General features: G+C 36.2%; 3 protein-coding genes and 1 pseudogene across 5 annotated transcripts; 3 read left to right on the top strand and 1 right to left on the bottom strand.

The window, feature by feature from the left end:
- The first annotated feature begins 21,024 nt into the window (after positions 1 to 21,024).
- Positions 21,025 to 22,929, top strand: LOC111908531 (very-long-chain (3R)-3-hydroxyacyl-CoA dehydratase PASTICCINO 2A-like; annotated as a pseudogene).
- A 1,036-nt stretch (positions 22,930 to 23,965) lies between these two features.
- On the bottom strand, positions 23,966 to 26,976 carry LOC111908542 (probable serine/threonine-protein kinase PBL25). The gene is made up of 4 exons (XM_023904358.3): positions 25,827 to 26,976; positions 25,599 to 25,745; positions 25,355 to 25,455; positions 23,966 to 24,433 (listed from the first exon to the last, which is right to left on the bottom strand). The coding sequence occupies exons 1-4, from the start codon at positions 26,724 to 26,726 to the stop codon at positions 24,076 to 24,078; spliced, it is 1,506 nt and encodes a 501-aa protein (XP_023760126.1). The 5' UTR covers positions 26,727 to 26,976; the 3' UTR covers positions 23,966 to 24,075.
- A 43,978-nt stretch (positions 26,977 to 70,954) lies between these two features.
- Positions 70,955 to 91,411, top strand: LOC111908530 (alpha,alpha-trehalose-phosphate synthase [UDP-forming] 1). The gene is made up of 17 exons (XM_023904348.3): positions 70,955 to 71,282; positions 71,371 to 71,468; positions 71,554 to 71,942; positions 72,054 to 72,168; positions 72,376 to 72,477; positions 79,176 to 79,326; positions 80,396 to 80,484; positions 82,859 to 82,907; positions 83,397 to 83,497; positions 83,596 to 83,783; positions 83,925 to 84,042; positions 84,165 to 84,344; positions 89,073 to 89,195; positions 89,284 to 89,371; positions 90,302 to 90,432; positions 90,553 to 90,651; positions 90,828 to 91,411. The coding sequence occupies exons 1-17, from the start codon at positions 70,988 to 70,990 to the stop codon at positions 91,206 to 91,208; spliced, it is 2,697 nt and encodes an 898-aa protein (XP_023760116.2). The 5' UTR covers positions 70,955 to 70,987; the 3' UTR covers positions 91,209 to 91,411.
- Positions 91,412 to 94,562: 3,151 nt separating this feature from the next.
- LOC111909133 (uncharacterized) lies at positions 94,563 to 98,113 on the top strand. 3 transcript variants are annotated; one of them, XR_008224827.1, is made up of 6 exons: positions 94,563 to 95,118; positions 95,617 to 96,724; positions 96,880 to 97,011; positions 97,094 to 97,231; positions 97,309 to 97,524; positions 97,830 to 98,113. XR_008224827.1 is itself a non-coding variant. In XM_052764718.1 (6 exons), the coding sequence occupies exons 4-6, from the start codon at positions 97,103 to 97,105 to the stop codon at positions 97,971 to 97,973; spliced, it is 489 nt and encodes a 162-aa protein (XP_052620678.1). In that variant the 5' UTR covers positions 94,634 to 95,118; positions 95,617 to 96,724; positions 96,880 to 97,011; positions 97,094 to 97,102; the 3' UTR covers positions 97,974 to 98,113. The 3 variants fall into 3 exon arrangements, 2 of the variants coding, with proteins under 2 accessions (XP_052620678.1, XP_052620680.1); XM_052764718.1 differs by having other exon boundaries at positions 94,634 to 95,118; XM_052764720.1 differs by lacking the exon at positions 95,617 to 96,724 and having other exon boundaries at positions 94,634 to 95,118.
- The last annotated feature ends 46,066 nt before the right edge of the window (positions 98,114 to 144,179 follow it).

Below are 144,179 nucleotides of genomic sequence, written 5' to 3'. Positions count from 1 at the left end.
TTTTCTGGGAACAAATTCCGCAACATTTTTTTTAAAATAAGTACTCTGATTTTTATAAAGCATAAACAAAATCGGTCTTTTCTGGCCGTGAAAATGGGGATGTCATAGTTGGTATCAGAGCATTAGTTTAAGCGAACTAGGAATATGGATTTATTTCTAGAATTAAACTTATAATGCTAAGCAATGATTGTGAGGAGTGTGTCTTAGGTAATACACCTGGATTAGACACAAACACTAGCTTATTTAGGGAAAATGTCTAACATGCTTTTATGTGCTAAAGGATTTATGATGCTTTAGGATGCTAAATGTATAATCGGATCTATGGTCTGTTGCCGACTGGATCTGGAAGTTTTATGTGCTCAAGTTTGTAAGCGTTTAATTATGATATTAGAACTGACATGTAACTTTTTGGAGTAATACGGAGGAATACACGTCTAAATCTTCCTCTATCTATATTCTCGTCTCGATACACCGAACGCCTGCTTTGGTGTATAGAGTGTCATGATAAGGACTCATAGCAGACTAAGCAAATGGAGGAAACGAGAAGGCTTACGATAGTGAATGATACCTATCGGAAGATATTTTAAGAGTGATACCTTGCATTTAGAATGCGTCTAATAAATAATATGTCTAGTACGGAAGAAGTTCACTTTTGATTAGAAGAAAGGAAGATTTTTGGTAGAATCCATGAAGTTATCCGATCGTCTGACATTTCCACCATAAACCGAGTTGAAGCAGAATTGATGATTGAAGATACGTGAGGAAGAAGTCCTAGTAGAGTCTAGAGAAAATTATATGATTGTTTGGACACATTTGTATGTGTTAAAATTGTTTTTGTGATAATAACTTGGAGAACTGCGAGACAATACTTGAGACGAGTATGAGTAGGTGTGAATGGTAGTAGAGGCCTATACTACCGGAAGCGTAGGACTCACGCTTGGATTAGGGAATGTCACAAGGTTACCAAGAAGCTAGTAATTGATACCGTTTAATTCAAATATTTCATTACCATCATTTCGGTAATAACTAAGAGGATGATTGTTATTCCGACCCTAGTGGTCATATCGAATTGAGTCTGACTACGATAAGTATGTTACGTGGTTCAGAGAACCAAGTTTGATGTAGCATCTGACTTAAGTCGGAAGATTGAAATAAAATATAATCAAAGCGATCGGTAGAGGTATTGCGATAGTTGCTTGTAGCTAGAAATGCTACCTTTTAAGATGTGATTAGTGTTGGGTTATGAGCAAAACATCATTCCTATGGTGTACATGCAAACCCTAATAGCTTTTGGATCTAGTTTGTCTAATGAATATGCAATTGAATATCCAAAGCTATAAACCCTAGATCTAGCATAAAATTAATCATATTAACATAAGAATAGGGTTTAGATCTTACCTTGATTGTTATGTAGCAATAAAAATCTCAAATCCTCCTTGTAAAGGATTTAGAAAGCCTAGAGTCACAAGTGTCACTCCTCTAATGGCTCACAAACACCAAGAGCAAGAGGATGAAGAATGATAAGAGAGGAGGCACCCAAAAACATGTAGAAACCCTTAGGAAACTCTTAGCCACGTTTTTGGTGCTCTAGGGATCCTTAAACAGTGAGGCTATTAGGGTTATCTAACAAGGAAACCGTAATTTGACTGCTTAGGCCCTAAGCAACCCATGGACTCCCTCCTTAGAGGCCTTGGACGATTTCTAATGGGTTTCCCCATAGAATTTGTCCACTCCATCCTCTATGGAGTCCATTAGCTCAATATTCAACTATCACACAACTGACAGTTCTAGTCCCCTTTATTTAATTAATCTCTTTTAGCCACAAAATTAATTCTTATTAATTATCGACTAATATTAATTACACAATATGATTTCTCCTTTAATATATTATTCTCATAATATATTAATAAATCATAATTACTCCTCTCTCTCCATAATTCATCCTATCAATTTGCTTTGGTGAAGGCAACCCAAAAGGACCATGCACCATCGGGTCAAGTACATACCAAAATAGTTATGGACTTAGACACTAATCCAACAGCCTCCCACTTGGATAAGTCTAATAACTATTATGCGTATGACTTCAGATCTTGATCTGCAATCGTAGCTTTCAAAAGCCACTGTCAACTTTGATCTTATCAGATACGCGTCCTTTAGATAAGAGATCATATATTCCTCCATTCTAGATATCGTATAAACTGAGACATGGATTTAAATCATTCTCTCTGTCTATGTGTTGTTTCCCGATTTCCGATTTATGATGACTGACAATAGACTACAATTGAACACATCAAATTAGTCCCGGCTTGGCCAAACACTTATGTGTCATCACTAAATCATCGAGGGGCCCATAGATATCGCTTTTATCCCACTTTAGGTAAAAGGAACGGATAAATTTCGACTCAAAGCTTGCTTGCACTCACTCACCAAATCACACACAACAATATGTTTTATAACACCAAGTTACTAGTGTGTTTACATATTATCAATGTGCAATCGACTCGCAAGATACAACTCACACATCTCGGTTTCAAAAATATAAGATATTATCGTCTCACCAATCACTCGTGATAAAATCCATGAAGTGATCCAAGTGAGCGTGGGTTTAATCCAATGCTCAAATCATATTCATAAGCACTCATGAACGTTGCAGAAAACATTTTCTTATGTCTAATACACTTTAGACAATCCACACACCAATTCACGACAGTCTTCATTCATACCTACTTCCAACATATGAACGACTGTGGTCCGTTCGAATAATTTGATTGTTCGAACCAATTTAATTATTCAGGAAGTCAAGACATGCAAAGTGAAACACAAGAATAATACTAATCCTATATGGCCCCAAACTCTGGGTATAAATAAAACATTTTATTTAATCACCATATTGATTACTCATTATTTGTTGTTTCGGGTAATCAACTTCTTACTTGAATTATTACTACACTTGTCCCATGCTCTCAGCATGCACACAATGTTACCTACGGTCCTTAATTTGTGAAATAGATCAAATGAACACATTTCCAATCATACTCATTTCACAACTCCCAATCCTTATCATAAGTATAAGAATATAAAATTCTTGTTACTTATGCTAGATTCTAACATTTTATGCAATGATTCATTCGTAAAGTCATAGCTCAAAATTATCAAGACTTGGCCAATCTCTATCAGAAACAATTCTATAGATATGATGTCTCTCACTTAAAGTACATTCCTTTGAACATCCTTCTTGCATAAAAGTTTATAATTTAGATATAGACTCTCAATATCCAAATCCCAATATGGAAACATTTCCATATTTGCCATATGACAATTCATTCTTAATAGAATCTTATCTAGTCATAATAATGTCATCCAATACCATACTTCCAACTACTCACAAGCGACGAATCCTCAACGAGCTTTGGATCGTCCTTTAATAGTTGTTTAATTATTTTAGTCAAAACCGATTCTAGTCCTTTTTCCCTCTAAATGCGCTAGACATTTGGAAAATTTTAGAATGGTCAAATATAATAGCACTGGCAATCAATCCTATACCCGAAGCGTATGGGACACGATGCATAATGTCATACATAAAGATATGATACTTTATCAATCTTCTGCCATAATATTTTATGTGTCTCGTTCTTACAATTCGAACTATGAAGATGGATACCGTAATCATAATCGAAATTTAAGAACACACTATGTATCCTTTGACTAATATTATTAAAATTTCTCAATCTAAGCTTTAGATTTTGGAACGAAGTACAATATTCTCTCCTTTAATTATAGCAAAACAACTTTTCAACCCTTACGACTTTGCAAAGTATAACTCTTGTTTTCAATAATTAATATTGCTAACTTGCAATACTTGCCTTAATAATCATACAAGCACAACATTTATGCTCCCACTATCATGATGATTATTATCATATAAGCATAACACTTATGCTCCCACTAGCTTTGACATGTTTTAGAAAACAACTGAACTTCCAGAAAACAATACTTATTGAATTTCTGAAGTTCATATTTCTAATACGTAATGCTTTGATAATCCTTTATCTAAGTGTTACACCCTAAAACCAAGAACGGCGGAAACGTTCCGGGGTGGAGGACGTCATGTGAAGTATCATAACAATGTAAAGTAGTAAACAAGAAACAACATCATCTATTGCATTAAAAGTAAAGTTTTAATACATGTGTGTTCTTTCATAATGTACAACAATAAAATGAATAATCAAAATAAGACTAGTCTTGTCTGTGCTCCGTCTTCTCAATACCTTGCCATCGTACCTGTCTAACTGATGACCTGAGAATACAAGTTATTTTGAAAGAGAGTATCAGCCTAAAGCTGGTGAATTCATAAGTATTTAAGTGTCATTGTCTTGTTTTGGAAAGCGATTATGAATGCCATGTAAATGTTTAAATGAAACAGTTGATATAAGTATGAAAAACCCTAGAAAATCCCATGTTTCCTACTAGTATGAAATGTAGTCTTCTACCAAGACCCGAATGTTTTGTTATGACAATGTAGTCTTCTACCAAGACCCGAATGTTTTGCTATGATAATGATAATTTTTCCTTCTTTTTGACTATTACAAACAGTACTTAGTCTAACTCATCGTTTATGTGAAAGTATCACAAAATAAAGTAAATAGGAAAAGAATATAATAGTCTTCTACCAAGACCCGAATGTTTTGCTATGATAATGACAGTTTTTCCTTCTTTTTTTTTACTATTACAAACAGTACTTAGTCTAACTCATCGTTTATGTGAATGTGTCACAAAATAAAGTAATAGGAAAATATAATCATGTAAGTGTTATCCTTTTGTATTAGGATTAACACGACATCGCGGTTTGCGAAATGTATAACCTTTGAACATCCGTAGATTGTTCAATTGTCCTCTATAGCTACAACAAGGGGAGGAAGGGTTAGTCCCGTAATCGATATCCCAATATAAGTATTAACCGTAGACATCCGTAGATGTTCATCAACCTCTGTAGCAAACAGTAGGCTCGAGGAATGGTTAGTCCCGTAAACGTATGCTAATATAAGAATCAACCGTAGGCATCCGTAGATGTTCATCAACCACTGGTGCTAACAGCTGGGCTTCAGAATGGTTAGTCCCGTCTAGATATCCTGTTGAACCGGGATAGGTAGGAAAATTTACACAGAAGGTACTAATAAATCATCCTAATGAATCGAGGTACAAGTATCCATGTAAATGTATACAGGAAAATGTATCTACGTAAAGGTACTCAGGTAATGTATTAATGTAAGGTACTCATGTAATGTATTCATGTAAGGTACTCAGGTAATGTATTCATGTAAGGTACTCAGGTAGTGTATTCATGTAAGGTACTCAGGTAAGGTATTCATGTAAGGTACTCATGTAATGTATTCATGTAAGGTACTCAGGTAATGTATTCATGTAAGGTATTCATGTAATGTATAGTGTAGACTCATGAATGAACTGACTCTGATGTAATTCCTTGTAATAGGAATAATGTTGTGTATCTCCTAACTATCCCTATAATAGTTAACTGGAAGGTAATTGATTGTCCAAACAGGTTTACACACCCTTGCTACACAAGAGTGTGGGAAACTGAATGAAGGATGAAAACTATAACATCAATACATATAAAAGAACATAAGTGTAAAGATATAGTTTTATTCAAGAAGGTAAGAATGGTTTTGTAAGACATCTAAGAGTTTTGAACAATAATTAACAATGACTTGATGTCATTTTAATAAACATTTCAAACGTAATACTTTTGCAATCAAGGTATTTTTAAGATATAAAACCATTTCATGCATCACATTTTGTAGTATGTGAAATATGCTGAATGAAAACACAGTTATAAATACATATGATTGATTTAATAACATGTTGTTTTCTACCTGTATTCCCCCCATTAAATCATTTAAAATCATTTAAAACATTGATTAAGGGGTATGAACTCACCTGTAGATGGTGGTTTGGATGTACTGAACGATGTCGGATTGTTAGGTGTCAAGTGAGGACTTGTACACACACTATGACCCTAATGAACATATAATCACACATATATGCACTCAGTTAGTCTTAAACTACTAATTGTAAATGTTAAGACATCCTAGAATATGATAAACACTTTATATAAGTGTTATAAGCCCTTAGGATTGCATCTAAGTTGTTGTGGGACAAGGCTAATGGGTTTAGGGTTCCAAAGGACCCTATACATGATTTTACTCTCCAATAAACCTCACACAAGGAGTTTACGGTTGTAAACCCTTGATTTTACGGTCGTGAACTCCTAGGCTTAATGTCTTTTGGTGTTTTGAGGTTCTAAATGATCCCTAGAAGCATTCCTACTTGGTGGATTAATTCTTGGAAGGGTTTAGGGCACCAATACACTCCTTTGAGGAGTTTACGGCCCCAAGGCCATTTCCTTTTGATTTTACTGCCATAAAGTCATATGGAAAGGGGTGTTTTTATGCTTTCAAGTCCCTTGCTCATCTAGGATAGGTTCTAGGCATTTATCTAAGGCTAATTAAGGCCTTAGGCACACTTTGGTACCCCCTTTTGATGTTCACGGCCCAAGAACCATAACCATTTGAGATTAGGGCCGTAATCTCTCTTTGGGAGGGGTTTTTGATGTTTTAAAGTGCTTAAATTAACTAGGAGTAAATCTAGGTAATTGTCCAAGGCTTTAGGAGTGATTAAGGCACTATTTGGCCTTTGAGTTTGGAGTTCACGGTCCAAGAACTTCTTGGGCCATGAACACCTAAATCTTGGTGTTCTTGGGTGATTTCTAGTCATATACACACTAGCATACAAGCCTAAGGTAGTTACATATCACGGGGAAAGGGCTAGGCATCATTTTAAGAGTTTACTCCCCAATGTGTTCTTGGGCGGTAAACTCTCAAATCTAGTTGTTTTGCTATGCAATCGATGTTATTAAGCACATTACTAGCTATATAATACAACTAGAGAGAGGTACTCACGATTTGGGATGAAAACCCGAAGATCCGTGAGAGAGAAAATGGCTTTTCTCTAGTTGGAAATGTAAATAATGAATGAATATGGTTCAAATTTCTATATATAGTCCTGGGATTTTTGGCAGAAAATATTTTATTCCCGGAATGAACTCCAATATCATAGAGTTTTGGAATAACAGTGTTGCACAAAACTCTAGTGCATCCACTCTCCTGATATGTGTAAATCCTGAAATACTCAAACTTATACCCAAAAGTCTGGAATTTCACTGTAACTGTTCTAACTTCTATTGACTTGATATGGTTTGTTCAGAATGGAAATTTCGGGTTGTCACACTAAGTTTCTTAAACTTATACACCTTTGCCTTAGATAGCTCATATGTGTATCTAAACAGTTCAGACTAATCGCCAAATCTCACAATTCGAATTATGGAAAGGGATACCGTAACCATAATCGAATTCGAGAATACAATTTCACAATCGCTATCTTCTTAAAATCTCTCTTAGTGAAAGAATTTCTTCACAGTTATTTTCATGAAGGAGGTAATCTTATGACACTTAGATTTTATGGTGTATGAGTTCCTGTCCATGCGAATTTGCCAAAACCAAAGTTTGCCACAAATCCAAACTCATATGGACCGAACTTTCTCAATCTTGATTTCTTGCCTTATGGTAACACGAGTGCCCACCATGTCTTCCAAGTAGTTAAGAAGCTCACCCTTTCCTATCAATGTACTTTTCATTGATCAAGGTGCTTGCCTTTTATGCGTTCAAATGAGAACTCATAGAACTCACATGCATAATTAACTCCATTGGAATGGCATAGAAACAAAATAATGTCAACACGATAGGTCATAAACCTCAAGTCGTGTGCTAGTGATGATTGATAAGGTTTATTCTTGATTAGTTCTTGAAACCTTTCAAGACCGTTAAGACTCCTGCTAACTCCTTAACATATAAGATTCTTTTTTTAATAAACATTTCTCGACAAACAAATATTCAAGAGTAGCTTTTATCAAAACAAAACACTTCACAAAATTGGTCCTAGTTGGTCTTTGTCTTATCCAAGACATCACAACTTTCCAATTTCAAATGTGCAAGAATAAGAAAATCTTTTCCAAATTCCACATTTGATGAGTGTTATAACTTGAGACTTGTCACTCAATTCACAATCTTAACTCTAAGACTTGTTTTTGGAACGAAGTATGATTGACTTCTTGATTTAACCATTTCTTCAATTCTCAATTCCTCTTCTCAGACATACAATTGCACTAAGACTCACTTAGAGGATCAATTGAGATATGGTTATTAATCATTAAGACCTATCATAAAACATAATAAAAGTACTCTCCCTTCTTTTTAGAATTGAGAAACTTTTATCTTTCTGCCTATTTGATTCTTCTTTATTCGTTCTGCTATTGATTTAAACTCTTTCAATCAACTTGGAATTACACTTAATCTTATAAGTATAATCATATTTACTAAACCTTTAGTAAATCATGATGAATATCTTTGTCACTCTTGTGGTGGACTTGATCAACACACAATGTTGTGTAGTTGATCTCCTAGTCCTTCACTTGACACTTTGTCAACGAATTAGTCTAATTTCCAAATATGAAATTTCTCATTCATCATGCAACCAAGTTGTATGATTCCAAGTTTCTGTCCAATTGAAACTTGGGGGATGAGAAACTTTCCCTATTTGGTAAATTCTTGACCTTTCCACAAAGAACATAATTAAGAATCAAATCCATTATTGCTAATAATAGAAACTTACAAACGTCATTGCAAGGATAAATAAATAATATAAAATCAAAATTTATTTTATTGCAGAAAAATTTGTCCTTACAATGCAATTCAACTGAAAAAACTATGTTGTTACATATTCTTAAGCAATCTATTCTAACTCCAAGTAGTAGCTCAAGAATCTAATCTTTAAGTAATGCGATCGAAATCCATTTCGCCATGATTAGATTCCGCTCACTTCTTCCCTTAAGCTTCCTTTCTTTTCTTCGATCTTTCAAAAACATCAAAATGCAATCTTATCACATCATGTATTAAGAATCTAGAATAGGAACTTAAAAGAGATAGTTAATGGATTTTACCTAAAGTAGAGCCATATGTTGACTCTCCCATTTCTTAGATCTCTTAGGTAAATAGGGCAGCTTCGTCTCCAATGCCCTTTCTCTTGGCAATAGAAGCAAATGGACTCTTTTGGAATGGCACAAGGAACTATCTCAGAATCTACCTTTTCTGGATCTCCAATGTCACCATTTCAATATCCATTGAAGTTTGGGAGTTTGATTTACCAGACAAATTTGCTTAACTAGCTCGCCAAATCATTTCGGATTCAACAGCTATAAGCAAATAGGTCAAATCAAATAGGGTCACGTCATGATCTATCATATAGTACTCTCTAACGAACTCACTATATGATTCAGGAAGCGACTGAAGAACCCGGTCAATAGCCAACTTACCTGAAATCTCGACACCCAACATCCTTAACCTATCAATGTGTGACTTCATCTCTAAGACGTGTACACACACAGGTTTTCCATGTTTACTTGCCAAAAGGGCTTGAGTGAGCTTGAACTTTTCAAGCCTTCGAACTTGTGGGTTAGGGAGAATAATTGGAGGAGGTGGAGGAAGTGAAGCATGATCTCTTGTTCCCCGATCGAATCGTGGAATATCATCTTCATGTGGAAAGCTTGTTCCACGGGATTTGGGAAGACCATAGTTGTAGATCTTATTTTTACCTACGCGTGGATATAAATAACGTCAAAAACGGAGTTCGTTTGTGAAAGTTACGAATTTTAGAAGTCGAAAGTGTGTTGTGCGAAAATGGGTGATGTGGCACAATCTTGGCCATTGCTTTCTCCCCAAGTCTTGCCACTAGATGGTGACATGTGGCACAAAGTTCAGTCATTTTCACCCTATAAATAGAACCTCTCCCACCCTCATTTTCTTCACACCTTTCCCATTCTCCTTCTCTTTACTCTTTCTCTAGAATCTCTCTTTAGCCCCAAAACCCCTCGAAAAGCCGAGGGAACCTCCCTAGCATGAGGTGAAAGCCCAGGAGTGCTCGAAGGCTCCGAGAAGAAGAGCTTTTCGGCTCGGGAACGCTGCTCCAAGCAAAGCCCAGTTTTCTATAAAATTCGCTGTAAGTGAGCTACGCCTACGCTATTTTTAATATATCATTTATTTAATTATAGTAACGTTATTAGGAGCTTATAATAAGTACTTGGACTATTATTATGGGTTATATAAGTATTGTTTAACGCTTATATAAAGTAATAATAATTAGACTATTAATTAGTCTCGACGAATAATAGACTAAACCCTAGTGGTAATAATACTAGGTTTCGTTGAAGGAAATTATTTTTACGAAGCGAAGTGTTGTCTGAGTTTGGATTCACCACCTTTTCAAGTGAGTGAATGGTCACTTTCATCTTACACATAGATATGAAGTATTTTATATAAATTACGTGTTATGTGTGCATATTATGTGAATACTTGTTGTCTATGATGGATGAATGATTTTATACATGTTTTAAATGATTTACATATATATATATATATATATATATATATATATATATATATATATATATATATATTATCTACAAATATGTTGGGATAAAACATGGGTAGATGAAATAGTTGGTGTGTGATGAAATAAAATGATGAGAGATAGGTGATAATAGGAAGGTGATGATAATTAGGTGATGGATAGGTGATGATGAATCGATGATGTAGGATGAAAGATACTATAACCTCGTCCGACAATTTGGAGATGTAGTCATCTACTAGAGTATAGATGGTGACCACTTACTATTCTGGACAACCTGTGGAAACACCAGCAAACTTATAACCTGTAGGTGATGAATTACGAGTCCAGGTGATGTTGTGACTGTATATTTATGTGATGATACTCTAACCCTTACTATGAATTATGAGTTCAGGCGACGTTGTAACTACATATTCATGCCTTAGGAACGAGCATATAAGGAAATGTGAGGTAAAAAGATAAGAGATAAATATGATATAGGAGATGACCCTTAAGATAATTCTTTAAGGAATATCAAAGAAGATAACGGGTATGGGTAATCGGGTTGATTGTTTGATGTTTAAATATAATAATTATATTATTGTGGGTTGAAAACCCTATGTACTCACCAGGTTTCCCAACCTGACCCACTCCAGCTTATTTGTATCACATGTGTCGATACGAAGCTATTTTGCACTGAGAGATTTAAAAGTGATGTAGATCACTAGTATAAATGAATGTAAGTTATGTTTATGTTTATGTTTCTGTATTGACAATGACATCCCAAATGTTTTAAATGAATAAAAATACATTTCTTTGAAAATGCTTTGATAACGTATTTATCATGTTTTTCTAGGAACAAATTCCATAACATTTTTATTAAAATAAGTACTCTGATTTTTATAAAGCATAAACAAATCGGTTTTTTCTGGCTGTGAAAATGGGGATATCATACCAAACCCTAAAATGGCTTCTTAACCCTTGCCTTATTGGGCCTAACCCACTAAGGCCCGAATCTAAACTAGCTGAAAAGGAATTCTAAGTGCAACTAAAAGGGACCCTAAGGCCCAACCTTGGACCAATAGCCCCCTGATGGTCTTAAGTCCACTAATGATTTGATTCCACAATTAAACCTAAGGCCCAAAATCAAACAAGGCTAAAAGCCCATCTAATCCCGTGCCCAAAAATCATAAGGCTCACAAACGGACATATGTGCAACGTACCTAACTCGTCCACCCGATATACATCACTATCACCGAACCAGAATCGGGGCGCTGGCCCAGTATGCATAGCGTACTCATGAGTAAGCCCGACGTATTGGTCGAAAAACCAACCTTCTCGAATTGTCTTAACCCATTAAGCATTTGCTGTCCAAATTCATATCCATGGTCATTAAAGTGTATTAACCCATCAAGTTGCAAACTTTATGCTTTTGATTGACTTAATTAGACTTAAACCATGAATTAAACTTTCTATCTCCCTTAAGAGGTCACCAACTCATGAATGGTTGAGTTCTAACCTCAATGATTCGATTTTTATGACTTCATGCACCCTTAAGATCCCAAAGGAAAACTCAAATGGTCTGGAGTAGTCCATACTCCATGAGATCAAGTTATAGGACCAAAAGCCGCTAAGTTCTTCCCCAAACCTAGATCAAGACTTAGAATGAACAATTTAAAGACTTTATACCTCCAATGAGCTAGAAATGATGAACAACCTCTGGATCTACAAGCTCCTTCTTGTCTAATGGATCTCCTCAAGCCTCCTTCTTCAAGATCACAAAAGAACACCAAAAAACTCTTTGTAAGCTCAAGAATGCTCTTAAGATGGCTAGGGTTTCGAGATTATCTCAAAAGTCAATGGAAGCTGATAAGGTGAAGGGTTTGAGGGACTTAATGAGCTTAAATAGGGTGGAAACCCTAAAAATTAGGGTTTGCCCCTGGCTTGCATACGCCCCGTGTACGCATGGGTACGCCCAGAGTATGCAGGGGACATCCTCGCTTCATGCATGAATGGGTGTATGCGGTGAATACCTTGTGTACGCCCAATGTACTCCGGTCTAGTCCTTGCATAATAAAAATAACTGCAAAAGTTTTTACCTGCCGATTAGGGCTTCACAATTCTCCCCCACTTGAATCAGACTTTGTACTCGAAGTCTGCTGTTACAAATAACTCTGGGTAATGTTCCCTCATATCTTCTTCAGGCTCCCATGTTCACTCGGAACCCTTCCGGTTCTACCACTGCGCATTTACCAACCCCACAACCTTGTTCCTCAAGGTATTCATCTTCCGGTCAAGGATCGCCACCGGTCTCTCATTGTAGTTCAGGCAGTCGTCCACTTGAATATCCTCCAATGGAACTACTAGGGAATCATCAACCAAACACTTCCACATCTAAGAGACGTGAAAAGAACTGTGAATCTAAATGAGCTCCTTTGGAAGATCTAATCGATACGCTACTTTACCCACCCGAGTTACAACCCGGAAATGACCGATATACTTGGGGACCCAACTTACCCCACTTTTTAAACCGGATGATGCCTTTCCAAGGTGACACCTTTAGGAGTATCGTATCCCCGACTTGGAACTCCAAGTCTGACTAGAGTCTGCCTGCGTATCTCTTCTTCCGACTCTGCGCTATCTTAAGTCTACCACAAACCTGTTGAATCATCTCGGTAGTCTTGATTACCACATCGGTACTCCCCATAACTCATTGAACGACCTCATCCCAACATATCGAGGTCCTACACTTCTTCCTGTAGAGCATCTCAAAAGGAGATCGAGCAATGCTGACATGGTAACTGTTGTTATACGAAAACTTCTCCAAAGGGAGTTACGTATCGCAACTCCCACTTAAATCTAATACACAAGCCTGGAGCATATCCTCCAAGGTCTGGGGAGTCTTCTCACTTTGGCCATCAGTTTGAGTGTGGAAAGTCGTATTGAAGTGCAGACGAGTACCCAACTCCTCATGAAATCTCTTCCAGAACCTAGAAGTGAGCCGAACATCCCTATCAGAGATCACAGAAACCGACACCCTATGACGTTCCATAACCTCTCGAGTGTAGATGTCTAACAACTTCTCTGTAGGGATACTCTCCTGGATTGAGATAAAATGCACGCTCTTGTTTAATCGGTCCACGATAATCCATATCGAATCCATTCTGTGCGCCGTCCGAGGCAATTTAGTTATAAAATCCATTGTAGTCTCTTCCCATTTCCAAATGGAAGTATCCAATGGCTCCATTTTGCTGTGGGGTCGCTGATGCTCGGCCTTGACTTTCCTGCAAGTCAAGAACATCTCCACATAGCGTGCCACATCCCGCTTTATACACGACCACTAATAATCAGGTCGGAGATCTCTATACATCTTTGTCACTCCGGGATGAATATAGAATATCGACTTGTGCGCCTCTTCCATCAACATCTACCGCGCAACACCCCAGTATGGAACCCACACCCTACGATGAAGGGTCAATAACCCCTGACTATCATATTCGAAAAAAGCCGCTTGTCCCACAATGCACTTACTCTTCTGGTACTCTTCCTTCATAGCCTCAATTTGAGCCTCTAGAATCTTCTCTAATAATAGGGTAATCACTGTCATCTTGAAACATAAATCCCTGATCAGAGCCACGACTACCTTGCGGATGAGAGCACCGGCCACCATGTTGGCCTTCCCTGGGTGATAAAGGATCTCACAATCATAATCCTTCACCACATCCGACCATCTGTGCTACCTCATGTTCTAATTTGGTCGATCCATCAAATACCTCAGGCTCTTGTGATCCATGTAGATGTTACAACATATCCCATAGAATCAATGTTGCCAAATCTTGAGGGAAAACACCACTGCCCCCAACTCCAAATCGTGTGTAGGGTAACTCGCCTCATGAGGCTTTAGCTGCGTCGACGCGTACGGAATCACATGACCCCACTACATCAACATTACACCTAAAACCGTGATCGAAACATCACAATATACCATAAAGTCCTCAACACCCTCTGGCAGGGTCAGAATCGGTGCCTCAAACAATTTTTGTCTCAAGGTCTCAAAAGTTGCCTGCTGCTCAGCCCTCAACGAAACGTGACAGTCTTCTTTGTCAGTCAGGTCAAGCAAACCACTATCTTGGAGAAATCCTGAATGAATCTCCGATAGTAACCCGCCAATCCAAGGATACTCTAAATTTCATATGGAGACCTTAGAACCTCCCACCTCATCACCGCCTCAATCTTGGCCGGATCTACCAGAATACCGTTCTGGTTGACAAGGTGCCCCAGAAACTGCACCTCGTGCAACTAAAACTCACACTTGGAGAATTTCACACTTAATCTCTCCCTCCTCAAAGTCTCCAATACCTCCCTCAGGTGCAACTCATGCTACTCCTGGGTCTTGGAATAGACCAGGATTTCATCAATAAACACAATCACAAACCGATCCAACATGGGTCTGCATACGCGATTCATGAGATCCATTAATGCGTTTGGAGCATGAAAGATCTAGTATGCCTAACAGTCATTATAGAATGACATTGCTAATAATATATAATCCTATAGGGTCACACCATATAACAAGTTACCGTGAATTGATTATTTATTAGTATAATTTGATTATTAATAAATATATCAACACTTGTATTTAATTGGAAAATTCTTATTTCATGGAAATAATATTTTACTAATTTGGAATTTATTATTTGTGGAAATAATATTTATTGGAGAAATAACAACTTATGAAATATATCATAAAGTATGATTATTTATAAGTTATATTTATATCTTAATAAACTAGTTTAATTTATACGAAAGATAGTTTTATATAAATTAAGCTAGTTACAATTTATATAACAGATAATTTTATGTAAAATAAGACATTTATATATGACTAGTTATATAAATGTTGGGAATTCTTTGTAAAAATGATTGATTTTTATAAAGATAACATATATATATATATATATATATATATATATATATATATATATATATATATATATATATATATATATATATATATATAAACTAGCCATAAGGCAACTTTTGTCTTCATTATGGCTAGCTTTTTCGAAAATTGTAAGGAGACCAAGCATGGTCTTCTTTTGCCATGATAAGGACAAAGTTGTCTCTCCTTTTAATTTATGGTCTCCTTTCATTTTTTGGCCATTATATAAGAGAGAGCATGGAAGGGTTTTGAAACACTTCTTGCAAGCCTCATTCTCCTTCTTCTTCGGAGTCAAAACCATGAGCATGAGAGGCTCTAAAGGGCTACCAAATTTCGATCTTTGCAAGCTCTTCTTCTCCTGTATTCTCTTGCATTTCGAATGCAAAGAATGTCCGTTTGTTGCTTTACCTTTGAACATATATTTGGTATATATTTCAAAGACGTATGAACAACAAATTGTGAATACTAGCATGTTTTGATGGTTCTACTCTTGGTTGGTGGATACTTGTAGAGAACTCTTGTTTTAGAGTTTCATGCCACACTTCATCAACTTCCAAGCTACCGTGAGGATCAAAGTCTTCAAAGGTTGTTATGCTTTCCCTTTTATGATTTTTTTAATCTTTCTAACTCTTGCAAAATGATCCTTGGTGGGTAAAATAGTTTTAGTTTTATTCAACTATTTTAAAGATTCCGTTGTCAATATTACCGGTTGTGAAACCAGATTTTTGAATAAAAACCCAACAATTGGTATTAGAGCCATTTTTGCAAGATTAGTTAGATTATTTGTTTAGTTGATGAAATCTTTGTTTTTGGAAAACATGGATGGTTTTATCATTGCAAGAAAAATCCATACATATTTTCTATGACAACTTTAAAATGTTTATAATTGTTATTTTTTTGACCAAAAGTTTACATGCATCTTTTTGGTTATAAAAGTTGTCTTAGAAAAACAAAGAGTTGTTTTATATATTTTTTAGTGTATAAATATATATATGATGTGCATAAACTAGTCATGGACCTTTGTGTTGTTGCATGTGTTGATTTATTTAAAATTATTGTAATTATTTATTTATTCATATGGTATGTAATAATTAAATAGATAGTTTTATTTTGTTAATTTTTGTAAGTAATAGAGTAGTTTTAGAAATAGTTTATTTTTATAAAAATGTAAAAAGAATGAAGATGGTAGCCATTTTAAAGATCAAAAGTTTATTAAGTTCATTTTATTAAAGTTTCTCAAACTTTATAAAATTATTTTTATAAACATGTTTTAAATCAAGCTTATCCATGACATTGTTATCTTTATTGTATATATGAAATCCACATATTCCAACTTCAAGAAAGGGATCTTTGAAGGCAAATAATGTAGTTTATTTAACATATGCGAATCTTATTTATATATAAATGATTCCTAATAATACCTTCTAAAGCCTTCGTGATGATAAATGGTGAATTAAACTTTACTTGATATAGTTTACTTTCTAATCAGTAGAAATGTACTCCTTTTAACCTTTTTGAGATTATACTTCAATCACTATTAATTGTATCTAGAATACAAACACCAACAAATTACATAATTCTAGAATATTCTAAAAGGGCATTTAGATTATTCTATACAAACCTACAAAGAATAAGTTCATTTATTCCTCTGAAAGCTGAGTTAGCAAAAAACAATCTTCTAATGACAAAGCAAGTGGGAGGCACGTGGAACTTGAAGTAGTTCAAGAACCATTGCCTGATGTAACAATTGTTGGCACTAGTTTCAACAAGGAATTGTTGAACATGAATAATAGCTATTCATAAACACAAATTGTTCACAGTAATGGTATAAATCATCTATGAATTGAGAAATGTGGAATTTCTCATCACTACAAGAAAAGTCCTTATTAGTGACTAATTTTTAGTGACAACCTAAAATTGGGTCACTGAAAGCATCTTTTAGTCACTAGAAATTAAGTGGTCACTGGATTTTGGTAATCCTACAAATTTAATGACGAATTACATGTGGTGGTCACTAACACAGTCACTAAACGCGAGAAAATTAAACTACTTTTGTTTCATATCATAACAACTATTTAGTGACTAAAAATAATTGTCACTATGTTAACTATATAGTGACTAAGAATAATGGTCAATATGTTAGAAGCTTAGTGACAAAAAAAATGGTTAGTGACCAAAAATAGTGGTCACTGACCACTCTTATTTAAAACTACACACTCTTATTACGTCTACACTTTAAATGGGAAAAAACAATAGTGACCACCCAATAGTGGTCACTGATGAATTATAAGAAAAAACAATTAGTGACTATAAAGCAGTGGTCACTGACTATATATATATATATATATATATATATATATATATATATATATATATATATATATATATATATATATATTTCAATTAATAAAAACTAAAATATTTTTAATAATTTTTTTTATTTTTGAAAATAACTACAATTTTATTTTCTTTTTATATATAATTTCGCAAAGACTGGTTACATTATTGACTGGTCTTTATCAAAAATATTACTATAATAATATTTGGAAAAAGTTGAAAAAATAAAAAGAAAAACACATTTGAGAAAGTGTGTTGTATTTATATTTTGACTAAATAAGGAGCCTGACTAATTTTGACCAAATTAATTATATAGATAATTTTTGTAAACATGATTAATTGGTTTAACAAGAGGATAAACAAGGTTGACTAATTTTGACTACCAATAAAGAGTACTATCCCTAAACCGACTCAACATCTCTTTTGCCCTAAATTGATACACAACAATCTCCGGTACAACATCGAACTCAAGGGCAACTCCGTACTTTTACACAAGATATCGTACCATCAAGCTTTCTCCGTCAGATCTCCTTCCAAGCATTCAGATACTCCGAGATAACCGCCCTCCATCGCTATAATGGCGTTACAAATTCATCATGTTTGCCGGACGATTCCGCCACCGCTGTCAACTGATCACTGTCATCATGGCCGACTAAACAGTTTACCATCGACAGAGACGTTCACCGATCCGTTACTTCAACCAAGTCGATCGATAGTAAAACCAGAAAAAACTTGAGGTCTTCGGTGAAGGTGAGATCGAGCTTGGAGATGTCTGGTCCAACGGTCGTTGTAGGTCAAGTTACCGAGGTTGATAAGGATACATTTTGGCCAATCGTTAATGCCGCCGGTGATAAGACCGTTTTTCTGGATATGTACACTCAATGGTAATGAATTAGCTCAATTATATTCTCTTGCATTTGCTATTATTTAATTCCGTGATTGCTTTTTTGAGGAGGTCAAATAGGGTATACTTCTCTTTTGTGATATCGAAACCCTAGACTTGGCTCTGTAGAGTGTTTGTTTATGGAATAAAGCATCAGAATCAACAATTTACAAGTATCATCACTAAAACACAAAACTCAAAGCTTACAGAAAAGCTTCACAACTCTGAATCAAGAATCCATGAATTGCAGTTACAAGTGGATGACATGGCTTCTTTCAGTAACCAGATGGAGCTGCTTCACAGAAAGCTTGATGCATCAATTGGGGGCATTTCCATCATTCATTCAAGTGAAGCAATTGTTGGTGACAATATCTTTGCTCGTGTGGCTACTTCTGTTGATGCAGCCATTGAAGTAATCAAAGATTTGCAAGAAAAGCTTGAAGATTCTCTCAAAACCCGTAACTCACTTTCAGATTCTTTTAAGGAAATAAGTGAAAAAATCAAGGATTTAGAACAAACGAATGAGCTTGCTGCCTATGTAATACATGAAGTCTTTGATAACCTTCAGAAAATTGTGAATGGTTCTACAGAAGAAAGTGAAGATGATACAAGAAATGAACAACTGGATCATCTAGAAATAAACAACTATGATGTGTTCATCGAACGATTAATAATGATTCTTCGTGAGCGTGCACAACTCGAAACAAAAAACAGAGAATACAATTTGGATTTGTTGAGAAGAATAAAAGATTTGGAAGAATCAAATAGAAAGCTTAATAATCCAGCCAAGGATTTGAAATTGATGGAGTTACAGACCAAAGTAAACCAGTTAACCTCTTCAATCATCCCATACGAAATAGAAAGCTCCATTTATATATAAATATATATATATATATATATATATATATATATATATATATATATATATATATATATAAAGTTAATGTCTTAATGAAGTTTTCATGTATGGAGGGCAGGGATTAAGGGATAAATGTGTTAAAAATATTCTTGTTTCCTAATGATTATGAATATGGAAGTAGGAAACAAATGTAAGCTTTCTTGAATCTTGACATTATTATTAGTCATTCATACAATATATAGACATAGTTTCTACTAAATTTTACAATCTTGCCTTTAGATTGAGGAAGATGGAAGGGTCTTCCCTGTGAGTGACAATTCATCTACAATAGTTGATTGCCTTTTAAATGAAGCAAGACAAAGAGGAGGTATAACTTTTTTGTTCTTATAACTATAATATGTCTATACTTTATGTTTATTTGTTGGTATTCATATGTTCACATTTTTAAATTTTGTTTGTTAAATTAGTTACACTGCAGACAGGAAAATATGTCACATCAGCTTCTATTTCTCAAAGTGGAAAATTCATACTCAAAATTGAGAAACGAACGATTGATTATGTGGATTTTTTTGAAGCTGATTACTGATTAATTGCTAGTGGCAGCAGTCAACAGGTTTTTTGTTACACTTTTTGAAATATTTATTATATCAAAATATGATGATTAAATTTTTCTAAGACATGATTGTTTTGTTACAGGGTTATAATCTTGCTAATAAACTTGGACATTCTATAATTAAACCGATTCCAAGTATATTTACATTCAAGATTGATGATATCCAGTTGACAGAGTTATCTGGGGTATTGATTATAGTTTATTATGATTATATAAAAAGTAATATCGTTGTTTTTTTCTTTAAAGATGATGAGCATTTGAAACATTTTTTTTCTGATTACATTCCTGAAAGTGAAGGCAAGTTTAAAGCTTGAATCTTTGAAGAAGAATATTCCACAGCTTACCCAAGTAAGTTTTGCTCATGGATTTTATAAAAAACTTATAAATTTATAAATACACAAATAAATAAAAGTACATTGCTATTTCTTGAATTTAGGTTGGGCCAATGTTAGTTACACATTGGGGACTTAGTGGGCCCGTAATTCTTTGCTTATCTGCTTGGGGACCCGTGATCTTTTTGATTCTATTTATAAAGGCAAGAAACCAATTTCTTTATTATTTATTTATTTTAATTGTATAACTTTACTTACATATCAATTCGGGAACACTTATTGTTGACTTTTCTCCCGATCTTTCTTTCAAACGACGATATAAAGGCATTGCTATCTCAACACAAAAAACAAAATCCGGTATTTTTTTTCGTAAATCTTTAAAGTAAATTCAACAAATATATATATATATATATATATATATATATATATATATATATATATATATATATATATATATTTTAAAATTTGGTTTCATATTTTATGTTGGTATACATTTTGCAGAAACAAAAAGTAGGTCGTTCATATCCTCATGAATATGGGACCATGAAACGATTTTGGAAATACTTGTTGAATCGTGAGGTTTGTAACTTTGTATGATTATTTTAATTCGAAAAATGCGAATTATATTACGAGAAATTCTTATAAATTTTGTGTGTAGGGTATTGATGAAGATATATTATGGGCTTCCATTTCAAATAACTCATTAATGTCAATTGCTACTCTATTAAAACAATGCTCTTTTTTAGTGAAAAGGAAAGGTACCATAAAAGTCAAAATTGGTCAATTTTTGTTTTTATTTTTTTCAATTCAACAAGTTAATATTTTTGTCATAGTATTTGTTTTTGTAATCCTATTAAGTATTTGAATTAATTTACGGCCAATTCAAGGATGAATTTGTTACAGCTAGAGGTGTTCCATTATCTGAGGTGCCTCTCTTTCTTTTCTTGTTAAAAATATTCCCTTTTGCTTTCATCTTTTTGATATATTTTAACTTGTCTTTCTTTCTTTTCTTGTTTGCTTACTTTTTGAAACAGATACTACATGGTTTCATAGGTAAGTTCTACACTTCTATCTCATTGATAAGCTATGACTTCATATTTCATTTCCATAATTTAAATTTCAGGAAAGTATAAATTTCTTATTTTTATGTTGTTTTTTGGCATGAAAAAGGCTTGGTAAGATCCCCAATTTCAGCAACATTGCCTCAAATAAGTTCAAGATTGTATGTAGTGTGGGGAATCCTTTATAGTTTTCCTGAGGTTAGAGTTTTCTTCCTTTTAGTTAATAATTATCAGTTTTATTACAGTTTTACTGAGATAAAAAAAAACTTGATTGTGACAGGTTCAAACACATCCTATTGTTAGCTATTTGGTCATTAGTTGGAGTATCACTGAGGTAAAAAAATATTTGAACTTGAAGAAATGGAAGAAAAAAATAAATGATTTCATTATTTTGTAACCATATATTATTTATGGTGTTGATAATTAGATTATTAGATACTCTTTCTTTGGGACAAAAGAGGCATTTGGTTCTACTCCATACTGGCTTTTATGGCTCAGGTTTGACCTTCATTCTTTGGTCAACTAGGTTCAATAATTTATTTCTCATTATTTTTCTACTCTCTTTTATAAAAATCTTAATTTTTGGTTGTGTGAGTGTAGGTATAGCACCTTTCTTGTGTTATATCTGTCTGGCATCTAAAGTGAAATTGCTATGATCTATAATGCATTGCCTTATATGAAGGTAACAACCCTCCATTCCTACTACCATATAATATGACCATTTTACCCTTTTATTTTCCTTGACTTTTTTTATTAAGTAAAATAGAGACACCTATATAGATAGCTTACCATATAATATGACCATTTTACCCATCTATTTAGAAATGATGCTTGTTAACAAAGAAGTAGTATCTAACTCTTGCTTGAGTAAATGGTCATTTTACCCTTCTCTTTGGTTAATGATCATTTTACCCTTCTATCTAAAAACAATGCTTGCTAACAAGGAAACAATATCTTACTTTTGTTAGATTAAATGACCGTTTAACCCTTCTATTTAGAAAAATGCTTACTCACAAAAGAAATAATATCTTACTCTTGTTTGAGCAAATGATCATTTTACCCTTCTATTTAGAAACAATGCTTACCAACAAAAGAAACAATATCCTACTCTCCTTTGAGTACATGACCATTTTACCCTTCTATTTAATGAATGGCCATTTTGACCATTCTATTTGGTAAATGACCATTTTATCATTGTATTTTGTAGGAGTCTGAAAAGTATTCCATAAGGATGCCCAACAAATGGAACTTTTCATTTGATTACTTCTATTTTGCTTTTGTGGTGTTAGCAACTCTATAATTCCATGTATAATTTAGGTGGGAAATCATCCGTTCTTATATGAAGATTTATCTGGTTATTGTTGTCGTATTATAAACATTTATAACATTTTCCTTGTCTTTGGTCTAATTGGATATTATTTATTTCATTTTAAAAATGATATTTAATATTTCAATAATTTATTAATTATTGACCCCCCCTTTTTTTTTTTGTCTAAAAGGCTAAATCAGTGACGACCTGTTATAGTCACTAATTAGATAAACCAGTGACCACTTTCTATGGTCATTAATCGGATAAAACAATGACGACTTTTATTGGTCACTAAGTAGATAAAATAGTGACGACTTTCATTGATTAGTGACAACATTTAGTGACGAAGCGGGTTGTCACAGATTTAGTGACGACTATATTTTAGTCACTAGTTAGTGACCATATTTATATTTGGTCACTAAATCGGTTTAGTGACGGACCTATAGTGACGAAAAGTGACGACCAAAATTTTGGTCCCTAAATCATTTAGTGACGACTCATTCTATTGTTAGTGACCATTTCGTTTTGGTCACTAATTGGCATATTTTTTGTAGTGCATTGATGGTTCTTGATGGTTTCTAGTTAAACCATCAACTACCAAAATGTTATATCAGATCTTGAATCTGAAAAATGATTTAGAGTCATGAACATTAAGATGTAATCCATGTTTAATAATAAAATATAGGCTTGATTAATCTTTCTCTCTATAACACAGCTAGAAGGAGTAAGAGATTCTTCTAGAAATAATATATACATGTTTAATTTGTTTTTACATAATGATCTCATTGTTTTTATTCGGTTGAGCTGGTAAACCAAATCGAAAAAATTAAAACCGAATAATAAAAAACTGATTAAACCGAACCTTATTTGGTTTGCATATAGTAATTTAGAGATTTTAGAAAACCGAATAAACTGAAAACCAATAAACTAAACTGAATAACACCTCTCAAGAAAAAGAGAAAAAATTTCGGACGAGAATGCAAGGTAATAAAAACCCTAAAAGGTTATTTTTAGCATCACCCTTAAATTAAAATTAAAATTGGTTGAGAGTAATAATGTTGTATTAAAAAAAATCCTTGAAAAGAATAAGCTCCCAAAGTAAATGGATGACATTTATGCTCCAAAAAGATTTATGTCGTAAGCTGTTACAACTATATTTTTGAAAAATATGAAATTTAAAGCTCAAAATAATACCTAAAAATCTATTCACAATAAATTTATTGGTTAAGTTGCATGTTTTACAGGATGAAATTCAATGCCTTCAAGTATGTACATAAAGAATGAGGAAGCAATACGAAACGGACGCACAAATTCGATCCTAACATTATGTTCCTTACAGTTGCTTCTAAATTGATATAATTCCATCATTAGCCATCCATCATCTCTTACATGCGCAAGACATGAATTTCGATAGTCTCTCTCCTCATGTAATTTGTATTTGAAGGGTACATATGTCCCATTATCTATACCAAAATGTTTGAAGACAAGGTTCACGCTGTATGTAATATCGGGTAACAAAAATTGGGTGCTCACATTCACTTTGAAATTATTGTTTATTGTGCACAATAAGACATTCAAAAACCTGCAAACATTACAATCACATGTATTAAATTATAACATTTCATTCATTCATGCATTTCATTATTGAGAATAATGGAGGCTTTTGTCTTTGGTTAATTTAAATGTTAACACTTGTATAAAAATAACTTAAATTGTCGGATTAATTTCATAGAAACAATGTAAAATATATAATTCTGTTAATGGGTGGAGAGTAAATATATGCCTATATATGGATATGATAACAACTACTGTATATTACAAACAAGAATTACATTCTAAAATAGGTTACGAACACCAAGCTAATCAGTAGCTTAATAAAGACCCAATGAAAACTATATAGTAGAAACTAAATTAAATTATAGTAGCTTAATAAAGACCCAATGAAAACTATATAGTAGAAATTAAATTAAATCAATAATTTAATTATAATTAATATGATTTAATATTATTTATGAAGATTGCACTTTTTAAAAAATAAACCATTTTTTTACATAAATCTTTTGGTTCACATCTTATTTTAAAGATATAGAAAAGACTGTAAGGATTTTTAAATTTAAAAAAACAAAAGCACCTATATATTAAGTATTGAGAAATATCTTAAAGTAAAGGGTGAGCACCCCATTAACTAGTCAACGTTGAAGAGATAAATCTATATGTATTCAGAATAAGAAATAGGAAAGGTGTGTGGCTTAGAAAACTCCGTCTTCCATAAAAGTTGAAGAGGACTAATATAAATTTATTTTAATAATTGATCAACTAAAAGAAAAAAAAAGCAGAAAAATAAAATGATGTTTTTATATATAATTACCGACAAAAAACTTAAATGTGAGAACATATATAGGAGATGAGAAAAAAAAACGTACTTTTCTTAAATATTTTCTTTATATAATTTATTAAAACAAAAGAGAAAGGAAACCAGTAGATAATAAGCATATTCACTAACCTCGAATCTTTTGTGGAATAAGGTTGAAGTTGGTGTTCCGAGATACACGTTTTTGAACATATCATTTCGATAACTTCTCCACTGTTATTTATTGATATCCACTGCCCAACAAAACAATTCAATTTTAAAAAACTGTTGTGAATAAATAAAAAAGTAAATTCAACCTCCACTGTATTGGATTTTAATCGGTTGTTAATATTGTCGTTATTCAAAGTGGAATCATATGATAAAAGAAACGGATTACTGTTTTGCCATCGCCAACGAGGAATCCTTTCAAGAAAAGCGTGTACAGTTGACTTTGAGATTTGTAAGATAGAGGAGCTACTGCAAGATGAGCAATCCTGATCATTTCTTCAAAGTCCAATTTCTTTCCGAGATCTTCAAAAACCTCCTGTATAAATATTATATTTCAAGAACAATCTTGAACAATAAATCTAAACATGGAAGAAATCGAACTAGATAGAACACTTACTTGTTGTTTAAGTGCAAACTCAAGTTCTTTCACTATTTCAGCCATCATTGGTCGTTTCTCAGAAGCCTTCTCAAGACATTTATATGCGACCGAAGAAAAGGACTCCAAAGAACTCGATCCCATTTCTTCTTTTAGACCATGAAAGATAATCTCATCTAATCTCTTCTCTTCATAACATTTTTTCCACTTAGGCACTAAAATTGTTATCTTATCATTAGAGTACTCGTAGCATAACTTCCCACACATTACTTCAAACAACACCACTCCAAAAGAATAGACGTCAGATTCTTTTGATAAAAATCCCGTTTCCAAATACAACGGATCACAATACCCAGGCGTACCAACAGCATTGGAGAAAAGATATGTTTGTGGTTGGTTAGCAGGGCCAAGTTTTGACAAGCCAAAATCAGAAACTTTAGCTGTCCATTTTTCATCCAAAAGTATGTTTGAACTTTTGATGTCTCGATGAAGAACTCTTTGTTGTGTCTCCATGGGATCATGAAGAAAGTTTAGTGCACGTGCAGCGCCAATACATATCTTCAAACGTTGGCTCCATGTCACACTAATTTGGTTTAGATAGCGATCGAGGCTACCACGAGATGCATATTCGTATACAAGGATCCTCTCATCACCCTCAATGCAAAAATGCATAAGAGGGACAAGATTTTCATGTCTGTATTTGGAAAGGGTAATGATCTCCTTCCAAAACTCTATATTCCCTTGACCTAGTCTACGGTCTAATCGCTTAAAAGCAACCGTAGTTCGTCCCTTCGGGAGAGATAGTTCTCCATTGTACACGACTCCAAACCCACCCTTTCCAATTCGCTTGCTTTCACTGAAGTTGTCGGTGGCTTCTGTTATGTCCTTCAGCTGAATTTTGAGGTGATCAAACTCTTCCATGTAGGAGATTATAGGGCGATCAAAGGAATATTACAGAAGAAGAAAATAAGACAGGTTGAAACAATTATAAGTGAAAAGGTAGAATGATGTATTAAAGAACAATCCTTATCTCTTTCACTCTATGTCGGCTATACATTTGAGATTGTTAAAGTTTTCTGGGTCGATTTTTTTTTCTAGGGTAAATTACACGTATCATCTTGTGTTTTGGTGTAATTTTCATGTTTGGTCCTTAACAATTTTTTTAATTCGGACGATCCTTATATTTAGATTTTGTCGCGGTGCTTACCATATTACCCTTATTAGTTTTCCTTTTAAATTATTTATCATTAATTTTTTTATTTTATCATTAAAAAGAAAATTAAAAAAAAACGGCTAAACAACCCCATATCCCATCTGATCGATCCCATTCTAACCCTCATCCACACATTCTATACTCCCTCTCTCTTTCTCAAGAAACAATGAAGAACCCTAATTTGCACAACCTTCCACCGTCGCTGCATGACCGACGACCGGAAATAACCATCGCTTGCAACCTCTCGGATGTCGCCGTCGTCGTCGGTAATCAGTATGCCGCCTCCACCGTAACCATCTTCGTTGATGCCAAGTTTTTCCGATGAATAGGAACAAAAATGGAAGGTGTAAAAACCCTACCGCCTCTATCTCTTTGTTGCCGGTAACCCTCATGTACTTGAAGAACAAAAATCCATCATTCTCTCCTTTGTCAAGTTGGATATGTTGACGATGGAACAAGAAATCTGATGGATTTGTTTTATTCATCTGATGGATTCGTCGATGAAGTGATTCCTTCCCTGATTTGGATTTTAAGAGGTCTTAAGACAAAATTTGTTACAGGTTTGTTATGGCTTGCTTAGATTTAGAAATCGATGTTATCTGAGTTTTTTGTATCAGTTCTCAAACAACCTCAACCCCAGTTTCAATTCTGGTAGTGAGGTGTTGTGGGCGATGTTGAATGTTCTTTTGTTCCATCTGGAACAAAGAAAACACATCCAAATCTGGAACAAGAACAAATCAAACACATCCAGAAAAGGTTTCTATATACATTTCTGAATCTGAAACACAGAATCAAGAAGGTCGTGGTTGTCGGACGTTGTTTTTCGATGACTGAAATAAGGAAGGGAGGGGATTTGATTCGCTCATAGACATGTGAATCTGTGTTTTTAACTTCAAACAGAGAAGAGGGAAGAGAGTGTGGTGTCTCGCCGGAAAATTGGCATTGGTGTAACGCCCCGATTCTGGTATGTTATTTAATATTATTATTTAATCAAGTTTCAAGAGGAACTCGACGAGTCAGTAGCCTGACTCGTCGAGTAAAGATGGGATTTCGAGCATGTTTAAGTTGGCGACTCGGGGAGTCCATATCCTGGACTCGGCGAGTCCATCAGTCTGAATGAAACCCTAAATCCCCGGGTATGTATCCTATTTAAACGACCCTTTGGGGCATTCAGTAGCCCCCATCACCCACAGAAGAGCCTCATACGAAAACCCTAGCCACCCTTATCATTTTGGTGTGTTTTTCTCACTTTGTGAAGTTGTGGTTCATTTGTGGAATAGAAGAAGAGAAGAGAAGAGAAGAGGAGGAATCAAGGGAGAAGCAGTTAGATCTGAGTTTGTGGTGGTATCAGAATCTTCTTTGAGGTATCAAGCTCAAACCTTTGTCATTCCTCAATTAGATCTCTTGTTTGGCTTGTTTTTATCATTTTTGGCTTAGTAAGTAATATTGAAAGCATGTGTTGTCGAGTAGCCTTCAGATCTATCTATGTTTGAGCTCCAGAAGCTCAAATCTTCTGCCTTTATGGAACCCTTTTCGCATGAACACCCTAGATCTATCCTTCTAGTACATTTTGAGCCTTTAAACCCGTATTGATGCATATTTACACGTAAAGTTGGAAACTTTACAGGCTAATCAAGCTTTAGGAACCTAGATCTGTAAGTTGCATGCATCAGTTTTGAGCAGAATCATCGGAGTAGTGTTGCATGAAACCGACTCGGCGAGTTGTTCTTCAGACTCGGCGAGTCGGGTCGCGAGTCCTCGATTTCTTCCGCTTCATGTGTCATGCCGAGTGGAATCAGTGAGTGATAGGTGGACTCAGTGAGTCGGAGATCGGACTCATTCATGTAGGGACTCGGCGAGTCAATGCCCTGACTCGGCGAGTCGAAGGTAATCTTCATACCTCAAGAACAGACTCGACGAGTTGTTCATACAACTCGGTGAGTCAGAGCTAGAGTATTCATGTGTTGAAGGAGGACTCAACGAGTTGTTCATACAACTCGGCGAGTCGGATGCAGATTGACTGAGTGATAGAAGCGAAGAGGAACTCGTCGAGTCTATGCCAAACTCGGCGAGTAGTAGCGATCAGAAGCAAGAAAGTGGGAGTAAGGACTCGACGAGTTAGTGACCCAACTCGACGAGTCAGGTCAACTGTATATTGACTTTGTCCAATAGGTTGACTTTGACCAGGGGTAAAATAGTCATTTTACCCACAATATAGTTATGAGTAATTGATTGGGTGTACTTATGGAAATTGTAGTCGGGGAGATACCGAAGTAGCAGCAGACAGTTTCCCGAGCAGTTCATTCAGTAGCCAGATTACGAGGTGAGTTTCCGTCTAGTAGGAACGGGTCTACGGCCACAATGCCGACCCGTTAAGTTGGCAGCAGTTCCGGACTTCGGTTCGGTGCAGTAGTGAGTATATCTGATGCCTTCGTGGCTCAGATAGGATTTATGTGTTAAGTGTTCTAGGTTACGGCCCGATGCAGTATGCAGTATATATGGTTATGCTAGTTGATATGTTTACGCTATGCTATGTTCAGTCAGTTCTGGATTGCGGTCCGATGTAGGGGGCAAGGCCTCAGACAGTTCCGGACTCCGGTCCGATGCAGTTTCTAGACTTCGGTCCGATGCAGGGGGCAAGGCCCCAGACAATTCCGGACTCCGGTCCGATGCTGTTAGTTCCGGACTTCGGTCCGATGCAGTTTTCGGACTTCGGTCCGATGCAGTCAGTTCCGGACTTCAGTCCGATGCAGTTTCCGGACTTCGGTCCGATGCAGTGGGCAAGGCCCAGTATGTGATTTATATGTATTGTATGGTATGTGGTAGTTTGGGGGAGCTCACTAAGCTTCGTGCTTACGGTTTCAGTTTTGGTTTCAGGTACTTCCGCAAGTAAAGGGAAGAGCTCGGGATGATGGCATCGCACACACCACAACTTCAGTTTTTGTCATGGGAGTTTGTTTTGATTCTTAGTCTGATTTGATACAGTTGTTTCACGATATTTTATTATGATTTGAGATATTTGACGTATGGTTTTATGATATGATGTTCAGTATATGATTTTATTATTATTAAAACAAAAATTTTTTCGTCGTATTTTTGGATGTTACAAGTTGGTATCAGAGCCTTTGTTTGAGGGATTCGGATACACTCCGGTTGTGTCTGAACTCAAACTAAGGAAACGGTAAAAAGGTTTTCAAAAGAAGAACAATTTCGAAAAGAACTTTGAGAAAAGAAAAGAGTTTTAGGAAAAGCGAAAAGAATTGTTAGAAAGAAAAGAACTTTGAAAAGAAAAAAAGGGTGTGGTGCATGCAATCAGCCGAGCTCAAGTAAGTACTCCCAAATTACCCGTACAAGTTATGTTATCAGTTTCAGTTTCAGTTTCAGATGAGTTCAGTTTCAGTTTCAGTAGAACAGCATGCTAGTATAGGACTAAGGATCTAGGAGGATGCCTTATGTGTCTGCTTTATGTGTTTCAGAAGAATTGCATCCTAGAATTGAGTAGACAGTAGTAGGATAGTCTGTGTAGGTTATGCCTGATAGTATGACCTTAGCATTGTATGCTAGTATAGTTTCTTGTTATGAGAATAGTTTTGCATGAGTATGTTTCCTTTATCCGAATGCTTCTTGCTTTGTGCTTTGTGGGACTCTGAGTGATAGGAGTTAGCCATTAGGTGAATACGTCACGTCACATGTGGTCAGGGTTGAATAATCTCAGAGTGCCGGATTTGACCCTATTGCCCAGCTCTCGTATGAGTCTAACCAATGTAGGGACGAGTCTTTTACTCGAAGGATTATTCGAGCCTCATTGCATTTGATGGTATTCAGGTGGTGGATAATTGGCATTACAAGGAGGCCTTCAGCAGCTGAGGACTGGTTTGGGTGGAGTCTGAGGTTCCCTAGGGCAAGCCTAGGAAGGTAGTAGCAGAGATCAGTAGCAGGAGAGTGACTTGGTGGAGTTGAGGTAATTCTTGAGGAAAGTACGGATAGATGTGGAAGGTAGTATGGGCCCGTACTACTAAAAGCAGAGGATCCGTACTTGATTCAAGAGGGGCCAAGATGAAACCAGGGAATGGTGGAGTATGTGTGAGATCCCTCAGTAGCAGTGAGTATTCTGACAATTATTGTGTTATGTTTTCAGCATGGTGACGTTGCGCGAGATACCAGTTAGCAGTTCAGGTGCCATGGAGGGATCTGGCTCAGGTTCTAGAGCCGGGCAGCTTGATGTTCAGATGAGGGATTTCATTTCCGCAGAGATTATGCGCAACATCATCGATCAGACTCCAGTGATTTTTGTGACAACCCGAAATTTATTCTGTCATTTTTAACCTCCTTCTGTTAATAAGCCTCACTTTATTTATTTGCCCGTTAACCTTTTGGAAGAGGTTAATTAATTTGGAACTTTTATAATGACTTGGTAAGGGTTGAAACAAATTAGAAACACCCACAAAATGCCCTTAAAAATGTTTAGTTTCAACCAAGGCAAAATACGACCACTAAATCGGGTGCGACCAAAAGCCCCGTTTAACGGCAGTATCGGGTAGATTTCCACTGAGCCCCAACTCAAACCCCTATATAAGGGGGAGTGGACTTCATTTCCACCCTTTTCACCCTCTCTCTATACTCTCTCTCTACAACTTAGTTTTCAAGCCAAAATCGTCCGTTTCGAGCCCCAAACAAGTGAGTAATCTATTCTAACTTGTTGCGTAGCTTAGTTAACATACAAATTCATGTTTAAGACATCAAATACGGGCCAAGTAATGTTTTTACGGCCCAAGAACACTCTTGTATCGTGAACACCATTTAATGGGGTTTTTAAGCCCCAAAACCCCTCTAAACTACCCCTAAGGCTTAGATATGGCTAAATGGCTTATGGAATCGGACTTAGAACACCTCGAACTAACATTTTGGGGAGTAAACTTGAGTTTACTGCCCAAGATCATGCTTGGGCCCTAAAATCCTCTTCATGGGGAGTAAACTCAAGTTTATGTGTTAGAAATTCCCCAAACACCTCCTATGGCCTTGGAAAAATGTCTAGAAGCAAATGCCATAGATGTAAATGCTTTAAACATTAAAGAAACCAAGGAATGGGAGTTTACGGCCGTAAACCCCCCTAGGAAAGATCCATGGGCCGTAAACTCCTAAAAGGCACCCAAATGACACCCTAAACTCCCCATTTGACTTGGAAAAAAGCAGAGGACTTTATCCTCTACCATTTAAGACCCTAAAACACAAAAAGAATATACACATAGGAGCTTACATCCGTAAACTCCTTGTTTAGGGCCATAAACTCCTCAAAAGGTCCATTTAAAGCGTTAAACCCCTTTGTATGCATTATATTTGGACCTAGCTTAATTCCTTGAGTGATATAAGACCTTTTGGCATCCTAGAACACCCCCACCATGAGTTTACGACCGTAAACTCATGGGGACATGGTCTTATGGCCATGAACTCTATGAGCACATAGGATGTCTTATGACCAAAACCCATCAAAGCTGTACTCATATCCAGCTTAGTTCCAAGAGCTTTCTGAAGGGACTGCCAAAACCTTGAGGTAAACCTGCTATCTCGGTAAGAGATAATGGAGGCAGGTACATCGTGCAATCGGACTATCTCTTGGATATAGATTCGCGTGAGTCTTTCCATCTTGAATGATTCTTTGATCGGAATGAAGTGAGCGGATTTTGTCAAACGATTGACAATTACCCAAATGATGTCGTACCCACTTGGACATTTAGGTAACTTAGTGATGAAGTCCATGGTAATCATCTCCCATTTCCACTCGGGTATTTCGGGTTGATGGAGCAAACCCGAGGGTTTCTTGTACTCGACTTTCACTTTCGCGCAAGTCAGGCACTTGCCCACGAATGTAGCGATCTCAGCTTTCATGTTAGGCCACCAGTATTGTTTCTTGAGATCCAAGTACATCTTGTCCGAACCTGGGTGAATAGAGTATCTGGTCTTGTGCGCTTCCTCCATGAAAACTTCCCTGAATCCTCCAAACTTTGGAGTCCAAATTTGATCCATGAAACAATAGACTCCATCACCTCTGATCTCAAGTTTCTTATCCATTCCCCTCAAGGCTTCGCTTGATACATTCTCTGGTTTGAGGGCTTCTAACTGGGCGTCTCGGATTTGCATAGATAAATGGGAATGGATAGTCATCGTTAGTGTCCTTACTTTACGACTCGAACTTTCCTTTCGGCTAAGGGCATCTGCTACCACATTGGCCTTGCCGAGATGGTAACAGATTTCACACTCATAGTCGCTGAGTAGCTCTACCCATCGCCGTTGCCTCATGTTTAAGTCCTTCTGATTGAAGATGTGTTGCAGGCTCTTATGGTCAGTGAAAATCATACACTTGGTTTCGTAGAGATAATGTCTCAAAATCTTCAGTGCAAAGACTACGGCTCCTAGTTCCAAGTCATGAGTGGTATATTTGACCTCATGTCCCTTCAGCTGTCTCGAGGCATATGCAATCAGTTTTCCCCATTGCATAAGCACACAGCCTAAGCCCTGGTTAGACACATCATAATAAACAACGAAGTCCTATGTTCCTTCATGCAGGGATACGACCGGTACGCTACACAAGGCTTTCTTTAATGTTTGGAATGCGTTTTCTTGCTTTTCACTCCAACAAAAGGGTACACCTTTCTGTGTTAGAGTGGTTAAGGGTTTGGCGATCCTGGAAAAACTCTGGATAAATCTTCGATAATAGCCGGCGAGACCCAAGAATTGACGGATTTCTGTGGGTGTCTTCGGTGCCGACCAATTCTCTATCGCTTTTATCTTGGATGGATCCACGTGAATACCCTCTTCGCTTACCACGTGACCGAGGAAAGTTACCTTCCGAATCCAAAACTCACACTTGGAAAATTTTGCGTACAACTTCTCGGATCTAAGGGTTTCCAACACTGACCTCAAGTGTTGTTTGTGGTCTTCTTTGCTTCTGGAGTAGACAAGTATGTCATCAATGAGCACAATGACGAACTTGTCCAGAAAAGGGCGACACACCCGGTTCATCGGGTCCATGAACACTGGCGGTGCGTTGGTTAGACCGAAGGGCATCACTACGAACTCGTAGTGTCCATACCGAGTCCTGAAAGCTGTTTTGGAAACATCACTATCATGAACTTGTAGCTGATGGTACCCTGACCTAAGGTCTATCTTTGAGAAGTAGCTGGCCCCCTGGAGTTGATCGAAGAGGTCATCTATTCGCGGAAGAGGATATCGGTTTTTGACGGTCAACTTGTTCAGCTCACGGTTGTCGATACACATCCAGAAGGATCCATCTTTCTGCTTTACAAACAATACCGTAGCTCCCCAGTGCGAGGAACTGGGTCTGATGAACCCTTTGCTGAGCAACTCATTGAGTTGACTGGATAACTCCTGCATTTCTGTTGGAGCTAAGCGATACGGGGATTTGGCTACGGGGGTAGCTCCAGGAATTAGGTCAATGCGAAATTCGACCTGACGTTCGGGAGGAATTCCTGGAAGCTCTTTAGGAAATACATCAGGAAATTTACATACTTCGGGGATGCTCGCGATGTCTTTAACTTCCTGTTTCTCATTGATTACATGGGCTAGGAATGCTTGGCATTCCTTTCGCATGAGTTTCTGAGCTTTGATGCAGGAAATGACGCGAAGATTGGAGCTGAGTTTATCGCCATAAATTATGAGAGTCTGACCATAGGGGAGGTTGAGACGGATGGCTTTTTCGTAACAAAGGATATTAGATTGATTGGGACTCAGCCAATCCATGCCAATGATAACATCAAAGCTCTTTATAGAAATTGGCATAAGATCAATGGTAAAAGAATGGTCGTTCAAGGTAAGAGTACAACCTACGAACACCTCACTAGCGCTTTCTTTCTCACCGTTAGCCATCTTGACGGTAAACGTTTCGGTTAAAGGTTGGGGTTTATGTTTAAGAAGGCGTTTGAATGAATGGCTAACAAAACTACGTTCAACACCAGAATTGAAATGGATACTAGCATAAGAGTTGTTGAGAAGGAACGTACCCGAAACAACAGTTGGGTCGGCGACTGCCTCCTCCCATGCCATGGCGAGGACTCTCCCGGTACTATCAGCTATCGCCTTGTTGGGGCAGTTTCTCTTGACATGCCCTACTTCTCCACAATTGTAGCAGGCTTGACCAACACTTGCTCCGGAAGATTGATTGGCTGATTGGGTTGGTGCTTTGCAGAATCGGATCGTATGTCCCTTTCTACCACAGTTGGTGCATGACAGCTCACGGCAGGGGCCGGGTTATGGTGGTATTTACAATTTTCACACTGAGGAAGGTTACCAGCATACCTGCTAGTAGGTGTTTGAGCTATAGATCCCACAACAGAAGCAATAGCAACGGGGGTAGTAGCAGCATGGACTGCTACAGTCTGTTGTTTCTTTGAGGATCCTTGAGAAGATTGGCCCTTCTTCTTCTTCCAAAAATTCCTTTTCTCACCAATCCTCTTGGTCGGTTCGGGAGTGGTGGTTGCTTCCTCCACATCATCACTGTGGTCAATCAGGGTTTGGGCTATGCTTTTGGCACTATCATATGTATCCGGCCTCGCAGATAAACCATTTCCTTTGGTCGGTTAGGTTAGCCTCCAAATAAATCTCTCTATCTTCTTACTCTCCAGGGTAACCAATCCCGGACAGAGTAGTGCTAGGTCATCAAATCTCGAAGTGTATGTGGGAATATCGGAATCCTTCATCTTCAGGTTCTAGAGCTCGTGCTGCAACTTCCCAGCCCATGGCATTGGCTACAGGTAGGGTTAGGGATTTGACTCGGCCGTTCCACCAAGTCAGAGCTTTATCAATAAAGGTACAAACTGCGAATTTCACTTTATTGGATTCCGAACAGACACAGATTTCAAAGATAGACTCGATTTTCTCGAACCATCGGGAAAGGGAAATGACACTTCCAGTGCCATCAAAAGACGTGGGTTTCGCGTTCATGAAATCTTTATAGGAACCCTCCTTTCGGTGTTCCTGGCTACCTTCTTGGTTTTGAGGCTGGGGACCACCTCCTGAACCACCGGGACCACCGATGTTCATTTGAGACATAGCAGCTGCTACCGCAGCAGTAACAGCTGCCTGGAAAACCACAGGGTCAAATTCAGGAGGAAGTGGTGGTGGAGGGTTGTTGGTCTTTGATCTGGGTCTTTTTCTTTGAGGCATCTTGATCTAATAAGATCAGGAAAGAGAGGATGGTAAGTCCTCTGAATTGAATCAAAAGATATCACAGATATATTCCGAATAAGCGATAAAGCAGGAAAGAGTTATCAAAGTAGATATATTATCGTTAAAGGAATGATCAAGAAACAACGCTTGAATGAGGATTTCTACAAAGAATTGACTTGAGAAATACTCCCATAGTATTTCATGATTCGCTACGACACTGTCTCGATGTTTGTGGTATTTGGGTAAGTTTTAGGCATGCCGCACACAACAGTCACTCCCAAGCACATGTTGGCCGTGTCTCGAATGAATATAGTTGGCCAGGCTATATTGATCCTAGACATGACTACATAACTGCCCAAGTTTAACCGCAACGTACAACACCCATTTACTTATGTTTTGTTCTACTTGTAGTTACGGATATCGACGGTTAGGTATACTTGTATACTTTTGAAAATACTTATACTTTGAAGTATACTTCTAGTTCAGAGCACTTAGGCCCCTTAATGTTTATAGTCTTATACCATGTAAGGTTTGGTATACTTGGTTCACTATAAACATGGGCTTTGATACCAATCTGTCACACCCCGAAACCCATGGCGGAAACGTTCCGGGGTGGAGGTGACTTCATGTATGTATCATAACCAATGTACATAGTAAGCGGAGTAAACAAACATTACATTACATATTAGAAATTACATTTGTTTGAAAACCAAGTTATACAAGTGTTATACATAGTATATATGAACAAAAGTAAGACGTGTCTTCTACGCACTCCGTCTTCGCCAAAAGGAATCATCGGATACCTGTCTAAAATGGACCTAAGAAAACAAGCAGTTTGAAAATCAGCATAAAGCTGGTGAGTTCATAAGTGGTTTTGTTTTCTGAAAATGTACAAGTTTCCTTTCTGTTTTCTGAACTAGTTACGCACCAAGAAAATCCCATATTTTCTTATAAGTTGGTTACCCGTTCAAAATGTAATGTAAAAGATGTATACTGGTTACCAAACCGAAAGGTAATGTATAAGATGTATACTGAGAATCTGGTTACCCTTGTGAATTGTAAAGTTTAGTTATCTGGTTTGTTACACGAATCTGGTTATGTACAAATGTTATCCCAGGAAAATCCCATATTTTCCTGAAAGTTGGTTGCCAATCTGTAATGTGAAAGATGTATACTGAAAACCTGGTTGTCCTTGTGAAATGTATTAGTTTTAACACGTATATAAAACTAATATGTACAAAGTAAACTAGTTACTAAATCTATTATTACTAACAAGTAAATCTCTGTTATCCAAATTGCGAGTTCCATAACCATACGATAGACTAGATATGGAAATAAGTAGTCCACATCACATTATGACTTTCGTCACTCTTGAACCTTTAGGTTCGGCTGTAACTAGCAGCCAGGTGTGGGTTAGTCAGCCCCGTATAGATCTATACACTCAAGTCATGCTCCCTATCTAAGAGATTCTGGTTACGGGTGCGGTCCTCCACTCGCGTATCTCTGTGGAGTGTTCACTGAGGACATGTCTCCAATTTATAGGAATAACAAATTTACTGGTAATAATACAATAATCCTCCACTCGCGTATCTCTGTGGAGTGTTACCAAGGACAAAACTGTGTACTAAGTTTCATGTTCAAAGTTCAAATGTTATGCTTTTAACTCATATAATGTGGAAAACCATTTGTGAAAATATAAAATACAACATTTTATAACGTTTTTCACAAATAATACGGTAATGTGTTCTGCAAGTTCAAACGGTTATCTGATACGATTGTCAACGTTAAAAGCATTTGAAATATTAAACACAACACATGTAAAACAAGTTTTTGAGTACAAGTATTCCTTGTACTTTGCTTGTATTCTCCCCCTTGAAAACAGTGAAAAACATTGAAAAAGGGTAGGGGTATGAACTCACCAGTCTAGAAAACGTGACAATTTGAATGCTAAGCGTCAGTTCGGGGCTTGATAACGCGCGAGGTTCCTATGTAATACGGAATGATACACAAATGTATCTAATTAGACTTCAAACCCCTAATTAGATAAGGGTAAACACTTCTAGACGTGAAAACACTTCAATCCAAGGGTTTGGAGTGACCCGGGTAGCATCTATGGACGAGTATGGTTTGGATATGGATTTTACTCCCCAAGAGTAAACTCCTTTGAGAGTTTACGGTCCAAAATACCCATTCTCCATGAGTTTACGGCCGTAAACTCATGGTGGGGTGTTCTTGGTTGCTAAATGGCCTTATATCACTTGTGGGTTGCTACTAGACTTGGTTTCAAGGCTTTTGAATGAGATTTGGACACCCTAAGGACCATTTGAGGAGTTTATGGCAGTAAACTATGATTTTACGGCTGTAAACTCTTGTGTGACATGATTCAATGTGCTTTGGTGGTCTTAGGTCAATTACAATGCACCAAGGAAGGTTCTAGTGTTGATTTTATGGCTTAGGAAGTGTTTGGGACTTGAATTGACCTTGGAAAAGTAGTTTGCGGTCTATGAAGATCTCTTGGGAGTTTACTACCTTAAACACATGAGTTTACAACCGTAAACTCATGTTTTTCCATGATTCATGGGTTTTAGTGGTTGAAGGTTAAGCATACAAGGTTCTAGGTTCAATTCCAAGCCATACAGGGTGTTAAAGGCACTTTAACACCCAATTGAAGAGTTTATGGTCTAAGGAGATGAGTTTACGGTCTAATAATGTTATTGGACTGTAAAATCTAGTTTTCTCCATTTGTGCATGTTTTGGTGCATTTCTTGAAGGGTTACAAGGTTCTATGCACTCATGGAAGTTCATTGGAGGTGTTTAAGGGCATTTTGACACTTTAACATGAGTTTATGGTCCATTAATGAGGATTTATGGTCCAAGAACATGCTTGGACCCTAAACTCATGTCCATACATCAAATGATACGATTTTGGGGTCCTAAGCTCATGCATGTAAGTTTCTAAGTGAAATCTAACCCCTAGAAATGTTTTGAGGCTTCAAAACCCTCACAAGAGGTGTTCACGGTTTTGGGAGGGTCCCCAAACCGTAAACACATGCTCATGGGTGTTTTGGGTGATTCCAACATGAATTTGCATACTATTCAAGTTAAACAACAAGCTTAGGGTGGATTGCTTACCAAATAATGCTTGAAATGGGGATTTTTGGACCAATTTCGATTTCTAGAGAGAGAGAGAGTGTAGTGAGAGAAAGTTTTTAGAGAGAGAGAAAAAGCCTCAAAATGATGTCACTCAATCCCTTATATAGGGGTTGAGTTTGTGGCCCGGAGGAATTCTACCTGATACTGACGTTGACGCGGCTTTTGGTCATACCCGATAAATTTTGCCGTAACTCAACTTGGATGAAACTAATAATTTTCCAAATAAATACGGAAAATATTTTAATGTTTATAACACATCCCGACACTTACGAAAACGAATTAAAAGTCGTGATTAAATTAATTAACGCAAAGGTTAATGGAACAAATTGAATACAACGGTTTTATTTAACGGGAACGGTTTTAGTGACAGAATAAATTACAGGTTGTCACATTATTACTTGTAAATTTGTTATTCTTAAAAATTGGAGACACGTCCTCTAAAACACTCCACAGAGATACGCGAGTGGAGGACCGCCCCTGTAACCAGAATCTCCTGGAGGGAGAACGTGACTTGAGTGTATAGATCTATACGTGGCTGACTACCCCGCACCTAGCTGCTAGCTACAGACGGACCGAAAGGTCCAAGGGTGACAAAAGTCATAAAATGATATTGGACTTCTTATTGCCATATCTAGTATATCGTATGGTTATGGAACTCGCAATTTAGATAACAGAGCTTTACTTGTTAGTAATAATGAACCTAGTAACTAGTTTTCTTCCTACTTATTAGTTTTATATACGTGTTAAAACTAATGCACTTTACAAGGATAACCAGGTTTTCAGAATACTTCTCTTAACACTGCAAGTATAGTAGATACTTGTACATTTCATTCCGGATTGGTAACCAACTTTTAGGAAAATAAGGGTTTTTCCTGAGATAACTTAACTATTCTTAACCAAACTGTGTAACATTGCATAACTAGACTTTTCTTATAAGAAAATATGGGATTTTCTTGGATAACAACTATTTCAGAAAACTAAAGGAAACTTGTTCATTTTCAGAAAACAAACCGCTTATGAACTCACCAGCTTTATGCTGATTTTCAAACTGCTTGTATTCTCAGGTCCGTATTAGACAGGTACCCCACGATCTTTTGGAGAAGACGGAGCATTATGGCAGTCTCGCCTTCACTTTTGTTCATTTTGGATGTATATATCTATAATCATGTATAACTTTACTTTCAAACAAATGTAAATACTTCTATGTAATGTAATGGTTGTGTTTACTTCGCTTACTATGTACATTGGTTGTGATACTTAACATGACGTCACCTCCACCCCGGAACGTTTCCGCCTTCGGTTCCGGGGTGTGACAGAATAGAACCTGAGAGATCTAGGCTTCAAAGTGCTAACACCTTAACCACCAAACCAAGTTATAATATTGAATATATATGGAAAAATACATCAAGAAGAGAATATATGTTGTGTTCCAAACCTGAGACCTTGAATTCAAGGTGCAAACGCGCCAACCACATGTACCAATTGTTGCTTTTGTTATTAATTTGTAAAACACACACACACATACACACACAAACATATATATATATATATATATATATATATATATATATATATATATATATAAACATTATTTATAAATGGTTTGATTTCATTTGGTTTTTCCAAATCCAAAAATTGAACCCAAACCGAAATTTTCGGTTTTTGAAAAATTTAAACTTTCATTTTTAATTTTTCCATTTTGGTTTTGTTAATTTTTATCAGTTTACGGGTTTGGTGTAACATCCCGACTTCTAGGTATGATATGTATCCCTTTTAGCATGTTTTTCCATTGGAACACGGTGTGGTGGAAGCCTCACTACAGTGTGTGGAAGGAAATTTGGCCATGTATTTTTATTAACCAAAACTATGTGTTGTTGAGGGGAAACTCGGCGTGTGGGCGGGTGGATGAGAAACCGTAAATTTTAGGGTTTTGCACCCTATATAATCCCCTTAAGTCCCTAGGGCTGATCTTTTATCAACCTCTAAACCCCCTTATCGACCCTTGTGAACCGTAATCATCCTTGCCTCTCATTTGTGAACTAGTGTGGTATTTTGGAGGAAAAGAAGAAGAAAGTTGGAAGAAGGAAGCAAGGATCTCGAAAACAAAGCTCTCATCTTCAGTTTACCACTATTATGGACCTTTATAAGTGTCCAAGATCCAATTTTTATTCCTTTATGTAGCTAGATCTTGAGTTGTTTCGCTTTTTCTCGTTATTAATGGGTGTTGCATTGGATAGATCTCTTAAAGTTTGCAACTTTATGATTCTCCAGGTCAATGTGACCTTGTAGTGGTTTGGATCTAGTCTTTAGCCAATTTTTGATGCCATACATGGAGTTTAGGTCATATTTCCCCTTTTGTTGACCTATTTTGGGTTCAAGACATGCAATGGACATGCATGTCTATAAAGCACCAACCTTTGGGTTGATTGTGATGCTAGAATCTCTTCTGGAAAGGTTGGGTTCTAGATCTCAAGGATTTTGTGCTTATTTGTTAAGCCCTTGAATCTACAAGCTTTTTGGATGGGTTTTTGAACACTTGGCGTAGCTCCAAAGGATAAAGTTGGAAACTTTATCCTTTTTTTATAGCATTTGAGTTTAGATCTGAGTCCTGGAGTCCCTGATATCGTAGGAACAACTGAATGTATTAAGCGTAGGAAAACACAACATGTTTGCAAGCCAACTCGGCGTGTCGGATAGGATTTTCTCGACCATCTGATTTCTATAGAAACTCAACTGGTTTATCGGTACACCCGATGAGTTGGTTCAAAATGGACTGTTGATCTTGATCATTGACTTTGACTTTGACCATGGTTTACCAAGTTTGACTTTTGAGGGCATTTTAGGTATTTCAGGATTTTGATGGAAGTTGTCACATGGTGGTTGTAGGCATTTGAGTTGGGAGCTATGATTCGGAGTTAGACCTTATTAGTTTTAAACTATTTGAGAGGTGAGTATTCCTCACTGTACTTGTTGGTTCGAAGGCACCAAGGTCGACCCTTTTGGATTGTTATCCTAATTATTGCATGATTGACTATTATTGTGATCTATTACATTGGTATCCTGGTATTTAGTATGATTCTATGCTTAGTGATCTGAAAGATCTGTTTGCCTGTTTGATGACTAGTTCATAGTATGTGTGTGTGTGTGTGTGTATATATATATATATATATATATATATATATTATGTGCACATGATTGGTTGGTGGTTGAGGCTTCACTGCTTTGTGTGTAAGCCAACAGGCACGGGCATTCCAACCTGATGGTTGAGGGCCTGGGGTATTCCAACCCCATTGTTGATTGGACTCATAGTATGTTAGCATTGTAACCCAATAGTTGAGGGCATGTAGTATTCCAAACCGATGGTTGATTGGACTCATAGTATGTTGGCATTCAAACCCGATGGTTGACGGGCCTGGGTTATTCCAACCTAATGGTTGATTGGGTCTATAATATGCTGTTATTATATTTGTGTTGTTTGCTATGTATTGGTATTTTGGGGGAACTATCTAAGCTTTGGGCTTACAGTTTTAGATTATGTTTCATGTACTTCAGAGGATCGCGGAAAGGCGAAGGCTTGATCATGCACCTCCTCATGTTTTATTTCATGACTTTGGGATTTCTATGATGTTGAACTTATTTTGAAAACAATTTGTAAACAATGATGGTTTCTAAGTAAATTTTAAAGGTTTAAATTTTTTAGAATTTTGAGTATGTTACAAGTTAGTATCAAAGCCTTGGTTTGAGTGAATTGGAGGAACACTTGTGCGAATCTAGTCTCAAACTAAGGAAAAATATTTTTAAAATGATTTTCAAATGGTTTTCAAAATAATCAAGAAGGGTGCGTTGTGTACGATCAACTGGAACCAGTAAGTAGACCCTAAAACACCTTACTGTTATTTGATATTATGATGTGTTAGAAAAACATGCTAGCAATAGGCTAGGGATCTTCAGTAGATTTGCATGATAAGATTTTCGGATTATATGATTCCTGATAACCTAGGGTTCTTCTCTAATGGAATTGACATCATTACTATAGTTGCTTAATGTATGCATCATGGTCATACATAACTAAGATCTTATAACCTGAGAATTTTTAGTTTGGCCCTATTTCTTGTTCTTATTTGATGAAGGGATTAGGGTAGGATCAGATATTCAAATGTATATAGGGTCTAGCATTATGTATAGCTATCATACACGAGTGCTACAGGGTTGGAGGAAGTTTCATGGATGAGTGGTGTGGGGTCAGCCGACCAGTTTTGATATATATATATATATATATATATATATATAGTTATCCTTTATGGTGTGAGGATTGAGAGTTTAGGCATGCTAAATGTATTGTTAGGGTTGTGGTGATGATCCTTTGGGCAACTATGGGTAGGTGTGGAAGGTAGTACAGACCCGTACTACTGAAAGCACATGACCCGTACATGTAACAGAGAAGTCACAACCCCTAAGACTTGTTGGGAGTTGGTTCCCCGTTATGTTATGTGTATTATCTGATATCTCCCTGGTGTATTTTTAGTATGGTGACTATGAGGCGAGTTTAGATCGGATCCAAAACGGGATCAGGATCTGGCCGACGGATTGGGGTAGATAAGTTGGATGCCAAATTAGAGAGATTCTTCATGACGAGGTCGTAGCCAATGTACGGGGTCAGATACCAGAGTTGTTTAGGTCTATTAATACCGCGATGATGGAGTTCTTTGATGACAGATACGCAACTATTGCCGAGACTGCTGTTGTAGCCTCCACAACCGTGGCAGCTGCAAGTGTTGGACTAGGTTGGGATTTTCAGTATCGGGACTTTAGCAATACGAATACCCCGGATTTCGATAATTTCCATGAGGTGGAAATTTGATGTGGAGGGATGTTTCTTCACTTGTTTATGTACTTCTGACCAAAAGGCCAGGTACGCTCTGAACCTTATGAGGTTTGGATCAAAGGACTGTTGGAGGCTTGCTACCAGTTCCTATTCTGATAAGCAAAGTGCTGCTGTGACTTGGGAGCAGTTTTCTTAGATGTTCCACTCCCGATATGTTCTGCTGGTGGCGCGAAAGAGGTTGGCCCAGGAGTATCTTGAGGCAGGGTACTGAGACAGTGACAAAGATCACCAAGATGTTCACAGATAGAGCTATGTTCTGTCTTGATTTTGCTGCATCTGAGCAGGCTCGTATGACTTGTTACTTGAGCATGCTCAAGACGGAGATCAGGTAATGTGTTTCTACTCAGCGGTATGGTTCATTGTTGCAGATGCAGGAGGCCATCAGGCAGCGTGAGATTGAGCTGGATTTGTAGACGAGGGAGTCGAGATCGGCCTCGACGCAGTTGCAACCTGCGTCAAAGTGGTTTAGGGCCACTGAGTCCAAGTCAGGGAATTAGAGGGGTCACACTTATGGGAAGTGAGGCAAGGTGCATAATGGAGCTTGTCGATCTTCTTCGGGTTGTTACAAATGTGGCAAGCAGGGCCACATTGCAAGGTGTCACACCCCAAAACCGAGAACGGCGGAAACGTTATGGGGCGGAGGACGTCATGTAAAGTATCACAACACAGTATAACAGTAAATAAGCAAACAACATCATCCATTGCATTAAATATAAAATTTTAATACAAGCGTGTTCTGAACAGTTATAGACACCAAAAATGTAAATCAAAATAATAAGATGAGTCTTGAATGCGCTCCATCTTCTCAAAAGCTGGCCTCGGTACCTATCTATTGATGACCTGAGAATACAAGTTATTTTGAAAGAGTTTATCAGCATTAAGCTGGTGAGTTGATAAGTATTTTAGTGTCGGTGTTTGTATCAAAACGTTTGAACGTGGTTTAAAGTATGAGTTTGTAAACATTGGTGATAAAAGTATGTGAATGTTTGTAAGTGTTTGTAAAAGTTTGAATCTCTTAGAAAAACCTATATTTCCTATTTATAGCAGCCTTCTACCAAGGCGTAACTATTTTGTATGTTCGTTTATTGTAAAAGTGTGTAATTTTCCCAAGTGTAACTATCATCGTCAAAATATAGTTTGTACATTAGTGTTTAAGTGAAATGATCACTAAATATATTCAAAGGGTAAATTAATGTAGTACTGTAGTGTTGTATTATCGGAACTACTTCTGTACTAACTACCTTAAACCGGATTTATATTAAGGTATTATGTGATTAATTGTACCATACTATCGACTAGGTAACACGACATTGTAGGTCGTAAAAAGGTATAACGTTTGGCACCCGCAGACCTGCAGGTCCGGCTGTAGCTAGCAGCAAGGTGTAGGATAGTCAATCCAGTATAGATCTATACGCAAACTCACACACTCCCTCCAAGAGACTCTGGCTACAACTCGGGCCATGACATTGAACGCATGCTCCGATACAGTGGATCACAATTATGTTAACGTATTCATGTATATGTAATGTATTGTTACTCGTTCTAGTATCATTGTATATGTTCTCTTTCTAGTATAGTTGTATATGTTCACTTTCTAGTATAGTTGTATATGTTCTTCTTCTAGTATAGTTGTATATGTTCTCATAGTAATAAGTACTGACTCATGAATGAACTGACTCATTGAACATCTCATTGTTCTAGTAATAGTATAAGTATTATCCTGTGCTACCTATATGGTAAGTTACTAATGATGTAACTGGTACGTAAGAATATGGAAGAACTTTTATGACCATATATATACACATGATATATAACTAATATTTAAAAAACCTTCGGACGGATACCCGATATCCCACCAGACCACATCTCAAGCGCGAAAAGGAAATAAGGCGGGCGGCCTTCCTAAGCCTTTTAAACATTGCTTATATAACTATACATATATGGGCATGCAATTTATAATAAGTTTAAAAGAGTTTAAGTAAAAGTATTTGATAAGTAAAAGAAATTCGTAAAAACAGTTTGAAGTGAAACAGTTTGATAAACAGTTTGAACAGTAATAAAATCATTGGTTTTGTAGTTATTAATTACATGTGATTGATGTAATAACTATAAGTATTTGACTTGTATTCCACACCCCCCCATAAAAGCATTTGGAACATTTAAAAGTATTTCAAAGGTTAGTTAAAGGGGTATGAACTCACTTGCAGTGAGTGGATTGGATTGAAGTGTCGGATACGGTGCTAGGTGACAAACGGAGACTTGTACACACGCACGAGCCTAGTTATCATATAATGAACATATATATAACTAATTAGCCAATTTATAACTAATAAATTAATTTGGGACCGTCTAGAACATGAAAAAACTTTGTTTCAAGTCTTAAAGATCACAAGGGTTGCATCCAAGTGTTTGTAGGGCAAAGCTAGGGTGTTTGGAGTTCAAGGGTAAACTCCTTTGGAGTTTACGGTTTTAGTGACCATTACCCAAGGATTTTATGACAGTAAACACAAGGGTTTACGTTCGTAAACTCTACTCCATATGACCCTATGTTTTTTTTTGTGGTTTTACAAGTCTTTTGAAACATTTCTACTTGGTGGTTTGGCCTTTGGAAGGGACTAGGGCAACAAAAACACTCCTTGGAGGAGTTTACGGCCTCATGGGCATTTCCCTTTCGGTTTACTACCGTAAACCCTTATGGAAAAGGGTATTTCCATGTTTTCAAGTCCTTAACACAACAAGGTAATTGTCTAGGTTAGTTTTTAGGCCTAAGGAAGGAATAAGGCCCATAAAAACACACTTTAGGGTGTTTACGGTTTTGGGAGATCCCCAAACCGTAAACACCTAATAATGTTGGATTTTGGTGTTTTTCATGGCTTAAACACATCAAGGGAAGGTTTAAACATATCAAGGAAGGCTTAAACATCAAACTAGGGCTTAGATAAGGACTTAGGCACACTTTGGTGCCTTTCTTGGTGTTTACGGCCCAAGAACATTCTTGGACCGTGAACACCATATTCCTTGTGTTCTTGACATATTTCTTGATGCTAACATGTAATACTAGCCTAAGAAGTCTCAAAGATGGAAGTACTTACTATAAGGAAGCTTGATTTGAGCTAAAAGTCCAAGAACACTTAATGTGTGTTCTTGGTGTTCTTGGTGTTTTTGGAAATCTAGACAAAATACATAAATGAATGGAGGAATAGATGCACAAACACTAGATTAAGTGTTATACCAACTTGAAATGGTTAGAACACTTACAAGTTTGAAGATTTTGAATAAGTTTTAGGATGATACTTGAGAGGATATTTTGGAGTTTACTCTTTTGGTATTTGGGGAGTAAACACAAGAATGACTAGTCTTGGGGAGTAAACTCATACATATGCATGAGTTCACGGTTTTTGTGTGAGTTTTCAACCCAAACATAAAAGTTTGGTCGGGAATTTCTAAGACACGAGGTGTTTGCGGTTTTTAAAATTCAAAACCCGAGACGGCACTTTCTTTCACCCGTTGGTTTAAAAATAATATTAAAATATTCAAACGAACTTCAAATTTGTTAAAAATAAGAAATAATGACATTAACTTATAATAAGAAGTGGTTGACTTTTAGGGTTTGACCGAATGAAAATTCCGGGTTGTCACATCATCCCCCTGTTAAAGGGAATTTCGTCCCGAAATTAAAGTCTTAAACAAAATAAAGTAGTTACAAATAACTAAACAAAAAGATGAGGATATTTCAGATTCATCTGGTCCTCACGCTCCCAAGTGAATTTCGATCCTCGCTTGGCGTTCCAGCGAACCTTCACAATCGGGATACGGATTTGCTTCGTCTGCTTGACCTCACGGTCCATGATCTCTATTGGTTCTTCCACAAAGTTGAGGCTCTTGTTGATCTCGATCTTGTCGAGTGGGATTACAAGAGTCTCGTCGGACAGACACTTTTTCAAGTTAGAGACGTGGAATGTAGAATGTACGTTACGAAGTTCGTCGGGTAGACTGAATTTGTAAGCTACATGGCCGATTCTTGCGAGAATCTCGAAAGGCCCTATATATCTCGGATTGAGCTTCCCACGCTTACCGAAGCGTATTAAGCCATTCCAGGGTGAGACTTTAAGAAGGACTCGATCTCCCACCTGGAATTCCAAAGGTTTCCTTCGTTTGTCAGCGTAGCTTTTCTGTCGGTCTCTAGAGGCTTTCAATCGTTCACGGATCTGAACGATCTTCTCTGTTGTTTCCCGAATGATTTCCAGGCCTGTGAGAGTACTGTCAGAAACTTGCCCCCTAGCTAATTGGGTATCACCCACTTCAGCCCAGCACAGAGGGGATCTGCACTTTCGGCCATAGAGGGCTTCAAATGGAGCAGCCTTGATGCTCGTGTGATAACTTTTATTGTAGGAAAATTCGACAAGGGGTAAATGAGTATCCCATGCCTTTCCAAAGTCAATCACACAGGCTCTCCAGATATCTTCCAGTGTTTGGATGGTCCTCTCACTTTGTCCGTCGGTTTGTGGATGGTAGGCCATGATCATGTCCAGCCTTGTTACCAGGGAATGTTGTAGCGATTGCCAGAATCTTTAGGTGAACCTACTATCTCTATCGGAGATAATGGATATAGGAAAAACATGCAGTTGTACGATTTCCCTAATGTATGTTCTCGTAAGCTTCTCCATCTTGTCAGTTTCTTTGATAGGCAGGAAGTGTGCAGACTTGGTCAATCTATCGACGATGACCCATATGGTATCAAGTCCACCCGTTTTCTTGGGCAACTTGGTTATGTATCTGGGAGGAACTTAAAAAAAGGGATTTCGGTTTTTTTCACCCCGTTTTGTGGTCCATAGTGATCCGCTCCCACTTCCATTCTGGAATCTCTGGTTGTTGTAGTAAACCAGAGGGCTTCTGGTACTCGACCTTAACCTTTGTGCAAGTAAGGCATTTACTTACAAAGGTAGAGATCTCTGCTTTCATATTAGGCCACCAGTATAACTTTTTAAGATCCAGATACATCTTATCTGAACGTGGGTGAACGGAATACCGAGTGTTGTGTGCCTCGGTCATGACCAAGTCTTGGAAACCACCGTGCTTCGGTGTCCAGATCCGGTTCATTAAATATAAGGCTCTGCCACCCTTGGCTTCTATATTTTTATCCATTCCTCTAAGGGATTCACTCGTCATGTTTTCAGGTTTCATGGCTTCGAGCTGGGCCGCCTGAATTTGCTTAGACAAGTGTGAATTGATAGTCATCGTCAATGACTTGACTCTTCGACCAGAATATTCCTTCCGACTTAGGGCGTCTACTACTACGTTGGCTTTACCCGGATGATAATGAATATCACATTCGTAGTCATTGAGTAGCTCGACCCACCGTCGTTGGCGCATATTGAGCTCCTTCTGATCGAATATGTGTTGTAAACTCTTGTGGTTGGTAAAGATAGTGCTTCTCGTTCCGTACAAGTAATGTCTCCAGATCTTCAGGGCAAACACAACTTCCCCCAGCTCAAGATCGTGTGTGGTGTATTTAACTTCGTGTGTCTTTAGCTGTCTCGAGGCGTAGGCGATGACCTTACCCTGTTGCATTAGAACACAACCGAGCCCTTGATTTGACACGTCACAATAGACAACGAAGTCTTCTATCCCTTCGGGGAGGGATATTATTGGTGTGGTGCACAAGGCTCGCTTGAGCGTTTGGAACGCTCTCTCCTGTTTCTCTTCCCAGTCAAAGGCCACGCCTTTCTGGGTCAGTGTTGTAAGAGGTTTCGCAATTCAGGAGAAGTTCTGTATGAACCTGCGGTAGTAGCCAGCGAGACCTAGAAATTGACAAATTTTGGTAGGCGTCTTTGGTGCTGACCAGTTATCAATGGCCTTAATTTTGGATGGGTCCACGTGGATTCCTTCTTCGCTTATCACGTGTCCTAAGAATTCGACTCTTCGGATCCAAAATTCACATTTAGAGAACTTCGCATAGAGCTTCTCTATTCGTAAAGTTCCTAGAACTTGTCGCAGGTGATCGCCATGCTCTTTTTTACTTCGGGAGTAGATCAGGATGTCATCAATGAAGACAATGATGAACTGATCAAAGTAAGGTCGGCATACTCTATTCATCAGATCCATGAAAACTGCGGGCGCATTGGTCAATCCGAATGGCATCACCACGAACTTGTAGTGTCCGTAACGAGTTCGGAAGGATGTCTTTGGAACATCTCCTCTAGCACTCATAACTGGTGATTTTCGGATCTTAGATCAATTTTGGAAAAGTAGTTCGCCCCTTGCAGTTGGTCAAATAGATCGTCTATGCGAGGCAGAGGGTAACGATTCTTGACCGTCAGTTTGTTGAGTTCTATGTAGTCGATGCACATACGGAATGATCCGTCTTTCTTCTTAACGAACAAGACCGGTGCTCCCCAAGGCGAGAAACTTGGTCTTATAAAGCCCTTGCTGAGCAGTTCGTTAAGTTGACCAGATAGTTCCTGCATCTCTGCTGGTGCTAATCGGTAGGACGACTTGGCTACGGAGGTAGCTCCTGGGACTAAGTCGATTCTGAACTCGACCTGTCGTTGCGGAGGTAATCCTAGTAGCTCTTCTGGGAAGATGTCGGGAAAGTCGCTCACTACGGGAATGTTCTTTAATTCTTTCGTTTCGAGGCTCGTATCGACAACGTGAGCAAGGAATGCATGGTATTGTTTACGTAGATACTTCTGTGCTTGAATACTTGATATAATACGAAGACTCGCACCGGGTTTGTATCCGTAGATGACAAGGGTTTCGTTAGACGGGAGGTTTAGACGGACTGCTTTCTCGTAGCAGATGATGTCGGCTCGATGAAGACTCAACCAATCCATGTCGATGATAACGTCGATGCTTTTAATCGAGACCGGCATAAGGTCGATTGGGAATGAATGGTTATCTAGAGTTAGGGTACATCCTAAGTATATGCTATTCGTGCTTTCAGTTTTTCCATTAGCCATTTCTACTGTGAATTGTTCATTAAGTGTGTGTCGTTGCTGTTTAAGCATGCGAGCAAATTTATACCTCACAAAGCTTCGCTCCGCTCCACTATCGAACATAATGCATGCATAGGAGTTATTGAGGAGGAACGTACCAGTCACCACCGTCGGGTCAGCAACTGCTTCCCCATGGCCTATTGCTAGTACCCTCCCTGCTTCGCCAGCATTCTTTTCTTTGGGGAAGTCCCTCTTATAGTGGCCCGCTTCGCCACATCCATAGCAGGCCTGGCTCATGCCAATGCCGGGGACTTGGGTGATCGGCCTTGCTGGAGATTTACAGAAACGGACTGTGTGTCCTTTCCTGTTGCAGTTAGAGCACTGCATTTCACGGCAGGGGCCGTTGTGGTGGAAGTTGCATTTGTTGCACTTAGGCAAACATCCAACATACTGCCTCACCGGAGCAGTAGCAGCAGCAAGGGTTATTGCGGCATGCACAGCCACAATTTGCTGCTTTTTGGCAGTTCGCTGTTTCTTCTTCGCATCCCAGAACTTCCGCTTAGTGTCAGCGGGTTTGGAGGGTTCTGAGATGGATAGGGTTGTTGTCGCTGCTGGGGCTTTGACTCCATGGTCAATGAGTCGCTGTGCCAGTCGCTTGGCACTGTCAAAGGTAGCAGGGTTTGATGATAGGACATTTCCCTGATACAGAGGCACTAGCCCCCATATGTACCTCTCGATCTTTTTCCCTTCAGTGGGAACCATATTGGGGCAGAGGGCCACCAGTTCGCTGAATCTGGCGGTATATGCGACTATGTTGGAGCCCTTCATGGTTAGGCTCCACAGCTCCTGCTCCAATTTTTGGATCTCGCCCCTCGGGCAGTATTCCTCAATCATGAGGTCCTTCATGGGTTCCCAACTCATGTCATTTGCCACTACGGGAGTTAGTGATTTAACATGGTCGTTCCACCATGTTAGGGCTTTTTCTTCAAAGGTGCACGCGACATATTTGACTTTGATCGCAGCAGGGCACGAACAAATTTCGAAGACTGATTCAGTCTTCTCGAACCATTGCGAGAGGGCAATGACTCCGCCGGTTCCCTTGAAGGACTTCGGCTTGCAGTTGGTGAAATCCTTGTAGGAGCACTCTCTCGAGCGCACAGGGATTTCAGCAGGAATTGAGTCAACAGGGGTTCCACCTCTGCTGGCATCAGTAGAGTGATACTGAGCCATGGCAGTTGCCACTGCTGCAGCATTCAGGGCTGCAATATCGATGACTGGAGGAGGAGGAGGAGGTGAAGGTGGTGCAGGGTTATGCCTGGGAGATTTGCGAGGAGGCATCTTTCTGCTGAATGTTTATAAAGGTAAACACAATGGTAAGAATCAATTATAAATGGGGTGAGAGTGACACATGGACTAACTAACCATAGCCCAACAGTTGAACAAGTGTTTTGAGATCACAACATAGAAGAATAGTAGGAAAACACAAGTGTACAAATTTTTCCATAGATTAGGTAGTTGTCAATAATACTGGTATTACTGATGTAATAAGTTCAGGGAAAATCGACCTAACAGTAGGTCTTATATCATACCATACGGAAAAGTTTGACAATTCTTAGATTCCTAGTTAGAGTACTGAAAGTTAGGAATATTTTACAGAAAAGTGCTACTTAGAGCATAGATACTAAAGGCTATTCCTTAACCAAAAGACAAAGATGTACTAGACATCTTCCAACGGCAATGGGAATTCCTCGGGCGAACCCTGAAGTCTGCCACTTGACGAACCACCTCTTGAAGGTGCCGCTCATGAGACCTCTGACGGGCTCAAAGTTCCATGACTTCGGCTCAGGAGGCAGCCAGCTGTTGCTGCAGGGTCTCATTGGTTCTCCTGGTCCTTTCCATTTCTTCTTCAAGACGGCAGATGCGGACTCTGTTGACACCAGAGTTGGCATCAATCTTCATGACCCGGTCGATGGCTGCTCGACCTTGTTCAACATTACGAGCTATTCTACGGACAATGACGGGCAGAGCTCGATCTGCAAAGCCACCTTCGCTGAGATTGTAAAAGCTTCGGTCCCCAAAGTAAGGTAATGGTTGACCCTGTTCGTCACTCCAGCGATTCAAGTTGGTTGCCCACAAGGGTGTGGGACCTAGGAAAGCTGGTCGGGGATTGTTGTTTGGGGCTTGACCTACTGGCGGTAGGTTGTTGACTTCAGGCTCAGAGTCAGATCCATCAGAAAAGCCTCCAGCGAGGTGATCATCCAAAGGGATTGGATGCTCATCTTCGGGCTCTTCTTCGATCCACCCAGCATTTCCTTCATTTGGGAAGTACGGGTCGCCATGATGGAATCTAGCCATTTAAATCTACGAGAGAAGAGAGGTATAAGAATCTAGTGTATAAATAGCTTGTAGTAGCACAAAATACCCCTATAGTATTTTAAGTTTAGGTTCTACTGATCTCCTTGTGGTATTGTTGGTAAGTTTTTAGACTTCTTAACATATCACAACCATTCTAGGGCATATGCTAATCACTCCTTGGACCAGCATAGTTGATCAGACTATGCCATTCCCAGGACTGACCATACATCCCCGAGCTCACTTGTGATATTTAACAATCGTAATACTTTTGTTCTTGTCATTGTGACACTGATTTTAGTATGAATGCTGACTTGTATACTTAATTAAATATTTTAGTATTTAAAGTATAGACTCTTGGTCAGAGTGTGTTAATCCCAAATGGGTTTATAGTTAGTATATCTTTTATGGGTTGATATACTCAATTCACTATAAACAATGCTCTGATACCAATCTGTCACACCCCAAAACCGAGAACGGCGGAAACGTTCTGGGGCGGAGGACGTCATGTAAAGTATCACAACACACTATAACAGTAAATAAGCAAACAACATCATCCATTGCATTAAATATAAAATTTTAATACAAGCGTGTTCTGAACAGTTATAGACACCAAAAATGTAAATCAAAATAATAAGATGAGTCTTGAATGCGCTCCATCTTCTCAAAAGCTGGCCTCGGTACCTGTCTATTGATGACCTGAGAATACAAGTTATTTTGAAAGAGTTTATCAACATTAAGCTGGTGAGTTGATAAGTATTTTAGTGTCGGTGTTTGTATCAAAACGTTTGAACGTGGTTTAAAGTATGAGTTTGTAAACATTGGTGATAAAAGTATGTGAATGTTTGTAAGTGTTTGTAAAAGTTTGAATCTCTTAGAAAAACCTATATTTCCTATTTATAGCAGCCTTCTACCAAGGCGTAACTATTTTGTATGTTCGTTTATTGTAAAAGTGTGTAATTTTCCCAAGTGTAACTATCATCGTCAAAATATAGTTTGTACATTAGTGTTTAAGTGAAATGATCACTAAATATATTCAAAGGGTAAATTAATGTAGTACTGTAGTGTTGTATTATCGGAACTACTTCTGTACTAACTACCTTAAACCGGATTTATATTAAGGTATTATGTGATTAATTGTACCATACTATCGACTAGGTAACACGACATTGTAGGTCGTAAAAAGGTATAACGTTTGGCACCCGCAGACCTGCAGGTCCGGCTGTAGCTAGCAGCAAGGTGTAGGATAGTCAATCCAGTATAGATCTATACGCAAACTCACGGTCTCCCTCCAAGAGACTCTGGCTACAACTCGGTCCATGACATTGAAGGCATGCTCCGATACAGTGGATCACAATTATGTTAACGTATTCATGTATATGTAATGTATTGTTACAAGTTCTAGTATCATTGTATATGTTCTCTTTCTAGTTTAGTTGTATATGTTCACTTTCTAGTATAGTTGTATATGTTCTTCTTCTAGTATAGTTGTATATGTTCTCATAGTAATAAGTACTGACTCATGAATGAACTGACTCATTGAACATCTAATTGTTCTAGTAATAGTATAAGTATTATCCTGTGCTACCTATATGGTAAGTTACTAATGATGTAACTGGTACGTAAGAATATGGAAGAACTTTTATGACCATATATATACACATGATATATAACTAATATTTAAACAACCTTCCGACGGATACCCGATATCCCACCAGACCACATCTCAAGCGCGAAAAGGAAATAGGGCGGGCGGCCTTCCTAAGCCTTTTAAACATTGCTTATATAACTATACATATATGGGCATGCAATTTATAATAAGTTTAAAAGAGTTTAAGTAAAAGTATTTGATAAGTAAAAGAAATTCGTAAAAACAGTTTGAAGTGAAACAGTTTGATAAACAGTTTGAACAGTAATAAAATCATTGGTTTTGTAGTTATTAATTACATGTGATTGATGTAATAACTATAAGTATTTGACTTGTATTCCCCCCCCCCCATAAAAGCATTTAGAACATTTAAAAGTATTTCAAAGGTTAGTTAAATGGGTATGAACTCACTTGCAGTGAGTGGATTGGATTGAAGTGTCGGATACGGTGCTAGGTGACAAACGGAGACTTGTACACACGCACGAGCCTAGTTATCATATAATGAACATATATATAACTAATTAGCCAATTTATAACTAATAAATTAATTTGGGATCGTCTAGAACATGAAAAAACTTTGTTTCAAGTCTTAAAGATCACAAGGGTTGCATCCAAGTGTTTGTAGGGCAAAGCTAGGGTGTTTGGAGTTCAAGGGTAAACTCCTTTGGAGTTTACGGTTTTAGTGACCATTACCCAAGGAGTTTACGACATTAAACTCAAGGGTTTACGGTCGTAAACTCTACTCCATATGACCCTATGTTTTTTTGTGGTTTTACAAGTCTTTTGAAACATTTCTACTTGGTGGTTTGGCCTTTGGAAGGGACTAGGGCAACAAAAACACTCCTTGGAGGAGTTTACGGCCTCATGGGCATTTCCCTTTCGGTTTACTACCGTAAACCCTTATGGAAAAGGGTATTTCCATGTTTTCAAGTCCATAACACAACAAGGTAATTGTCTAGGTTAGTTTTTAGGCCTAAGGAAGGAATAAGGCCCATAAAAACACACTTTAGGGTGTTTACGGTTTTGGGAGATCCCCAAACCGTAAACACCTAATAATGTTGGATTTTGGTGTTTTTCAAGGCTTAAACACATCAAGGGAAGGTTTAAACATATCAAGGAAGGCTTAAACATCAAACTAGGGCTTAGATAAGGACTTAGGCACACTTTGGTGCCTTTCTTGGTGTTTACGGCCCAAGAACATTCTTGGACCATGAACACCATATTCCTTGTGTTCTTGACATATTTCTTGATGCTAACATGTAATACTAGCCTAAGAAGTCTCAAAGATGGAAGTACTTACTATAAGGAAGCTTGATTTGAGCTAAAAGTCCAAGAACACTTAGTGTGTGTTCTTGGTGTTCTTGGTGTTTTTGGAAATCTAGACAAAATACATAAATGAATGGATGAATAGATGCACAAACACTAGATTAAGTTTTATACCAACTTGAAATGGTTAGAACACTTACAAGTTTGAAGATTTTGAATGAGTTTTAGGATGATACTTGAGAGGATATTTTGGAGTTTACTCTTTTGGTATTTGGGGAGTAAACACAAGAATGACTAGTCTTGGGGAGTAAACTCATACATATGCATGAGTTCACAGTTTTTGTGTGAGTTTTCAACCCAAACATAAAAGTTTGGTCGGGAATTTCTAAGACACGAGGTGGTTGCGGTTTTTAAAATTCAAAACTCAAGACGACACTTTCTTTCACCCGTTCGTTTAAAAATAATATTAAAATATTCAAACGAACTTCAAATTTGTTAAAAATAAGAAATAATGACATTAACTTATAATAAGAAGCGGTTGGCTTTTAGGGTTTGACCGAATGAAAATTACGGGTTGTCACACGAGGGATTGTCGGCAGTAGACTCCAGCTCATGGCATCATACTTTGTTACCATTATGATCAGGTGGTCCATATGAAGGCCCATTGTCCTTTTCTTGCTGCCAGGCCGACGCAGACTCTAGCGCCGACTACTTTGTGGATCACTGACAAAAGTCAGAGCAGGGTGGAGCCCCCGAGGGCTCGAGGTCGTGCTTTCCAGCTTACCGCCGCGGAGGCCTGAGCAAGACCATATGTTGTGACTGGTAGGTTTCTATCCCCTGTCTTATTGATTATGCTTACATTATGCTTATATTTGTACCTTTGGTAGGTACATCTCTGGTGAACTCCTTGACTGCTTTAGTGTTGTTTGACTCGAGTGCGAGTCAGTCCTTTGTTTCTTGGTCATTTAGTAGGGAGTTTGACATACCCTTAGGGGAGTTGGAGTGTCCGTTGCAAGTTTCTATCGCCAACAAACATGGGGCTTATGCTTCTTCGGTTTATCAGGGTTGTATTTTGGAGATCTTTGGCGTATCCTTTTCGATCGATTTGATCCCTATCCCCATGGGGTATGTCTGCGTGATTGTAGGTATGGATTGGCTGAGTCGTTTTGGTGCTTTGATTGATTATGAGGGCCAGCGCGTGGTAGTTCGAACCCCAAGTGGGGGGAGAACTTGTTATTTATGGAGATGACACTAGGATGGGTTTAGAGTTTTGTTTTGCAGCCAGGGCTCGAGTGTATATTTAGCACGGGTGTGCAGGTTATATGTCTTATGCGGTGGATACGTGTGTTGGGGATCAACTTTTAGTCTCATAGGTCCCGGTGGTTAGGGAGTTCGCCGATATATTTTCGGAGTAGTTACCCAGTGTGCCTCCTGAGAGGCAGGTCGAGTTCAGGATCGACCTCGTTCCGGGTGCAGCCCCGATTGCCAAGGCGCCGTACCATTTGGCACCACCCGAGATGCAGGAGTTGTCATCTCAGTTGCAGGAACTACTAGGCAAGCAGTTCATCTGGCCGACTAGTTCTTCATGCGGAGTGCTGATTTTATTCGTCAAGAAGAATGATGGTTCACACCGGATGTGTATTGATTACCGGAAGTTGAACAAGCTAATGGTGAAGAACCGTTATCCCCTTCCGCAGATTAATGATCTCTTTGATCGGTTACAGGGTGCATCTTGGTTCTCCAAGATAGATATGAGGTCCGGGTACCATCAACTCAGGGTGATGGAGGAGGACGTGGAGAAGACTGCATTTCGGACTCGTTATGGGCATTAAAAGTTTGTGGTGATGCCATTTAGGCTCAACAATGCACTTGCAATATTTATGGATTTGATGAATCGGGTATGCAGGCCGATGCTCGATCGTTCGGTGATCGTGTTTATTGATGATATCCTTGTATATTCCAAGACTAGAGAGCAACATGAGGAGCATCTTCGCGAGCTCCTGGGGTTTTAAGGCGAGAATGACTTTATGCTAAGTTCTCAAAGTACGAGTTTTGGTCAAGAGAGGTTTAGTTCCTTGGACACTTTGTTCACCAGGAGGGGATTTTGGTCGATCCGGCCAAGATCGAGGCATTGATGCAGTGGGAGGTTCCGAAATCTCCCTCGAATATCAGGAGTTTGTTAGGATTGGCATCATACTACTGGAGATTCTTTCAGGATTTCTCCAAGATTTTAGTACCCCTTACTCGTCTGACGAGGTAGGGAGTGGATTTCCTGTGGGGCCCTGAGCAGCAAACGGCATTTGAAACCCTTCGACAGAGGCTATGTGAGTCCCCAGTTTTAACCCTCCTAGAGGAACTGAGGATTTTGTGGTTTTCTGTGATGCGTCCATCACTTGTTTGGGAGAAGTCCTCATGCAGAGAGGATGGGTAATAGCTTATGCTTCGCGGCTGTTGAAGCCACATGATTTGAGATATCCTACGCATGATATTGAGTTGGTGGCTGTGGTTTTTTCCTTCAATATTTGGGGACATTATCTATATAGGGTTGGTTGTACCATCTACACGGATCACAAGAGTTTAAGACACATTATGGATCAATCAAACCTGAACATGAGGTAGCATAGGTGGCTAGACGTAGTCAAGGATTATGACTGTGAGATCCTTTACCATCCGGGTAAAGCGAATATGGTGGCGGATGCCTTAAGCCGTAATTCAGTTGGACCTTATAATGAGGTGTCATGTATGAGGATATCAGTGGATTCTCCGCTTTTGGGATTTATTAGGGAGGCTTAGGCCCAGGGTGTCCGAGAAGAGATTCGGAAGATTGAGAGGATCAAGGGTGAAATCACCAGATTTGTTCCGGGCAGTCGTGGTTTGTTGCCCCGTTGTGGTCGGGTTTGGGTTCCTATGTCTGGTGGGGTCAGACTGATTTTCCTAGAGGAAGCTCATAAGTCTCGTTTTCTATTCATCTGGGGGCCACCAAGATGTATCGGGATCCGAGATTGAGCTACTGGTGGTCGTGTATGAAGAGAGAGATCATCTGGTACGTGGAGAGGTGCTTGACCTGCAGGATGGTCAATACCGAGCATCAGAGGCCGCATGGCAAGATGTATCCTCTGGAGGTTCCCATATGGAAATGGGAGTAGATTTCGATGGACATCATCACCAAAATGCCACAGACGGCAAGGGGATTTGATGCTATTTGGGTCATCGTGGATCGGTTGACCAAGAGAGCCCATTTCCTGGCGATTTGGGAGAGTTCTTCGGCCGATAAGTTAGCCGACGTGTATATTCGCGAGATCGTTGCTCGCCATGGGGTTAAGGTCTCCATTTTTTCTGACCATAATTTTCGGTTCACCTCTCGATTTTGGCAGAAGTTCCATGAGGAATTGGGTACGAGGTTGCACTTCGGCACATCCTATCATCCTCTGAACGATGGCCAGAGTGAGCGGACGATACAAACTCTTGAGGATATGTTGCGAGCTTATGTCATTGATTTTGTGGAGATCCGGAACTCCTACCTGCCTCTTGCAGAGTTCTCCTACAACAACATCTTCCACTCCAGCATTGGTGCTCCGCCTTTTGAGCTATTGGATGGGCGGAGATCTCGTACCCCAGTTTTTCGGGGCAAGGTTGGTCATAGGGTTATGGGGCGGATCGAGGTGTTCCTTCAGACTACAGAGATGATCTAGCAAATCTGGCAGAGATTGTAGACTGCTCAGATTCGACAGAAGAGCTATGCTGACCGACCTCGATTTGTGTTGGAGTTTCAGGTCGGCGACATGGTGTTGCTGAAGGTATCACCTTGGAAAGGTGTGATTCGCTTTAGGGAGAGGGGGAAGTTAGGTCCCCGATATATTGGGTCATTCCAGGTTATTGTCAGGGTTGGCAATGTTACATATATATTGGATCTTCCGGAGAAGCTTAGTCAGATTCATAGCACTTTCCACGTTTCGCACCTGCGAAAGTGCATATTGCACGAGGATGCAGTGGTATCATTGGATGATATTCGGGTTGATGAGCGCCTTAACTATGTCAAGAGGCTGGTTGCTATCCTGGAAAGGAATGTAAAGGTCTTGCATAGCAAGGAAGTACGTTTGGTAAAGGTACGGTGGTAGCACCGAAGGGGCTCTGAGTGGACCTGGGAGTCGGAGGCTGAGATTCGGTTTTTCACCGCAACAAGCTTCGAGGACGAAGCCTAGTCCAAGTGGGGGAGAGTTGTAACATCACAACTTCCAGTTATGAGATGTATCCCTTTTAGCATGTTTTTCCATTGGAACACGATGTGGTGGAAACCTCACTATGTCGCGTTGAAGGACTTTTGGCTGCGTATTTTTATGGACCAACACGACATGTTGGTGAGGAGAAACTCGACGTGTTAGCGGCTGGATGAGAAACCCTAAATTTTAGGGTTTTGCACTCTATATAATCCCCTTAAGTCCCTAGGGTTGATCTTTTATCAGCCTCCAAACCCCCTTATCAGCCCTTGTGAAACCTAATCATCCTTCCCTCTCATTTGTGAACTAGTATGGTATTTTGGAGCAAAAGAAGAAGAAAGTTGGAAGAAGGAAGCAATGATCTAGCAAGAAAAGCTCCCATCTTCAGTTTGACACTCTTCTGGACCTTTGTAAGCGTCCAAGATTCGATTTTTATTCCTCTATGTAGCTAGATCTTGAGTTTTGTCACTTTTTCTCCTTATTCTTGGATGTCGCACTGAATAGATCTCATAAAGTTTGCAACTTTATGAATCTCCAGGTAAAGGTGACCTTGTAGTGCTTTGCATCTGGTCTTTAGCCAAGTTTTGATGCCATGTGTGGAGTTTAGGTCATATTTCCCCTTTTTTGATCCATTTTGGGTTAAAGACATGCATTGGATATGCATGTCTATAAAGCACCAACCTTTGGTTAATTATGATGCTAGAATATCTTCTAGAAAGGTTGCGTTCCAGATCTCAAGGATTTTGTGCTTATTGGTTAAGCCCTTGAATCTTCAAGCTTTATGGATGGGTTTTTGAACACTTGGAGTAGCCGCAAAGGATAAATTTGGAAACTTTATCCTTTTTTATAGCATTTGAGTTAAGATCTGAGTCTTGGAGTCCCTTAAATCGTAGGAACAACTGTATGCGTTAAGCTGGGGCAAACACAACATGTTTGCAAGCCAACTCGACGTGTTGGCTGGGATTTTCCGGACCATCTGATTTCTATAGAAACTCGACAAGTTTATTGGTGCACTCGACGAGTTGGGTCAACATGGACTGTTGACCTTGACCGTTGACTTTGGCTTTAACCATGGTTGACCAAGTTTGACTTTTGAGGGCATTTTGGGTATTTCGGGAATTTGATAGAATTGGTCACATGGTGGTTGTAGACATTTGAGTCAGGAACTGAGATTCGGAATGAGACCTTATCAGTTCTACACTACTTGAGAGGTTAGTATTCCTCACTGGACTTGTTATCTGTTCGATCAGTATCCTGGTATTTAGGATGTTGCTATGCTTAGTGATCTGTAAGGTCTGTCTGTTTGTTTGTTGACTGGTTCATAGTATGTTTATCTGTATTATGTGCGCATGATTGGTTGGTGGCTAAGGCTTCACTGCTTTTTGCATAAGCCAACAGGCCGGGGCATTCCAGCCCGCTGGTTGATTGGACCCATAGTATATTGGCATTCCAACCCGGTGGTTGAGGCACCTGAGTTATTCTTGATGGGTTTTGGTCATAAGACATCCTATGTGCTCATACAAACCCTAATGCTTGGATCTAGGTTTCTCTATTGTACATACTTTGAATCCAAGAATATAAACCCTAATTCTAGCATATGGAAATCAGAATTCACATGTAAATAGGTTTAAGAACATACCTTGATTGTTATATAGCAATAACAATCCAATTCCTCCTTGTATTGACCTTGGAAGGCAGAGAGTCAATATTAATTCTTAATTAATTACACTTGATCACAAAATTAATTCTTAATTAATTATTGACCAATATTAATTAAACAAATATGATTTCTCCTTTAATATATTATTCTTATAACATATTAATAAATCATAATAACCTCTCTCTCTATTTATTTCTCCAATCAAGTTGCTTTGGTGAAGGCAACCCAAAAGGACCATGCACCATCGGGTCAAGTACATACCAAAATAGTTATGGACTTAGACACTAATCCAACAGTCTCCCACTTGGATAAGTCTAACAACTATTCTGCGTATGACTTCGGATCCCGATCTGCAATCGTAGCTTTCCAAAGCCGCTGTCAATTCTGATCATATCAAATACGCGTGTCCTTAAATAAGGGATCATAAATTCCTCCATTCTAGATATCATATGAGATATGATTTCAAATCATTCTCTTTGTACTATTTCTCGATTTCCGATTTATGACGACTGACTAATTGAACAAATCAAATTAGCCCTAGCCCGGCCGAGCATTTACGTTCGTCATCACAAAATCATCGAGGGGCCCAAAGATATCGCCTTTATCCTACTTTGAATAAAAGGAATGGATAAACTTTGAGACAATGCTCGCTTGCACTCACGCACCGAATCACACACAACAATATGTTTTATAACACCAAGTTACTAGTGCGTTTACATATTATCAATGTGCAACCGATTCGCAAGATACAACTCACACATCTCGGTTTCAAGAATATAAGATGTTATCGTCTCACCAATCACTCGTGATACAATCCATGGAGTGATCCAAGTGAGCGTGGGTCTAATCCAATGCTCAAATCACATTCATAAGCACTCATGAACGTTGCAGCAAACATTTGCTTATGTCTAATACTCTTTTAGACAATCTACACACCAATTCACGACAGTCTTCATTCATATCTACTTCCAACATATGAACGACTGTGGCCCGTTTGAATAATTCGATTATTCTTAATAAACTCAATTATTCTGGAAGTCAAAACATGCAAATGTGAAACACAAGAATAATACTAATCCCGTATGGCCTCAACCCTTTGAGCATAAATAAAACACCTTTTATTTATCACCATATTGATTACTCATTATTTGTAGTTTCGGGTAATCGACTTCTTACTTGAATTACAACACTTGTCCCATGCTCCTAGCATGCACACAATGTTTACCTATGGTTCTTACTTTGTGAATTAGATCACATTGAACACATTTCCAATCATTCTCATTTCACAACTCCAAATCCTTTTCATAAGTGAAAGAATATCAAATTCTTGCTACTTATAGAATATGCTAGATTCTAACATTCTATGCAACTTATCCTTTCGTAATGTCATTGCACCAAAGTCATAAAGACTATTGCCAATGATATTACAAAGTCTTCTATCGGAGATTGTTACAAGACAATTCCATAGATGTGATGTCTCTCACTCAAAGTACTTTCTTTGAACATCCTTTTGCATAGAAGTTTCTAATCTAGTCATAGATTTCTCAATATTCAATTCCCAATATGGACACACTTCCATATGTTCCATATGACAACTCATTCTTAATAGAATCTTATCTATTCATAATGATGTCGATATGGTCCATCCAATATGGAAACATTTCCATATTTTCCAATACTATACTTCCAACTACTCACAAGCGACCAATCCTCGTCGAACTTTGGATTGTCCTTTGATAGTTGTTTAATTGTTTTAGTCTAAACCGATTCTAGTCCTTTTTCCCTCTAAATGTGCTCGACATTTGGAAAATTTTAGAATGGTCAAACATTAAAGCATTGCAATCAATCCTATATCCCGAAGCGTATGGGACACGACGCATGATGTTTTATTTGCTATGTTCTCAAAATTCGAATTGTGAAGAAGGATGCCGTAATCATAATCGAAATTTTAAGAACACACTTTGTACCTTTGACTAAATTTTATTAACATTTCTCAACCTAAACCATTAGATTTGAAATGAAGCATAATATTCTCTCCCTTAATTATAGCAAAACAACTCTTCAACTATTGCTACTTTGCAAAGTATGACTCTTGTTTTCTATAACTAATATTGCTAGCCTTGCAGTACTTTCCTTAATAATCATACAATCATAACTTTTATGCTCCCACTATCTTGATGATTATTATAAAACATAACACTTATGCTCCCACTAGCTTCGACATGTATTCATAAACATCTTAACTTTCAGAAAAACAATGCTTATTGAATTTCTTAAGTTCATGTTTCTAATACTTAGTGCTTTGATAATCTTTTATCAGGGTTTCTTGAACTTATACACATTTGCCTTCAATAGTTCATATGTGTGTCTAAACAATTAAGACTAATTGCCAAGCCTCACAATTCAAATTATAGAAAGGGATGCCGTAACCATAATTGAATTCGAGAATGCAATTTTACAATCACTATCTTCTTAAAATCTTTCTTAGTGAAAGCATTTCCTCACAATCATTTTCATGAAGGAAGAAATCTTATGACACTTAGATTTGAGCGGTGTATGTGTTCCTATCCATGTGAATTTGTTAAAACCAAAGTTTATGACAAATTCAAACTCATATGGACTGAACCTTTCTTAATCTTGATTTCTTGCCTTATGGTAGCACAGCTGCCCACCATGTCTTACAAGTAGTTAAGCAGCTCACCCTTTCCTATCAATGTACCTTTCATTGATTAAGGTGCATTGCCTTTTATGCGTTCAAAATGAGAACTCATAGAACTCACATGCATAATTAACTCGATTGGATTGGCACAGAAACAAAATAATGTCAACACGATAGGTTGTAAACCTCAACTCGTGGCTAGTGATGATCGATAAGGTTTATTTGATTTGTTCTTGAAACCTTTCAAGACCATTAAGACTCCCACTGACTCCTTGACATATAAGTTTCTCTTGTCAAAAACCATTTCTTGACAAACAAATATTCAAGAGTTAGTGTAGCTTTTATCAAAACACTTCATAAATTGGTCCTAGTTGGTCTTTGTCTTATCCAAGACATCACAACTTTCCACATTTGATGAATGTTACAAACCTTCTTAATACCTTTCACTCAATGTCACAATCTTAACTTTAAGACTTGTTATTGGAACGAAGTATGATTGACTTATTGATTTAACCATTTCTTCAATTCTTGATTCCTCTTCTTAGACATACAATTGTACTAAGACTCACTTAGAGGATCAATTGAGATATGGTTCTCAATCATTAAGACCTATCATAAAGCATAAAAGGTAGTCTCCCATCTTCTTAGAATGGAGAAACTTTTATCTTTCTGCCTACTTGATTCTTCTTATTCGTTCTGCTATTGATCTAAACCCTTTAATCAATTCAGAATTACACATAATCTTGTAAGTATAATCATATTTACTAAACCTTTAGTAAATCATGACGAATATCATTGTTACTCTTATGGTGGACTCGATCAACATGCAACATTGTGTGCTTGATCTCTTAGTCCTTCACTTGACACTTTGTCAATGAATTAGTCTAATTTCCAAATATGAGATTTCTCATTCATCGTGCAACCAAGTTGCATGATTCCAAATTTATGTCCAATTGAAACTTGGGCGATGAGAAACTCTCCCTATTTGGTAAATTCTCGACTTTTTCACCATAAATAAGAATCATATCCATTTGTTGTAGAAATATGCAAACACCAATTTTCATAACGATTTTATTGCAAGGAGATAAACAAATAAATAAATAAGTCAAACGAAAATTTATTTTTATTTATAAAAGCAGCGGAAAACATTTGTCCTTACAATGCAAAATCCATTGAAAAACTATGTATTTCAAAAGAAAATTTTCTAACAACTCTATCATAACTATCTAAGCTCAAAGTCTAATCTTCAAGTCCATGCGATCAAGATCCATTCCTTGTGATTAGATTCATCTTGCTCTTTCACCAAGCTTCCTTTCTTTTCACTGATCCTGTAAAACATGCAAATGCAATCTTATTACATTATGTATTAAGAATTAATGAATAGGAACTTAATGGAGTTAGTGGATTTTACCTGAAGCGCAGCCATACTCTTTGACTCTCCCATCTTCTGGACTCTTCAGGCTCATTGGGCAGACTTGTATCCAACGCCCTTTCTTTTGGCAGCAAACGCAGGTCGGTTCTCCTAGAACGTCCTCGGAAGCATGGTCGGTTGAATTTCCCAACAAATACGCTCCATTGCTTCGCCAAATCATTTCTGATTCAGCAGCAATGAGCATGTAAGTTAGGTCAATGAGGTTGTCGTCATGATTCATCATATAATACTTTCTTTTGAACTCATTATATGATTCAGGAAGTGACTGCAAAACCCAATTCACAGCCAACTCATCTGGGAATGACACACCCAACATTATCAACCTATCAATGTGTGATTTCATTCCTAGAACGTGGGCACACACGGGTTTACCATCTTCATGTTTCATTTCCAATAGGGCTTTAGTGATATTGAACCTTTCAATTCTTCGATCTTGTGGGTTGGGGAGAACAATAGGAGGAGGAGGAGGAAGTGAAGCATGATTTCTCGTTCCTCGATTAAATCGTGGAATACCATCTTCATGTGGAATGCTTGTTCCACGGGATTTGGGAAGACCATAGTTGTCGAACTTTGACATCTACAAAACGGGAGAAAACAAATTCAAGTTAGTTGATTGATTGAGTCCTTAGTAAATCACCCAAATGAGATACTAAGGCTAGGACCCAACACAATATTCTACAACTCGGGAGAGGGATGCCGTAACCCTAATTGCAAAATATTTGAAGGTAAGTGAATGACGATTCACTAATTTCCACCACGAAAAAACGAAAAAGAATTTAAGTTTTAAATCTATGAAAACTCCTAGATCCTTTGAGATTCATTGAACTTTCAATGGCATGTTTAAATCTCGATATGCCCCTCTTGTTTGTGACTGGGATGCCGAGGATCACAAAGCGGGTGTGAATAACCATGCAAACTTACATGGTGCCATCACATGTTACAGTCACCTATTCGATGTGCCGGTAAACCACACACGCTCCACCGAACTATGACAAACATTGAGTCACCCTTTGCTACCTTTGCTTAGACCCATTTAGTGTGTCGGTAAACCACACACGCTCCACTAACGTCTTCGCAAGGGCACAAAGTGTAATTTCATGGAATTGCATCAATTCACTTTTGCCTAAGTAACTAAGATTGGGAATTTTGAAAAACATTTAGTTACTTTTATAATTCATTATACTTATAATGGAAGGTTTCGTCCTATCCTACCCGTTCGGCTAACGACCCTCCACTAGTCAAGAGTGCGGTGGGTAAGAGTGGATACCTATTCAATCGCCATTTTATAGGCAATTTCCTTAAACACCCCTTATAGACCAGCTTCGTGAATGAGGCCTACTAACGGTAAGACTGACTTTTACTCATACATATATATATATAATGTTAGACTTTTAATGTTATATATAGTATAGGGTGTATTTTATACTTTCAAAATACTAGGTGGTCTAATTTAATAATTATACTTTTAATTCAATTAAATTGTAAACCTAAACTTTTATGGATTTATTAAATCTCTGTTAATTATACACCTTAATTAATTAATAAACCATAAGGGTGTGATTTGAACTTTTTCAAAACTATACTAGAGTTTTAGAATTTAACATTCCTAATTAAACTTTTAATTAACTTTTAAATTCCAAAACTTGAGGGCAAGTTTTGAAACATTTCAACACATTAGGGTTTAGAATTTAAATATTCATCAAAATTAAACAATTAATCAAAATTTAAATTCCAAAACTTGAGGGCAAGTTATTGAAACCTTTTTCAAAACATTAGGGTTTTAACTATTTAACTTTCAAAACAACAAAACTTTTGGGGTTCAAATTTAAACTATAAAAACTAAAGGGCAAAATATGAAACTTTTCATAACAACAAGGATCAAATAACAAATAATCTAAACTAACATTTAATTACATAATTATCCATATTTGATTTGTTTAATGATTTCTTGCAAAACAATTTATCAATTTACTCAAAATAATTAATCAATTATCTTATAAGGAAACCATTATCTTATTAATTGATAAATATCTTCAATTAGATCAAAATATAGTCAAATATATCATATAATCGGATTAATATTGATCTAACATGATAAGGTAACTATCCATAAGCAAAAACAGCAAGCAATCCCGAAGTACCCTCCATCTGACGAGCTGACTCGTCGAGTCAGGCTTGGACTCGTCGAGTCACCTTGGACTCGGCGAGTTCAGCTATGGACTCGGCGAGTCCAGCCTCCAGAATGTAAAAAATCGAATTTTTCAGTTACAACAAGCATCAATACAATAGAAACCAATCATGGCTCTGATACCACAGATGGGTTTTGGTCATAAGACATCCTATGTGCTCATACAAACCCTAATGCTTGGATCTAGGTTTCTCTATTGTACATACTTTGAATCCAAGAATATAAACCCTAATTCTAGCATATGGAAATCAGAATTCACATGTAAATAGGTTTAAGAACATACCTTGATTGTTATATAGCAATAACAATCCAATTCCTCCTTGTATTGACCTTGGAAGGCAGAGAGTCACAAGTGTCACTCCTCTAATGGCTTGCAAACACCATAAACAAGTGGAGAAGGTATAAAGAGAGAGGAGGGAGGTTTAGAATTCGTCCTTAGGACTTCTTGGGAAGGGTTAGACGAATTCCTATGCCTTAGGGGGTTTATATAGGTGTAAAGATTAGGGTTTTAGTCATTATCCTTATCTAGTTGCTTGTCCACCAAGCAACCATAAGATAAGTCCTAGAAATCCTTATCCTAGTCAAATTCTAAGGGATTTACACCTCAAATTCGTTCACCATATATATAAGATAATCCTTACCTTATTTTGTAACTATCACATAATTACAATTTAGCCCCTCTAGTTTAATTAATTACACTTGATCACAAAATTAATTCTTAATTAATTATTGATCAATATTAATTAAACAAATATGATTTCTCCTTTAATATATTATTCTTATAACATATTAATAAATCATAATAACCTCTCTCTCTATTTATTTCTCCAATCAAGTTGCTTTGGTGAAGGCAACCCAAAAGGACCATGCACCATCGGGTCAAGTACATACCAAAATAGTTATGGACTTAGACACTAATCCAACAATTCTAACCTGATGGTTGATTGGGTATGCTGTTATTATATTTGTGTTGTTTGCTATGTATTTGGTATTTTGGGAACTCAGTAAGTTTTGGGCGTACATTTTTGAATTATGTTTCAGGTACTTCAGAGGATCGCGGGAAGGCACAAGCATGATCGTACACATCCTTATGTTTTATTTCACGACTTTAGGATTTCTCTGATGTTGAATTTATTCTGAAAACAATTTGTAAACAATGATAGTTTTTGAGTAAATTTTAAAAATTTAAATTTTTGAGAATTTTGAAAATGTTACGTCGGCTTCGTGCACCCCTACATTTCAGACTTATATGTAATTTAAAAAATACAAAATGAAGTTATTTTGTTTAATATTAAGTTAATTGGACTCCATTTTCAAAATATTCCATATGTTAATGTGTAACAACATTTAAAATTAAACAATTACAAAGTACTTAACAGTCAGCACATTCCGAGAAGTTAAGATTCGTTTTAAGATATTATTTTCAATAGATGCATTGAACCTACAAACAAATAGTTGTAAATACCCATTAATACCCATTAATGTTTTCTTTTCTAACCGGCAAAACTTTTGTCCAATGGTGATAAAATTTATATTGTAACTTTCTGATTTATCAAATTTTATTACACCTACGCATCCAATCCATTTCACAACAACATCCTTCACACCTTCAATAAAAAATCAAGCTATATTTTAATGTTTTCTGAATTGTCTTTCTTCATTTCCTGAAAGTATGCTCGTCGTGTTCCGGCAATGTCTTTTCTTGTAAAAGTTCTATACATTTCTCACTTTTTGTTTTAGTATACATGTTTTCTTTTGATTTGTTGTCTTTTGTAACGTTTGTAGGTATGAAAGTTATGTTTTGCTCAACCAGAAACGCGTTTTGGAATCTTGAGTGAAAACAGTATGGCAAAGTGGGAGGACCCCATTTCTACACTGACATATCTTTGTGTGGGAATACCCCATTTCTACAATAACATTTCTATGTGGGTTTCATTATTCTATATGTCTGTTTGTGCCTTTGGTTTTATACATTTACTAAGGGATGGGAAGAATTTGTGTTAACTCTATGACTATGTTCAAATGATATTATGATTTCCATTTATTGTTACAGAAAGAAAAATTATGGATTATCAAATCAAAAAGGAATGAAAAACATATCAAGATCTTCAAATGAAAAATTTCTCTGCTACCATGTTGTAATAGAAAGAAAAGATTTAGGAAAGATTTTGTCATGTTGTATTGAATATTGAAAAGAATATATACAAGAGGTAAGAATACGCTGTCTACACTATCATACTCCTAAGTCCTAACAACTTGAGTTAACTAACTAAAAGGGCTATCTCATGCACTAACTATGATTAACAATATAGTTGACCATATAAATAAGATACTAATATATACCACTTACAAATTTTGGGGGATAATTACAATGACAATTCATCAGCACCAATGAGTAGAATAGAGAGGCTCATGAGGGAAAGAGAGTTAAGAAAGAAGAACAAAGCTTCCTATTCTAATGAAGCTATTGATCTTGAACCACGCTTAAGGGAAGGTGATGACTATATGGAACAATATCTCAAAGGAGGCTCTTCTGCACGTGATGAATGGGAAAAGCCAGATGAAGGACTGTTTAAAGAACGGCTATTAGTCGTTGCTAATAGACTTCCAGTGTCTGCTGTTAGGACAGGAGAAGAGAGTTGGTCACTGGAGGTTAGTCATGACGAATATGTTAGTGCTCTTTTGGGTAAGTAATTAAAATTTGCTTCTTCAATTCTTTTTCTCTCCATAAACACATTTTTTATTATTGAAACGTAAAATTTCTATTATTGAAGGTGTGAAGGATGTTGTTGTGAAATGGATTGGATGGGTAGGTGTAAATGTGCCAGATGAACTTGGGCAGAGGTCACTAACGAAAGCACTGGCTCAGAAGGTACTGAGTTCCGAAGTTCTGACGTTATTGAACTTTACATAACAAAATGATTGGTTAAAATGATTAGTTGTGTATATTGATGTAGAGGTGCATACCAGTCTTTCTCGATGAGGAAACTGTTCATCAATATTATAATGGTTATTGCAAGAACATATTATGGCCTCTTTTTCATTATCTTGGTCTTCCCCAAGAAGATCGTCTGGCTACATCCGGAACTTTCCAGTCCCAGTTTGACGGATACAAGAGAGCAAATCAAATGTTTGCTGATGTGGTGACTTTTCATTATGAAGAAGGTGATGCTGTTTGGTGCCATAATTACCATCTTATGTTCCTTCCCAAGTACCTGAAAGAGTATAACAACAACATGAAAGTTGTATGGTTCCTTCATACACCATTCCCATCTTCTGAAATTCACAGAACATTGCCTTCTCGCTCTGAGCTTCTGCGTGCAGTTCTTGCTGCTGATTTGGTCGGGTGTGTTTGTAATTTGCTTAGTACTTTAATTATTCGATAATGCCAATACCATTGTGCTTTTAGTAGAAGCTTTAATCAAGGTGATCATATCACGTGTCATTTGTTGTCCAGTTTCCAAACTTATGATTATGCAAGACACTTCGTGAGTGCTTGTACTCATATCCTAGGAGTGGAGGGTACACTTGATGGGATAGAGGATGAAGGGAGGCTTACACGTGTTGCTGCGGTGAGTTTAAGTTGAGTTTTGTTATGTAAACAGTTGCCTTACAATTGTACTCATAAATTGATCTTATTTGACTCATACTTGTGTTGTTTTATATATTTTTTTTGAACGCTAAAGAAAAAGTAGATTAAAAAAATCATATATGTAACATTCTAGTTTAAGTCATAGTCATTTTCTCTAATGTGGGTTCTTTATTTGGTGGAATAACAGTTTCCTATCGGGCAAGATTCCAATCGGTTTATCAGTGCTCTTGAAGCCCCTCAAGTCAAAGACCACATAAAAGAATTGAAGGAGAGGTTTTTTGGAAGAAAGGTAATTCTTACTTTTCTTTCTTTGTTACTTTCTCTTGGTAGTTGTGACCGCATTATTTTGATAGTTGTGACCATACTCTCTTGATAGTTGTTAAAATTATTATAGCTATAATTTTTGTATAGTAATCTTGGATCATTACTCATTATGAAGCAAAACTATTGCTAGGGTATGCCCTAAGAGCACAGCCTTAACAAAAATCATAATACACTAACAAAACTAATGATATTTAAACATGATAAAGTTAACTTAACATCTATAAGTACAAACATCTTACCTTTCTAGTCTCGATCTTCAGTATATTCTCATTAGTAGGCATGAAGGCGTTAAGAGGGGACAAAGTAAGCAGCTGCACAAGATCCAATTTTTTTATTATATATTCTATATATTTTTATTTAAAAATAAAAATTTATAATAACAATAAGAGTCATTTTATTCTAGCTTGTCCTGGGCCTTTGAGGATTTTTAATTCCTTAAGACCGGTCTTGTTAGTGGGTGATCCTCATGGTGATAGGTAGCTTTCGTATATACTTCTCCACCTTGAAAATATTTTTTGGCATCTTTAATTTTGGTCTCATGAATCTGGGCCTTATTCATAATGTTAGATTAGATTTCTTGCCTTATTTTAAAACCCATTATTTATCTTCTCAATCGAAGTAGATAGCTTCTACATGCACAAGCCTAGAAGTAGTAGACTAAATGAATTTTCGCGTGTTCTTGCTTGATGGGTATAAGGTCCCGATATTTGGATTATGCAACGATTTGAAACTTGATTTTTAATGTAGTGCGGAATTGTCTAGGATAACAATCAAAGAATGTAAGTATTGGAGCCAATATGAGGGGAACAAAAGGCACATGAAGGGTGGACGATATTTGGGTTAAACCAAACAAGACGGAACCATGATATAATAGAATCACCCATTATAATATAACACCATATATAGTAGTAACAATAAATGGAACAACGCTATTGTGGATTCGTGATGGATCCAAACGTTAACCCACGACTAGCAAAATATATTCTAACAATACAAAGTGCATCAAAAAATGTCAAACACTTCTTCCTTTAAACAATTGAAAAACCCAAAAAAACTAAATATAAATAACCTAGGATGTTGAATGAATATAATAACACAAAAGACACGAGTTTACATAGTTTTGCAATCGGTGAGATTGTGTATATCTGCAAGGAGAGATGGATATTTGTATATTAATAATCGGATGGTGGTTACAAAAATCCTTAATAGAATATAAAATGGATATACAAAATATTGTAATCTTCTACAAATCTTCAGTTGGAAACTAGGTGAAGAAGTATGGCTGAAAAATTATAATCTTCTATAAATCTTGGGTTAGAAATTGGTTCTACACCCTCATCAAAAGATAGGACATGGTCGCGACATATACATGGTATGCCAATATCACCCCAAAGACCATAAATGTGACAGTATCCAAGAATTCATTATTTACAATACTACGACATCATTGTGATGAAAAGTCTCGTCTCCAAGTCATTGATACATTGAAGACACAAGCCACACAACATGTTATGATGGTCGAAATGGGACGATCAATATTGAGCCTTGCACATTATTCTTCACACAACTTTTATAATTTTTCTTCATTGAATTTGCATTATAAATGTTTATTCGTAAAATACTTTCCATATTATGTTTAATTTAGTTTTCTATGGAACATAAAATACAATTGAAAAAAATAATATATTAATATACAAAATTTACAATATAATGGATTGAAAATTAAAATCCATTATCAATTTAAGTAAAATGCAATCAAATTTTTTTATACATAAAACCTTCATTTTTACTCCAAAGTGCATTTTTTTATAATACCAAAAGATCACACACACACGCACACATACACACACACACACACATATATATATATATATATATATATATATATATATATATATATATATATATATATATATATATATATATATATATAATATCATAAATATCTATTAATAACCGTAAGTTAAAACAAATAACTTTGAGTTGTAGTATTTAATTAGTTTAAATTTGAAACCATAGACACACATAAATTAGAAAACTCTTGAAATATTGTAAGTAATTAGGTTTTAGTAGAAAGATTATTGAGTTTTTGTAGAAGTTTCAAATAAATATGACATAAGAAAAATTGATTCTATTATAGTATAGTATATATATATATATATATATATATATATATATATATATATATATATATATATATATATATATATATATATATATATATATATATATATATATATATATATATAGGACTAAAAGTCGAGCTCATAACAGCCATATCTTTACAAGATTGATTTACATGTACACATTTTTAAATCATAACACATGTAGGGAAATGTTTACTTTTATTGGTACCTTTTACTGACATGTACTTTTATGGGTAATCAACAATTTTAATAGCTATTTACCAAAAATAAAGATCCTATTTCCTTCCAATTCAATAGATGGAGAGAATTAAGTAACTCCAAAAGTTTTACGTACACCATTTGTTCTCTACATGTGGTTCCCTATGCCAATTTTCACTCATTTTATATGCCTCTTAAATTGATATATCATCCATACTTGTATCTACTCATCATTTACCTTGATATTACATTTCTACTCTACCAACTAAATCATTGACACCCTTATACGTTCCTGACTCCACATTTAACACTTTTTAGATGCTTCCCTACCATATCTAAAACTATACATATTTAGGCACTAATATTCTCCTTTAGGTATGGTGATCTTATTGTATACATAAAAAGCATTGTCATTTTCTAAAGACTTTAATCAAGATTATTATATTGACTGTCAAATTTCTTTTACTAGTATTTCTTCAATCACTTATATGTGTAGGCTACTTGCCATTACATATACAAAGAATTGAAAATCAAATTCGATGGTGTGAAAAACATAGTTATCAAGAGCAATATTTCTAAAGAAGAATATTTGAGAACTCCTTATAGTGCATGTAACATGGTGATCTTTCACCCAAGTTTTTTTTAAAGTTCAAACACTTTCTAACGTGATTCGTTAGCGGAAGACTTATTATAATTATTTCAAAAACATCACCAATGTTACTTTTATTTCAAAACAAATCCATCAAAATTTAAAGTTCACAAAAACATAATGATGAAAACCCAACATGTCCAAATACTATCATATCTAAAGATACTAAGACTACCTAAAAAATCTCCCATCCTCACCAATGCATTATGTCAAGCTACATGTTCCAATACATAAAGAAAACCAATAAGTAAAGATCAAGTGTTAGCATAAGCTTAGTGAGTCAATTACAGTACAATATTAGAAGAACACATGTATCATAAATGGATTCACACAAATCATCCACACACAGTTAAAGACTCACAAGCAAGACATGATAACACACACCACATATGAACACAGGTGTAGCTCAATTTATTTTAGTTCTTCTTTTAGAGCTACTTTTATTACTTACTCTCTTCAACACCGCTGTAACTAAATTTATTTTAACTATTCGATGCTTTAATATTATTATATAATATTTTATTTCTCCATTATATTTTAAGAATTACTCACCGCTCACCACCGATGCAACTATTAAAATAATACTTCCAATTTTGGGTCTATTTATCCATCGCAAACCCCCAAGGAAAGAACCCCGTTTGCTACTAACGTGACCGACACAACCCAATGCACTAGGTGAGACGCGACTCTCACCTGTAATCATTGCCCCCGGTGCGATGCGCGCGCTACTCCGACAATGCACATTTAAAAACATGTGTTGTCGTTAAGGATTGGTAATAACAATGCCAATCCCACAACGTTGCACCTCCTAATCCCATGTGATGTTTGTGCTGGCCCCACCATTTGACCAACATCACTCTAGTCCATCAACCGTTTAGATCATGTCTCGAATGATCTCCTAAAGAATCATTCGACACCGCTTTGGCTTAATCTCTTTTTTCGTACGTATCATACAATCCACCGAGTCCCTACAAAAATCTGGATAGGGTATATACCTATTTCTAGGTTACTACCCTTAACCCCTGTTAGTGTAGTCCCCTTTTTAATTTAATATTAATTAATTAGTTAAGGAGTTACACTCTCACCCTTTTCAAGTAATCATGTAAATATTATGAATTTTCTTTATTTTAAATATTACCTCTTTAAGGGTTCATTTCATGCCAACATGTAATTTTATGTAGTTATTACATTTTACATCACACACCACTTTCATTCACAACACCTTTTAATGGTTTACAACACTAGCATGCTTGTCCTAAAACATTTTAAGGAAATATTTTCAAACAAGTGGAAACATATTTACAACACACAATATTCATGCACAACTCTCAAACTAGCATGACTTTAGCTCACATCTCACACCAAACAAAGAGGAATATTGTAAGCAACATCCTAGATACTATTACACACAAAGCATTTCAACAAAAATAGCACAATACTTAATCTTAAAAAGAGCACATGTATACTAGATGATTAGATTCATCCCATTCCATCTAAGATATAAGATACTCCTAACAATCTACTTTTAAAAACCACAAAGTTTACTCACCGGTGCAAAGATGTAACCAACCCACACTCCAAGTCTTCTAAAAAGTTAAAGTATCATCCTTGCCCCTGTTACATTACAAACAAAAGGTTATTGGAGTTCTATAATGTCAAAGTTGAAATATCCATAACCTAAACAAATAAATCAACCATCAAACAAAATTCCCTGATTTGGACCTAGAAAAAGCAAACTATTTAGAGCTATTTTAGCACCATTGGGACCTGTAAAAATGTTATTTTTATTTCATATTATAGAAGTTCAGAATTGTAGCTTTTCAGAAAGTAATTCTAAAGGTCCAAACGGTTTTTCTACAATTTGATATGATCTTTACAAAACTGCCTATCAATGCTGCTATATTCTGACTAGATGATGAAAAAGACAATTTTCACCACCACACCCCTCCATCTCCACGACCATCATCTTCATCTTTTCCTGTGGCCTACCCCCACTGTCGGCATTGCTGCCTATATTGTCCTTCCTATCAACCCATCGTCGACCATAGCTTTAGATTAATGAGCGTGAACTTTATCTGGGTTCTCTAAGTTCATCTTCTTTCTCTACCTGCATCTTCTTCCTCTACACGCTTCTTCTTCTTCTTCCTCTAGCTATAAATCCGACGACCTCCTTATCAAAGATGTATCTCTAGGTAGAATAGGTCCGATGACCTTCTTATCACCATCGACCCTAGCAATTCTGACATCAGTTTGGGGATTTTATGCACAATCAAGAACAAACATGGATGCTAGAAGGTGGGTTTGACAAAGATGTCATGTCTATTAAAGAATACAAGATTTTATAGAATTTATATCGATTGAATGGAGAAAGAAGAAGCAGTGATGCTATTGGTTCTGATTTGGGGTATCGAAAACGGCGTTGGTTGATTACTTGCTAACCTCCATTCATCCACACTGATGTTCAGACCTAAATTCCCACCTGATGAGTTTATTTGATGCTAGTGTCAGTGAAGATGGGTGAGTCTTGATTTTAGCCCTATTGCAAAACAATATGATACCCTTTGTAAGGAATCACCAAGAAGGTTATCGGAGTACTAATTCTAGAATAGAATTGAGTCAACGAGGTAGTATTTTCACATGAAATGCTCATACTCATATAGGTCATCATCAGAATATCTCCATTGTGATGACGCGTCTTCATTGTAGATCGAAGTTGAAGAAGATGTCGATAATAAAACTGCAACTCTTCCATGGAATCCTGCAGAAGCAGGCGGTATTTGTGTGTGTGTGTGTGAAAGAGAGAAAGAGAGAGAATGGATTAATATAAATATACAAAAAGGAAAAGAAAAAGAAATTAAAAAAGAATCATTGAAATTGCATATCAGTCATTTTAGGTTGTACGTGGACCAAATCCACAGATAATAGAGTTTAAGAGGACCAAATCCTTGGAAAGTTTCTGATTTTTTAACATCGATGCAACTCGAAAAGATTTTGGATACCATCCAAAGTTTTTTGCAAACCATAAGGACCAAATTTACAGTTTTTTCAGTTTCCTATTGTGACTTGCCTTTGTAGTGGTTGGAGAGGTTATGATCGTATTGTAAAAGTATATGTGGGATGTCCACCGGAAAGGAAAGTGGTGGACTTGAGATGAAGAAAGATAACCGGGTCCTAATAAAAATAAATAAACAAATAAATGAGTAAACAAATTATAGAAGTATAAAAAATATACTATATGTTTATTTGTAATATAGTCATTTTAAGTTTGCCAATTACAATGATCAAAACAAAAACCATTAAAAAAAATACGGTTAGTGAGATTTAAAAATAATTGGATCCAAATGCATAAATTACTTTAACCCATAAGGACCATCATCGTTTTTTATCTAAAGGTAATATCACTACAAAATTTCCTATGATATTTAAAATTAGCTCCTAAGTAAATGTTCATCATCAAATGCCAATCAAGTAATCAATTCTAACCAAATGGCTTCTACATAGCAGCGATAGCTATGTATTCTCCACTCCTTGAGGTTAAGAGTTCAAGTCCCATCTGGGACATAAATGGAATTAGGAGTAATATAGGAGTAGGTTTGATTTGTTGTTCAAAAAAGTAATCAATTCTAACAAATACATATTTTTTGAATTATGTTGTCATTGTTCTCACAGGTGTTGTTAGGTCTTGATGATTTAGATATGATTAAAGGTATTCCCCAAAAAATACTGGCATTTGAGAAATTCCTTGAAGAAAATCCAGTTTGGCGTGATAAAGTTGTTTTGCTGCAGATTGCAATACCACCAAGGACTGATATTTCTGAATGTATGTTTCCATGATATCGTCGTCTACACATGCACACGCGTACTCAAACACACATACACACATACACACACACACACACACACACATATATATATATATATATATATATATATATATATATATATAATAATAATAAAGATCATCCAAATTAATATGATTCAAGATAAGTCATTTATCTTGAATCATATTCATTTAAAACTCTCAACACTTCAACGACCTACTAATTAACCGTAACATTAATCTATTTTAATACTAAAACTCTTTAACTTTCTACCAATTAACCATTTTAACTGATTTTCTTGATAACAAATTTTATATTTTATCAAACTTAATTATGGTATTTAATTGGTACATAGTTCTACCTAATTTTCTTAATAACATATTTATATTTTAACAATTTGTATAGTCTCTAAATATACATTAGCTTTATTTTTATTGTTTTACAAAAAAATCAATTTACGTAATATATATATATATATATATATATATATATATATATATATATATATATATAGATTTAATGTAGTAAAACAATATATAATACATTTGGTTTCATTAATTATTTATTGATTTTATTTTTGTGTTGTAGAATTACAATCATTGAAATTATTGATTGTTAATAAGTCGAGAGTTTATAGTTGATATGTAACTATACACATCATATGTAATGTTTATATATTTATATATATATATATATATATATATATATATATATATATATATATATATATATATATATATTATCAATTTTGTATAGAAATAATAAATATATTATATTAATTTAGTATACAAATTTAACAACAAAGTTATTGTTATATTAAAAAAAACATATATTTATAAATAATTCAATTATATAGGTGTTTCTGCACGATGCGTGGGCATTCGCCTAGTTAGACTATAAAAATGTCATTTTCTTTGGTAAATAAATACAATCAATATATTTAGCAGTTCTATTTTGTTCCTGATTATAAAGACTTTCTGTATGTCATTCACTACATTTACTTCTCATTATCGTCATGATATTTGTTTCATGCTAATGCATCATTCATTCCTATATGTTCATTTGCAGACCAAAAACTCACAAGTCAGGTTCATGAAATTGTGGGAAGGATAAATGGTAGGTTTGGGACATTAACAACCGTTCCTATTCATTATCTGGTTAGCCTTCTACTTTATTAATTAATAATGAGGTTATATGGTAATTAAACACACACACACACACACCCATATATATATATAGTTGGGTTCAAATGTTTTCGCTGTCTATTGTGTGCATGTATGATTAATTCTAGACCAATCATTTTAGTTATTTTAAGAAAGTAATTAATTCATATAAAATGCTGAAGATGTAATTAATATCTATTATATCTTCAACATGTAATATGCATTAATTACTTTCTTAAAATAACTAAAATGATTGGTCCAGAATCAATCATACATGCATACAATAGATAGTGAAAACAAAATAACCTAACCATATATATATATATATATATATATATATATATATATATATATATATATATATATATATATATATATATATATTAGGAATAATTTCAATAAAGACACTAACAGATTGAGAACGTGATAAAACTATTTTTATGTTATTATTCTATTATGAATTTTCTAGGTGTAATATTATATTAAATTCTCATGTGAATCTGATTATTCATATATTCATTTTTATGTTATTATTATGCTATAAATTTGCATATTTATATTGTTCTTGTAATATCTCGGGTAAATTACACCAATTAACTTGGACCGTCCCTCGTTTGGTTTAAATTTGCACGATTGATCCCTCGTTAATTTAAATCTGCACAATTCATCCTTACCCTCACATAAAATGACTATATTGCCCTTGTTGTTTTATTTTGTTTTAATAAGAAAAACAAAAACTAAATTTCAATCCTGTATTTTTCCATTTATTAATTATTTCTAAACACTTAAACCTATCACTCCCACCCCATTTACCAACAAATACCCTAACTCTTCAATCCCTCTCTTCATCGTCCCTCACCTCCCTTTGAAATTAGAATCCGGCCACCGGAGATACAAGGACCATCGGAAACCCGTTTGATCGCCGCCACGGACCACCACCTCACTTTCCTTGCTATATTCATGTCGGAAATAGCATCACCACTTGCGATTGTTGATTTAACACATCCACCATCGACCTTCTTCCCCCTCCCTCTCTTGATTTTTCTTGTACCAAAATCTCTGGAACATTCCGCCAATCTTCTCCTCTCCAGATACTCAGATTTCTGTTGTTCCGTATACCCAATTCCACTGCTAACAATCACCCCTTTCTCCACCATCTTCTCCTCCATATCCACCATCCAGTACACCACAAACCTCTGTAACTAATTATATACACCAAAAATCTATTAACCCCTAATTTCTTCATTCCATCACACACACACACACTTCACCTGAAACACCTCACCTCTGTAAGCTCCATCCTTATCGAGTAAGATTTGGTGAAAAACACCAGATCTGGTATGGTGAAATTGTATGTCAGTAGATACCTACAATATGAATTGCCAATTGAGTTACCTCCGTAGCCATGGATGAGAACAAGGTTTGGTTTGTTCCAGTGGAGGTGGTTTTCCACTCATAGATGGTTGCCCTCCCCTTTTTCTTCTTCTCCGATAAGCTTTCTATTTCCCCACTTTAGATCATCTCGCCTTTCTTCTCCGGTGATATGGGTCCCTCTCTGACCCTTGTGACCTAAACAGGTAAAACCTAGTAGCAAGTTGCAGATTTGTTAAGTTGCAGGGTTTTAGGTTTCAAACAATTGAATTTCTATTTTTTTAAGGTTTATTCTTCTTCAAGGGATGACGATCGGTGTTGACGGTGATGTCGGGGATTGGTGTTGGTGGTGATGGTGGAGATGAGACGGAATGAAGAAGAATAAGGGAATAGACGAGTTATGAAGGTGCTTAGGTTTAGGGTCCATTTCTTTTTTTAAAGGAAATAAATAATTATTTTTTATAATAAAAAATCAAAAAATAAATAATAAATATAAAATAAATCAAAAAATAAATAAATAAATAAGGGTAAAATGGTTTTTTTATATGAGGAGGGACTAAGCGTGCAAGAAAAAACACACCGAGGGACGATCCGAGTTAATTTTTGAAAATAGGGACTAAACGTGCTTTTTGGCATATACACGAGGGACGATTGGTGTAATTTACCCTAATATCTCATATGAATATTAATATATGATTATTTATATATTTATTGCTAAATAACAACATAAAGTTTTATATAAAAAATTCATTGAAATATAATAATAATATAAAAATTGTGTTTTCACGGTCTCAATGTATTTAGAGTTTTTATTATTATATATATATATATATATATATATATATATATATATATATATATATATATATATATATATATCGAAATAATCAATGAATCAGATATGTGTACATTCCATACAAGAGTTGATGGAAAGTTTATGACTATAATATGATAAAATAAGAGACATTAGTCTCAGACCATCACATGATATTTGCAGGATCGCTCTATTGATTTTCATGCTTTATGTGCACTCTATGCCGTCACTGGTACTTATTTCCTCTCTGACTTCTCGCAGTTTATATGATCTTTGTGTTCTGTTATGTGTCGGCCGACCATAAATGTTTACCAGACTTCTTTCGGGGTTCTAGTAAATGGTTCCCCTGTTACATTTAGATTTGAATATATATCAACTACCGGAAATATGCTTAGTAAGAACATAAAATAAATAATAAAACGTGCACACAAATTTTCATATGTAAATGGTTCACCAGTTACATAGGTGCTTCTAACTTTCCAGCTTTCCAAACATGAAGATTGCTGAAATTTTAATGGCAAGGGGGACGTATGAGGTATATGTGTGTCTTAAAACACGCTAAGCTTTTGCCATACTGAATCTATGATGCTATTTTGGTTTGAGAAAGAACTATTGTGTCCTTATTTGTATGCAGTTCATTCTTAATTAAATGGAAAATCATAAAACATTCAAATGAATACATCAAAGCAACCATCACTGATAATATGTTTCACTCTGCCAGATATTGCACTTATCACACCTCTACGGGAAGGCATGAACCTTATAAGTTACGAGTTTCTTGCATGCCAAGATGCTAAAAGAGGAGTACTCATTTTAAGTGAAGTAATTATTACTAATCTTTTTATAAAAATAAAATTCAAGATTTATCATCATAAGCTTCTGTTTATATCTAAATCTCCATTCTTCTGGTACACCTGTAGTTTGCTGGTGCTGCACAGTCGCTCGGTGCAGGAGCCATACTTGTTAATCCTTGGAATATACCCGAAGTTGCAGCTTCCATATACCATGCTTTGAATATGTCAACTGAAGAAAGAGAGAAACGTTATCTACATAACTTCTTACATGTCACAAACTACACTGCTCAAGTATGGGCCGAAACGTTATTAAGGTAAGTTTGGGCTTATAACAATAATTAGGTGAAGAAATGAAAAACGCTCATATAAAATCGTCATTTGAATTAGATTGTGAATAACCTGCTTTTGATTGGATTTGAGATTTAAAGGTTAAAAATTCTTTTAATGTTATTTAGTGCACTGAACGATACTGTGGTTGAAGCACAGTTGAAAATTAGACAACTTCCACCACTGCTCCCAGTTGATGAGGCTATTGAGCGATATGTCAAGTCAAGTAACCGACTACTAATATTGGCAAGTCTAAACAATCTTCTAATAGTTTGATTGTGGCATTTTCATTTAGAATGTATAGGAGTAAAATTTTCATCAATTTCTAGTTTGATATATTGACATTTCGACACCAAAAAAAACTACAGGGATTCAATGCTACTTTAACCGATCGAGTTGATACACCTAATGGATGTCAAGGCAATCAGATAAGAGAAATGGATCTTAAATTACACCTAGATTTGAAAGAAACTCTTACAAGGCTTTGTGGTGATCCAAAAACAACTATCATTATTCTTAGTGGAAGTGGCAGGGCTATATTGGACGAGGTACGACATTTTTTGTATATCTATTTGGGATCGAATACCTTACTAAGAATCTAAGAAAACAATATACAATGATGATAGTTTCAAATATATAATAAAACAACACATCAATATTCGAGTGCATCGGTCTTTCAAATCTACCTCATGAAAGTTTACATCATTAATATTAACGATAGGTCTAACATATCTACAACCAAGTCATATACCTATAGTTGATAAGATCATATTGTTGTATTTAAATTTTGTTATCATTTACTTTGTAAACAATATATATAATGCAATATACAACACTCCAAACCATTGGGGATTCACAAATCATATCTTTATATGGTATCAACCTAATTTCCTATCCTTCTTTTTCTTTTATCAGCCGGCCCTATATCTTCTTCCTCTCAATCATGGTGATCGGATCTTCTTCTTCATCTGATGCCTCCCTCACTCTCAACACCATTCTTCACATGCTAACAATCAAATTGTCTTCCACCAATTATCTATTGTGGAAAAAACCAGATCACCCCTCCTATGAGATCAAATCCATATCAGTCATATAGATGGGACATCCATGGCTCCTGCTGCATCACTTGTTGTTGAAGACAAGTCTTCACCAAATCCTCTCTACATTGTTTGGGTTGAAGTTGATCAACATTCCATGCTTATCATTCAAGACTCACTCTCTGAGGAAGCCATGGCAAAAAATTTGGGTCTCCTCACTGCACGAGAAGTCTGGACAACTCTATAGTCATCATATAGCCATGATTCAGTTGAAAGAATGCAAAATCTTCGTGATTCCTTATGTCAGATTCAAAAAGGTCGTTATCTGTCTCTAAATTTGGAAGAATATATAAGTCCATTTGTGATCAACTTGCAGCCATTGGGCAACCAATAGATGAAACAGATAAAGTTCATTGGTTTCTATGTGGCCTAGGGCCTTCTTTTGAAACTTTCTCAGCCGCTCATCGTTCTTTCAATCCATGCCCACTTTTTCGTGATCTTCTTGCAGTTGCTGAAGGACATGAAATCTTCCTAAAATCTATACACGGTTCTTCTAGAACTCCTCCTATGTCATTCAACGCCAATACTACTTGTATCATCGCTTCCTTCAGTGATAGTTCCTCTGCTCATAGTTCTCGTGGGGGTCGATCTGGTGGCAGGGGATGTGGTCGGAGACCACCTGATTGCTGACTTTGTAACAAAGATGGTCATTGCGCCTCTCAATGCCCAAATCTCTCTTATTTTGCATCCCGGAGACCATATATTGATGCACAATTAGCACATGCCTTTTCTGCCAAGTGTAATACCCAAGATGTTCCTGCATCAGACTGGTATGTAGACTCTGGGGCGTCTGCCCATATGACACCTTCAGCCTCATAATTAACCACATCATCTCCTTATACAGGAAATGATCATGTCGCATTTGGAAACGGTAACATTCGAAACATCTCATGAATTTGCAATGCTTCTACTACTAAAGATACCAATCTAGCAAATGTCCTTGTGGTCCCAAATTTGACTAAAAGTTGACTTTCTATAAGCAAGTTAACATCTGATTTTCCTATTGATGTTTTATTCTCTAATCACAAATTTGCAATTCAAAAGCGTCGAACAAAGGAAGTGCTAGCAACAGGCAGGGCTGAACATGGTCTATATGTGCTCGAGCATGGTCATAAAGCTTTGGTTTCTCAACTTACTTCGAATAGGCTGCGAGCATCATACGAGCTTTGGCACAGTAGACTAGGACATGTTTATTTTTTAGTTATTTCTTTATTACACAAACATGGTCATTTATATGTTACTTCTCTTTTACCCAAACCTGGTATTTGCTCCTCATGTCAGCTTTCCAAAAGTCATAAGCTTCCATTTGCTATAAATGAAAAACGCTCTTTACATCTTTTGGATACGATACACTGTGACTTATGGGGCCCTGCACCTATTGCTTTTACTGACGATTATATGTACTATGCCATTTTTGTTGACTATTTCTCGAGGTTTACTTGGTTTTATCCCATGAAGCTCAAATTTGAATTTCCTTCCATTCTTAAAAACTTTATGTTATTAGTTCAAACACAATTCTCATGCAAGCCCAAGGTTTTTCAAAGTGATGGTGGGAAAGAGTTTCTCAATAATCAAGTTCAAGCTATATTTTCTGACAATGACACTCATTATCGATTTTCCTATCCCTACACCCCGTAACAAAATGGTAGGGCTGAACGAAAGCACCGTCACCTCACTGAAACAGGGCTTGTAATGCTTTTAATTGCAGGTGCTCCAGCTTCCTTGTGGGTTGATATATTTAGCCCCGTTGTCTACATGATCAATTGACTACCGTCTCCAGTCTTAGAAAACAAATCACCGTTTGAGCTTCTCTTCCACACTCAACAAACCTTTCAAGTCTTCCATACCTTTGGTTGTCATGTGTTTCCTTATTTACAAAGCTACTCGGATCACAAGCTCTCTCCACAAAGTATCCCGTGTGTTTTTATTGGTTACAGTACACAATATAAAGGCTATCGCTGTCTTGACATGACCACCTCCAAAATTTTTACTACTCGTCATGAAAAATTAGATGAGACCTTATTTCCATTTACCAGAAGCACTTTACTGATTGCTAATGCTACCTTGTTACTCTCTACCTTTGAAGAAGTTGTTTCCGTGTCTCTGCCAACCGCACAACTCGATCCAACTGATATTCTATCCACTTCTGTTTCGCTGGGTCCACATTCTAACCCATGTCATCTATGTCCGAATCTAATACAGTCCATTCAACAGCCACCAGTCCATGTCTTAGTACCTGACTCGGATCCAGCTTCACCGGTTCATGCCGCTCCAGGTACTCCTCCAGTTACAACAACATCAGCTCATCCCATGCTTACTTGTGGATAGTTTGGTATCACCAAGCCTCGTCTTTTTCCAGGTTTCACATCTCTAAAATTGAGTGCTTTACATGCTGCCCTCCTTACTCATAAAGATCCTAAAGGATTAGGTTAGCTGCTAATGCACGATGAACTTCAGGCACTCAAAAATAACGACACGTGGGATCTTGTACCTCGAACTACTGCCTCCAAATTTTTTTGTTGTAAATGGGTCTTTCGCACAAAGTATCGCTCTGATGGTTTTATTTATTGATATAAAGCTCGCTTAATGGCTCAAGGCTTTAATCAAATTTCGAGTATCGATTTTTCACACACCTTCAGTCCTGTTGTTAAAGCTTCCACCATTGGCATTATCTTATCTATTGATGTACATCAAAACTGGCCTCTTCACCAACTTGACGTCAACAATGCCTTTCTCAATGGCCATCTAAGTGAAACCGTTTTCATGGAGCAGCCTCCCAGGTTCGTTGATTCCACATGCCCAACTCATGTATGTCGTCTCAAAAAGGCTTTGTATGACTTGAAGCAAACCCCAAGAGCTTGGTTTCAACGTCTTAGCTCCTTTCTTCTTAAACTTGGGTTCACATGTAATCGTATTGACCTGTCCTTGTTCATGTTTAAGCAAGGTTCTCATCTTCTTTTTCTTATGGTTTATGTCGACGACATCATTCTCACAGGTAATAGCAGTGAGTCTATCACCACATTTAGCAATCGTCTTCATAAAGAATTTTCTATCAAAGATTTGTGTCAGTTAAGCTACTTCTTGGGTACTAAAATGCTTTATACTTCAGAAGGATTATTCCTTACTCAAACAAAGTATTCACCGAATATACTAGCTCGTGCCGGTTTATTGGATGGGAAACCAGTTTACACTCCTCTTGCCACATTTGAACCACTTATTGCTTCTGGAGAACCGTTTCATGATCAAACTCTCTATTACTCTTTAGTTGGTGCCTTGCAGTATTTAACGATTACTCGTCCTGATCTTTCTTATGCTGTAAACCAGGTTAGTCAATTCCTGAACGCACCAACCATGGCTCATTTCCAAGCTGTAAAACAAATTATACAGTATGTGAAGGGCACTGTGACATATGGTCTTACTTACAAGCGGTCACCTACTATTCCTCTTGTTGCTTACTCTGATGCAGACTGGACTCGCTGCACAGACACTTGATGCTCCACGTATAGCTATTCGATCTTTCTTGGTGGTAACATTGTTTCTTGGAATGCTAAAAAGCAACATACCATGTCACGTTTGAGTCGTGAATCATAATATAGAGCTATGGCAAACACGACATCTGAACTTATTTGGATTACTCATCTCTTGCGTGAGCTTCATATCCCTATTTTTTCACTGCCTTAATTATATTCGGACAACAAGAGTGCTATTTTTCTGAGCCAAAACCCAGTTCCTCATAAGCGTTCCAAACACATTGATCTTGACTATCATTTCGTAAGAGAGTTGGTTACTTCTAGCAAATTGCACACTCAGTTTATTCCTACTACACAGATAGTGGCAGATCTTTTTACCAAAAGTCTTCCTCGTCCTCTATTTGAACATTTTCAATCCAAGTTGTGTTGAACTACCACCTTCCATCTTGAGAGGGGGTATTAACGATAAGTCTAACTACCTACCTATATTTAATAAGATCATATTGTTGTATTTAAATTTTGTTATTTTGTACTTTGTAAACAATATATATAGTGCAAAATACAACACTCCAAATCATTGGAGATTCACAAATCATATCTTTATAATTAATAATATTTCAAATTACAATAATCAGAACCCACCAAATTATAACACTACGGATTTGATTTTATGATTATTAATTTAACAATCTTGTACTGATATTCTCAGAATTTTGGTGAGTACAACATGTGGTTGGCAGCTGAGAACGGAATGTTTTTGCGATCCACTAAAGGTAACTGGATGATGACGATGCCTGAACATTTAAACATGGACTGGGTTGATAGTATAAAGGTACGTAGCATATTTAATTCTAGGTTTACGTTGTCCATATGGTGTCATAATTGTATTTTCATCTTTGAACTCCATAATCTTTTCACAGCATGTTTTCGCGTATTTCACGGAAAGAACTCCACAATCCTATATTGAGATTCGTGAGACATCACTAATTTGGAACTACAAGTATGCAGGTATGCATCCAATGTACATAATGTTGACTATATTGTCTCATTACCACTCAGCTATATTTGTTAACGTAAAATATCTTGAAGAAAAAACAAACCTTTCATGAAACCGAAATGAGAGTACAACAAACATATATAGACAAAAAGTAGACACGACACAAATACTATTGATCATCAAAAGCATATAATAAGTAACAACTTTCTGTGAAGCTAGATGAGCATAAATTCAAGAAGAATAGGGAAATTACACGTAGACAATTGGTGGCAAGTGCCATTTCTAATATCCAAAAGGAAAAATATAGGGTATTTACCACCACCAATCCATGCATGTTCCCAGGGGTTAATTGAGTACATAAATATAGGTATAAGTCATTTTTAGTCACTTAAACTTTTGAGTTTGTGCTCGTTTAGTCACTTAGTTCATTTTAAGTTTTAAAAGTTCACCGAACTTTTGGTTTTGTGTTCATTTAGTCACCTAACTTTGGGTTTGGCACTTAATTTTAGACTTTGTGCTCATTTAGTCACCTAACTTATAAAATTATGTTTATTTAGTCATCTAACTTTTAAAGTTGTGCTCATTATTATAACTTTATTTTAAAAGTTTAGTGACTAAATAAGCACAATTTAAAAAATTCGGTGACTAAATTAACACAGAGTTAAAAGTTAATTAAGTGACCAAATCAAAAGTTAGGTGACTAATAAGCACAAAACCAAAAGTTTTGTGACTTTTTAAAACTTAAAATGAGTTCAACCATCAAATGAACATAAAACCATAAGCATAAAACAAAAAGTTAATTGGCCAAAAATTACATAAACCCATAAATATATTGTTAATGTTTTTTTTTCCTATTTTTGTAATTATTGCGCGTGAGATTAATGATCCTGACCAATGATCATTGCAATAAGTATCATGCAGTTAATGGTTTGTGAATGCAGATGTGCAATTTGGGAGGCTTCAAGCCCGAGACATGCTGCAATATCTCTGGACAGGTTCGATATCTAATGCCTCAGTCGATGTTGTGCATGGTGACTGTACTGTCGAGGTCCGACCCTTCGGTGTTACAAAGGTGTTTCTTTCTCTCCTTTTCAGCAACAATGTGATGTAAATATGCTGGTTCTCATGGTTGCTATCATAAACATATATTTTAATCCATGTTTCTTAAATGGATCTTTCTTCATACAAACAGGGTCTTACCATTGGTCGCATTTTAGGAGAGATTAATTATTGCAAATCTATTTCCGCGCCAATAAATTATGTCTTATGCATTGGCCATTCTCTAGGGAAGGTATATGCTCCAACATCGATCTTAACTAGTTTCTACTTTGTATGATATTGTGTTTGGAGACGTGTATTATATAGTTTTAATCTTTTAAAGGTATATATTACACAAAAAAAACCCTGTATATATAGAGTTTCTCACACCGGAAAAAAAAAGTGTTTTAAACTTGATCACGTTTACAGGACGAAGATATTTACACAATCTTTGAGCCCGAGTTTCCCTCAAGAGACATTAGCATTCCAAGACTGATTCTAAGTGATACAACAAATCCTTTTGGTTCCAGGAAGTTTGGGAGAAATGGGTCTCAAAAGCTTACTCATGAACCAGATTTGGAAAATAAGCAAAACAATAATAATGACAGTGACATTAACAATGTTGTTGAGAATGGTAACAACAGACAATCATCACCATTCCTTAATAAGTTAACATGGAATTTACTTGATCTAGAAAGGGACAACTATTTCTCATGTGCGGTTGGAAAAACACGTACGAAGGCCCGCTACCTACTCCCAACATCGGATGATGTGGTCTCCCTTCTAAAAGGCCTTGCTCAGGCATCATGAACATTTATGAGTTTATGTAATAAGAAGAGCTTCGTATATAGTTCCATAATCAGGGAAATATTGCGTCAACGAATGGGTTTGTGTAATAATCTGGATTTCGCTTCGGGATAACTCATAGATACTAATTTCAAATAATACACTCATCTCAAGGGAACGTTATATTATTATTATTATTATTATTATTATTATTATTATTATTATTATTGACTTGTTCACTTGTTACGTGTGCTTTTTTTTTTTTGGAATTGTGGAATTTTTCACATTCCAATTAGTTTTCTGGATGAGATCTCTTGTTAGGTTATCGTCTTAATTGCTGGTCATCGCAGCAGATGGTTCAACATCACTCACCTGCAGGCTTTGTTTCTTGGTGGTGATCCTTAGACACCGGCCCCTTCACCATCCAACCCTAGCTGCAGTGGTTCTGTGATTAGCTGGTTCAACAATTTCAAGTTCGAAGGTTTATCATTCTGTTTCAACAGTTAGGTTTATGTTTGTCGACTATATTCCATAGCTATCAGCATTCAACTTCTAATTTATTATTTTATGGTATCAATTATTAAGTTTCTAGTGTGCTTTTTTATCGTTCTTTACTTTGTTGAATCTAGGGGGGTTCATAGTCTGATTTTTTCGGTTTTTAGGTTAAATCGAAGCCAAACCGTTACTAACGGTTTTTGTCAAGCAAAAACCGAAGCCGAACCGTCGAAAATTTAAAACCGAACCAAACCAAACCGTTACTAACGGTTTGGCTCCGGTTTGGTTTCACGGCTTTTTAAGCACATTTTAATCGAGTCTATTAAACTAATTTAATAAAAAAACTGCACTATTAAAAGTATTACAATAGTTTAAATTCTACCAAATATTGTTAAATTTACTGCAATTTTAAAGTTGCCAAAACATCAAAAATTTTGCCTAATATTGTTAAAAAATTGCAATATTAAAGTTGTCACGACAAAAAAAAACTGCCTAACATTTTTAAAAAAACTATAATAATTATATATTATGGGTTTTAAAGTTTATTATTTGTATATAAAAATTAATATATAATACAACAAAATACAATTACAGATAAAAAAAAATTAATTAATATATATACAAATCCTACGGTTCGGTCCGGTTTTTATACGGTTTGAAATCTTAAACACCGTAAGCCAAACCGTTCAATACGGTTTGAAAAGTTTGAAACCACAAGCCAAACCATAAAGAACAATACAAACCATAATACCAAACCCACTACTAGAAAACATGGTGTTTTCCTACGGAAAATAGCTACGGAAAATTTCCGTAGCTAATTAGCTACAGAATTGCTACGGATCAGCTACATAATGGGATGCCCTAGTTTGGTAACGGAATAGCTTCGGAATAGCTACGGAAGCGGGTCCGTAGCTATTCCGTAGCTAATTAGCTACGTAATAGCTACGGAATACCTACAGATGCGAATCCGTAGGTATTCCGTAGCTAATTAGCTACGGAATAGCTACGGAATAGCTACATATGCAAATTCGTAGCTATTCCGTAGCTAATTAGCTACGAAATGGCTACGGAATACCTACGGATACTAATTACCTACAGATTAGCTAAGTAGCTACGGATTAGCTACGAATTTTTCTTATTTTCATTTTTTCGGGCACTAAACGTCGTTTTTTTCGCTTCGTTTTTTTCACACCTCTACTATACATAATTATCTTTATTTTCACCAACATGTAGCTATTAATATCGTTCACAAAGTTGTGTGCCCTTTGGGATCAAGTACTTGTTTCACAGTTTAACATTGTAATGCATATACTTTTCATCAACTTGTGATGAATTATGTTTTTATATGTATATTTATACACATGAATGAGTTATGGTATATGTGTACGTGTATATGTGTATGTATATATACGTGTTTGTGAGATGTATGTGAACGTATTCATACGTATTATAGTGTTAAACCATTAAACGAACAATGGATCATGTATGTGCACGCGACTTTATCAATGATATTAATAGCTATAAGTTGGTGAAAATATAGATAATCGTATATAATAGAGGTGTGACAAAAACGAAGCGAAAAAAACGACGTTTGGTGCCCGAAAAATCGAAAATAAGAAAAATCCGTAGCTAATCCGTAGCTAATTAGCTACGGATTAGCTACGGATTTTTCTTATTTTCGATTTTTCGGGCACCAATTGTCGTTTTTTTCGCTCCGTTTTTTTCACACCTCTACTGTACATGGCTATCTATATTTTGACCAACTTGTAGCTATTAATATCGTTCATAAAGTCGTGTGCCCCTTCGGGATCAAGTACTCGTTTCATTGTTTAGCATTGTAATGTTTATACTTTTCACCAACTTGTGATGGATTATGTTTGTATATGTATATTTATATACATGAATGAGTTGTGGTATATGTGTACATGTATATGTGTATGTATATGTGTTTGTGAGATGTATGTGTACATATTCATAAACATTATAGTGTTAAACCATTAAACGAACAATGGATCATGTATGTGCACGTGACTTTATCAATGATGTTAATAGCTATAAGTTTGTGAAAATATAGATAATCGTATATAATAGAGGTGTGAAAAAAACGGAGCGAAAAAAACGACGTTTGGTGCCCGAAAAATCGAAAATAAGAAAAATCCGTAGCTAATCCGTAGCTAATTAGCTACGGATTAGCTACGGATTTTTCTTATTTTCGATTTTTCGGGCACCAAACGTCGTTTTTTTCGCTCCGTTTTTTTCACACCTCTATTATATATGATTATCTATATTTTCACCAACTTATAGCTATTAATATCATTCATAAAACCATGTGCCCATACGGGATCCATTACTTGTTTTTTGGTTTAACACTATAATCCATTGCTCATTGTTTAACATTGTAATGCTTACATATACATATACACATATACATATACATAAGCACACACATACATACTTATACAAATATACATATTTCCCATAATTATCATATTTTTTCATTATTTAATTTATACATTAAATGTATATTATTTTCATTGTTTGTTTGTGTGTTAACCACATTTTTAATTTTTTTTTAATATTATTATTATTATTGAAAAAAAATAATGAAAAAAATAATAATAATAGTGAAAAAAAAGTTTTAAGACTTGAATATTGAAAAGAAAATAATAATAATAATAATAATAAGCACACACATACATACGATATATAAAAAAAAAGTTTTAAGACTTGATTATTAATAATAATAATAATAATAATAACAATAATCGAAAAAAGAAAGTGCATAAAATTAATAGGAGACAAACTCAGCAAGGATGTGGTATGCCCTGCCAGATGGTAATTGTGTTGATTAGTTACGTAGGAGACTCGAGTTCGATTCTTACCCCACCCGTTTTTTTCTTTATTTTTCCAGAAATAATTAAAAGTAATTGGAGTCTAAACATTTATGGAAGTGGCATACCCGGCCGGTTGGTAAGACCATTGGTTTGAGACTTGTGAGACTGGAGTTCGATTCCTGCTGCAACATAATTTTTTTTTTTTTTTTTTTTTTGCTGCTGCCGTCTATAACTTTTCTCCCATTTTTCTCCCCTTTTCCTGTCTTCCTTTTCCCCCCTTTTCTGTTTCTTCCCCATTCTCGCATCTCCTTACAAATCTCCTTACAAGAACCAAAAAAAAAAAACCATTTTTTTTTTCTGCTGGCTGACGTCTATAATTGATATTCCCCTTTTCTCCCCCTTTTTCTAGTCTTCCTTTTCCCCCCTTTTCTGTCTATCTTCCCCATTCTCGCATCTCCTTACAAGAACAAAAAAAAAAAAAACCACGCTACAACATCGCAACTCCCTCTCTCTCTCTCTCTGGTGGTCGACGCCCCTTCCTCCTGCACTTTTCCCGTCACCGCCGGTGCTTCTTCCTGCTGCGTTTTCCCGTCACCGAGCCAAAGGTAAACAGTAGTTTTTTTTTCTTTTTTGTTTCTTTTTAAAAATTACTTTGTTTTAGGTGTAATTTTGTTGAATGTGAGCTATCAAGGTTGATTTTTTTTGTTGAATATGAGGTTTTAGGTTGATTTTTTTGTTGAATGTGATGTTTTAGGTTGATTTTGGTGTTTAAGATTTGTTAAAATTACTTTCCCCTGCACTTTGTTGAATGTGTGGTTATAGATTTGTTAAATATGAAATATAGGTTGGATTTGAGGTTTTAGATTTGTTAAATATGATATATATGTTATATGAAAAATGTTAAGTTAATTTGTTAAATTTGTTAAAAATGTTAGTTAAATGTTTATATATGGAATTTTAGTTAATTTAAAATGCATATTATGATATTGATCATTTGTTGAAATGTTATGTATCGTTAGTCATACATATTAGATTAAATGGGATGTTACATTATTATATTGAAATGTTATGATTCTAATTAACATTTTTAAATGGAAATGTAGTTTTAGATCAAAATGTTGTCTAATAGAGAATGGATGTACACGAAGAGACTTGATAGTCGTCGTTTGTTTAATCCGCAATGGCCACATTATGTCAATTTGTTTTTGGATTTTGCTTACACGAACGCAACAAACATCCAACGTATTATTAGGGAAGGGGTGGAAGTTTTTGAAATTAGATGTCCGTGTGTGAAATGCAAAAATATTTATTACCACCCGAGAGAATCAGTTTTTAACCATCTTATTGCCCGAGGATTCATGAATGGTTATTCACTATGGTATTTACATGGCGAAAAATATCCAACACTAGAGATTGGTCAATGTTCAAACCCTGAAACGGGTCAACACATTGATAACGATTTTGGTGATTATCGTAGATACGAGGAGATGGTCATCGAAAGCATGCATCAACCCGAGGCTTCTTATTATCAACAAACACCACACAACCCAAATCTTGATGCCCAAAATTTTTATAAAATTTTGAAACAAGCGAGTGAACCTTTATGGGATGGGTGTACAAAAACTTCCACACTCGTCGCGACCACTAGATTATTGGACTGGAAATCACAATCTAATGTTTCAGACACGTCATTTGATAAACTACTTTCGATTGTTAAAGACATTCTACCATCTGGCGAGAAGCTTCCTAACAGCTTCTACGAGACCAAGAAAATGTTGAAGCCACTAAAATTGCCTTCAGAACGGATTCATGTGTGTATAAACCATTGCATGCTATTTAGGGGCCAATTTGCTGATCTGGATCAGTGTGTAGTATGTGGTGAAAATAGATACAAAGACAGAGGGAGGAAAGTTCCTCATTTGGTCTTGACTTACATGCCGATTGGACCGAGACTTCAAAGGCTCTTTTATTCAAGGAAGACGGCCAAACATTTAACTTGGCATGCAGATCATTCAATAGATCCAGAAAAGATGATACATCCCAGTGAAGGATAGATACAGAGATAGGATGAAAGGTATCAGGAAACAATCTGCCGACATGGCACGAAATGATGGGAAACCCCTCCCCCCAAAGTTTTGTAGCTACTATGATGGGATGCATAACTACCGCCCCGAACGCGTACCGGAGACTGTGTGGCAACGTTTGTGTGATGTAACGGATATGATACATTATTATTTTTTTGTTAAATTTTTTATTTCTTATTATATTATTGTATATATATATATATATATATATATATATATATATATATATATATATATATATATATATATATATATATATATATATATATTTTCTTTTCACAGCATTGGTCCACAGAGAAGTGGCAAAAGAATTCAAAAATCGCTCAGCAGAACCGCAACACCGCAGATTCTAGTGGGTCAACAGCAAGACACACTGCGGGTAGTATATGATTTGACCAGTACCGTAGGAAATTAGTAAGTATCACAATAATAAATTTTATTATTCTTATTTTGTTATAACACTAACTACATTAACTGTACGTTGACTTTTATGTAGGAAAAATTGATGGGTAAACCACCCACACAATATGATGTTTTCGTGCAGACGCATGGCACCGCCGAGTCAAAGAAAAAATATTTTGAGGGAAATCATGAAAATATTGAATATTGCTCGCAGACGGCCAAAGAAGCACTAGTAACTTATCTTTATCATTTATGTATATTGATTGTCTCATTTTTGTATATGACAATCATGTTTTTTGTAATTTGTAGGAGGGGTATCTGCATGGGTTGGTCAACAAATTTGGTGAAGATCCTTCAAATCGTAAGGATGATGTAGATGTATGGGAGGAAAGCCAACTTAGAAGAAAAGGAAAGAAGAAGGGTGCTATCTATGGGATAGGAGCATCGGATATACATTTTTTGGTTTTAGGGACTCCATCTTCCCAATCCACCCAGTCCACCCAGTCGGATAGCACACAACAAGAGGTATGTTGATAATACTAATTAAATTGATAATAAACAAAAATATGTTGCTAATATGGTTAAAAGCTAGGTAGTTTGGTGAGAATATTGATTAAATTGATAATAAACAAAAGTATGTTGCTATTATGGTTAAAGGTTATGTAGTTTGTTGATAATATTGATTAAATTGATAAAAATAAATATATGTTGCTATTATGGTTTAAAAGTTAAGTGTATTGCTATAATTATAAACTAAAATGCATTGTTACAATAAACTAAAATAAATTGCTATTATTGTTTAAGTATTGAATTGTGTCACCATTTTTTAGGTTGATAGGTTGCGTGCACAAGTTTCTGTCATGGAACAACAACAACAACAAATGAAAGAACAAATGGAGATGGTTATGAGGATGATAAATATGTCTGGAAATCAACCCCATGGTCCCCCCGATAATCCACCCGAGGACAATTGATAAGTATTTTGGAACAATTGAATTTGTAAACACTTGTATTGTTTGCTTGTTTTGTTATGCCTAATTTGTATGGTACTTGAGACATTTGTATGGTATTTAAGACAATGGAATTGAATGTGTCAAAGTTGGTATTAGGGACATTTTTTGGTGTATTTTGGACAAATTGAATTGATATGGTATTTGACAAAAAATGGAAATTTTTAAATTTTTAAAATTTATTTTTTTTGATAAAATGAAATTAGCTACGGACTAGCTACGGAAATCCGTCGCTAAATAGGTCCGTAGGTATTCCGTAGGAAGAAAGTCAATTTTAGTCAAACTTGAGTTCTGTCGTTAATCCGTAGGAAATCCGTAGCTAAACAGTTCCGTAGCTATTCTGTAGGAAAACACTTGCGTAGGTAATCCGTAGGAAATCCGTAGCCATGCTATTCCGTAGGAACATACACCCGTTGACAATCCGTAGGTATTCCGTAGCAATTATCGGCCGTAGCTATTCTGTAGGTATTATACCTACGGAAATATCCGTAGGTATTCAGTAGCTAGTCCGTAGCAATTCCGTAGGTAAAAATTTCCCACGGGCATTTATGCTACAGGACATTTTCCGTAGCAAATCCGTAGGTATCGCCTTATACCTACCGAATAGCTACGGATTGTGCCGTAGCTATTACCCTAGTTTTCTAGTAGTGACCGATGACCAGTTTGACCGGTTTCATGATTTCAAACCGAACCGCAAACACCACTAGATGAATCAATATACTAGGTGTAAGACTCATGTATTACATGAGTTTATTTAAAAAAATTAAATACAAAATTCTAAACATTTGAGAAGTTTGAATTTATACGAAAAGTGAGAAAATAATGAATTATAAAAACTAAAGTGTTTTTTTTTCTCTTTTAAATTTAAACAAATAATTTAGATAAATAAATAAAAAAAAATTAATGAATCTTTAATTTGGTAATTTTGAAATTAGAAAAAAAATTCATTAATAAAATTGATATGTATTTATTATTGCATTTAAATACTATATGAAATTTAGTAAAATGAAAAAACCATAAAATGACATGTGGAATAAAAATTAATTTAAAATAACCACAAAATTACATGTGGCAAAATAAATAAGAACGTGACATATGACTAAAAGATCTTTATTTATTATAGAGAATATCAAGAAACCTCGACATAATGAAAACCGAAACCCATCTAAATGAGTTCATGAGAGCCAAATCCCACTACACGTAAGTTACCCCATTATACCCTAACCTCTTACGTAACTGTTCTTATGGAAGTTATTGATAAATATTTGTCTAGGAGAGGCTTCCATGGTTGTGTCACGGTCCGGTTTGTTTTGGGTTTTTTGTCAAAACGATGCCAAACCATTAGTAACAGTTTTTGTCAATCAAAAACTAAACCGAACAATTGAAAATTAAAAATGAACCAAACTGAACCGTTACTAACGTTTGATTTCACAGTTTGGGGTTTTTAGGCCAATTTGAGTCGATGTCATTAGTTTAATTTTTTCAAAATAAATTGTCAAATAAATCTGTCAAAGATTATGCTAGAGTCGAAAGACCGAGGGATGGGCTTCACAATACAAAAATTTGGTTGTATCAGTTTTGTTCACAAGACTTAAAGATATTAGTTACATGGGTTTTAAATTTTTAATATTTATGAGTAACTCACTCATCCAACCATGGTCACCGCCACCGCTTCATCTCTCTGTTCTTATACACTAGATTCTTCGATCCATCGACCCCACCTCCTCGCCGTCGATTGTGGCTACATCGGAGAGATCAACCAATGAGGTCGACGCCTACCAAGTCATACTCGGACCGACAACGAGACCATCACTTTTCTCACCAACGAACCTTAAACCTTACTTCATAGAAGAAAGACACCAAGCTTCTTTTCATAACATTCTCCGCCAAGTATCTTGGAAACATGCCTACTGGGTTACATCGGTTTCATTCCACCCAAATATTGGATTCAAGAAGATCCTGCTCCACCACAGCTGCATGCTCTCTCCTTCTTTGACACTTCCCAGTCCATATCACTTGAAAACTGAAAAGGGTTTGTATTCCAGTTGTTGATTCACGTCTTCGGTCAACTTAACAATTTCCCCAAAAATTTTGTTGGTTATTAATGACTTCTGCCAAGTTTTTTGTTGAGGTTTTCAATTTCTTCAATTGGCTTTCTTCCAATGGATTTTAGTTCATTCCCAAATCTTCATCTCACTAAATTTATTCTCTATATTTGTTTACTGATGATTCCTTTTGTGGGTTGTAAGTACACATAAAGTGTTTGATGTATTGCCTCATTGACATTGTTTATTTTTTTACTTAGATATCTAAAATTACGGGACATAAGACGAAAAGGATGTATACATACATACAAAGGTCACACACGTGGGGTCAATTCAATAAGATTTACACCAAATGGTCGTTGGGTGGTATCTGGGGGAGAGGACAACAGTGTGAAGGTTAAATATCATTTTTTTAATAAAAAAAATGTCAGTTTGTTGTAAACTGGAACTATGGTAGTTTGATGTCAGCAATAATGACTGGTTTTACAGCTATGGGATTTAACTGCTGGAAAGCTTTTACATGATTTCAAGTTTCATGAAGGTGGTTCAATATTAAAATACGAAATCTTCATTGGTAATGAAGGGAGTGCTTCCCAAAATAAACGACTTCCTTAAAGTATGGTAAGTATCATTTTTCTTGCTACAAAGTTGTTAGTATGATAGAATTTATCTATATATAAATCTTTCTGTTATACCTATTATGATTATTTTTTAATTTTATTCAGGTACCCTTTATGGTGCTAGTCTGCGAAAACAAATAAAGAAAATAGAGGTCAGCCAACACAACAAGTATTTCTATAGGTTTTGTGGGAAGGTAAACATCTACTTTTGGATTTTTGATCAATCAATTTGAATTTTTTGCAATATTTTTGTTTTTTATGTGAAAATAATTTGTATTTGTTTTGAAATGTTGAAACGTTGTTGATAAAGCTGACCAACATCAATTGTAAGTTGTTCACCATATCAAGTTCCCATCTGATAATAAACACACGACATCAATTCCTATCTTCCTTCTTGATTAAGTTTATTTATTGATTTTTAATCTCTTTATGAGGTTTATTCAAAGAAGAAATCAAATGATGAAACATTGGATTTTTTTTTATCAATCCCAGGTTCGTTTCTTGCTTGATTATTTTTGATGGGTTTGAGCCATAAGAACATTCCTATGTGCATATGCAAACCCTAATGTTTGGATCTAGGTTTCTCTAATGAACATGCTTTTCATCCAAGACTTTGAAACCCTAGGTCTATGGTATACAATTCCAAACTGACATAACAAAGTAGATCTAGATAATTACCTCTTCTTGAAAGCTTGAATCTTGTTATCCTTAGAGCTTAGAGTCACAAATGTCACTCCTCTAATGGCTTACAAACACCAAGAGGCAAGAGGATGATTTGGAGAGAGGTTGTAGGCACAAAATTGGCTCTAGGAACTCCTTAGGGTTTCTGGTAGCCGATTTCTGTAGCCCTTGGGGTCTTTAAATACTTGAGCTGCTAGGGTTACAGCCTACAACCCTAATTGGATAACTTAGGCCTTAAGTAGTCCGAGGAACCTTCTAGAATAAGGCTTGGACAAATTCAAGGAGTCCATACACCTTAATTTCATCCACCCTATGATCTATAAGGATCCACAACCCAAAACCAACTATCACACAATTGACAGTTCCAGACCCCTTTATTTAATTAAACTCTTTTAGCCACATAATTAATTCTTGTCTAATATTAATTAAACTATATGATTTCTCTTTTAATATATTAATCACATAATATATTAATAAATCATAATAACCTCTTTATTTATAAATCATCCTATCATGTTGCTTTGGTGAAGGCAACCCAAAAGGACCATGCATAACCGGGTCAAGTACTTACCAAATATAGTTACGGGCTTAGACACTAATCCAACAGTCTCCCACTTGGATAAGTCTAGTAACTATAAATGTAGACACAATCTGATTAGCAATCGTAGCTCTCAAAGACGCCCCCGAACTCTAATCTTATCAGCAACTTGTCCTTTAGATAAGGGATCGTATAGTCCTCTTTTCTAGATATCATGCAGACAATTACATGGAACATAGTCATACTTATTGTCTAGCAGTTTGTTTCTCGATCTCTGATTCATTTGACATAGAACTTAATTGAACACATCAATTTAGTCCTGACCGGGCCCGGCACATAAGTCAAAACAAATCATCGAGGGGCCCTGATATCGCTTATATCCTCTTAGGATAAAAGGAACATATAAACTTTGACTTATATGCATTTATTATTCACTAACCAAATCATACACAACAATGTGTTTTATAACATCAAGTTACTGATCCGTTTTCGCATTATCAATGCATAACCAATTACCAAACAATAAACCATATATCTAGGTTTTAAGACCATATGATATTATCGTCTTGCAATCACTCGAGATAAATTCCATGAAGTAATGCCAGCAAGCGAGGGTTTATTCCAATGCTCAAATCAAACTCATAAGAACTCATAAACGTTGTAGCAAACTTTTGCTATGTCTAATACCTTTCTGACAATCTACACACTGATTCATGACAGTCTTCATTCATACCTACTTCCAACATATGAACGACTGTGGACGGTTCGAACAATTTTTATTATTTAGGAATTCAAAACATGCAAAATGAAACAATAGGTAAACAATTAACATAAGACAGTAACATTACTAATAAATAATACTCTTTTATTTAATCATCAAATGTTAATTATAGTTTATCTACTACATGTTTGTAAACTCTCAAATCTAAACTCATATCGTCCTTCAGCCGATGCTCCTAGCGTGCTGCAAGTGCTTAACCCTGTTCAGTCCCTTCGTAAGCGGATCTGTTGGGTTATCCTCTGATGATAACCTCTTTACTACGAGGAGTCCTTCTTCCACTCGATGTCGAATAAAATGATATTTTCTGTCGATATGTCGAGATCTGTCGTGGTCCCTCGATTCCCTGGTCAAGGCAACCGCTCTGTCATTATCACAAAAAATTTCCATGGGCTCGTTTATGGCTGGCACAACTCCAAGGTCTCCAATGAAGTTCTTCAACCATATCGCCTCCTTTGACGCTTCGCTTGCTGAAATATACTCTGATTCACACATTCAATCATCTATTGTCTCTTGCTTGGAACTTTTCCTAGTCACTGCTCCTCGATTAAGGGTAAAGACCCAGCCTGACTGTGAACGGTAGTTGTCCCTGTCGGTCTGAAAACTGGCGTCACTATACCCTCGTACCTTTAAGTCATCACTCCCACCAAGGACTAGAAACCATTCCTTGGTCCTCCGAAGGTACTTAAGAATGTTTTTAACTGCGGTCCAATGCGCTCTACCAGGGTTCCTTTGATATCTGCTGACCATGCTCAATGCGAAGGCCACATCAGGTCGAGTACAAGTCATAGCATACATAATCGAGCCAACTGCGGAAGCGTATGGTACTCGGCTCATTTCTGCTATCTCGACTTCGGTACTCGGGCATTAAGTCTTACTCAACTTGGCATTACTTTAGATCGGTAACTCTCCCTTCTTTGAATTCTCCATACTAAAACGTTTTAGTACCTTGTCCAAGTAAGTATTATGACTAATTCCTATTTGTCACTTACTTCTGTCTCTTACTATCCTTATTCCAAAAATATAGGAAGCCTCTCTGTGGTCCTTAATAGAGAAGCACTTCCGAGCCAGGACTTAACCTCCTGTAGTGTCAGGATGTCGTTTTCTATGAGTAGTATGTCATCGACATACAATACGAGGAAGCTAACTATACTCCCATTGGCTTTGACATATACACATGATTCATCCTCACTTCGTAGAAAACCAAACTCTTTTACTTTCTCGTCGAAGCAAGGATTCCATCCGCGAGACGCTTGCTTAAGTCCATAGATGGACTTCTCAAGCATGCACACTCTATTGGGATGCTTCGCATTGACAAAACCCTCTGGCTGAGCCATGAAAACATCCTCGGCCAACTTCTCACTAAGGAAAGCGGTTTTGACATCCATCTGCCATATTTCATAATCATGAAATGCGGCAATGGCCAACATCACCCTAATAGATTTTATCTTGGCAACCGATGAGAAGGTTTCATCATAGTCAACTCCAGGAGTTTGAGTGAAACCCTTTGCGACCAATCGCGCCTTATATGTGTGCATATTCCCATCCATGTCGGTCTTCTTCTTGAAGATCCACTTGCACCCGACAGTCTTACGTCCGGGCACATGGTCAACCAAATTCCAAACTTGGTTGTCGTACATTGACTGAATCTCGCTGTCCATCGCCTCTTTCCATTTCACAGACTTCGGGCCTGCCATGGCTTCCTTATAGCTGTTAGGTTCTTCCAAATTTATTAGGTTACTATCACTAATATATGTGTCCCCTTCTGTAGTAATATGAAAACCGTATAACTGGGGTTGAACTCTAAATCTTTCGGAACGTCTAAGAGGTAATGACTCGTCAATCGGTTCAACCGGAGTTTCCTCCTCGGGTTGAGCGCCAACATTAGAGGTTCCTTCATCGCTCTGTTCTTGAGTCTCTTCAAGATCAATTTGCCTCCCACTGTCCCCTTGGCTTATGAGTTCTTGCTCTCAAAAAACCCCTCTCCCCGCAACGAAGACAACATTGTCACTCGGTCTATAGAAGAGATATCCAAAGGACTTTTGCGGGTAGCCGATGAAAATACACCGCTCACTAAGAGGTTCGAGCTTTTTGTGAGTCTCTCTTCTTACGAAGGCCTCGCAACCCCAAACCTTTATATGTGCCAACGAGGGAGCCTTCCCTGTCCACATTTCGTGAGGTGTTTTGGCAACCTTCTTCGTAGGGACTAAGTTAAGGATATGGGCGGCAGTCTCTAAGGTATACCCCCAAAATGAGATAGGTAGTGAAGCACGACTCATCATGGAACGAACCATGTCCACCAAGGTTCGATTACGCCTATCAGCCACACTATTCAAATGCGGTGTCCTAGGTAGCGTCAATTGCGAAACGATTCCGCATTCCTTAAAATAGTCGTGGAATTCAAGACTTAGGTACTCTCATCCTCGATCGGATCGAAGCATCTTGATTTTCCTACCCAACTGATTCTCCACTTCTTGTTTAAACTCTTTGAACTTTTCAAAGGTTTCCTACTTGTACTTGATTAAGTAGATATACCCATATCTTCTATAATCTTTGGTAAAAGTTACGTAGAAGCGGCTCGCATCCCTTGTGGTTGATCTAAAGGGCCCACACACATCGGTGTGTATGAGATATAATAGACCCTCACCTCTCTCATAAGTGCCAGTGAAGGGTGACTTGGTCATCTTTCCAAGTAAACAATACTAGCACACGTCATCGTCCCTAAGGTCGAATGACTCCAACACTCCATCCTTTTAGAGTTGGGCTATGCGCTTCTTGTTGACATGTCCAAGACGACAATGCCACAAGCATGCTTTATCCAAACCATTGGATGAATCAACACACAACACATCTTTTCTTAAGTTATCTACAACCATCACAATTTCATATATTCCATTACAAGGCAATGCTTCAAAATAAAATACACCATTAAGATAAGCATTAATAGAACCATTTTCATTATCAAATGAATATCTAAAACCTTGTCTATATAAAAAATGAAATGAAATGATGTTTCTTGCCATATCTGGCGAATAGCAACAATTGTTTAAATGTAATACTAATCCACTATTAAGCATTAAAGAGTAAATTCTGATCTTGGTGACAAGCGGCGATCTTCTGTTCCCCATGATCAAATTTATCTTCCTATGCTCCACATCCCTATCTCTTCTTAGGCCCTACAAAATCGGAACAAATGTGAAAACCACATCCTGTATCAAATACCCAAGAAATGGAATGTGATGAATTATTAGATTTAATTGTGTAAATACCTGTGTAAGATGGCTTGGTCTTTCCATCCTTGATGGCTTGCAGATATTCTGGGCAGCTTCTCTTCCAATGCCCTATTTTGTGGCAGTGGTGGCACTCTGTCTCCTTCGGGTTAGAGTTGGGTTTAGCAGAACCAACTTTGGTTCCACTAGAAGAGGTACCATCTTGGGGTTTACCCTTGTGGTTGGCCTTTTGAGGGAGCCTTCCTCTTCTTACCCCTCCCTTTCCCAATTGCCAAAATAGGGGCTACGGTTGGAGCGGGAGTTGATGCAATAGACTTATCCTTGAGATTGCTCTAAGCAGTCTTAAGCAATCCTTGATGTTTGCTCAAGGTGACCTCTTCCTTTTTCATATGGTAGGTCATGCGAAACTGGTTGTAGCAGGGAGGCAGGGAGTGAAGGATGATGTCAATCGCCAGTTCTTCATCAACGTTAACATTCAACTTGAGAAGATGATCAACATATCTCTGCATCTTTTCCAGATGAGCGGTAAGGGACTATCCACTACCCATTCAGGTAGTGATCATCGAAGTGATGATCTCATACCTCTCTTGCCTCTCACTTTGGTGGTACCGGTCCAACAAGTCTTGATGCATTTCATAGGGATACATGTCCTCATAGGACTTTTGCAGTTCGGAAGTCATTGTCGCCAGCATGATGCAATGGACTTTCATGGCGTCACACTCGTGGGCCTCAAAGGAAGCGATCTCTTCGGGAGTAGAAATGTTCATGTCGATCTCCTTCAGCTCCTTATCTAGGACATACTCTTTGTCCTTATAACGGGTGACCATTATAATGTTACAGATCCAATCATTGAATTTGTTTCCGTCGAATATCACCCTCCCACACAAGTTCATGAGTGAGAAAGAGCCGGAGGAAATCGAGCCAGAAGCGTTGTTGTTGTTCATGTTCGACATCTGAAAAAAGAAAAGAACAAAGTTTGATTAGAAATGAATCCCTAACTAAACACCCAAAATGAGAAATTAGGGCTTGGATCCAACAACATTATTTACATATTAGAAAAGGAATGTCGTAATCTAACATGCAAATAACTTAAAGGTATGTGAATGACGATTCACTAATTATCCACCATGAATAAACGAAAAGAAGATTAAGTTTTAAATGTATTGAAAACTCCTAGATTCTTTTGAGATTCATTGAACCTTTCAATGGCATGTTTAAATCTCGATATGCCCCTCAGGTTTGTGACTGGATGCCGAGGATCACAAAGCGGGTGTGAATAACCATGCAAATGTACATGGTGCCCTTATTGTTACAGTCACCTATTCGATGTGCTGGTTAACCACACACGCTCTATCGAACTACGACAAACAATGAGTTACCCTTTGCCACCTTTGCTTAGAAACCAATTAGTGTGTCGGTTAACCACACACGTTCCACTAACTTCATAGCAAGGGTACAAAGTGTAATTTCATGGGATTGGATTAATTCACTTTGCCTAAAGTAACTAAGATTGGGAATTTTGTAAAAACATTTAGTTACTTTATATAGATTCATTATACTTTTAATGATGAAAGGTTTGCCCTATCATACCCGTTCGGCTAACGACCCTCCACCAATCAAGGAAGCGGTGGGTGAGAGTGGACACCCATTAAACGTCCATATACTCCCTTATAGATCGGCTTCGTGAATGAGGCCTACTAACGGTAAGACTAGCATTTTAAGTTATACGTATATATATATATATATATGTATATATATATATATATATATATATATATATATATATATATATATATATATATATATATTAGTCTTATAATATTATAAAGTATAAGGTTTAATTTTAAACTTGTAAAATTCTAGGGTTTGAAATTTAACTAGTTCAAATTAAACATTTTAATCATAAAATTTAAATTTCAAAACCTGAGGACAAGTTTTGAATTTTTCAAAACACAAAGATCAAATAGCAAATAATTTTCAATTAAACATTTAATTTAATAATTATCTAAATTTGACCTAGTCAATATTACTTGCAAGATAATTCAACAATTAATTTAAATAATCAAGTATTATCAATAAGGAAATTATTATTTAAACAATTGGTAATTATCTTTTGTTTTGATGAGGATATTGATAAAAAAGTAATAAAATTCGGATTTTATTAGAGTAAAACAATTTAGGTAATTATCCTTAAGCAAAACAGCAAGAAATCCCGAAATTCCCTCTGTCAGACGCTCCGACTCGCCGAGTTCCTTTATGGACTCGTCGAGTTCATGCTACTCGTTGAGTCCACAATGGGACTCGCCGAGTTCATCAGGCAGAGAGCAAGAAAAACGATTTTTAAGCAAGAATCAAAACACAAAGTATCAAATTCAAGAGAAGCCAATCAAGGCTCTGATATCACTTATGGGTTTAAGCCATAAGAACATTCCTATGTGCACATGCAAACCCTAATGCTTGGATCTAGGTTTCTCTAATGAACATGATTTTCATCCAAGACTTGCAAACCCTAGATCTATGGTATACAATTCAAAATTGACATAACAAAGTAGATCTAGATGATTACCTCTTCTTGAAAGCTTGAATCTTGTTATCCTTGGAGCTTAGAGTCACAAATGTCACTCCTCTAATGGCTTACAAACACCAAGAGGCAAGAGGATGATTTTGAGAGAGGTTGTAGGCACAAAATTGGCTCTAGGAACTCCTTAGGGTTTCTGGTAGCCGATTTTTGTAGCCCTTGGGGTCTTTAAATACTTGTGCTGCTAGGGTTACAACCTGAAACCCTAATTGGATAACTTAGGCCTTAAGCAGTCCAATGATCCTTCCAGAATAAGGCTTGGACGAATTCAAGGAGTCCATACACCTTAATTTCGTCCACCCTATGATCCATAAGAATCCACAGCCCAAAATCAACTATCACACAATTGACAGTTCGAGTCCCCTTTATTTAATTAATCTCTTTTAGCCACATAATTAATTCTTGTCTAATATTAATTAAAGTATATGATTTCTCCATTACTATATTAATCATATAATATATTAATAAATCATAATAACCTCTTTATTTATAAATCATCCTACCATGTTGCTTTGGTGAAGGCAACCCAAAAGGATCATGCACAACCGGGTCAAGTACTTACCAAATATAGTTATAGGCTTAAACAATAATCCAACAATTTTTGGGATATCGGTGCTTTTCCATTTTTAAATTCTATATTGTTGAAATAAATTTAGATACATAAAACAGTGACAAGCATTCATCATCTTCCTGATAATCTGCTTTTCCTCAAAGCTTGGTACTGTCTATTTGTATATCACTATTCGCTAAAATACTTTAATTACCATTTAACCAAAATCACCAATTTGAAACATGAGACAAAGGAAATAATTTTTATATATGTTTTATCAGATTGATTTGGGAATGATTTAGTTTCCATTTGGGTTTCATTTGGATTTCTATCTTCACCTGTTGTGACATTAGGTATAGGGTTCTTTAAAATTCCTAGTCAAACTTTTTTTTTGATCTATAATGTTTGTTGGTTTATTTTAGCAGGAAACTTCAATTTTTTTCCCATTGTTGAAGCTATGACGATGTTTCTTATTGTTTTATTGCATAAAAAAGGATGTTGTAAAGAAATTAAAGAAGATCATATTCATATACTTAACTCCAAATCAGCTCAACTTTCCACTTTTCTTTCAAATATTTAATTTTTTTAGTTAACCTTTAAAGATCTGATCTGTTTGCTAAATTTTGTAGTTATTTAACAATTTCATTTTTCATGAAATGTCTACTTAATATGTTAGGCCAGATATTATCTATTTATGACGTGAATTTTGTAGTTATATATGCTCACTAACTATATGTGTTGATGGTAACTTCGAATGAAATTTGTGTGATAGCCCAAAATTATTAACTTGGTTTATACATTAGATTGCCCAAAAACTATTTTTGACAATGATTGTATAACCACACATCTAACCCATGCATTTCATGGGATCCTACACTAGTTTATATATAAAAAACTAATATTACAGTATTGATATTGAACTTCCAGTCAACCATGTTAAAAGCTTGTGAATTTTGGATGTATTTTTACACCAGTCGTCCTTTGTACATATGAAGTACGTGTACTCCTTATTTTCAAAAATAAACTCAGACCGTCCCTCGTTCTCTTAAAACTTGCACGTTTCGTCATTCTGGACATAAAAAGACCATTTTGCCCTTATTTATTTCTTTTTTAATTTTCTTTTTATTTGTTTATTATTTTTAGATTAAAAAAAAAAGAAAAAAAAATAAATATACATACATGTACCCACCCCTCCCCGCTTTTGATGGGTTTTTGGGGTTACAAGTTCAATGCCATAACCGGAAAATAATCAAAAATAATTTCAATTAATTATGGAACATGCAACCTAGTTTGATCTATGTCTTTCAAATATAGCAACATACTATGAATGCCTAATCTACAAAATTTTCCTATGAACAAACTAATTCATAAGATAAGAAAACTAACCTTAAAGATTGTTATTGTAAACAATCTTGAATCCTTAACTGAAAAACCTTTGGTAACAAGCGCCACAAGTGTCGCGCCTCTAATGGTTCACACCCAAGGCAAGCAACTTAGGATATGGAGAAAGGAGAAGAGAATTTCGGCCAGAAGTCTTCCCTAGGAGTAGATCACAAAATTGTGAGGGTTTAAAAACTTTTTATATAGGTGAGGTAGCTTAGAGCCAAAGTTAGGGTTTAAGTGTGGAAACTCTAATCCATTTGCTTGGTAACCAAGCAACTCATGAGCCTACCATCTAGGATGCCTTGGACGAAAATTCTAGGCCATTCCTAGAAGTTTTCGTCCAACCCCTACAAGGAGGTTCTAGAGCCTCTTTCCTCAACTATCAATAAATTTCTAAACAACCCCTCCACTTTTAATTAATTCAATTAATCCCAAAATTAATTTCAATTAATTTCTAACTAACTATTAATTAAATATTATAATTTCTAATTAATATATTATTCTCATAATATATTAACAAATTATATTTTCCATTGTATTAACCCAATAATAAATTATCTCTCGCTCCAATATAATCATGTCCAATTGCTAGCTTTGAGGGCAACCCAAAAGGACTGTGCTACTATCAATTCAAGTTTATACCAATTATAGTTATGGGTTTAGACACCTAATCCAAAAGTCTCCCATGTGGATAAGTCAAATAACTATAACTGCTAGTATAACTTCCAAACTGATTAGCAAATTTCAGCTACAAAAAGCCTCTGTCGAACTCTGACCCAGTCAATGACGTCTCCTAAGATAAGTGATCAAATATTACTATGTTCTACAATATATCATATAGACATGAGACAAGGATCATAATTAATCTCATTGTCCAAGTTTTGTTTCTCGAGTTTCGATTTGTGATGATGACATAAGACCTGTAATTGAAGACATCAATTTAGTCTTAACAAGGCCTAATGCTTATAAGTCGACACCAAATCGCCGAGGAGCCCACAAATATAACTTTTCCTTTTAGGGAAAAATGAACGAACAAACTTTCACTTATATGCTTGTACTATTTAGTCATCAAATCATGCACAACAATATGTTATATAACACCAAGTTATTGATGTCTTTACGTATTATCAATGCATAACTGACTTGTAAACAACAACTCATATATCTTTGTTTCAAGAATATAAGATATTATCGTATCAAAATTACTCGTGATAAAACCCATGAAGTAATTCTCTGAGCGTGGGTTTATCCAATTCTCAAAATCCCCATTTTCTAAGTACTCATGAACATTGCAACAACCAATTGCTAGGTCTAATGCCCATAGACAATCTACAATTCAATTCATGATAGTCTTTATTCGCTACTTACTTCCAAAAGTACGATGGACTGTGGAATTCGAATAATCAAATTACTCGGGAAGTAAAACATGCAAAGTGAAACACAATAATAACCTAATTAACTATAGTCTCAAAACTATTGAATATAAATAAAACCCTTATTATTTAATCACCATATTAATTAGAATTTATTCATTGTATAATGTTTCGAGTACTCAACTAACCACTTGAATTAAACATCAGTCATGCCATGTTATGAACATGCATAATATGTTTCTCTACAGTCCTTCGTTTTGTGAATAAATTGACTGGACAATATTCCAATGATGTTTATTTCACAATTCCAAATTCTAGTCACTTCTAAATATGTTAAATTTCCAATTTTACATGCAATTTCCTTTTGTGATGTTGAGGCCTCAAAGTCATAGAGACTTTGCCAACAATATCACAAAATGTTCCATTGAAACTTTGTTACTTCAAATAATTTCATGGTAACAAAGTCTCAAATCCAAGATACACTCCTTGAACATCTTCCTTGCATTAAAGTTCCTAACTCACATGTAGATTTCAATAACCAATTCCCACTATGGAAACATTTCTAATATTTCCATACGACCATCAATTTTGACCAGGAATCATCTTAATCCAAAACATATCAATATGGTCCTACCAAATGATACTATACTTCCAATTGTCCACAAGCAATCAATCTTCAGTAAATCTCAGACTGTTCTTGTTCTTGGCAGTTGTTTTAACAACTTTAGTCACACAAAGTTCTAGTCTTTTTTCCCTTTCAATTCCCAAGGCATTTGGAAAAACCAGAACAAGTGAATATTATAGCATACGTAATCAATCCTATATCCGAAGCATATGAGACTTGATACATAATGTCAACATAAAGACCTGATATATGATCAGTCTCTTGCTATAATATTTCGATATATTGAAGTTCCTATGTTGAACCATTTCAACACGATATTCATATATGTCCAAGACTATGTTCTTTTAAACTGTGCAATCTAAACTTTTAGATTTGAAACGAAGTATGAGTTCCCTCTCCCTAAAGCCTTACCATAGCAAAAAAAATTTCCAAATTTTGCAACATGCAAACTAAAGACTTTGTTTCCTACAAATAGCATTTCCAGCTTGCAACACTTGGTGCAACAATTGTGCTCCCATTAGCATAACAATTACGCTTCTATCTGCATAAAAATTATGCTCCCAATAGCTTTGACATGTACCCAGAAATCAACTGGACTTCTAGAAATGAATACTCTTGACTTTCTTAAGTGTAGATTTCTAATACGTGATGCTTCAATAAGTCTCCAACTAGACTTCTCAAGCTAATATACCTTCATTATATAGCATATATGTGTGTTTAAACCCTTTCAGAACTTATAGCCATATGTCTTGAAAGTTCAAACAATTCAAACTATGAAAAGGGATGACATAATCATATTGAGAATTTGAGAATGCAATGATCACAACTACTAACCATAATGATATTTATCTAATCTTTATAATCTACTAGAAAAAGTGTTTCCTTATAATCCTTCTCATGAACTACAGTGAACCTTTTTCCACCTAGATTTGTATGGTGTACATGTTCCCATCCATGTGAATCTATCATTTCCAACCTACAATCATAAGACAAGGTTTATGACAAAACCAAACTCAAATTTAGTTTTCCTTTCATGGACTGAACTTTGCTTATTCTTAATTTCTTGCCATCTGCTAGCACAAGGTCCTACCATTGCTTCCATGTTAAGCAATTTACCCATATTGATCAATGTACTTTTACTAACCAACATGCTCTACCTTTTGCATTCAAATGAGAACCACATAACTCATAAGTATTGTCACCCTAACTAGAAGGTGCACATAAACAAGAATGTGTCAACTTAACACGATACGTTATCAACCTCAGGTCGTGTGCTAGTGATAACTAAAATGTTTATTCTTGATTGACTCCTGAAACTCTTCAAGATCATTAAGACTCCTACTGACTTCTTGACATGTAATTTTTTCTCTCAAAGAACATTCCTTGATGAGAAAAAAAATACCCAAAAGTTAGTGTGGATTCTTGACAAGAACACACTTCGTTGGTTTCAGTTTATCCTTTGTTTTAACCAAAACATTAGAACTTTCAATTCCAAATGCGCTAGAGTAAGAAAACATTATTACTCCACATTATATAAGGTGTTATAAACCTACTTAGTATGAAATAATTTTCAAGATACGATTCGAAGTAACTAGAGCATGGATCTAAAACTTGATTAGAAATGAAGTATGACTCATCTGTCAATTGAACCATTTCAACAATATCTGATGCCTCTTCTTAGTCAGACAATTTCACTAAGATGTTATTCGATCATCAATTGTGATGTAGTTCCATAATCATCAAGATGATTATAAAACATGATACTAAGGTACTCTCCTTTCCTTTCAGATTGGAAAAACTTTTATCTTTCGGCTTAATAGATTCTTACTATTCGTTCTGTTACTTTTTGAAAACGTTTCCCAAATATTATAATTATGTTTAATCTTATAAACACAACTACATTTACTAAAACACCAGTAAATCATGACGAATAGAGTTATTGTCATTTGTGGTGGATCTGAAAAGTTCATATCAATAGACCATATCCATTTGTCCTTCACTTTGACTCATATAAACATATGATCAATGAATTAGTCATAATCTTCCAACGATTAAGATTCTTGTACATCACACAATTCAAATTGTAAGACTCCAAGTTTCTGTCCAACAGATACTTGGGTGATGAGAATACTTTGTCACTTAGTTAATTATGACATTACCACAATTGAAATAAAAATAATCAAATCCATAATTAATATTGCTAATACTAGAAATGTAGTAAACACTTTTATAAATTCCATTGCAAGGAAATATAAAGTGAACCAACTAGATAAACCAAAATTTCACTTTTATTAATAATAAACGAAAAATTGGAACTTGTCCTTACAATTCATAAATTAAAAACAATTTTTCAATACATTTCCTAAGCAATCTGTTAAATTATCCTAACTCCCAAGTAGCAACTCCAAATTCTGTTCGTCGAACCATGTGACATAAATCCATCTCTCATGATCAGAATAAGCTCACTCTTCTTAAGTTTCCTTCTTTCTCTTAGATCCTAAAATAACATCAAAATGTGATCATCACATCATGTATTAAGAATCAACGAATAGGAATTTGAAAAAATAATGGAGTTGGATAATGGATGCGACTTGACTTTATCATCTCTAAGATCTTTTAGGTAGTCAGGGCAGCTTCCTAACCATAGTCCCTTCAATTGGCAATAAAAACATATGGACTTTTAGGATTAGCACATGGAACTATCCCAGAACTAGGCTTTCTCTTTACCATATGGTTAAACAGTTTAACCTTGGTCAATCCCTTTCCATTAGGAAGAGAAATCTTTTCTGGACCATAATTGTCACCATTGTCAATGTCTACGGAAATTTTGGAATTAGATCATTCAAACACTTTTTCTTCACTTGTGCTCTTAAGCATTTCTGCCTAAGCGTCAATCAACATTTGTGTCAGATCAATTAGGGTTACGTCGTGGTCGCTCATATAAAAGTCCTCAATGAATTGACTGTATGACTCAGGAAGCGAAAGTGGAACCAAATCAATGGCCTACTCCCATGGGAAAACGACACCTATCCTATCCAATTTGCCAATGTACTATTTCATTTCCAGAACATGCGTACATACACAATTCCCATCTTGATGCTTACTCGCCAATAGGGCTTGATCAGTTTCGTATCTATCAACTTGTGAGATGGGGAGAGTTAATGGATGAGGAGGAGGAAGAGTTGGAGAAATGATATCCATTTCCACCATTTCTCAAAGAAGGGAACATACTTTCACCTTGATCAAAATGTGGAAGATCATTTTCAAAAGGTAGAGGAAAACCATTTCCAAAAGAACCAGGAAGACCATAGTTGTTTTGACTCGACATTTATAAATGGAGAAAATAAAATTCAAGTTAGTTGATTTATAATCCTTAATTATTAACCCATAAATTTAAATTAAGGCTAAGATCCATATTTTCAATTTGAACTTTGAAGAGGGATGTCGTGATAAAATTCGAATATATTTTAGGTAGGTAAGGCTTTTACTCATTTCAATCCAATGAAACTTCTAGATCTTTTGAGATTCATTGAATCTAGTTAATGGCATGTTTAATCTCGATTATGCTCTCACTTTTGTGAATGGGATGCCAAGGATCACAAACGAGATGTGAATAACCATGCAAATAAGCTTGGTACTCTCGATGTCATTTATCATCTCGTTTTAATGTGTCGGTTAACCACACACGCTCCATTAATCAACGATAATTTTTGAGATACCCATTACCACCCTTTATTAGTCCCCCATTAGTGTGTCGGTTAACCACCCACGCTCCATTAACGACTCATAAAGTTTAATGTGCAATTTCATGGATTAGCATAAAATTCACATTTTCCTAAAGTAACTAAGAGTGAGATTTTTAGAAAATAGTTTAGTTATATTATATCATTATACTTTTAATGAGGTTATGTCCTATCAAACCCGTTCGTTTAACTACCCTCCACCATACAAGAAAGCCGTGGGTAAGAATGGATACCTAAGGGCAGTCATTTGATAGGTCGCTTCCTTAAACTCCCCTTATAGTATGGCTTCGTGAATGAGGCATACTAACGGTTCGACTAACGTTTCTTGTACATAAAATATATATTAAACCTTTAATTATATACATAGTATAAGGTGTATTTTAAGACATTTTAAAATCACAAGGGTTCAACATTTTAATAAATTAAACCTTTTAATTTAATTAAATTTAAACCATTTATGGATTTATTAATTATCTTTTAATTAACACTTAATTAAATAATAATAAAATCCATAAGGATGTATTTTAAACTTTTGAAAATACCATGTTTTATAATAATCTACAAATACAAACCATATATTATTTGATATTAATTATTAAGTTCCATTAATATTCAAATTAAATATTTAAACACTTAAAATTCAATAATATTAATCACAAACAATTAATCAACTCAATTGTTAATCTCCTAACTTCCAGGCTTTTAAATAATCATTATGGATACACCAAAATCGGATTTGGAGATAAATATGGCAAGTAGATATCATATAAAAGTTGTTAAGGAAAATTAGGCACAAAAAATACGTCCAGACTGAGCTCACGTTGTGAGCTACGACAGACCCGTACACAGGTTTCTTTCCTGATTCACCAATGTGCAAATACATGAAAGACGACCCTAGGATATGATACCACTATTGGGTTTTTACGGTTAGAAGTTCAATGACATAAGCGGAAAATAATCAAAAACAATTTCAATTAATTCGGGCATATGCAACCTAGTTTGATCTATGTCTTTCAAGTATAGCAACATACTATGAATGGCTAATCTACAAAACTTTCCTATGAACAAACTAATTCATAAGATAAGAAAACTAACCTTAAAGATTGTTATTTTAAACAATCTTTAATCCTTACTTGAAAAACCTTTGGTAGCAAGCGCCACAAGTGTCATGTCTCTAATGATTCACACCCAAGGCGAGCACCTTAGGATTATGGAGAGAGGAGAAGAGAATTTCAGCCAGAAGTCTTCCCTAGGAGTATATCACAAAATTGTGAGGGTTTAAGGTCCTTTATATAGGTGAGGTAGCTTAGAGCCAAAGCTAGGGTTTAAGGGTGGAAACCCTTACCCTTTGCTTGGTGACCAAGCAACTCATGAGCCTCCCATCTAGGATGCCTTGGACGAAAATTCTAGGCCCTTCCTAGAAGTTTCTGTCCAACCCCTTACAAGGAGGTTCTAGAGCCTCTTTCCTTAACTATCAATAAATTGCCAAACAGCCCATGTACTTTTAATTAATTCAATTAATTCCAATTAATTTCTAACTAACTTTTAATTAAATATGATAATTTCTAATTAGTATATTATTCTCATAATATATTAAACTTTATTATTTCCAATTTATTAATCCAAAAATAAATTATCTCTCTCTTCAATATAATCATGTCCAATTTCTAGCTTTGGGGCAACCCAAAAAGGATTGTGTTACTATCAATTCATGTTTATACCAATTACAGTTATGAGCTTAGATCTCTAATCCAATAGCTTACCCCTCCTACATCTTCATCTACCTTTGTCCCCCTATTCTCAGCCACTCCTGACGCCGGCGAAGCCCCATCACCCCCACCTTCACCTTCAACCCAAAGCGATAAACCAAAATCAAACCAATCGATCTTCCTCCTTCTCCGATCGCATCTATCAAACCCTATAACTTAAGAAGGAACTATAAATGGAATCATCAACAACACCACCATAGCCGGTGGAATCATCGACAACACCACAATCATCACCACCATCTCATATCTCCACTTAACCCTAAGTCGCCATTCGTTTTTACTATTCTCGAACTGCAGCAAATTAGAAGATCGAAAAGAGAGAAGGAAGTTGAAATTTATCCCTTCCCTAATTTCCTTTCTTCTTTTTCTTTGAATACAACCGATCATATCTCTCACACTCTCTCTCACCAATCATCACTCAAACCTTAAAAAACGAACCCTAAACCTGCAATTGAAACCCAACTAACCCCTAAAGTTATAAATCAAAGAGGGTGGAGATCCAGATAAGGGAAACGGGTTCAAATCAAACCCAAATCTTCTCCATCAATGATAGAGACAAAGAGGTGATCACATTCCAGACGGTGTTTAAGATGGTTTCCAGGGGTTTTTAGGGGCTAATTTGGATGTATATGATTGGCTTTGAGGGTGGGATAAGGTTGGTGGTAGTTATTGTTTGGATGTAATGAATATATGACGTTTGAATGGTGCAGGTTTTACGAAGGTGGTTCCGACTGAGGTGGGTTTTCCAATTTTGAAGGTAAGGTTTAAAGTGGGTGTTGGTTGCGGTTTGCGACGATGAAAAGGGGTGCAACAAGGGTGTTTCGATGGTGGTGTATCCCGATAAAGGAGGAGGTAAGAAGCAAGTGGTGGGTTTTTAAGTGGTATAAGGTATTTAATTGAGGAAGAAGGGTGAAATTAGGAAAGTGGCGATGGAAGTATGGTGTTTGAGAGATGCAGGTGGTGTTCATCCGATGATCTGTTGGGGTGGGGGTACGAGGTGGGGCCCTATTTCTTTTACTTTTAGTTTTAGATTAAAAATAATAATTATAACATTAAAATAAATGGAAAAGAAATAAAAAACGGCATAATAGTCATTTTATGTGTCGTAAGGGATGAAGCACGCAAATTTAATCTAGCGATGGATGAAGTATGCAAATATTAACCAAACGAGGGACGGTCCGTGTTAATTTTTGAAAATAGGGAATAAATGTGCTTTTTGGCATATGTACGAGGGTCGATTGGTGTAATTTACCCTTTTAAATATTAAATGATCGCCTAATCAAATCAAATGATTTAATAGTAGTGTTTCTGATTATTATTTCTGATTGAAGACCAAAATTTGAAATGTGAGTAACATTTGCTGATATAAACACAAACATGCCTCTATTACGAGATTTTGATGTTGGTGATATAGGCATATATGACATATGGAATACGCCACAAGTCTCTAAGAAGGTAAGCTTTATTTCAGAAGGTAGTGAACTTCCTTGTTGAATTTGTTTTTTGTATTTTGTATCTCTATGGATATATCTTGACCACACAAGTTGATTCAGTCTGGACCAAAAGTATGATTAAGCCTCAATTCACTTGAATTAATTTCTCAATAATTTTTTCAAAGCTCAATTCACTTGAATTATTCAGAATATATTTGTATAAATGTATTTTGTGAGAATGTTTGCATAAATCTATTATGTTAGAATGCATTTTGTATGTATATAAAGGAATTCTTTAGCTCTAATCTTCTTATTACAAGCAAATTGGTGTATTAATTTAGGATTCTTAAAGAAGATAATTTGATGTGGAGTTTTTCTATGGTTCGAATCAACTATGTTTGAAAATTAAAATGAATTCTCTCATGTGCATTTTGGATCTGAAAAGAAATTCATATGCATTCTACATTGTGGTAGATGATCAAGTGCATTCTAGATTATGGTCGTATATGAAGTTTATTCTACTAGAATGCATTCTTATTTCTTTAGATTTTTTAATGCATTTTGATGTATTTTATTTTCTAATTGTGTTTTAAGTTCATTATCAAAAAAGTTGAAACATATTTTGTAAGAATATTGTTTACATTTCTATTTTACCATTCAACTGATATTTTGTTCGACCCATTCTTGGAGAATGAGTGAAAAATGATTTGATATTCATTCTTAGTAGAAAAAACCACAATCTTTGAAGAGAAAACTCTTTATTAGTACACGACAAGGTTCTAAAAAGCTCGTCATGGCTCCGCCATGACGCGCCACGACTCCAAGGCTTGCACCTGCCGCCAAGCATTGCCAAAACGCCGCCTTAACTCATATATGTGTATAAAAATGAATAATAGTTGAAAATACATATAAAAATATTAATTATATAGAATATTGCCACCTTAAGTCACGCCTTACAAACGTCGTGACTCGTCAAGGCTCGGAAAAGCTTGAGGCTTGACATTGCCGCCAAGTCACGCCTTACGTTATTTAGAACCATGGTACACGGTTGGCAGTTTCAAAGAATATCATTCTAACAGAATGTCATTCTGACAGAATAAAATCAGTTATGACTAAAAATTACATTAGAAAAGAAATTAAATAAATTTATAAAGCCAGATTTTTAAATTTAAGAAAATCAGTTATCCCTTAAATATGAAAATTTCTCTTTTTTAAATATAATTTAATTGACTAAAATACCCATACAATGAAATTTGTGTGATTATGTTGTACATGTTATTCCACTGTAATATCATATACTCGCATATCATAATTATTCATTCTTTTCATCCATTGGTCCAAAATTGTCCTTACGATGCAACCATAGAATAGATGGCAACCACATTACAATATATATATATATATATATATATATATATATATATATATATATATATATATATATAAACATACATACACATACATATATATATATACACACACACACACACACTCATATATATATATATATATATATATATATATATATATATGAAAAACTAATACATATTTTTGCCTTGCAAAAAAGTCTCTATAAATGATTAGCTAATGCATTTTGCAAACTAAAGTGAGCTTTTATGTCCATAACACATTTATATTGAGCAAGAAATGTTAGAATTGACTAGCTTCAACAATCGTCCTTTCGGCCTCTATTCATCATACTGTCTTGAAACTTCATTTGGTGCTTCAACATCATATTGATCATCATTTATCATATTATATAAAATAATATATGTAGTCATTACTGATGGGCTTTATAGCAATCAATGCACACTAGTTTCGCAGCAGAAACTAAATAGAAATCCTATATGAACATGCACCCTTAAAGATCTAGGTTTATTCTATTATAGCAACCAAATTTGAAAAAAATTGTGAATTTACTAATCTCTTGTTTCTTGTACCTTCCTGGAAATTCCTTGTCAGATCTTGTAGCAACAATGTTGATTGGATGAGAGGACTTGAAGTAGAATCCTTCTTTTTTTTTTCACACCCATGACATCAAGAGAACAGAAGGAATAAACCCTAGAGAAAGAGAGGTAAAATTCAAAAATCAGTATAACCCTAAAATGGTTATCAATTTTCTAAATCTCATGGAGAAGGGAAGGGTAGATGATTTTTTCAGGAGTCGAGGAGCTTCTAGGTTTGATCCTTATCATCCTATTTAAAGGCTCTTGTGCTTAATCCTTAAGCAACTAAAAGATACAAGGATAATCCTTATCATTATTCAAATTAGTCTTTATGCTTAACCCGAAGAATATCCCTACCACTTAATGAAGGGTTTTGTAATATATTCTATTTAATTACCAATGAATTAATTAATATTAAAGCAGTTTAATTAATTAAAACTGTTTAATTAATTCAACAATAATTTCTATTGCAACTGTCAAACTCTAATCTAATCAGGATTCAACCCTTAAATAAGTGATAAACTATTCCTTTGTTCTAGATATATGTATGAACCTGAGACATGGATAAGGGTCAATATCACTATTCAAGATTATGTTTCACGAAAAGAATTTATGACGACTACATCCGAATACTAAATTGAACATTTCATATTCAGTCAGACCTGTCCAGACACACTAGATGTCAACACTAAATCATCTAGGGCCACATAGATATTTATTCTCCTATTAAAGAAGAAGGAACAGATAAAATTCGAATACATAGTTTTTGTTAACTCATCATATCATACATGGACATGCCTTCTATTACTACCAATTACAGATAACATTAGAGCAGACCAATGTACAATAGAATTGTAACACAAAACCTCATATGTATCTAATTTCGAGGAATAAGAGATATTTTCATCTTAGAATTACTTAGACTTGATCCATGAACTAATCTCTAAGTGTGTGTTGTTCCACTACTTAAATCTTTATTAAGTACTCATGAGTGTTAGCATAATTTCTATGTTATTTCCAATATCTATGGACAATCCACAAACGCTCATGATAATATTAAGTCACTTACTTACTTCCAAGAGTACGACTGAGTGTGGAGGTTTGAGTAGTTAATACTTGCGAAGAGGGTTCTAAACATGGAAAAGAAGAACACAGTGATAAAGTAATTGACTCGACTAATCTCCATCATATATTTTGATCTCCACTTCATAATCACCAAATCAGATAAAGACTTACATTGCTTAAGTTCTTTTAAAACAAACTAAACTAAGTATGCTCAAGCCATACAAATATAACACCTCTTGACTTTGTCTAACTATCAAACTTGATCAACAACATTGGCTTAGGGAACAAATTGGCAAGATTATCTTCCGATATGAATCTATTGACTATGATGTTTGCATATTCAAACAACTATCAAATGTGATGGTACTTACTTAAAATGCGTCATGTGAGCTTGTGTGACTTGTTATCCATAATGAAGGTAAATTCACCTTATAGTAAAAAAGAAACTTCAAATTTAGGGACCATCAATGATTGAATTTCAACATTGATGTCACTAATGAATATCTTTTAGTCACATCGTTTTTTTTTTTTTTTTTTTTTTTTTTTTTTTTTTTTTTTTTTTTTTTTTTTTTTTTTTTTCTTCAGTTTAACCGATTCCAATATACTCTAAGGTTTTTTTGTTAAATATGTTATGGTGTATTACATAGTACTCATACAAGCTAATACTTCACCATTCGGTAAAAGCCTGAAATCTGAATGCGAATGGTATCGTCTTTATTAGTGTAGAACTTAACATTGGTTTAACCTTTACATTGATCTTTTTCATACTAACAAAAGCATATCCTCTATCCTCATAAGACACTTATGAATGCTTTTAATTTCGATTTGTTGATTCTCACCAAATTAATCAGATCCGACGTATCATGCTTAAGGCATATGAGCCATCGGGTCTAGAACATGTCATGGAATATGTTATCCATCCATAGCATAAGCATGTGGGACTCAACTCATTTTCTCTAGATCAACAGTAGAACTAGGACAGTAAGCAACTCAAAAACCTAATGATAATCCTTATCCTTTTTCAAATTAGTCGATATCCTTAACCCTAATAATAATTTCAATTCCCACCACTTCCTAGAGAGTTTGGGGATATTTCAATTAATTTCCAATGAATTAATTAATATTCAACCCTTTTAATTAATTAAAACTAGTTAATTAGTTCCAAAATAATTTTCAATTAATTTATTAATTCATAATAAATTAATTTTCTCTTAAATTCTTTATTGCTCAAATAGGGCATGAGGTCAACCCAAAATACCATATTATTATTAGAAATATTACGGATAATTGATAACATTGGAAACCTTTCCAATAATTATGTCATTATGTATTATGAATTCAATACATTACCTTTAAACTTTATATTTAATATTAATAAATATAATATATGGTAAATTACATTAATGATCGTTGTGGTTTGAGGAAAACTCTACGTTTCATCCCTATATTTTTTAGCATTCCTAATATATGTTTTGTTGTGTATTTAGTCTATGTCGAACTTAGAAAGACTATTTTACTCTTATTAAGTTCTTTTTAAGTTAATTTGTTCGGTTATTTATATAAAAGGCCTTACATTTTAAACTTTTTTATTTCTTTTTAAACCGATTGTTTTTTCTCTTTTAAAAAGACCTTATTTGTATCCATTTTGAAACTCCAATAGGTCAATTGAGTTTTTTTTTTCATACAAGACCCAACATTTTGTATTTTTTCAGATTAGACCTAAAACTTTTTTTTTTTTCAAAATAAACCAATTTTAACTTATTCCTTGTTATTTCATGAAATGTATATAATTTTTTTATTTTATAAATATAATATACGCTTAACCTATTCCTTGTTATTCATATCAATTTATTCTTTTGTTTAGAAATATTCTCAACACAAAAACCATGTTACAAAGAAACTCAAAATATTTTAATTGACATGCTTCCTCAATTAAAAGCATTTGACAACGTGCAAAATTTAGTGAAAGTTGTATAATAGATAATAATAAACAAATTCAATAAGATGTTAAAAAAAATATCAAATTATATAACATTTTCTTTGGTATGTGGCCTCGTCAAAATTAATCTCTTACCTTCGCATGTTGTATTTTCTCACCTCATGCATATGTGTGTAAATTGTAAAGGAAGTAGCAGTATGAAGGAATATGGATTAAATTTGAGGCATCTCACTGGTGAAAAAGAAATAGATGGCAAAGTGATTGTATAAAAGGGAGCATTATCAATACTTCCATATACTGTATAATAATTGAAATTTTAAAAGAGATCGGAAGATTTCTATATAGTAATCGAAATTTTAAATGAGATTGTGAGATGTTTAACAATTGAGTAAATTACATGAATCCTCTCTAGGTTAGGTAACAAAAAACATGTTTAGTCTTTATTTTTAGAAATTAACTCGGGTCGTCCATGTGTTTCCATTTCTTTACACAGTTAGCCCTTATCGCCGTTAGTCGTTAGTGATTTCCGTTTAAATGCTCCAAAAACATGTTTAGTCTCTCATTTCTTTTAAATTTATCATTTTAGTTCTTCCTTTCTTTTTAAAAGACTATTGTCATTTTTTTATTTTTTTCACTTATTTATAATTTATCAATGAAATGAGATTAATTCTAAATTTTAAAACTTATATCTTTTTCATCTCTCTCTCTCTCTCTCTCTCTCTCTCTCTCTATATATATATATATATATATATATATATATATATATATATATATATATATATATATATATATCATTTTCTCTATATTCACTGTCATCTTTTTCAATTCAGCCAACTATCTCCTTTCATCGTAGACACCTTAACCAACCACCATTTGTCAACACCAAATTTAATACTATAACCAAAATCTAAGACTCAAACCCAAATCTAATACTATAAGTAAAATCTATAACTTATAATCAACACTGAATCCTAATCTAAAACCTTTAATCAGCAGTAGTTTTCAAGATAAGTCCCAAAACCTAAAATCAATCATGAAATCCCTACATTGATTCAACATCCAGAGGGACTGAGATGTAGAATCGAAACCCTAGATTTGTCTCATATCTTCTTTGTCAATTCTTGCAACCACCGCTTATCACCACCGTAGAAGAGATAAGAGTTGTCGAAATTTAGATATGGGAATAGAGTATAGATCTGAAATTTAGATGCAAAAGGGTTGATGATGGCCTGCCCTAAATCACATTTTGAAATAGAGAAGACAAGAGAGGACGAAAGTGAAGGGAGTTATTGTTGGTGTACCCTAAATTAGATTCATTATAAATTTTAAAAACTTATATCATTTTCATCTCTCTCTCTCTCTCTTTCTTCTCTCTCTCTCTCTATCTCTATCTCTCTATTCCATGTTCTTTTTCTCAATTCGGGAAACCGCCTCGTATCATTGCCGACAACGAACTCCCTTCGTTGCCATCCTCTCTTGTCTTCTTTTTTTACATATGTTATTTAAGGCATTCCATCAACAACCCTTTTACATCAAGATTTCAGATCTATACTCCATTCATAGACCTAAATTTCGACAACTCTTCTTTGTTCTCCGGTGATGATAGGCGGTGGTTGTAAGAGCTCAGAAAGAAGATAAGACATAAATCTAGGTTTTCGATTCTATATTTCAGCCCCTATGGATTTGGCATTGATGTAGGGATTTCATGATTGATTTTAGGTTTTGGGACTTTATCTTGAAAATCAATGTTGATTAAAGGTTTTAGATTAGGATTTGGTGTTGATTATAGGTTCTAGATTTTGGTTCTAGTATCAGATTTGGGTTTGAGTTTTAGATTTTGGTTATAGTATGAAATTTGGTGTTGATGGATGGTGGTTGGTGAATGTGTCGATGGTGAAGGAGATGGTTGTCGACGATAATACTAGATAGTTGCCCAAATTGAGAAAAAGGACATGGAATGTTGGGTCTAAAAATTGGATTATAGTTTGCTTTTCTAAGCATTTATTGTTTTTAGTCTTTGACGAAAATAGTTTTGGGTTTAATTGTAGATTGGACCGAAAACCCATGTGTTTTCGGTCTAGCATTGGGTTTGGGCCTTGGGTTTGCGGTCCATATATATATATATATATATATATATATATATATATATATATATATATATATATATATATATATATATATATATATATATATATATATATATAGGGGTCAGGAATGGGTAGGCCTTGAGAGGAGAGACACAAGTGGTGGAGCATATTCTACAAAAAGAAAGTTAGAGAGAAGAAGAGTGTTGTGTGTGAATCTTGTGTTGGAGCAACAATCTTATCATCAATACATCATAAATTCATATTTTTCTTCTTCTTCTTCTTCTTCTTCTTCTTCTTCTTCTCCATTTGATCTTGCATCATCCACTTGATTGGGATTCCGCACCATCAAGTGGATCGGATTGATACATCAGGTAAAATTTGAGACTTACAATTGGTATCAGAGCTTGGATCATATCAATCTTTTTGGCAAGATTTAGAGCGTTTTTGCACTTCTTCTTGAAGTATTTTACGTATTTGGATAGCTTTTGAAAAAATATTGGGGGTTTGTTCTTCGTGTTTTTCATAAAAATGAGTTTTTGATCGAGTTTTGGAGCTAAAAAGGTAAAAAAATCGCGTTTTTTTGTCGTAATCAGCGAGGGGTGATGGCAGTTTGCGGTCAACAGCTAGGGTTTGTAAGGGTTTGCAGCCAGAAACTCATTTGCAGTCCGAAGCGTTTACAGCCATGAATCATTTACGGCTTCGAACATTGTGCACGTGTTTGGTTAGTAGTCTCGCACGTGTTTGGTTCTCGAAGGTTTTGCGGTCTTCGCTCGTTTGCAGTCAGCAGCAATTATTCAAAAATCCGGGGTGTAGCAAGGATCGAACCAGGGTCTCTCACACATTCAAACCGCCACCTTACCAATTGATCTAGCAAGCCAGATGCTTAACATCCTCCTTGATTAAATCAAATAACTTCGGTTTTTCGGTTTTATTTTCGGATTTTTTACAATTTTTTGCCCAAAAATCAATTTTTCAAATTTTAAAGTTTCATTTTCAGCCCAAAGTTTTGACTTATAATTTTTGACTTTCTAAATTGACTTTTGACCTTAAAATTTTACTTTGACTTTCAAGTTTGACCTTTCACTTTAAACTTTGACTTTTTTGTTTAACTTTCAAGTTTTCACTTTTAGCTTTTCGGTTTGACTTTTAAGTTTGAATTTTTAAACTTGATGTGACAACCCGGAATTTCTATCTTATACAAACCCTACATTTCAATCTAGTCAATCTTGCTTCTACTAACTTTTAGCACTTTTGGTGTCCGTTTAAGCATTCTTAGCTTTAATAAATCGAAGGAATAAGGGAATGAGAGTGTCAGTTGAACTTATAACCTATCAAACAAGCCTTAAGCCCTCAAAAGAGGAGTTCACGGCCAAGACACTTGGGTTTACAGCCGTAAACTCCAAGTGGCCATGAACCCATAGTATAAAAGTAACACTTGGTCAATTTTTATTCATTATTCACACTTCTGGCTAGAATCAGATTTCTCTCCCGAGGATCTTCAAGTTTTCTTCCAATCTTCACTAATGTAAGTAAGATCCTTCCATCTAAGTGTTAGTACATCAATTCTTCTTGATTCACTCTTGAATCCATCCACAAATTCCATCTTTTGTTCTAGATCTTCAAGATCCTCAAGAACACGACGAACACTTGTGTGTTTAGGGCCAAAAACTCCCCTCTTTAGCCTTCAAATTGTAAGTCCTTACCTCCATTACATGTTTATAAGTTATTATAATGAGTTAGGGACTTGAAAACACCAAGAATCAAGCAACCAAGGGAGTTTACGGCCAAGGCAATCTCCTTGACTCGTAAACTCTAATAAAGGGTGAAAAAATGCCCTAAACTCCATCCTAAGGCTTAGAACTTGGTCTAGAACACCTTCCGCTTGAGCTAAGGACCTTAAACATCAAGCTGGTATAAGTCACCATGGGTTTACGGTCGTAAACCCATAAGGGCCGCAAACCCTAGGCCGTAAACTCTAAAGCCAAGCAATACAACCCTTAGATGCAACCCTTTAGTACTTATAACACTTAAATCAAAGTGTTTTCCATGTTCTAGGGTGTCTATACTTGTTATATTAGTTGTTTAATCACTAATTAGCTACATATATGTGTCATTATATGCCAACTAGGATCCCTCTGTGTGCTCAAGTCTTCACTTTACACCTAGCATCCTATTAAGAAGTTTCATCAAAATCACTCACTACAGGTCAGTTCATACCCCCTTAATTAAGCTTTTAAATGTTTTCAAATGCTTTTATGCAGGGGATATAAGTTGAAACACTATAGTTATAATATCAATCACATGTGATTTATAACTATCAAACATGTGGATTTACTGTATTTTTAACTGTTATGTCAACAAAACTACTTTAAAATGATTATCAAACTCTTTTACATGTTAAACTCTTTATAAAACTTGTTCTTAATTACCAAACCTTCACTTTCAATTCTTTAAACTTATATATTGTCAAAACCATGTCCAATACATATATAGTGATATAAGTAAGGTTTGAAGGACTTAGGACTGATAACTCACTTTAATTCATGTTCCTTGTTTGGTTGTAGACTTAGAGTACTCTGTTGTTTGTCCAAGTGTCATATGATCCTTAGTTATATATTATTTATATATGTATGGATATAAAGCTTTTACTTATGTTCCAACACCTTTGGGTAGCAAAGCTGTATAAGCTTGCTAAGTCATTCAAACAACAGTTCTAGTAAACTATAATTGTTATAGTTTAGGGATATACTACTTACTAATTTCTAGTACAATGAAACATACAAAGAGTCAGTTCATACATGAGTCGATACATACTATACACTATGCAGAGAAAACATACTATACACTATATAAAGAGATAATACACTAGTACATAATATTCATACATACTATATACTATAAAACAGAACATACTATGATGAGAATCAGGGAGGACATACACTACACTAGTACATACAATACATACACACTATAACATAAATGTGAGGCACTACTTCGGGGCATGGCATCTGTCATGGCTCGTCTTGTAAGCAGAGTCTTTTGAAGGGAGAGCGTGAATTCGTGTATAGATCTATACTGGACTGACCGTGCTACACATTGCTGCTAGCTACAACGGGACCTGCTTGTCTTCGGGTGATGAATGTCATACCATTTCGACGTCTTCGTGTGTCGTGCTTTACTAGGTCGATCAAGTATGCTTACAATTATGTCATATTATACCTTAATTAACAATTGGATTAAGGTAATTAGTACAACAGTAGTCACTATAACATAAAACTATATTACTTCATTGTTTTCCCCATTACATTTACTTTGTGATCTCCACATAAACAATAATGTACAAACTATATTTTTTTAATGATAGCCACACTTGGGAGGAATCCTCACACTCTTACAATGAATAAACATACAACACACTTGATGCCTTGGTAGAAGGCTACTTTTAGTAGAAAATATAGGATTTTCTAGGAGACAAACAATTACTACAAACATTTACAAATTCATACATTCAAACACTTACAAACATTTTCATACAAACAATGACACTAAAATGCTTATGAATTCACCAACTTTAAAGCTGATAAACTCTTTTAAAATAACTTGTATTCTCAGGTTATCAGTAGACAGGTATCGAGGCCAACTTTTGAGAAGATGAAGCACATTTCAAGACTCATCTTTTATTTTGATTCATATTTTTGGTGTCTTATAAACCGTACATAACACACTTGTATTAAAATACATTATTAATGCAAGAGTAAATTACACTAATGGTCCCTACGGTTTGGGGTAATTTGCACGCTTGGTCCCTAACTTAATTTTTCAACTTGGAAGGTCCCTACTGTTTGTTTTTGTTACACGTTTGGTTCTTACTATTTGTTTTTGTTACACGTTTGGTCCCTACTATTTGTTTTTGTTACACGTTTGGTCGTTTTCTTACCTAAAAAGACTATTATTTAAATAGAAAAAAAAATGATGGGATAAGTAAGGTAAGGTGAGTGGTGAGGTTGGGGATGTTTTTATTTAAATAAATTAAAAAAATCAATGGAAAAGTAATCTTTTTAGGTAAGACAAGGACGAAGGGTGTAACAAAAAAAACATTAGGGACCTTCCGAGTTAAAAAAAGAAGTTTGGGATCAAACACGCGAATTATCCTAAACCATAGGGACCATTCGTGTAATTTACTCTTAATGCAATGGATGGTGTTGCTTGCTTGTTTACTATTATTCTTTGTTGTGATACTGTACATGACGTCCTCCGCCCCAGAACGTTTCCGCCGTTCCGGTTTTGGGGTGTGACAGATTGGTATCAAAGCATTGTTTATAGTGAATTGAGTATATCAACTCATAAAAGATATACTAATTATAAACACAATGGGATTAAAATACTCTGACCAAGAGTTTATACTTTTAAATAATAAAATATTTAATTAAGTATACAAACATGCATTCGTACTAAAATCAGTGTCACTAGGACAGAACAAAAGTATTATGATTTTTGAATATCACAAGTAAGCTTGGGGATGTATGGTCAGTTTTGGGAGTGACATAGCCTGATCAACTATGTTGTTCCGAGAAATGATTAGCATATGCCCAAAAATGCTTGTGATATGGCAACAAGTCTAAAAACTTACCAACACTACTACAATGATATCGTTAGAACAAAACATAAATCTAAAATACTATAGGAGTATTTTGTGTTACAATAATTCCTATCTGAGAACTAAATAGGTTTTTATTAGTAGGTCAATAGTTGCTAAGTGGATACACTAAGGTTATATGTAACTAGGATGTCATATACTTAGAATCTATGATCTTTGCTTTACTCCCTATTCCTTGTTTGGTTGTGGGTTTAGAGTTAGGGTCACTTATTTGAAGGTCTATCCTGTTTTGAATACATATAACTATTATGCGCTATGCAAGCATTGAAGTAACTGATAAAGATCATATTATAATTATTTAATTAGTACGCCTATTAATTATTTCTTATATCCCTTTTCTCACGTAGATATGATGGCTGGATTTCATCCTCCTGGCGACCCGTACTTCCCAAATCAAGGCAATGCTGGATGGATTGATTATGATCCGGAAGATGACCATCCAATCCCTTTGGATGATCACCTCGCAGAAGGCTTTTCTGATAATTCCGACTCCGAGCCAGAAGTCAACAACCAACCCCAAGAAGGACAAGTCCCAAACCCCAACCCCCGACCAGCATTTCAAGGTCCCACACCCTTGTGGACGACAAACTTGAATCGCTGGAGTGATGAGCAGGGTCAGCCCTTACCCTTCAATAGAGACCGAAGCTTTTACAACCTAAGCGAGGGTGGTTCAGCTGACCGAGTCCTGCCTATCATTGTTCGTAGGATTGCTCGAAATGTCAAGCAAGGTCGTCCAGCCATCGACCGAGTCATGGAAATTGACGCCAACTCTGGTGTTAACACGGTCCACATTCTCCATCTTGAAACAGCTATGGAAAGGTTTAGGAGAACCAATGAAGCTCTGCAGCAACAGCTAGATGCGTCCCAAGATAAAGTCAGGGAACTTCGAGCTCATCAGGAAATGTCTGAAAGGCGCATGAGAGACATGGAACACCATCTGTCAGAGTCAAGGACTCATTCTAGTGGTTCTCGTCGTAGATAGAGCCTACTTAACTCTCTCTTTTGGATATAACTTAGTTACGTAGAAACTCTAGTTTAATTTCCTATTTTGTAAAGACTTTGGATCTATTAAGTCTTGATTAGGTCGTACTTTTGTCAAAATTTTCCCCACCTTGGTCTGATGTAAGACCTACTTCTAGGTCATTTTTCCGAACTTGTTACATCGATAATACCAGTAATATTCACAGATATCTAACCTGTTGGAAAAGTTGTACTCTTGTGTCTCACTACACTTCTATTGTATCTCTATTTCAAAACATACACTCATTCAACTGTTGGACTACGACAATTTAGCCCATGGACCACTCTCACTATGCTTACAACTTATTCTTACTATCATGTTCATCTTTATAAACTTATAGTTGAAAGATGCCTCCTCGAAAGTCGGCAAGGTGTAATCCTCCGATTATTCCAACTCCAATACCACCACCTCCTCGACAATTCGATGTGGCAGCTCTTAATGCTGCGGTAGCTACGGCTGTGGCAACAGCCATGGCTCAATATCACTCTACAGCTGCCAGCGGAGGTGGAACACCTATTAATTCTACTCAAGGTGAAATCCTCGTGCGCTCGAGAGAGTGCTCCTACTAGGACTTCACCAATTGCAAGCCAAAGTGCTTTAAAGGGGCTGGAGGAGTCATTGCCCTCTCGCAATGGTTCGAAAAGACAGAGTCGATCTTTGAGATCTGCTCCTACCCAGCAGGGAGCAAGGTCAAGTTTGCTGCTCGCACCTTCGAAGAAAAAGCCCTGACGTGGTGGAATAGCCATGTCAAGTCACTAACCCTAATAGTGGCAAATGATATGGGCTGGGAAACTCTAAAAGACCTCATGATTGAGGAATACTGCCCGAGGGGAGACATCAAAAAGTTATAACAAGAACTATGGAGCCTAACCATGAAGGGCTCCGACATAGTTTCCTATACTGCCAGATTCAGTGAGCTGGTGGCCCTCTGTCCCAACATGGTTCCTACAAGGAGGGAAAGAAAAATCAAGAGGTACATCTGGGGGCTGGTGCCTCCATTTCAAGGAAATGTCTTATCTTCAAATCCCTCTACCTTCAATAGTGCCAAGTGATTGGCACAATGGCTCATTGACCATGGGGTCTGTACCCTGTCATCAACAACAACGCTAGCCATCTCCGAACCATCCAAAGCCGCTGACAACAAGCAGAAGTTCTGGGGTGACAAGAAGAAACAAAAAGCTGCCAAAAAGCAGCAGGTTGTGGCGGTTCATGCGGCGATAGCACCTGTCGCTACTGCTCCGATAAAGCAGTACTCTAGAAACCTGCCAAAGTGCAACAAATGCAACTTCCACCACAATGGACCCTACCGGGATTTGCAGTGCTCCAACTACAACAAAAAGGGACACATTGTCGGCTTTTGCAGATCCCAAACAAAGCCAATCAACCAAGTCCCCGGCGCTGGTGTGGGCCAGGCTTGCTACGATTATGGCGAGGTGGGCCATTACAAGAGGAACTGCCCGAAGGCAGGGAATGCTGGTGGAGTAGGCAGAGTTTTGGCCATAGGCCACGAAGAAACAGTTGCCGACCCCATAGTGGTCACTGGTACGTTTCTCCTCGATAACTCTTATGCATGCATTCTGTTTGATAGTGGAGCGGAGAGGAGTTTCGTGAACCAAAAATTTGCTCAATTAATTAAGCAAAAATCACGAACACTTAAAGAGTCATTCACTGTAGAAATGGCTAACGGGAAAATTGAGAGCACTAGTAGTATATACATAGGATGCACTCTAACTCTAGATAGCCATTCATTTCCAATCGATCTCATGCCGGTCTCAATTAAAAGTTTCGACGTCATTATCGGCATGGATTAGTTGAGTCTGCATCGTGTCGACATCATGTGTTATGAAAAGGTTTTTCGCCTTAATCTTCCATCTAATGAAACTCTTATTATCTACGATGACAAACCCGACACGAGCCTTAATCTCATCTTGAGTATTCAAGCCCAGAAGTACTTGCATAAGGAATATCGTGCATTTCTTAAACACATTGTTGATACGAGCCAAGAAACCAAAGACCTGAAGAACATTCCCGTAGTATGCGACTATCCCGACATCTTTCCAGAAGAACTACCGGGATTACCTCCGCAACAACAAAGTCGAGTTCAGAATCGACTTAATTCCAGGAGCTACCCCAGTAGCCAAATCGCCTAATCGTCTAGCACCAACTGAGATGCAGGAACTCTCTGGTCGACTTAACGAACTGCTCAGCAAGGGCTTTATTAGACCAATCTTCTCACCCTGGGGAGCACCGGTCTTGTTCGTCAAAAAGAAAGGCGGATCGTTTTGTATGTGGATCGACTACAGGGAGCTCAACAAGCTAACGGTTAAAAATCGTTACCCTTTGCCTCGCATAGACGATTTGTTTGACCAACTGCAAGGGGCGAATTACTTTTCAAAAATTGATTTAAGGTCCGGGTATCACCAGTTGCGAGTGTTAGAGGAGGATGTCCCGAAGATAGCCTTCCGAACTCGTTACGGATACTACGAGTTCGTAGTGATGCCATTCGGATTGACAAATGCGCCCGCGGTGTTTATGGACTTAATGAATCGGGTATGCCGTCCTTACTTGGATCAGTTTGTCATCGTCTTCATCGATGACATACTTATCTACTCTCGAAGTAAGGAGGAACATAGTGATCATCTGCGACAAGTCCTAGGAACCCTACGAACAGAGAATCTCTACACAAAGTTCTCTAAATGCGAATTTTGGATCCGAAGGGTCGAATTCTTAGGACACGTGGTTAGTGAAGAAGGAATCCACGTGGACCCTTCCAAAATTAAATCCATTGAGAACTGGTCAGCACCGAAGACGCCTACCAAAATTCGTCAATTGTTATGCCTTGCTGGCTACTATCATAGGTTCATTCAGAACTTCTCTTGAATTGCGAAACCTCTTACGATATTGACCCAGAAAAGCGTGGCCTTTGACTGGGAAGAGAAACAAGAGAAGGTGTTCTAAATGCTGAAACGAGCCTTATGCACCGCTCCAATACTATCCCTCCCAGAAGGAATAGAAGACTTCGTAGTCTATTGCGATGCATCAAACCAAGGGCTCGATTGTGTTCTGATGCAATGAGGTAAGGTCATTGCCTATGCCTCAAGGCAGCTGAAGACACACGAGGTCAACTACACCACACATGATCTTGAGTTAGGAGCAGTCGTGTTTGCTCTGAAGATCTGGAGACACTACCTGTATGCTACGAAAAGCACTATCTTTACATACCACAAAAGCCTACAACACATATTCAACTAGAAGGAGCTCAACACGAGACAACGACGATGGGTCGAGCTACTCAATGACTACGAATGTGACATTTGTTATCATCCGGGTAAAGCCAATGTAGTAGCAGACGCGCTAAGTCGAAAAGAATATTCTGATTGAAGAGTCAAGTCATTAATCATGATTATCCATTCTCATATGTCCACACAAATTAAGGAGGCTCAGCTCGAAGCCTTGAAGCCTAAAAATGTGGCGGGTGAATCCCTGCATTGAATGGATAAGAACTTGGAAGTCAAGGGTGACATAGCTTTGTATCTCATGGATCGGATTTCGACACCGAAACACGGCATCTTCACAGACTTGGTCATGAAGGAAGCGCACAGCACTCGATATTCCGTCCACCTGGGTTCAGATAAAATGTATATGGATCTTAAAAAGTTATACTGCTGGCCTAACATGAAAGCAGAGATTGCTACCTTCGTAAGTAAATGCCTTACTTGCGCCAAGGTCAAGGTTGAATACCAGAAGCCCTCAGGGTTGTTACAATAACCAGAGATACCAGAGTGGAAGTGGGAGCAGGTCACAATGGACTTCATAACCAAGTTGCCCAAGACATCGGGTGGACTTGATACCATTTGGGTCATCGTCGATAGATTGACCAAATCCGCACACTTCCTGCCCATCAAAGAAACTGACAAGATTAAAAAGCTTACAAGAACGTACATTAAGGAAATCGTACGAATGTATGTTGTTCCTATATCCGTTATCTCTGATAGAGATAGCAGATTCACTTCGAGGTTCTGGCAGTCGCTACAAATTTCCTTGGAACGAGGCTGGACATGAGTACAGCCTACCATCCGCAGACAGACGGAAAAAGTGAGAGAACTATCCAAACCTTGGAAGATATGTTGTGAGCCTGTGTGACTGACTTTGGGAAGGCATGGGATACTTATTTACCCCTTTTCAAGTTCTCCTATGACAATAGTTATCACACGACCATAAAGACTGCTCCATTTGAAGCCCTCTATGGCCAAAAGTGCAGATCCCCTCTGTGCTGGGCTGAGGTGGGTGACACGCAGTTAGCTAAAGGACGAGTTCCTGACATCACTCTCACAGGTCTGGAGATCATTTGGGAAACGATAGAGAAGATCGTTCAGATTCGTGAACGATTGAAAGCCTCTAGAGACGGACAGAAAAGCTACGCAGAAAAACAAAGGAAACCTTTGGAATTCCTGGTGGGAGACCGCGTTCTTTTGAAAGTCTCACCCTGGAAGGGCTTGATACGCTTCAGAAAGTGTGGAAAGCTAAATCCAAGATACATAGGGCCTTTCGAGATTCTTGCTAGAATCGGCCCTGTAGCTTACAAACTCAATCTACTGTGCGTACTCAGTAACGCACATTCTACTTTCCACGTCTCGAACTTGAAAAAGTGTCTATCCGACGAGACTCTTGTAATTCCACTCGACGAGATCGAGATCAACGAGAGCCTCAACTTCGTGGAAGAACCTGTAGAGATCATGGACCGAGAGGTCAAGCAAACGAAGCAAAGCCGTATCCCGATAGTGAAGGTTCGTTGGAACACCAAGCAAGGACCTGAATTAACTTGGGAGCGTGAGGATCAAATGAAATTGAAATATCCACATCTTTTCGCTTAGTTAATTGTAACTACTTAATTGCTTAAACTCTAATTTTGGGACAAGATTCTCTCTAACGGGGGGATGATGTGACAACCCGAAATTTCTATCGTATACAAACCCTACATTTCAATCTAGTCAAACTTGCTTTTGCTAACTTTTAGCACTTTTGGTGTCTGTTTAAGCATTTCGAGCTTTAATACATCGAAGGAATAAGGGAATGAGAGTGTCAGTTGAACTTGTAACCTGTCAAACAAGACTTAAGCCCTCAAAAGAGGAGTTCATGGCCAAGAAACTTGGGTTTATGGCCGTAAACTCCAAGTGGCCATGAACCCTTAGTATAAAAGTGACACTTGGTCAATTTTCATTCATTATTCAAACTTCTAGCTAGAGAAATCAGATTTCTCTCCCAAGGATCTTCATGTTTTCTTCCAATCTTCACTAATGTAAGTAAGATCCTTCCATCTAAGTGTTAGTACATCACTTCTTCTTGATTCACACTTGAATCCATCCACAAATTCCATCTTTTGTTCTAGATCTTCAAGATCCTCAAGAACACCAAGAACACTTGTGTGTTTTGGGCCGAAAACTCCCCTCTTTAGCCTTCAAATTTTAAGTCCTTACCTCCCTTACATGTTTATAAGTTAGTATAATGAGTTAGGGACTTGAAAACAACAAGAATCAAGCAACAAAGGGAGTTTACAGCCAAGGCAATCTCCTTGGGCCGTAAATTCAAATAAAGGGTGCAAAGTTTCCCTAAACTCCATCCCAAGGCTTAGAACTTGGTCTGGAACACGTTCCCCTTGAGCTAAGGATTGTAAACATCAAGTTGGTACAAGCCACCATGGGTTTACGGTCGTAAACCCATAAGGGCCGCAAAACCTAGGCCGTAAACTCTAAAGCCAAGCAATACAACCCTTAGATGCAACCCTTTAGTACTTATAACACTTTAATCAAAGTGTTTCCATGTTCTAGGGTGCCTATACTTGTTATATTAGTTGTTTAATCACTAATTAGATACATATACGTGTCATTATATGCCAACTAGGATCCCTGTGTGTGCTCAAGTCTTCATTTGACACCTATCATCCTATTCAGAAGTTTCATGAAAACCAGTCACTACAGGTGAGTTCATACCCCCTTAATTAACCTTTTAAATGTTTTTAAATGCTTTTATGGGGGGGGGGGGTGTACAAGTTGAAACACTATAGTTATAATATCAATCACATGTGATTTATAACTATCAAACATGTGGATTTACTATACTTTTAACTGTTTTGTCAACAAAACTAATTAAAAATGATTATCAAACTCTTTTACATGTTAAACTCTTTATAAAACTTGTTTTTAATTACCAAACCTTCACTTTCAATTCTTTAAACTTATATATTGTCAAAACCATGTCCAGTACATATATAGTGATATAAGTTAGGTTTGAAGGACTTAGGACTGATAAGTCACTTTAATTCACATTCCTTGTTTGGTTGTGGACTTAGAGTACTCTGTTGTTTGTCCGAGTGTCATTTGATCCTTAGTTATATATAATGTATATATGTATGGATATAAAGCTTTTACTTCTGTTCCAACACCTTTTGGTAGCAAAGCTGTATAAGCTTGCTAAGTCATTCAAACAACAGTTCTAGTAAACTATAATATGTATAGTATAGGGATATACTAGTTACTATTTTCTAGTACAATGAAACATACAAAGAGTCAGTTCATACATGAGTCGATACATACTATACACTATGCAGAGAAAACATACTATACACTATACAGAGAGATCATACACTAGTACATACTATTCATACACACTATATACTATACAACATAACATACTATGATGAGAATCAGGGAGGACATACACCACACTAGTACATACAATACATACACACTATAACATAAATGCGAGGCACTACTTCGGGGCATGGAATCTGTCATGGCTCGTCTTGTAACTAGAGTCTTCTGAAGGGAGAGCGTGAATTCGTGTATAGATCTATACTAGACTAACCATCATACACCTTGCTGCTAGCTACAGTGGGACCTGCAGGTCTTCGGGTGATGAATTTCATACCATTTCGACGTCTTCGTGCGTCGTGTTTTACTAGGTCGATCAAGTATGGTTACAATTATATCACATTATACCTTAATTAACAATTAGATTAAGGTAATTAGTACAGCAGTAGTCACTATAGCATAAAACTACAGTACTTCATTATTTTCCCCATTACATTTACTTTGTGATCTCCACATAAACAGTAATGTACAAACTATATTTTTTAATGATAGTCACACTTGGGAGGAATACTCACTCTTCCAATGAATAAACATACAACACACTTGATGCCTTGGTAGAAGGCTACTTTTAGTAGAAAATATAGGATTTTCTAGGAGATACAAACAATTACTACAAACATTTACAAATTCATACATTCAAACACTTACAAACATTTTCATACAAACAATAACACTAAAATGCTTATGAATTCATCAGCTTTAAACTGTACCGAGACCATCTTTTGAGAAGATGGAGCACATTTCAAGACTCATCTTTTATTTTGATTCATATTTTTGGTGTCTTATAAACTGTACAGAACACACTTGTATTAAAATACATTATTAATGCAATGAATGATGTTATTGGCTTGTTTACTATTATTCTGTGTTGTGATACTGTACATGACGTCCTCCGCCCCAGAACGTTTCCGCCGTTCCAGTTTTCGGGTGTGACACTTGTCTTTTAAGTTTGATTTTTTAAACTTGACTTTTAAGGTTGACTTTTGAGGCTTATAGTCAAAGGGCATTTTTGGTAAACAATTAGTTCCTCAAATATCCCGGTCAATGAAGTTTTATGTTCTCAATCTTGTGAAGCTACGATTAAGTTTCTTCGTGAACAAAATGATTTGCTAAAAAGGGAAAATGAGGACCTTAAATATGAAGGATATACACTTAGGAAGGCCCAAAAACCTTTAAAAGCACAACTAGAGGCCAAAACCAAGGATTATAGAAAACTTCAAGAAGAATACAGTAATAAATGTGTGAATTACGATTATGTTAAGGAACAACTTGCTAACTTGACTACCGAACTTGATGCATTTAAAGCTAAATATAAAGATGTTGAATTTAACTTTAAGAAATTTGATGTGTCAAGTGAGGTAGTTACATCCATGATAGAAAAACAATTAACATTTAAAGATAATCAAACCAAGGGTCTAGGGTACCACAGTGTACCACCTCCTTTCAATGACAACTATAACCCACCCCTTGAGACCAATGAGGAAGAAATTCCTGCTCAGTTTGGCCCACTCCCTGAACAAGCTTCTCTTAATACTGAACAATCTGGGCCAACTGAGAATATAAGGTGAACGTTTTTAATGATTCTACTTCTTGTGCAGGTAAAGTAGCGTAAGATGAGAACAAGGATGACACTATTGAACAAACCAATGTCCACTTGAACTCTGAATCTGTTGCTTCTAACTCAATTACTTCTAAACATATTGTTGGTAAATACAGGCCACCAAAACAAGCGAAACAAAGTGCCTCTGCAAAGTGTGCTTGTGGGAACAATCAGAGACAAGGCAAGGGCATGCTACTAGGGGCAGGAAGAAACAATTCCTACGTGAAGAAAAATAAATGTTTTCACTGTGGAACACCTGGAAACACTGCCAGAAATTGTCCAAATCATGCATATGTTCCCCTACTATGCACAAGGCTGACAGAACGCACAAAGAGGGAGCTTTTCCAAAAGAAACCCTTCGAGGACACGTTCAAACAATGGTGACTGGAACGCGCAGAAGGCCATGAATCAAAATCCCAAAGTCAAGAAGGGAATTTCGGCCAAGAAGTCCAATCCAAAAGATGCTCCAGTGAAACCAAGATCAGTTAGATCAAAGTCATCTCGAAGATCGGCTTCAAGTTCAAAATCAAGTGCCATGGCACCCATCCGCTTGAACAAGAAATGGGTTAAAGCCAACTACAGATGGGTACTAAAGGTTCAATCTCCTAAGTCGTCTAATGATTCTAACATTTCTTCATCTTCTGTTTGTGATAAGCAGGATATGTCATGGGAGAGAGTACCTTGCAAGGATGGCAAAGGTCGACCCAATTTTAAAATGGGTTAGGTTCCAAAGACCAACAGATCGCGCTCTGTGCTGGAGCAGCTATGGAGGCATATCATCAGACTTTGGTTTGTTGGTAGTGGTTGTTCAAGGCACATGATAAGGGACATCTCTCAACAGTACAACATTTAGAACGTTGTTTGAGAGTATTTGTCCTTTGCGGGAGGGGAAGAAAGGAAAGGACCACATATGGGGTTTGTGCTTGACGATGTGAAGAATTTTCAGATCTGTTCTGAGATCGAAATATGTGTGCTATTCTCAAACCTTCTGGATGCAAATTCATTCGGTAACTTACAGTTTGAGTTTTCTTCTCGATTCTCCTGAGTTTATCTTAAACCGATTTGTTTTGAAGACAATCTTTTATTTTCTTATAGTTTTTCATTTTTAGGTATTGTTTGGGAAGTGATATGAAGTATAGTGCTAAAGGTCAACTTATGATTCGTGTAATGCACTAAAGCCGAATTGTTTAGAATTTGTGTTTAATGTGCTGGTAAGCACAAAGGATTCAAAAGAACTAGGCATAGATTGACAATGACAGGACTAGACAATATGAACTTAGATAGTTTCATTTAGACTGACCAGACCACGCTTGGGTAGATTGAGCAGTGAGATAAACATGGGAACCAGCGAGATACATTAAAAATTAATCATCTAGAACTGTGGCTCAAGATTTCTTTGATGTATGGACATGTGTCCTTAATTCCGGTCCTGATAGGGCAATTGGGGGTTCTGATAAAGTAGGTTTGTAGGAAATTATTTTCTTGCTTTCTATCTGTCAGTCATATGTTGGCTCCTTTGCGCGATTTGAACATATCTGACCTAGAATGCAACATATGCAATTCTATTTATATGCATTATCTATCCACTTATTTCTATATGTTAGCCATATGTTGTTCCCTCTGCGTGATCGGAAGATCCGACCTGGGATACAGTATATGCACCTTTCTACTTCTCTATCCCTCTATCTATGTTAGTCATATGTTGTTCCCTCTGCGTGATTGGAAGACATCTGACCTGGGATACAACATATGCATCTCTCTACCTGACTTCTTTCTTACTGATTGAATACTCACCTAAAGTAAGTAGTTCTTTGGAAGTTCTTGATTACCGAGGTATATCGGGAAGTGGGAAACACGTTCTAGTGCATCTAAAATTGGACAATTTAAAAGGTTGTCTGTATATCTCGCTGCTGAATTTAAGTGGACAACAAAATCATTGGTCGTCGTTAGCTAAATAGTCTATTTAGGAATATATATATATATATATATATATATATATATATATATATATATATATATATATATATATATATAACTGTCATGTCACTTATAATCTGTTCAATTTGTCAACATCCTTTGTGTTTAAGTGGACCACAATACCGGTGATTGACCAGATCTAAACATGCAGGTGTGTGCTGATAAACGATATTGAATTGCTTGACAACTTTGATCCCAAAAGTTTTTAAATTTAGTCATTATTTTTTTTTTGTTAAATTTGTTCATAGTTTTCCTCTATGCACAAATTTAAGGGGAGAATTAAAATTTTAAAAATCAAACAAAAATCAGAAAAATTAAAAATCCAAAAGTAGTGTTATTTATGTTTTATTTCTTTTTTAGAAAATTCAAAAATCCAAAAAAAATATTTTTGTTTCTATTTTACTTTTTTGAAAAATATGAAAAATCCAAAAAATACTGTGTGCTAAGTTTTTCTTTTAGTTTTGTTTTTATCTCAAAATTTTCTTTGTCTTGAAACATGTGAATTCGGATGTAGATGAGACTCATGAAGACTGTATCGAGAATTTATGAGCTAAGGCTTCATCCATGATCACTAAATAATTCTCATTCGAAGGAACAAGAAATGAATATTATCCTTTCAACATTCAATCTTTCAACCCCAGAAGCAAGGTGAAGTTGCACTTGAAGATTATGTGACAGATTGCATTGAAGCCTCCTCAATCAATATGTTGCTATCTATGAACCTGCTGAAGTGATCCAGAAGATTCGTTCTCTCTGATATTCTCTCAAAAGATTCTCAAGCTGAAAGCATAAATTTTTAAGAATCTCTACATGAAGCCTCCACACCCAACGTGCGTTCAAAGTCAAATTTTGAAGAAATGCTCAACAGTTCAAGCTGATGTCACTCATGTAGAAGATTCATTTGTTCATCTTGAAGTTGTGAAGAAATCGAAGATAAAAGCTGAAGCCAAGCTCACAAAGTGAAGAATAAGAAGAAATGCAAGCTACAATCCTAGGGGGAGTTTGTTGGGTTAAAAGAAAAGAAAGCTATAAACCTAGGGGGAGATTGTTGGGTCTAAAAATTGGTTTATACTTTGCTTTTCTAAGCATTTATTGTTTTTAGTCTTGGGCGAAAATAGTTTTTGGTTTAATTGTAGCTTGGACTGAAAACCCATGTCTTTTCGGTCTAGCATTGGGTTTGGGCCTTGGGTTTGCGGTCCATATACATACATACATACATACATACATACATACATACTTACATATATATATATATATATATATATATATATATATATATATATATATATATATATATAAGTAGGGTGAGGAGTGGGGGTAGGCCTTGAGAGGAGAGACACAAGTGGTGGAGCATATTCTAGAGAAAGAAAGTTAGAGAGAAGAAGTGTGTGTGTGTGAATCTTGTGCTGGAGCATCAGTCTTATCATCAATACATCACAGATTCATATTCTTCTTCTTTTTCTCCATTTGATCTTGCATTAACCACTTGATTGAGATTCTGCACCATCAAGTGGATCGGATTGATACATTAGGCAAAATTTGGGACTTACAGGGAATAGAGAGAAAATGAGAGATATAGAGAGTGAGAGAGAGAGAGAGATTATATAAGTTTTTAATATTTATAATTAATCTAATTTAATTGCTAAATTATAAATAAGTGAAAAATAAAAATAAAAAATGGCAATATAGTCTTTTAAAATGAAATGATGGACTAAAATGATAAATTTATAAGAAACGAGGGTCTAAACGAGCTTTTTGAGAACTTAAACGGAAACCATTAACGGCTAACGGCGATAAAAACTAACCGTGCAACGAAATTGAAACATAAGAATGGTCCAAATTATATAAGCTTCAATATGGTTTTTGTTACCTAACTGAGGGA

The sequence above is a fragment of the Lactuca sativa genome, chromosome 6, assembly GCF_002870075.4.
Source record: "Lactuca sativa cultivar Salinas chromosome 6, Lsat_Salinas_v11, whole genome shotgun sequence".
Lineage (NCBI taxonomy): Eukaryota > Viridiplantae > Streptophyta > Magnoliopsida > Asterales > Asteraceae > Lactuca > Lactuca sativa.
The sequence above is the reverse complement of the archived record's forward strand: the minus strand, read 5'-3'. Positions and strand labels throughout refer to the sequence as shown.

What these genes read in the sequence shown, in the direction of transcription:
- LOC111908542 (XM_023904358.3), bottom strand. Translation starts at nt 26,726, where the DNA reads ATGGAAGAGTTTGATCACCTCAAAATTCAGCTGAAGGACATAACAGAA. An exon ending in TCGTTGGCGATGGCAAAACA is followed by an intron (nt 25,456 to 25,598) that starts GTAATCCGTTTC and finishes TTTGTTGGGCAG; the next exon opens with TGGATATCAATAAATAACAG. An exon ending in TATTCCACAAAAGATTCGAG is followed by an intron (nt 24,434 to 25,354) that starts GTTAGTGAATAT and finishes TAATGTTTGCAG; the next exon opens with GTTTTTGAATGTCTTATTGT.
- LOC111908530 (XM_023904348.3), top strand. Translation starts at nt 70,988, where the DNA reads ATGAGTAGAATAGAGAGGCTCATGAGGGAAAGAGAGTTAAGAAAGAAG. An exon ending in GAGTACTCATTTTAAGTGAA is followed by an intron (nt 83,498 to 83,595) that starts GTAATTATTACT and finishes GTACACCTGTAG; the next exon opens with TTTGCTGGTGCTGCACAGTC. An exon ending in GTAACCGACTACTAATATTG is followed by an intron (nt 84,043 to 84,164) that starts GCAAGTCTAAAC and finishes AAAAAACTACAG; the next exon opens with GGATTCAATGCTACTTTAAC.
- LOC111909133 (XM_052764720.1), top strand. Translation starts at nt 97,103, where the DNA reads ATGGGTAAACCACCCACACAATATGATGTTTTCGTGCAGACGCATGGC. An exon ending in AGACGGCCAAAGAAGCACTA is followed by an intron (nt 97,232 to 97,308) that starts GTAACTTATCTT and finishes TGTAATTTGTAG; the next exon opens with GAGGGGTATCTGCATGGGTT. An exon ending in CGGATAGCACACAACAAGAG is followed by an intron (nt 97,525 to 97,829) that starts GTATGTTGATAA and finishes ACCATTTTTTAG; the next exon opens with GTTGATAGGTTGCGTGCACA.